The sequence below is a fragment of the Eubalaena glacialis genome, chromosome 13 (assembly GCF_028564815.1).
Source record: "Eubalaena glacialis isolate mEubGla1 chromosome 13, mEubGla1.1.hap2.+ XY, whole genome shotgun sequence".
Taxonomy (NCBI): domain Eukaryota; kingdom Metazoa; phylum Chordata; class Mammalia; order Artiodactyla; family Balaenidae; genus Eubalaena; species Eubalaena glacialis.
The window spans coordinates 12785425-12929603 of record NC_083728.1 but is presented as its reverse complement, the minus strand read 5'-3'; the positions used below and the strand labels follow the sequence as shown (position 1 = coordinate 12929603).

At 42.9% G+C, this 144179-nt stretch overlaps 1 protein-coding gene and 1 non-coding gene across 3 annotated transcripts; both read left to right on the top strand.

Annotated features, from left to right (window-relative positions):
- The first annotated feature begins 36960 nt into the window (after nt 1–36960).
- ARFGEF2 (ADP ribosylation factor guanine nucleotide exchange factor 2) lies at nt 36961–137839 on the top strand. Of its 2 annotated transcripts, XM_061209714.1 has the most exons (39): nt 36961–37233; nt 52750–52780; nt 53456–53579; nt 60970–61116; nt 62057–62236; nt 62596–62830; nt 74199–74267; nt 75913–76064; nt 79725–79855; nt 81055–81289; nt 81919–82018; nt 82728–82867; nt 84146–84254; nt 84964–85147; nt 86914–87025; nt 87572–87777; nt 92072–92156; nt 92260–92431; nt 93409–93560; nt 94629–94757; nt 95799–95957; nt 99440–99587; nt 100727–100826; nt 102708–102748; nt 102851–103020; nt 105592–105743; nt 113600–113772; nt 116007–116167; nt 117864–117994; nt 118145–118274; nt 121359–121494; nt 122318–122456; nt 122565–122619; nt 123801–123915; nt 126843–126973; nt 130337–130505; nt 132137–132275; nt 134158–134275; nt 134831–137839. In XM_061209714.1, exons 1-39 carry the CDS (start codon nt 37113–37115, stop codon nt 135005–135007), a joined length of 5358 nt encoding a protein of 1785 aa, XP_061065697.1. In that variant the 5' UTR covers nt 36961–37112; the 3' UTR covers nt 135008–137839. The 2 variants fall into 2 exon arrangements, with proteins under 2 accessions (XP_061065697.1, XP_061065698.1); XM_061209715.1 differs by lacking the exons at nt 130337–130505; nt 132137–132275; nt 134158–134275; nt 134831–137839 and having other exon boundaries at nt 126862–126967.
- TRNAR-UCU (transfer RNA arginine (anticodon UCU)) lies at nt 131359–131431 on the top strand. The gene has a single exon. It is a non-coding gene; the product is annotated as a tRNA-Arg (tRNA).
- Nucleotides 137840–144179: the final 6340 nt, after the last annotated feature.

Here is a 144179-nt window from a genome sequence, read left to right as displayed (position 1 = left end):
GACCAGTGACTTTGCTTAATCCCCCTCCCTGTCCCCATGATATGTCACCTGGAAGAACCTCCTGCATGATTGCACTCAACTATTCTGGAACCATCCTTCAGGAAGACCTTCCAGACACCAATCGAGATGCCTGCCTCACCTCACACCCATTAGGATGGCTGCTATTAAAAAAAAAAAAAAGTATTGGCAAGGATGTGGAGAAATTGGAACCGTTATGCATTGCTGGTAGGAATGTACAATGATGCAGCCACTGGAAAACAGTACGGCAGGTCCTCAAAAAATTAAAAATAGAATTACCATATATCCAGCAATTCCTCTTCTGGGCATATACCCAAAAGAATTGAAAGCAGCAACTCAAACAGGTATTTGCACACCCATGTTCATAGCAGCATTATTCACAGTTGCCAAAAGGTGAAGGCAACCTAAGTGTCCATTGATGGATAATGGATAAGCCAAATATGACATCTACATACCACAGAATATTCTCCAGCCTTAAGGAGGAAGGGAGTCTGACACAGGCTACAACATGAATGAACCTTGAGGAAACGATGCTAAGTGAAACAAGCCAGTCACAAAAGGGCAAGCATTGTATCATTCCACTTCTGCGAGGTACCTAGATAGCCAGACTCACAGATGGGAAGTTTGACGGTGGTTGTCAGGGGCTGGGGAGAGAGGGGATTGGGGAGGTTTTTTCTGAGGGGGGGAGGCTGAACTGCGCGGCTTGTGGGATTTTAGTTCCCCAGCTAGGGATCGAACCCGGGCCCTTGGCAGTGAGAGCTCGGAGTCCTAACTGCTGGACTGCCAGGGAATGGGGAGTTATTATTTAATGTGTACAGAGTTCCAGTTTTGCCAGGTGACAAGAGTTCTGGAGATGGATGGTGGTGATGGCTGCACAACAATACGAATAGACTTAACACCACTGAACTATACTCTTAAAAATGGTTAAGCTGACAAGTTTTATGTTAGGTGTATTTTATCACAATTAAAAAAAAAAAAGATGCCCCAGTCTCTTTGCTGGGGCCAGAGAGGAGGTCTCATTTTCTGACGGGGAGGACAGGGTTTGACTGCACCCCCAGAAGCCCTGTGGCCCCATCCAGCTCTCTCTGTACATTAATCATCTGAGGCTGACCTCTGTGACCCTAAGAGAAGTCATCTCAGATTTGGGCCCAGAAGAGTAGGGCAGTGAAAGGAGGTGGAGAAGGATGAAGTCAGAGTTCTTATACCGACTTAGGGGCACCTTGGACAATTCACTCTACCTCCTTGGGCCTCAGTTTCCCCATCTTTACAAGTGAGGGGGATGGACTTCAGAAATTGCCCCAGGAATCATACCCGGCCCCCAGCATGTCTTGTTTGACCCTCACAAGATTTAAAATTGGGAGGTTTCCCACTAGAAGGTCCAGCCACCTGGGGCTCTGTTCCTCCATGGTCACTGCCATCTGGAGGTGGCACCCTTGGATAGGGCCAGTGTGCCCCAGTTCACTGCAGTCCCCACCATGGGCCTGACCCTTCCCTCCCAGGGCCCTGTGGGTGGTTGAATCTGCAAAGCCTGGACAAGATAACATCTGAGGGACCTCCTACTTCAGTGACAGTTTGGTTAGAGTTTCCTGGGTGAAGATTTATTCGAAAACACAGCTCTGAGGTTTCTGATCATGGGACACACTGTCTCTGGGACCTCTTTTTTCTGCACTCCTATCCCCAGCATTCCGCAGACCAGTTCCCTAAAAGGGGGAACCCCACAACTTGGTTTCAGAATCCCCACTGTCATCCCACAACTTGACTTCCTACCTCAGTTTTCCGGGGCTGCCAGCAGAAAAGGAGAAAACCCTACAGTGAACCCCAGGCCTCCTTGTTTGCGGGGCTTTAAGACAATAACCTCCTTTCCACCTTCCATCTCAGAGCTTATAGCAAGTAAAAAAATAAAAACAAAATACACCCTTCTTAAAAGTCTTGTGATTCTTCCCTGACCAAAAAGAGAAACAGGAACTGACATTGTCATCCTCTTCCTCCTCCTTCTCCTCCTCACCATGAATTAATACGAATAATGGCTAACTTTATTTGAGCATTTGCTATGTACCAGGATTTCTTCTAAGCATTTTGTGTATTGTTTCATTTAATCCTCACAACAATCGGAGGAGGTAGGTGCTATTTTAACCCCTCTTTACAGAGGAGGCAACTGAGGCAGAGCCCACACAGGGGTGGTGAGTAGACATTAGCTCTCTCACCTCTCATGATATGACCTTGGACAAGTCATTTCCTCTCTCCAGGCCTCAGTCTTCTCATCTGTGAAATCTCTAAGCTGTACAAGGTCATCATGACAGCCTAAACTTTTTGTTATGCCTTGAACACATTTCCTAACAATCAAAGCATACCTAAAAAGAATGAATTTGAAACCACCTACATGCCAGTGTAGGACATGTGTGTGTGTGTTTTAAAAGCCAATTAATCAGTAATCCATTGCAGTTTTTTCTTTTCAGCCTGGGCCAGCAGAATGGCTCCCACAAAGAAGGATGGTGAAAAGGACCATTCTGCCAGCAACAAGGCGGTGACCAGAGAATATACCATTGACATTCACAAGCACACCCGTGGAGCAGGCTTCAAAAAGCGTGCTCCTTGTACACTCAAGGAGATCCAGAAGTTTGCCATGAAGGAGATGGGCACTCCAGCTCTGAGCATTGACCCAAGCCAAAGGAACAAGGAATGTCCCTACTGTACCTGTGGGTGGTGTCCAGAAAACAAAATGAGGATGAAGATTCACCAGACAAGCTTGGTTCCCTGTGTCCCTGTCACCACTTTCAAAAATCTGCAGTCAGTGTGGATGAGAACTACCCACTGATTGTCAAATAGTTATGAAACAAACAAAAAAGAGCCAATTAACCAAGCTTTTAAAAATGAGTCTATACTTTAAAAAAAAATTAATAGACTTCTTTAGAGCCATTTTAGGTTTACAGAAGAATTGAGGGGAAGGTAGGAAAGTACAGAGTTCCCCTATATGCTCTCAACCCCACCCCGTTTCCCGTTATTAACATTGGCGTGGTACTTTCGTTACGATTGATGAGCCAATATCGACACATCATTATTAGCTAAACCCATAGTTTACATTAGGGTTCACTCTGTGTTGTGTATGCTATGTGTTTTGATGAGTGTATAATGACATGTGTTTACCATTGCAGTATCATACGGCACAGTTTCACTGCCCTCAAAATCTTCTGTACTCTGCCTGTTCATCCCTCCCTTCCATCCCCCTAAACTCCTGACAGCCACCGAATTTTTTTTACTGTCACCATAATTTTGCCTTTTCCAGAATGTCATGTATGTAGCCTTTTCAGATTGGATTATTTCATTTACTAATATGCATTTAAGGTTCTTCCTTGTCTTTTCGTGGCTTGATAGCTCATTTCTTTCTAACACTGAATAATATTCCATAGTCTGGATGTACCACAGTTTGTTTATCCATTTACCTATTGAAGAACATTTTGGTTGCTTCCAAGTTTTGGCAATTATGAACAAGGGCTTATACATTTTTTAATAATTATTTCTTCCAATGGTAAAAAGCAAAGATATAGGATCACCATGGATTAGGACAATATGGACAAGCACTGAGAATGAAATAAAAATCTCCCCTTTTCCAGATCAAGAAACCAAGGCTCAAGGAGGGGAAATGACATGTTCATTCATTCATTCTTCCAGTGAATATTTATGGAGGACTTACTATGCGCAGGTACTGTGCTGGGTCAGGGGGCACTGCTGGGAACAGAAAGATTAGGTCTCTGCCCTCCTGGAGTAGACATTCTAGACAGACAATAACCAAGTAAATAAATAAATAATATGAATAACGAAAGAACAGCCAATATTTATTGTGTCCTTTCTTTGCACCAGGCATTGTTCCAAACTCTTTGTGTGCATTAAGGCAGTTGACCCCTATAAGCACCCTGGGAAGTAAAACTATCATTATCCCATTTGCAGATGGAAAACTGGAGTCCAGAGAGGTTAAATCACTAACCTAAGGTCACGCAGCTTGAAAGTGGAGGAAGCAGGATTTGAACCCAGGTCATGGGGCTCCCAAGTCTGTGGGCTTACCACTGCTCTAAAATAATGGGAGGTCATTTTAGCCCGAGGGTTGGTGGCAGAGCCCAGGCTAAACCCTGATCTTCAGCTTCTTGTGTTTTTTGTGCTGGGGCCCCCCTGCCTTTCAGAGTTCTGAGAAGCCAGACTTCACTGTTCTTCTGGCTTCTTCCAGCCTCTTAGCCGTGGTCCCTGGGGGTTGGGGGGAAGGGCTCGTAGCTGGCCAGGGCTCCTGAGGGCAATCAGATCCCCTTTCTTTTTAAACCATTAAATCCCTGATGACAAATGCTGCTCTTCGGAGGAGAGGCTGACCTGACCAAGAGAACAGAGTTGCTGGGTATGGAAAAAAGCTACACACCTCAGCGGGTGTTTTTGACGATCAGGCAAGGAGGGGCAGTCTCGCCCAACTCTGCTTCCTGCCGGTGTGGTTCAAAATCAGCAGCAGAAAAAGCCAAAAGTTTCTGGAATGGTGTTGGTGAGGCTCTAGGGAAACAGGTACTCAGACACCGCTGATGAGAGAAAGTGGCTATAGCTGCTTTGAAAAACAATTCATCACAACTACTCAGCTTTAAAAGAACACAGCCTTTGACCCAGCAGTCCCAGGGCTGGAAGTTCATCCTACAGACATTCTAGTTATCCACACGCATGTGTCTAAGATGATATATGCACAAACCTAAACATTACAGCAGTTCGTAGCAAAAGAACTGGAATAACCCCATAGTTCTCCCATTCCCCTAAACAGGTCCCTGGTGAAACAAATGAGGTTCATACTCGCAAAGAAATTCTATGGTTTTGTTCAAAAGAAAAAGTCAGGGGGCTTCCCTGGTGGCGCAGTGGTTGAGAATCTGTCTGCCAATGCAGGGGACACGGGTTCGAGCCCTGGTCTGGGAAGATCCCACATGCCGCGGAGCAGCTGGGCCCGTGAACCACAACTACTGAGCCTGCGCGTCTGGAGCCTGTGCTCCGCAACAAGAGAGGCCGCGATAGTGAGAGGCCGGCGCACCGCGATGAAGAGTGGCCCCCGCTTGCCACAACTGGAGAAAGCCCTCGCACAGAAACGAAGACCCAACACAGCCATAAATAAATACATAAATAAAATAAAATAAAAAATTAAAAGTTTAAAAAAAAAAAGAGTGGAGACGTCCAGGAGAAGGACAAATATGAGAAATATATTAAAAAAAAAAAAAAAGAAAAAGTCAGCTTTCCACCTACTGCGATTGAGATTTCAAGATAACTTGTTAAGGGGGAAAAAGCAAGCCTCAGAACATGATATGCGATCTCAACTACAACAAAAAGAAGAGAGGAGGGAGGGCTTTGTCTATAGAGGTGTTGAATCGTGCAAGAGTGCTAGGACCTAGGACCAGGCATCCTATTTCTGGCCCTCCCTTGCTGTGTAACGAAGAGCAAAGTACAGTTAGCCCTCCGTATCCAAGGATGCTGAATCCGTGGATACAGAGGGCCGACTGTATGCACTACATCGTTTGATATAAGCATTTCATTGAGCATCCACAAATTTTGGTATCCACGGGGGTCCTGGAACCAATCTCCCCCGGAGACCAAGAGACGATTTTCTCAACCCCTCTATGCCTCAGTTTCCTCAAAGCAAAATTGGGTCCTAATAGCTGGACTTGTTGGAAGAATTAGATAAAGTAAGCTACATAAGAGGTTCTGCTCAGGGTCTAGGACATAAGAAGTGGTCAGTAAAGAACAGGTATAATAATAAGTATCAGCATTATGCACAGACTTTCTCTGGAGGGAGACACAAGAAACGGGGTACAGGGGCTACTTCTGGGAACAGAAGGATGTGGGTGGGAGAGAGGGCTGCTGACTTTTCAGTGTATGCCCTTTTTGAAGAGTTTGAGTTTTTCTTTTTACCTTGTGTCTGTACCATATGTTTCAAGAATATTATTTAAATAGGGGAGCGGGGCAAATTCCAAAGAAGGAGCAGCTGAGTGATTTCAGGTGGTTTTCCAGCTGGATTTTTCTGAGCTACCAGCAACCTGGGCCCCGTGGTTCACAGTCTGGCCCCTCACTCACCTGGGGGACTGTGAGAAGGGCAGGACCTCAGCTCCACCCCAGACCTGCGGAAAGAGAATCTGCATTTTGACAAGATGCCCAGGTGAGTCGCATGCGTGTGCAAGGTTGAGAGGCACTGGTTTTCAGGCTGCAGCCCCGGAGGACTCCAAGGGCCAGAAGACAAGTATTTTTCAGTTTTGTGACTCAGGCGAGCAAAGGATGAATGGAATGAGTGGCCCCTCCCTTGGGGTGGGGTTTGGGGAAGGGGAGAGAACAGGAAGAATTCAGAACTCTGCTTGCTGTCTCCCCACAGCAGGTTGTAGCACGTGAGGTCTGAGGCATGTGGCTTTCAGCAGCTCCCCACTTAGGGTTTAAAATAACTTTCTGGTTAAAAAAAGAAAGAAAGGAAGGAAGAAAGAGAAGGGAACCTCCCACTGTAGCCCACACAGCCCCGACATGAAAGGGGGCCTCTGCTCTCCCCACCCCAGCCCCAAGCCCACTTTCTGTCTCTTTGGAGACAGTAACAGAAGTATTGCTCAAGGAGAAATCAAGTGGGAGATCCTTAGAGTTGAAGGGCCTCTAAGATAATTCACTTTAAGCTTCTCGGTTAACAGGTGGAGCAGTCAAGCCTCAGAGAGGGGAAGTGGTTTGTCCAAGGTCACACAGCAAGTTAGGGGCAGAAACAGCTCAGGAATCATAGAGGTAGGAGAGACCTTGAAACCATCTACTTAAGAGTTACAAACTTGAGAGGCCACACAGGTGATGCCTGAAAGAGAAGCCGATCAGCCGTTCTAGCCCACAGGCTGCAGAGCAGGGACGTGAGCCCAGATGGACTCATGAGAATTGGTTCTGGAACTTTTGTTGGTACCAGCTATTCACAGGCATAGAGCCTGCCAACAGTTTTTTTAACTGTGGTAAAATGTACTAACATTTACCATCTTAACCATTTTTAAGTGTTCTTTTCGGGAACATTAAATGCATTCACATTGTTGTGTAATGAGCCTGTCACTCTTGGTAGAGACATGGGGATAAGAAGTATATCACTCTTTTAGTTCTAGTCTAAGAAAAACTGCAGGGAGCAAAATGATAAATGGCCACAGACACTGGGGTCAGGGAGAAAACAGGGAGTAGTGGGCACCATGGCAAACTGGAAAGCATGCAACCCCATCTGAGAGGCAGCCTACTTAGCTCCCGCTGACTTGTGCCTGCAGGGATGCTAGATCATCTATATCTGAAAACACCTGATTTTTTTAAAAATGTATTTTATTGAAGTATAGTTGATTTACTATGTTGTGTTAGTTTCTGGTGTACAGCAAAGTGATTCAGGTATATATATATATATATATACACACACATACACATACATTCTTTTTCATATTTTTTTCATTATGGTTTATCACAGGGTATTGAATATAGTTTCCTGTGCTATACAGTAGGACCTTGTTGTTTATCCATCCTATATATAATAGTTTACATATGCTAATCCCAAATTCCCAATCCAACCCTCCTCCAACCCCCTCCCTCTTGGCAACCACAAGTCTGTTCTCTATGTCTGTGAGTCTCTTTCTGTTTCATAGATAAGCTCATTTGTGTCATATTTTAGATTCCACATATAAGTGATATCATATAGTATTTGTCTTTCTCTTTCTGACTTACTTCACTTAGTATGATAATCTCTAGGTCCACCAATGTTGCTGCAAGTGGCATTATTTCATTCTTTTTTTATGGCTGAGTAGTATTCCATTGTGTGTGTGTGTGTGTGTGTGTGTGTGTGTGTGTGTATACATATACCACATCTTCTTTATCCATTCATCTGTCAATGGAATTTAGGTTGTTTCCGTGTCTTGGCTATTGAAAACACTGAATGTTTTAAACTTTTTTTCAAAATTGAAAACATTTTGAAAAGGTAAACAGAAAAATTCTCCCTCCCACTTGGGTCCTCCTCTCCCATAGGTAACAGTTATTGATTTCTTATGAATACTTAAAGTTTCTTTATAATTATAGAAGCAAATAGTAACACATACATACATTTTGTCTTGTTTCTCCATTTTTACACAAAAGAGAGCATAATAAACACTTTGTTTTACACCTGGCTTTTTTACTTAACAATTTGTCCTAGAGAACTTACCTGATCAGTACTGGGCAGTGTCCTCATTTTTTCCAGCTGCATAGTATTCCATTCTATGGATGATCCATATTTGATCTAACCCATCCCCTATTGATAGGCACTGGCTATTTTTTGAAACTGTTGCATTACAAACAATGCTGCCTGGATAAGCTCCAACATAATCATTTTTCACATGTGCACATGTATCTGTGGGCTAGTTTCCAAATAGTAGAATTTTTATATTTGCATTTTTAATATTTAACAAACTTGCCAAATTTTCCCCTCATAGTGGTGGTACCAAGATCCACTCCTGCCAGTCATGTATGAGCGACTATTTCCTCACAAACACTTTATTGTTTTAATGTTAACAAATAAACTAAAATGAAACGAAATAAAAACCATGTGCATCCAAACAAACAAAGCTGTGGGCTGCATCGGTTCCAACTTTACCAACTCCAACCCTTCAAAGCCCAGAAATGTTGATTGACTTGCTTCAAGTTGCACAGTGAATGAACCACAGAGTCAGGATTCGAATCTCAACAGCCTGATTCCTATGACTGTACCTGATCAACTTCCCAGCCAACTTGGGGGACCCCTTAGCTTTGGTGGTAAGAAACTACAGCTTCTGCAGAGTTACCTTGTCAGCTTAACCAGTTGAAAAAGACCCAGGCTTATTTGCAGATGTTGACTGTGGATGGAGCTGGCCCCACACCCAGCAAGTACCTCCTCTCGGATGTATCGGTCAGCTTTTGCTGTGTAACAACCAACCACAAAATCTTATTTATTTCTGTTCTTTCAACCTAAAGCCCTTCACCCAAGTGCTTGAGGAAGCCCCTTATTGCAGAAGTGAGTCTGCAACTAAAACCCGTGAAGTAGCTTTGGGTCCAGACAGACCTGAGCTCCACTTCTGGCTCAACCCTCTTGTAAACTGTATGACTTCGGATAATTGTCTCTTTTAAGATTCCTTTTCCCTCAACTATAATAGAAGGATAAAAATAGTCCCCACTTTGAATTGCGGTAACCACAGTGGGCACAAAATAAGTACCTTGAACATGAGAATCAGCTCACCAAGATGCTCAGGCTATGAAAGGCTCAAAGGAACTGGGCCTGTGTGAGAGGAGAGAAGGTTCAAGGGTCCCCTCTCACTTATACTCCTCCATGTCACACCCTCATTTAGTCAAGAACAGTGGACAGAATCACCCATACTCATCACATTATGATTTTTTTTTACATCGAGCATAGATAATTAGATATGTGTAAGTTGCATACACATGTAAAACAATTCCTTTGTATTTATATTGTGTTTATGCAACTAGATTGACAGCAGAGACGGTCTTCTAGTGGGTATGACAGGCATGGGAACGGCTAAATATTTGGCAAAATAGAATGAAATAAATGGCGGCTGCAAAGTGCCATGGGGAAGGGCAACCCATTCAAATTGGAGCCTGGAAGGGCTTCTGGAGTCTTCTGAATCATCCCTTGAAGGAGGGTTAGGGGATGGAAGAGGACCCAGCATTTATTAAACAGCTATTTGCTTGGCACTCTGTTTCCTGATTTAATTTTTTCTATTGAGTTTTTTTTTCTTTAAAAAAATAACACAAGTATGATATCACTTACTTGTGGAATCTAAATAATACAACAAACTAGTGAGTATAACCAAAAAGAAGCAGACTTAGAGAACAAGCTAGTGGTTACCAGTGGGGAGAGAGAAGGGGGAGGGGCAATGTAGGGGTGAGAGATTAAGAGGTCACAAACTATTAGGTATAAAATAAGCTACAAGGATATATTGTACAACACGGGGAATATAGCAAATATTTTACAATAATAACTGGAGTATAACCTTTAAAAATTGTGAATCATTATATTGTACAGCTATAATTTATATAGCATTATACATCAACTATACTTGAAAAAGGAACATGAAAAATATAAAGATTTGTTTAAAAAAATAACACAAGTGTATAAGTCAGCTTTTGCTACAGAACAAACTCTCATTTATTTCTGGCTCACACATCTGTGGATTTTGGGGGAAGCTACTTTTTTTTAAGCTTTTTTTTTTTTTTTTTTTTGGCTGAGCCACGCGTGGCATGCAGGATCTTAGTTCCCCGACCAGGGATCGAACCCGTGCCCCCTGCAGTGGAAGCTGAGCTGAGCTCCACTTCTGGCTTCTGGTCTTAACCACTGGACCGCCAGGAAAATCCCAGTGGGGAGCTACTATTGATCTCATGATTTCAGCTGGACCTCTGGGAAAGGGGGTTGATTTAGAGGTCCCCAACATGTCACTCATTTTGGGGGGACTACTGGGCTATGCAGAACATGTTCTTCTCAATGTGAAATGCAGGAACCCAGGGGACCAGACCAACTCCACCAGCACATTTCAAGTCTTTGTTTATATCATATCCACTAATACCCCATTGGCCAAAGCCAGTCACATAGCCAAGGCCAAAGACAAGAGATGGAGAAATATGTTCCATCCCCCGAAGTGGAGGAGGAGAGGATACATATTTGCTCAAAAGTCACCTAGTCGACTGCAATCAATAATACGTGAATGCAGTCACACTAAAAATTCAAACAAGAAAGTATAAAAACATAACAAGGGAGGAAAATACTTTACCATCCTCCTCATCCCACCTCTCCCCAGCCGGACATAATCACCTCATCAGTTTGGGTTGAGCCCCATCAGACTTTTTCCCACACTTTCACACACACACACAGAAGGTTTTTATTTTACACAATGAGCTCATACGCTATGTATTTTCACATGACAATTACAAGTATCTAACCATTTAACAATTATATTGACCCTATGATTAGACTTTTTTTTTTAACATCTTTATTGGAGTATAATTGCTTTACAGTGGTGTGTTAGTTTCTGCTTTATAACAAAGTGAATCAGTTATACATATACATATGTCCCCATATCTCTTCCCTCTTGCATCTCCCTCCCTCCCACCCTCCCTATCCCACCCCTCTAGGTGGTCACCAAGCACCGAGCTGATCTCCCTGTGCTATGCGGCTGCTTCCCACTAGCTAGCTATTTTACATTTGGTAGTGTATATATGTCCATGCCACTCTCTCACTTTGTCCCAGCTTACCCTTCCCCCTCCCTGTGTCCTCAAGTCCATTCCCTAGTAGGTCTGCATCTTTATTCCCATCTTGGCCCTAGGTTCTTCATGACCATTTTTTTTTTTTTTAGATTCCAAATATATGTGTTAGCGTACGGTATTTGTTTTTTTCTTTCTGACTTACTTCACTCTGTATGACAGACTCTAGGTCCATCCACCTCACTACAAATAACTCAATTTCATTCCTTTTTATGGCTGAGTAATATTCCATTGTATATATGTGCCACATCTTCTTTATCCATTCATCTGTTGATGGACTTAGGTTGCTTCCATGTCCTGGCTATTGTAAATAGAGCTGCAATGAACATTGTGGTACATGACTCTTTCTGAATTATGGTTTTCTCAGGGTATATGCCCAGTAGTGGGATTGCTGGGTCGTATGGTAGTTCTGTTTTTAGTTTTTTAAGGAACCTCCATACTGTTCTCTATAGTGGCTGTATCATTTTACATTCCCACCAACAGTGGGTTCCCTTTTCTCCACACCCTCTCCAGCATTGATTGTTTGTAGATTTTTTGATGATGGCCATTCTGACCGGTGTGAGATGATATCTCATTGTAGTTTTGATTTGCATTTCTCTAATGATTAATGATGTTGAGCATTCCTTCATGTGCCTGTTGGTAATCTATATATCTTCTTTAGAGAAATGTCTATTTAGGTCTTCTGCCCATTTTTGGATTGGGTTGTTTGTTTTTTTAATACTGAGCTGCATGAGCTGCTTGTAAATTTTGGAGATTTGATTAGACTTTTTGAGTTGCTATTTTATAAGCAAGGAATCTGGGGTTAAGATGCGTACCCAAGATCACCCACCTCTTCAATAGCTGGACCAGGATTCAAACCCAGGACTTTCCAAAAATTATTTTCATTACGATGAGGCTGTCTCTATAAAAGGGGGATCCAATTATACCCCCAAACTTGTTACCAGCCCACTATGCCTTTCGTATGGGACCACAGAGAAGGCAATGTGTGTGTCTGTGTTTGTGTTTGTGCGTGTGTGCGTGTGTGTGTGCGTTGAGAGTGAGTGAGTTTTAGGAAAAGGAAAAAGGAGTTATCACTATGACCAGACTTGTGTTAGGAGCTTTGGGAAACATGATGTACAGAAAAGACCCTCACCCTCTGGTCACTTATAATTAAGCCAAAGAAACAAAGAGTCTCTCTTGAGGCAGTTGAACAACTCGGCAGGATGTGCTAGCTGGTAGATTGGGCACCGATAGGACGTTTGCTCTGTCCGTCTAAGAGCTGAATGCTGGAGGACACGAGCCTTAACCACGTTCCTAGAAAATGGGAAAAATTTAGAGAAAGAATGACTCTTGGCCTGAATTGGGAACAGTGGTGATTGCTACACTCGTCGGACTCAGCAGGTGTGATGTGAGTGTGTCACCAGGGGGCTTAGTTTAGACCGGGGTCAGGGAAGGTTTCTTGAGGAACTGACCTTCAAGCAGAACCCTGAAGGCTGAGTGGGAATTAGGCAAAGAATAAGGGAAGAGAGAGAATGGCATGTGGGAAAACCTTGAGTGAAGCCGGAGAGGGCTTGGGCTTCAGAGGAAGAGAAGGATTCCTGGGTGGTGAGGTAGAGGGTGGGGATGGAGGTAGGGAAGCCATGTGAGATAAGGCCAGGCAGTTGGCAGGGGCCAGGTTTGCAGGGACTTGAGCTGATCTGCATTGGGAAGGCAGATAAGAGGGGAAACGTGTGCATGACCACAAGCTCGTGCCAGAGGAAGATGGCACACGTACGTGACCGTGCAAGAATGGCTTCATGAGCATATACGAGGACAAGGGCAGGGCAGCACATGGCTCTGAATCAGGGCCAGGAGAGGTACTGTGTAAATCGTGTGATGATTCTGGATATAATTTCCTCGGGTCAGGTCTGCAGCTAAAAATTCAAGGTTTCAACAGGGTGCCTTGGATAGCAAAACTTGAGAAGCCCTTTACATGGAGTTTGAACAAAGCATAGAAGAGACAAATTCTGATGTGTTTGTGGTGTGGAATAGAGGAACAGGTCGGGGAGGGATTGGCATTTGGAAGGTGTCACAAGGTGACATCTGAGCTAGGTCTTGAGGAATGAATGGGAGCTCACTAAGCCAGGATTGGGGGGAACGACACAGCAGGCAGAAGGCACAGCAGAGGTAAAGGCAGGGTGTTCTGAAAGTGCCCGGTGGGTGAAGGAAACGGGTTGGAGGGTGTGAACTTAGATTCCTGGTGGAGAGGGGCACAGGGAATGCTGGGGTTCAGCTGGGGGTAGGCTGTGCAGAGCGTCCCACACCAGGCACGGGAACTGGGGAGCAGGATCGGATGATTCGTAATAATATATTGGGCTCACCTCTGTGCTCTCTCACCACAAGGGACTAGAACGAGGCATCTGGGGCCCTTCCCCCTCTTCCTCTGCACAAAGACACACCTTTCGGAGAGGTCAAGGTGGGAGATGGGGTAACAGATCCTGTCATCCTATCCCCAGTCTCTGAGTCAGGAAGCCCTTTCCCCAGCGGGCTCTAGCCCAAGTCTGCTGTTAAGACAGAGGTTGGAAAACTGTTTTTCTCATCCACCTGGACTCAGGTGGGTGGGATGGAAGCCAACCCGATTCCTCTGGAGACCGTTCTTGCTGCGGGATTGGCCCTTGGAGGAAACAGATGAAACCCAATGCAACATGAAAGATGGCAGAGGTGGCCAAGTGCTGATCTTATCACGCTAACTCCTCCTTGGAATCAAAGAAAGGGAATAGAGCTTTCCTTGTTTTCTCTCCTTTTACCTCCTGGTTAATTGCTGGCCAGGGGTCTGTGGGATAGGAGTTGTGGGTGACTCTCAGACTGTAATCTGGCCTGGGAGGTGGGCAGGTTTCCCAGCCATCCTGGATTTTTAACATTTTCTTGTTGGAAGTCACATCCTCAAGCAAACTATTGAACACCATTTAGGGGGAGGGACAGAAAAGGTAAAAGACTGTCTTTGCGAAAGAGGGGTCTGTAATCTAGATAAAGGCAGGAAAAGAGGCACAGGTTCTTCATCTATCTCACTCAACTGTGAGCTCATTAGGAGCAAGGACCTAGTCAAAACCATACTGGCATTTGTCTCTGGAAACAAGCACATAATGGGGCTCAATATATATGTCACCTCATCCAGAATTCTTTCAGTTGTGAGAATTAGAAACCCAGCTTAGGATGGTTTAAATGAAAAGTGGGGTGTGTTGATTTATAGAACTGAGAAATCCAGGGCTAGAATGACTTCAGGCATGGCTGGATCTAGGGGTTAACCAAAGTCATTAGGGTCAGACTTTCTTCCGTCCCATCACTTAATTCCTGTGCTCTTTGTGTTGGCCTCATTTTCAAGTAGATTCTTACTAAGTGGTGACTCTTGGTGGCAAGACATATCTTTAGCAACCCCAGTGGAAAGAGTTTCTATTCTCCCAATAGTTGCAGCAGAAGTGCCTGGACTGGATCTTGCTGGACTGATGCGGGTCACAAGCTGATTCCTGATACAATCACTGGCCAGGGAAATGGAATATGCTGGTTGGCCAACCCTAAGCTCCATGTCCATTTCATATTTGTTACATGAATAAATATGAAAAGCTAAAGATAGCAATATAATATTTTACATTTGAACAACAGAGCAGCTACAGGGGTTCTTTTTCAAAACCTACATCAGATCATTTCACTCCTCTGCTCTGAACCTTCCATCTCACTCAGAGCAAAAGCCCAAGTCCTTACAATAGCTCACAAGGCACTGCATGATCTGCACCCCTGCCCAGCTCCGACTCCTCAACTACTTCCTCTCCCACTAATCTCCCCTTGCTCACTACTTTCCAGCCAGGCTGTCCTCCTTGCTGATCCACAAACCATTAGGCATGCAGTAGCCTCGGTTTCTTTATTAATAAGATGGGGATGCTTGTAGGAGACATCTGACATTTTGTCTGCCCAACATTCCTCTTTTCCTGGCACCTCTGTGACATCCCCTCACCCCCATGTGTTTCAGGAAGTGTTGGCCCATCCCAGATCCAAAGATGGACTTGTAACTGACCAATCAGAACATTCCAGCAGCATTCCAAAACCATTCACGGAACTTGCTTCAGGGGTGGGAATGTGACCCAAGTCAATCTAATGAGATTCAATCCTGACACTTCCACTGGAATTATTAGAAATAAAAAGCTCTCTTTATGCTAATGTTGTTAGAAGAATAATACAAGAATTAAGCCACAAGAGCTACCACATCGAGAGAGAGTGTTCTTGACAAACACCAGGGGAAGCAGCGCAGTGAGGCTGAGAGAGGAAAACCAAGTTCTGGTGGTATCTTTGAGCTCCTGGATTCAGCCATGCCTGAATCCCACTAGACTTAAAGTTACATGCCTTAGAAGATTCCCTTCTTTGCTCAGGCCGATTTGACTTTGGTTTTAGTCACTTGTAACCAAAAGACCACATTGAAGGGCTGCTGTTGTAAGGGTTAAATGAGATTGTGAATTATACAGTGCTTAGCACGGTAAGTGCTCAAAAAAACGGGAGTCATTATTAGTAGTATTTTATGATTCCATCTTCTGCACACATATTGAAATCTGTTTTCACTTTTAAAACATTTACTTAAGAAAAAAGTATTTAAAATTCTGTGTCATCAGGGCTGATAGTCACTTGGTACCAGTGTGGCCACATGGGTTATTAGAACACTGAAATATTTTCATAATGGCTGGTAAATAGCACCACTCTGAATCTCCCAAGTACTCCCTGGATCTCTAGGACACACCCAACCCCTCTCTTGGGACTCTCTAGCCCATCCTATAATCTAGCACCTAAAGGGTTAACACCAGGGCTGGCAGGAGCCTCCTGGACCTGCTCTCTGACTAAGGCTACATATTTTTGAGATCACCTCTGGCTAATCTATCAACTCTTCAATATGCATGCATTAGATGGAAACCCTAAATTATCAACAGCTCCACGAAATAAGACCTTCACCCTCCATCCCTCAAATCACCAATTATTGTTAATTGTGTAACCTCGTCTGATCCTAAAGACACCAGAGACATAGTTTGGCACAGTGGTGACCAAGCAGGCATGGGCACCAGGCCAAGTCCCTTTTTTCTCCCTGCCTGTTACCTTGTAGAGCTCCTTCCTTTATTCTACATCATGGTCATATTTGTGATTCCTAGTGGCAATCTGATATTCCTTTGTTTTAACACACAATGGCTGGCCTTACCCTTCCTTCACGGTGAGACATATGGTCCGTTTTTGTTCAGCTTTTCAAATTTTAAAAACTCACTCGGTTGGAAATTGAATTTCCATGTGGTGCCCATCTTTCTGGTAATAAGCAACGGATTTCCTTCCTGATTCAAACTTCAGTTTTGCGAATCACAAGACGCAGTTTAACTTTTCGTCTGCAAATGATCTTTGTTGGTGCTCTTTGAAATAAGAATACTTGTGCTCAATTGTGTAATGCTGCATTTAATAAATTATTTATTTTGATTCTAAGTCCATGAAGGATTTAAAGTGGTTTTTAAAAATATGTACAAGATGAAAACAACACATGAGGGAATCAGGGAGAAGAAAAAATAAGGAGCAGTATATCGACAGGTATTGCGCTCAGCTGCTGGTGTGTGGTGGCCCAAACACCACAGACATTTATTTTTCTCTTACATAACCGAAATCTGGAGGGAGGAGGTCCAGAACTGCTGTGGCAGCTCCACAGTAACTGAGGATACAGGCTCCTCCTAGCATCTTGCTTCATTATCCTTAGAATGTGGCTTCCATCCTCAAGGCCACCTCGTGGTTCGAGATGGCTACAGGAACTCCAGCCATTGCAGCCACATTTAGACAGCAGGAGGTCGGGAGGGAGAAAATCCTGCAATCCCAGCTTTCTTTAAGGAGTTTCTTGGAAGTTCCAGTCCCAAACTTCTATTTATCTATCACTGGCCAGAATTTAACCCTAGCTGCATAGGGACCTGAGAAGTGCGGTCTCTTAACCGTGCACATTGCCACCTCCAATAAAATCAGGGCTTGGTTACAAGGAAAGAAGGGAGAACGGATAACAGATAGGCCACTAGAAATCTCTGCTACAGGTAAGAAAATGGAAGAAAGTAAGGAGTTCAGCTGGTTCACAAAACTGCTTACTGTCAAGATGTCTCAGGTGTCTGGCGGCCAGGTTGTCTCCAAGCATCCTAGTGACGATGCAGAAAGGAATCTGTGGCTAAATACAAAGTGTATTATCTAAGCAAAGAAAGCAAACCCATTGCTCAGAAAAAAACAGACAAACAGACAAACAAAAAACAACTGGCTATTCCCTGGAGGTCCAATGGTTAGGACTCCGTGCTCTAACTGCCGAGGGCCTGGGTTCAATCCCTGGTCAGAGAACTAAAATCCCACAAGCTGTGCGGCCAAAAAAACCCAAAAAACAAACAAACAATCAAAAAACAAAAAAACTTACCTTTTCCCAATACAGAGGTTAAAAAGAAAGTCTCCCCACAAGTCTTCATGAGGAGACATGGGACATGGTGGGTAATATCCTTAACAATATTCCTGCAGTGAAGGAACAACACGATTCTGGGATTTGCTTCAAAAATTCAGGGCAAGGGAGTGAGTGGGAGTAGAGCTAAAACCAGATGAGCCATGAGTTGAAAATTGCTGGACGGGGTGCCGGAGACATAGGAGTGTGTTATATGTTTTCCTTTACTTTGGTATATGTTTAAAATTTTTCCATAATAAAAAAAGATTTAAACTCTGCAATAAGTCCTTTCTGACAATTGCTTTTTGAAATGTTCCTTTTAATAAACTTGCTTTAAGTTTAATTGACAGGCAGTTTCTATCATAACTATTCCCTCATTTTTTTTGGCTTTTTTATCTACTTTATTAACTCACTTTTTAACAGCTTTATTGAGATATAATTCACCTCCCGTACTAGTCACGCTTTTAAAAGGTACAGTTCACTGGTTTCTCACAGAGTTGTACAACAATCACCACAATCTAATTTTAGAATATTTTCATCACCCCCCCCAAAGAAACTCCACACTTATGAGTAGTCACACCCCTTTCCCCTCCCCCACCCCGCATCCACACTCAGCCTTAGACAACCACTTATCTACTTCCTGACTCTATGTATTTGCCTATCCTGTATATTTCGTGTAAATGGAATCATACAATATTGTTTTTCATGTGTGACTAGCTTCTTTCACGTAGCATAACATACTCAAGTTTCATCCGTGTTGTAGCACTCCTCAGTACTTCATACCTTTTTATAGCCAAGGAATATTCCATTTTATTGATATACCACATTTTGTTTATCCAATCATCCTCAGTTGATGGACATTTTGGTTGTTTCCAGTTTGGGGCTGTTATGAATAATGCAGATATGAGCTTTCACGTACAGCTTTTTGTGCAAATGTATGTTTTCATTTCTATTGGGTATATAACTAGGAGTAGCATGGCTGGGTTAAATGGTAACTCTATGTTTAACATTTTGAGGGATTGCTGACTGTTTTCCAAAGCGGCTGCACCATTTTACATTTCCACCGGTAATGTATATCAGTTCCAACTTCTTCATAGCCTCACCATCACTGACTATGGTCTGTCTTTTTTATTTTAGGCATACCAGTGGGTATAAAGTAGTGTCTTGTGGCTTTGATTTGCATTTCCCTAATGATTAGTGATACTGACCATCTTTTAATGGATTTATTTGCTATTTGTATATCTTCTTTGGAGAAATGTCTATTCAGATCATTTGCCCACTCTTCAATTTGTTTATCTTTTTTTATTGTTGGGTTGTAGGTGTTTTTTTTAATATATTCTGGATACAAGTCCCTTATTACATATATGATTTGGAAGTGTTTTCTACCATTCTGTAGCTTGTCTTTTCACTTTCTTGATGGTGATCTTTGAAGCAGAGAAGTTTTTAATTTTGATACAATCCAATTTATCTATTTTTCTTCTTTAGTCACTTGTGCTTTTTTGGTGTTATGTCTAAGAGGGTTCTGCTTAACTCAGAGTCACAAAGATTTGCTCTGATGTTTTCTTCCAAGAATTTTATAGTTTTAGTTCTTACCTTTAGGTCTGTGATCCATTTTGAATTATTCTCTGTGTATAATGTGAGGAAGGGATCCAAATTTATTCTTTGGATGTGAATATCCAGTGGTCCCAGCACCTCTTACTGAAAAGATTATCCCCATTGAATTATCTTGGCATCCTTGTCAAAAATCATCTGACTGTAAGAGTGAGGATTTATTTCTACTCTTTTGATCTGTTTCACTGATCTTTGTCTGGCCTTAGGCTGAAACCACATTGTCTTGATTACTGTAGCTTTGTAGTAAGTTTTGAATTCAGAAATTGTGAGTCCTCCAACTTTGTTCTTTTCCAAGGTTATTTCAAATTTTCTGTTTCTTCTTGAGTCAGTTTTGTAGTTTACGTCTTTTCAGAAATTTGTCCAGTTCATCTAAATCACATAATTTTTTGCCACAGTTGTTCATAGTATTCCTTTAAAACTTTTTTATTTCTTTAAAGTTGGTAATGATGCCCCCTCTTTCATTCTTGATTTTAGTAACTTGAGTCTTCTCCCTTTGTTTCTTGGTCAATCTGGCTAAAGATTTGTTGATCTTTTCAAAGAACCAAATTTTGATATCATTTATTTTCTCTATTTTTTCCTATTCTTTATATCATTAATTTCTTCTCTAATATTTATTTCTTCTGCTTGCCTTAGCTTCATCCATAATATTTAAAATGTAGTGTTTTCTAAATTATTTTCCACAGGACCAAGAATATCATTTGGTGAAGAAAAAGGATTTTTGTTATCAAATAGTTTTGGGAAACACTGAATTTAATCATATTAAATCATTTCTATTTTTGTTTTTAAGTATGGAGCTTCCCAGAAACTCTGCTATTTTTACTAATATTGTGGATTTCCAAGAGGGATTTAGTATTCAGAGTCTTCAATATATATATAGTTATTCAATGAGGAAACTTTTTTTGTAAGGTGGCTTTGTATTCTGGGATTTTGTGAAACTCTAAAGTTTCCTGAAGTTTTACCATGCACAAAGACTTTACATGGCTAAGATGTAGACTGACCATATAATTTATCATCCAAACCAGTACACTTTTGAGACCAATGGGTGTGGCTACTAATAATTATGATAGAACAACAGGTGTAAAACCTAAACAATCCTGGGTTTTGAACCTGGACAGATGGCCTCACAACAGAGCCAGACCACCTGTGTTTGACCTCAGGTCCATCATATGCAGTTGTGTGACCTCAGGCAAGTTGCTCAACCTCTGTCTGCTTTTGTTGTCTCATCTATAAAATGGGGGAAATTATAGTAGTACTTCCTTTGAGTTAATGCATATAAAGAACAGCTTAGTGAGGAGTCTAAAACTAGCCACTATCAACATCATCACCATCACCATATATCATTTGGATCTAATAGATACAGCTGAGATAGGGACACCGTCTTGTTTCATTGTTATATCTCCAGCACCTGGAACAGTGTGTGTGTGTGTGTGTGTGTGTGTGTGTGTGGTATTGTACATTGCAGGTGCTTAGTAAATATTTCTTGAATGAATTCATGCCAGTGAATTAATGAATGAATGAATGAAATATGAGTGCAGTAGGGCTTTAGTTTAAACATGGATGGCAATACCAAATGCTGGCAAGGATGTGGAGCAACAGGAACTCTCATTCATTGCTGATGGGAATTTAAAATGTCACTTTGAAAGACAGTTTGGCAGTTTCTTACAAACTAAACCTACTCTTACCATATAATCCAGCAATCATACTCTTTGCTATTTTCTCAAATGAATTGAAAACTTATGTCTACAGAAAAATCTGAACATGGATGTTTATAGCAGCTTTATTCATAATTGCCAAAAACTTGGAAGCAACCAAGATGTCCTTCAGCAGGCGAATGGATAAATAAACTCTGGTACATCCAGACAATGGCTCTATGGCTCTATAAAGAGCACCAACGACATATCTGGCACGCTTCTGAGCTTTTAAAAACATAAACTCATTTAACTCTCACAACAATCCCTTGAGGTCAGTACTATTATTATCCCCATTTACAGATGAGGAAACTGAGGCACAGAGAGGCAAAGTCAGTCGCCCAAAACTCAATCAGCTAACAGAGATCAGAGCTAGGTTGTGAACCCAAGCAGGCTGGCTCCAAGGCCCAGGCTCTTGATCGCTGTGTATTCTGCGTCCTGTGTGCACAGTACTTTACAGTTTGCAAAGTGCTGTCAGGCATGCACTATCTCATTTAAGCCTCACAACAACCATTAGAGGTAGGTAGGGCAGCTATTATTATCCCTATTGGGAGTGGCAATGAGGGGATAGCAAATGAGGAAACTGAAGCCCTGGAAAGGCTGGTGATTTGCCCAAAGTCCCATGATACACAGAATAGGACCTAGAGGCAGATGGGCTGGGTTCAAACCCCAGCACCGTTACTAACTGGCCACATGACCATGATCAAGTTAAAGCATACCCTTGTACCTCAGTTTCCCCATCTTTCTTAGCGTTCTTATGAGTATTAAGGGAATTAATACATGGAAAGCACTTAGAAGGGTGCCTGGAACCTGGGCTGGGACTAGAGTGAGGCAAGTGAGGAACTTGCTTTGGAGCAAAATTTAAGGGGGCACCAAAAAACTCGGTGATTAAGATAAATGATCTTTGTAATACCATATTTTTTAAAAATCAAAATGAATGTAAAAAATCCATGATGGATAAAAATATCCAACATGTTAAATAGACAGGAGCAGTACTACAGACTTTGCCTCTTGTCTCAGGCTCCAATAGGGCCCCACATGGCACTGTTACTGATCCTGTCCTTATAGAAAATGTTGGTATTTTGTTCATTATGGATTTTTCATATTCCTTTTGATTTTTGTAAATACTGCATTATAAATATCATTTCTCCCAGTCATGGAGGTTTTTTGGCACCCCCTTAAATTTTGCCTGGCTTGCTTCCACCTACCTAGCCCCAGGCTTGTTTTGCATAGAGGAAGCATCCATTGCACGTTTGCCATTGTTATTGCTACTGATTGCTAACTCTGTACCAGGAGTTGTTGTGAAGAGTTTTATAAATATCTATCAGCTCAACAAGAAGAATAAAAACCAGAAACAAAGTTGAAAACCAAGGGACAGGATGGGAGAAAATATTTGTAGCTTATACAAGCAAAAGATTAGTGCCGAAACTATATCAGGAACTCCTACAAATTCAAGATAGGGGAAGAGGATTAAGAGGTACAAACTACTAGGTATAAAATAAATAAGATGCAAGGATGTAGTGTACAGCACAGGGAATATAGCCAATATTTTATAATAACTTTACATGGAATATCATCTATAAAAATATTGAATCACTATGTTGTACACCTGAAGCTAATATACTATTGTAAATCAACTGTGCTTCGATATAAATAAATAAATAAATAAACAAATAAATAAATACCTTAAAAAAAAAGAATTCCTACAAATTAATTTTTTTTTTTTTTGGCTGCATTGGGTCTTTGTTGCTGCGCGCGGGTTGCGCGAGCGGGGGCTTCTCTTTGTTGCGGTGCGCGGGCTTCTCATCGCAGCGGCGCGCAGGCTTCAGTTGTTGTGGCACGCCGGCTTAGCTGCTCCGCGGCATGTGGGGATGTAGGATCTTCCCAGACCAGGGCACGAACCTGTGTCCCCTGCATTGGCAGGTGGATTCTTAACCACTGCGCCACCAGGGAAGTCCCACAGATTAATTTTTTTAAAGGACAAATGACTCAATACAACAGCAGGCAAAGGAGAGAAACAGGCAATTCACTGAAAAGGGAAAACAGATGATCATCAAATATATGAAAAACTTCAATCTCACTAGTTATGAAATACACATTTTGAAATTGATGTTATCAGGCATTGGCAAGGATATAAGGACACGGGATTATAAACTGATAGCAGCCTCTTTGGAGGGAAATTTGGCATATCTAGTAAATTAAAATTACACACACCCTCTTGCTGAGCTATTCCACTTCTTTTTACCCCAGGGAAAAACATACCCACGTGTGCAAGGATGTTTATTGAGACTTTGCTCGTAACAGCGATAAATTGCAAACACCCTAAATGTTCTTCAGGAAGAGAGCTGATTAAAAAAAAAAACGTGATATGGCCAGCAACACCACTCCTACTGGGGGGCCCAGGTCTATGGCAGCATCTCCTATCACCAGCCCTGATCTACAGAAACCAGCTCCCCTGAGCTTTCCACCACCAGATCTCTCTTGTGCAGATAAGTGGAGAATTCCCGGGGCCCGTCTGCAGAACAGACTGGCAGGGCGGGGTTTTAGTGTCCTCACTCTTACAAACCTGCCTTTCTGGGTCTTGGCTCCCTTCCTGCATGGTCTGCTGGGGCAGTCCTGGCATTTCTACCACACACATTTTTTCAAGCTGCCCTCCTGGGAGCATATGAGCATCATCCATCTCCTGGGGATGTGCCAAGGTGTTAAATCACAGGAAAATACTCACAAATGGTAAACTCACTCATATGCAATATCATGTTATCTCCCTACACTCCGCCCCTTGATCCAGCGCCCTCTGGACCCAGTCCATCCACACTCTCCTAACTCTGGTTGGTACACGTGAAACTGATTGTGCAGCCCCTTCAGTGTCTAATCCCCCTCCTCCCTTAGCAGCCCAGAACATCCCCAAGTCGGGCTGTGCTGCAGTGTGGCTCTTGGAGATGGGGGTGGGTGCTGTTGGTTGGACCTTCTTGTCTAGAAGTGTTCAAGAGAGTTTGGAAGTATCCTCGGCAAGATGGTGTCAACTCCAGCCTCTGCAATCACACAGCCTTGGGTTCAAGGTCAGGAGCTCAGCACTTCCTAGTTGTGTGGAAATTCACTCATCCTCTGTGAGCCTCTGTCTCCCCATCTGTGAAGGGCAGGGAGTAGCATCGGCCTCAATGGGTCGTTGTAAAGATTAAGTGAGATAACACCCGAATAGCTCCCCACAGAGTGCCCGCCTGGCTGGGCTGAGACACTTAGATGGGCCCTTCCAAACTTGAGATTCTATAAATAGGCAGGCATGCTTCCCAGAAACCAGTGGGGAATTGAAAACAGTGTCAGGCATTGGGGGAGGGGAAGAAAGGGACTTGAGGGAGAAAAGGAAACGCACACTGGGTTCCGCTGCAGCTGTGGTGTGTGCCTGGGGTTCTCTCCAGATACTTCTCTGTTGTGGGTACCGTCCTGTGCATTGAGGGATTAGTAACATCCCTGGCCTCTACCCACTAGATGCCAGTAGCACTCCCACGCCACTTTGGGACAACCTCGTATCCCCTGGGGAGCAAAGTAATCCCTGGTTGAGAACCACTGCTGCAAAATGAATTAAGCTTCCCAGTAAAACCGGGATAATAACATGCTAATACCTGCCTTGTATGGCAGCGGTACAGATTGTGGTTATTATGATGTGTTTATTGAGCACTTACTACATGCCAATGTCTGTGCTGATGCTTGGCATTACTCAGGTCATCTAATCCTCAAGCCTATCCTACTTGCGACTGCTATCCTTATCCTCACTGTACAGATGAAGCAACTACAAACTTCTCTCTTTTCTTCAAATCCAAATTCAACCAGCGCCTCCCAAAGGCCTGTTATGTGCCGGGACCCGGGGAGGTATTGTACGTGTAATAACCTCACTGGTTTCTGGGTGGATTCTGCCAAATGGGATGCAGTGGCTGGAGGTTGGAGGGTGAAAGGAAGGGAAGATCCAGAGCATTTTTCTCCTCTCTCCGCCTCCAATAGCATCTTCAGCAGCTGCTGTGTCTCCAGCTCCTGCCTTACAGCCCCTCCCTCATGGGTCCTGGCTCCTGCTGCCTGTCAAAGCTTCCAGCAGGTGGCCCAGGCTCCCGTGCCACCGTTAATGCCAACTCCTGTCTTTTCTCTCCCTCTACAAGGGTGGCAGCCTCTTCCTGCTATGGTTAATCACCGGGCTGCCTAATATGCCCTGTTTAGCTTCTCAGCTCTTCCATCACCCACATAACCAATCCCCTGTATTATATTCCCTAAGTTTGAATACCTAGAGGTGTTTCTGCTTCTCTGATTGGACTCTGCTACATATAGGATCTGGTTTCCTTCCATGCTCTTAGATCAGAATGATGAGCTCTTGGGAACACATGGAGTATATCTCCTGAATACAAGAATAAATGTGTTTGATAAATGTATTAGTCATGACTCTTGATTGCAAGTGACAGAAAACCTAACCCCAAATGGTTTAAGCAGCAAAAGGGAATTTATCAGCTTATGTAACTGAAAAGTCCTGAGGATGTACTGATTGCAAACACAGTTTGATCCAGGGACCCCAATGCTATTGTCAGCATGAACGTGGATGTTTATAGCAGTGAGAAAGGCCCATATAAACTGTAAACTGCTGTGGGAAAGGCTATGAGTAGTATTCCAGTGGTTTTTTCTCCCCTTCTTCCTGAGTTAGGCACGGGGCTGTCTGGAACCAGACTACATTTCCACAAAACAAGTGATTTGGTGATCTACATAAGATGGTCTCCTTTTTATATTTCTAAGTAAAGACTTTAAGATAAAAGAAAATTAAAGAATTCTTTTCATCATTACTTCACAAAGAAAGAACATTTTAACCACCGCTACGTGCCAAAAAGGGAAAGAGATTAAAATATTAGAATAAACAGCAGTTGTTTAAGTTTATAAAATTTTCACTGCATTGTTGTTTTCCCCAAAGTACCATGAACTGGTTAAAAGAAAAAAGAACAAAAACAAACCAAAAAACCCTCCTCATTGTCTAGCCAGGTTGTGTGTGTGTGTGTGTGTGCATGCGCACGTAGCAGGGGGATGTTGGGTACCCCAGCTCTAGAAAATTCTGAGATTCGTAAAAAGTGGTTCTTGCCCTAAGGAGCTTCAGGTTCCAAGAAGAAGAAGAAAAAAAAAACCAAAAAAAAACAGGATAATTGCTTTAATCGAGGCACAAGCAACAAGAGAATTTCTCTCTTTTTCAGAGAGAGAAATTAATCCTGACTGTGGGAAAACCAGGTGGGGAGCAGAGATTTGAGTGGGCTGAGATGAATTCTATGAGCCCATAAGTCTGGGAGATAATTTTTACCAGACCAAAGAGAATCTGCAATTCCTAGAGTCTTGGTACCTTTAGGAGCAGAGATTCTATTGCCAAATAATCTCTTCCAGTTGGGGCATTAATGAAAACAGTGGGCAGGTTTGGTCCCCTCTCCTCCTGGGCCCCAGAGGCTCTGAGAACCATCACCTCTGATAGGATCCAGCTTGGAATTTAGCCTTCAAGTGCCGGCCAGTGCAGGTTTGAGAGGGAAGCTGCAGCCCCCAGGAGTGTCAGGAGATATATGGGGTCCTCGCACCATCATGAAGGACAGTAAGGTACCTGGGACAGCAGACGTCAGAGGACTGGGCTCCGTGAGACTCTGAGACCCTGCGGCCCCCCAACTCGTTAGAACCCCTGGGAGAATTCGGGGGCACACCGGGCAGTTGTAGCTGAACTCATTATGAGGAGGAATTATCCTCTTAGCTTTCCAGTCCCACAGCTCACTGCTGGAAGCACAGAAATGAGAAAAGGCAACAAAAGAGAAGGTTGGGGGGCGGGAGGGGGGGGTCATAGGGAGTATCAGGCAGAAGAGTCAGCGAATTAGAATCAAACCTGACTGATTTTCACACAAGACTGGCAATGAAAATAAATAAGGAAAAGTCCCCAGACTTTGTAAGATGGGCTCATGGAAAATTGTGGTGAGAGAGATTTTTTATGATTAGCTCTGGGGAATAAAATAAGCCGGTACCACACTCACACATGACATAGCTATTAGATGTTCTTCTGGTGCCAAGCTAGCGCATGAGAATGATTCTAAGGCAAGAGGAGGAAACCAAAACCTTCTTCCCTCCTTTTTTTCAGGGGGGTGTAAAATAGGACCAGGTGGTGAGTCTAATTAGAACTGCCAGAACATTGGCGCCCTCTGATGGCCAATATATAAATTGCATGAAGGTTGAGGATGGAGGAGGGGTGGAGGGTCTTCTTTCCCCTTTATGAAAAGAAAAATGTTAGATAAAGTAAGACGTTTCAGAGAGGCTGGCATTGCTTAAGAGGAATGTCCATTGGAAGGGGTACTCTTGGAGTTGGAGTCTATAACACCCTTCTCCTTCTGAAGCCGCCTTTTCCTGCGTTCCCTGGCTTGGTAAACGACCTCACCACCAGTCTGGTTCCCCAAATAAGAAACCTGGGGGTCATCCTAGACACCCTACTCTCCCTCATCCTCACATTCAGGTAGTTCCTGAGGCCTGATCATGTAACCTTCTAAACTGGTCTTGAATCTGCCTGCTTTTCACCACCTCTCCTGCTGCGGCTCTGGTCCAGGCCACCAACGCCTGTCAGCTAGAAAACAGCAGAAGTTTTCCTGTTTTGAGTATTCTCTCTTAGACCCATTCTAGCAGGGTGATCTTTCCCTTTGTCATCAAATTATTTTTGATTAAATAACTGTTCTGGTTACCGAGCTACAGATCAAATCACCTCAAAACTTAGTGGCTTAAAACAATAATCAGTACCTCTCACTGTTTCTGTGGGTCAGGAATTCGGCAAGGGTGTGGTTTGGCAGTTCTGGCTGGAAGTTTCTTCTGTGATTGCAGTGTGACAAGGACTGCAATGACTGGAGCTGGGACAGTGGGAGCCAGAGCAGTTGGGGGTTGGAGGGGCTCAGCATCTTCCTATCTCCACCTGGGCTCTCCATGTGGGCTGCTTGGGCTTCCTCACAGCGTGGTGGACTCAGGGCAGTGTGCCTGATTAAATGGCAACTCAGGGCTCAGGCACAAGCGTTACCGCGAGCAAAGCGGAAACTGAACCACTATTTGTGATTTAGCCTCAAAAATACGTAACATCACTTCTGCCCTACTCTATTAGTTGATATAGTCTCAAAAGCCCACCGGTTTCAAGGGTTGGGGACATAGATCTCACCTCTCAATGGGAGGAGTGTCAAAGAATTTGTGGACATATTTTAAACCTGCCACAAGAACTAATACTTGGTAAAAATTTAAAATATGATACAGATAAGGCTTCAACCAACCCCCCCCACATTAGTTTATGTGTTTATTATCTGTTTCTCCACATTAGAAATTAAGCTCGATGAGGGTAAGGACTTGGGCATTTTGTTCACTGCAGTGTTCCCAGTGCCTAGAACAGGGTTCGAGAACCACAGGGTGATAGGACAGAAGGAAATATCTGTCGCTCTCCTCTCTGCCTAGATTAGGCCAAAGCATCCTCCGCCATCCAGCTCCCTCCCTCCTCTGTGGCTCTCCCAAACTCCTGCCCCAAGTCACTTAGTTGTATACTAAGCTGCCACATCTTAAAACACAGCACCCTATAGAGATGAGCTCAGCTGTGGGAGCCTGGTAGCCTGGATTCAAATCCCAGCGCTAATGTGAACCTGCGTGTGACCCTGGACAAGAAACCTCATAAAGTCTCAGTTTTCTCTTCTGTAAAAAGGAGGTACTATTACTACTTATCTCCTGGGGTAGTGTTGAGTTAATTTAATAAAAGCGCTTAGGGGGCTTCCCTCGTGGCGCAGTGATTAAGAATCCACCTGCCAATGCAGGGGACATGGGTTTGAGCCCTGGTCCGGGAAGATCCCACATGCCCAGAGCAACTAAGCCCGTGCGCCACAAGTACTGAGCCTGTGCTCTAGAGCCCGCGAGCCACAAGTACTGAAGCCCGCGTGCCACAACTACTGAGCCCGAGTGCCTAGAGCCCATGCTCTGCAGCAAGAGAAGCCACCGCAACGAGAAGCCCACGCACTGCAACTAAGAGTAGCCCCCGCTCGCCACAACTAGAGAAAGCCCACGCGCAGCAACGAAGACCCAAGGCAGCCAAAAATAATAAAATTTAAAAAAAAAGAAAAGCACTTAGAGACTTCCCTGGCGGTCCAGTGGTTAAGACTCTGTGCTTCCACTGCAGGGGGCACAGGTTCAATCCCTGGGGAAGATCCCACATGCCACTAGGTGAGGACAAAAAAAAAAAGCACTTAGAACAGTGTGGCCTGGGGGAAGTACCATGTGTGTTATCCACTATTAGCTCTCATATTTCTGCATTGTTAGTTATTTTTCCAGCATATTTTCTTTATTTTTAAGACAGCTTTGTTGAGCTTTAATTCACAGATCATACAATTTACCCATCTAAGGTATACAATGGTTTTTAGTGTATTCACAGACTTGTGAAACCATTACCACAATCTAATTTCAGAACGTTTTCATCACCCTCCAAAGAAACTCTGTACCCATTAGCAGTCATTTCTCATCCCCCTCTCTCCCCAGGGCCTGAAAACCCCTAATCTACGCTCTGTGTCTATGAATCCACCTATATCCATGATATTTTTTTTCTTGTATTGTTTCACCCTTGACTGTGTCTTATTTTCCACCCCTAATTATAATAAAGCGTAAGATCCAGAGACCCTGTCTTCTTCTCTTTTTTGTCCCATCCTGAACTTCAAACTGTTCTTCACCCAGTGGGTATCTACTGATAAAGTAATAAACTGGTCCTTTGAGTGAGAACAAATACAGAGCACCTACTATGTGCCAGGTAATGTGCTAGGTGCTTTATATATACATTGACTTATATTATCCTCACACAAACCCACGAAGCAGGCACTGTTATTATCCCCATTTTACTGATAAAGAAACTGAGACACAAGAGGGTGAGTCACTTGCCCAGAGTGACACAGCCAGCAAATAGGCAAAGTCAGAATTCCAACCCAGGGACTTCCCTGGTGGCGCAGTGGTTAAGAATCCGCCTGCCAATGCAGGGGAAACGGGCTCCAGCCCTGGTCCGGGAAGATCCCACATGCCGCAGAGCAACTAAGCCCATGCACCACAACTGCTGAGCCTGGGTGCTGCATCTACTGAAGCCTGCACACCTTGAGCCTGTGCTCTGCAATAAGAGAAGCCACTGCAATGAGAAGCCTGCTTGCTGCAACTAGAGAAAGCTGGTGTGCAGCAACAAAGACCCAACGCAGCCAAAAATAAAAAATTTTTTTTAAAAATTAAAAAAAAATAAAAAAAGAATTCCAACCCAGACCATTTGTATCTGGAGTCTGCACTCTTTACCACTGCACCATACTTTCTCTTTTGAGGCCCTTTCACCTGGAAGGGCCATCCTTGTCCTTCTGATTTATCTAAAGATTACCTGTGGGTACACATGTGCCATGCTTTTGGCCACTCTGTCTATATTTGGGGGACTTCCCACCTCAAGAGTGGAAGGCAGAGCCAGACATGATCTCCAGCCTCCCTTGCAGCAAAGGGGCTGGCACGTGGCCTTGGCTCTGCTAATCAGCCACACCCACACCAGCCTTCAAGTTGGAGGTGAGTGACTTGAAGAAGGCCCACCTAAAATCCATCAGGTAAGAGTAGCAGAGAGGCCTGCAGCTTGCAGAAGTGGGGGTCCTGGAAATGGCATCCCATACCCAGCCTTGGCCGTGGAGCCTGTACCCAGGATGGTGGCAGTGGATCTTTCTGGTATAGCCCAGCAGTGAAATATAGACTTTGCATCCGGCTGCAAAGCCTCCAAACCTGATTTTCTGGCCCTCCCAGAGTTTCTATCAGCTTCTTGGTATATTTTAATAAAACACTTTTCTGCTTAAATTATCTGGAGTGAATGCTGTTGTTCACAATTCAGAACCTTGTCTGATACACTCACTGTCTAGGTATTAGTTTCTTCTGGCTGCTATAACAAATTGCCACAAACTTAGTGGCAATACCAGAAATTGATTACCTCACAGTTCTGGAGTCCAGAAATCTGAAATGGGTCTCACTGGGCCAAATTCAAGGTGTCAGCAGGGCTGTGTTCCTTTCTGGAGGCTCTAGGGGAGAATCTGTTTTCTTGCCTGTTCCAAATTCTAGAGGCGACCCACATCCTTCGGCTTGTGGTCCTCTTCCATCCTCAAAGCCAGCAAGGGCATCACTCTGACCTCTGCTTCTGTCATCCCATCTCCCTTCTCTGGCTCTGACTCTTCTGCCTCCCTCTTTCACTTATAAGGACACTTGGGATTATATTCAGCCCACACAGACAATCCAGAACAGTCTTCCCATCTCAAGATCCTCAATTTATACAACTGAAACTAACACAACATTGTTTATCAACTATACTCCAGTATTAAATAAAAACTAAAAAAAAAAAAAAATCCTCAGTTTAATCCCATCTGTAAAGTCCCTTTGGCCACGTAAGGTTATATTCACAGGTTCTGGAGATTAGCATGTGGGTGGGTATCTTTGGAGAGTTACTGGTCTGTCTACCACCGTTGGGTTCCCCAGAAACTCATTCATTCTGAGATAAGGATTTGGATGCACATGGTTTATTTGGGAAGCATCAGTAGGAGAGAGGGGAAGTGAGACAGGGGAGAGGAGGAAGCCACAACAGGGTGTGCGGCCAGAGTTGTCTCTTCATCACTGGGTAGCTCTCCCCAGGGTGTCAACCCACTGGCATTTCTGGTGTGCCCTAGGCTCAGCCAAGCACACATCTGGGTCCAGGGAGAGCGCTCAGGCGAAGGGTCTGGCACATTTAAAAACAAAAAATACCAAAACAGCATGTAGCAGACCCTGTCAGAGCTCCAGACGTTTGCCCTGGGTACTCACCTCTCCTGGCTGCAGGAGGCTGCTTTGCATAAACCATGGGGCTTGGCCAGCCTGTGAGCAGGACACAGCGTCAGAGCTGATGCCCCCAGAAGCAGCCCTTAGTCAATGATGGGTGGGAAGTTGGTGAATGGATACACTTGCTTCCCCCATCACTTGGCTGGGATAACTCTGAGACATGCCTACACTGGCTCCCAGAATTCTCCGATGGGATGGAACCCCAGATGCCCTCAGTGATGACGGGCTTGATAGCACACCTGTGTTGGCTGCAGCCCCACTCCTCTGCTGCTGTGTCCTGGGATCACCTCCCCAAACACACTTGAATCCTTGTCTTGGGGTCTTCTTCTCAGGGAGCCCAAACCAAGATCCAGGGACAGACAAACAACAAAACCCCACAACTGTGGTGTCTTAAATATTTACATTGGGCAAGTGAACACTTTTTTAGTGCAGCTGGACACACGGACACAAACAAGCAGCATACAATTGCCGTATACATAACCTCCTTTGGAAACAATCTTGAAAATCTACATTTGAGGCTTTTCCTAAATATGAGGCCCCAACCAAATGGTGCTTCTGCCTCGAGCCCCCTCCCCAGCCGTGCTGACAGGCATCGAGGAGGCTGCACTTGAGTTCGGCCTTAAAGTAAACATGGAAAATAAATTTGTTTCCAGTGGAGCAGTGACACACAGAGGCACTGTGGGAGCGGCGGGGGGGTGGTCATCCAGGACGGCTGGGCTTATAAAGAGGCTGTGTATCGTGGGAAGAAGCCAGACTGGCAGCTGGAAAGGCAGACTGCAGGCACAGCCACAAGGGCCTTAAATGACTGGTGCTTGTTACCAAGTCAAGACATTACTCAGAGGAAAGCAGGAGTCAAAGCAGACAGTGTGGGCTGCCAACTTTATCCGTTAGGAGTAGGTTCAGCTGCAAGAGATAGGGAACTGAAAATAAAAGGTGCTTATTCTATCTCATGTAAAAGTCAATGGGTCAGCACCGCAGAATTGGCATGGCACCCCAGAGTTGGCATGACTCTCCAGAATGTCAGGGACTCAGGCGCCTTCTCTCTTGTTGTTCTGCTGAGAAAAACTTCTATCCCAAAGATCGCCTCCTGGGTGCAACGTGGCTGCTGGACAAAGTGGGCTGGGAGGAGGATGGCTAAATAGAATGCAACGTATCTCATTAAATTTAAGTTTCAGGTAGGCAGCGAATTCTTCTAAAAATATAACTATGTCCAAATTATTTCATGGGACCTACTTATACTAAAAAAAAAAAAAAAAAGGATTTCTTATTTAACTGAAATTCAAAGTAACAGCTATAACAAATGACCCCAAACTCAGTGGCTTAAAGCAACACAAATTTAGGCTCTCACAGTTTTGGAGGTCAGAAGTGTAAAATGGATCAGCAGGGTGGTGTTCCTTGTGAGGCACTCAGGGTACTTGTTTCTCTGCCTTTTCCAGCTTCTAGAGGCTTGCGTGCCTCGGCTTGTGGCTCCACAATCACTCCAACCTCTGCTTCCGTCAACACATCTCCTCCTGACTCTGACCCTTCTGTGTCCCCCTTATAAGGACTCTTATTATATTGAGCCAACAAGATAATCCAGGATAATTTCCCCATCTCAAAACCCTTAACTTAATCACATCTGCAAAGCCCCTTTGGCCCTCTAACATAACATATTCACTGGGGATGAATTAGGATGCGGATAACTTTGGGGACCATTATTACGTCATAGAAAAACAGAAGTTGTGCCCCCAAATAACCTGCTGATTAAATGACTAAGTTCTGTGCCCCCCAATCCAGCTCCCTCCCTCCCTGCATTCATTCATTCATTCATTCATTCGTCCCATAAGTAGTTATTGAGCACCTCCTATGTGCTATGGGCATAGAGCCTGTGAACAGAACAGACAACGTCTCCACCTTCACGGATGCACACTCTACCTCCGTTAACTATTCTGAAATGAAATTGATAGATAATGAAACCTTCCTACGCACATAACTTTTTGGAAAATATAATGACCTAATAAAGATGAAACAAAAGGAAAGCAATGTGTAATTTGCAGATTTGATTTCGGTATACAAATGTTTAGGTGCTATTACACTAAGAGATATAATGAAGCAGTCAGCTGCTAGAACCTAAAAGTCGAATCCCCTGGATTACGATAGCTGCAAATGCAAGGGTGCCATTGGGGCAACTCAAATACCATGGCTGGCCTAAATGGTGGCAATGTGGTTTTGAAACAGTGAACAGCATTTGGTAACGTTCCAGACAAAATACCGTTTTCCCTTGAATTATAATCACAGTTGCATTCCCGGAAAATTCAATATATATTAAAACCGCACCAAAAATGCTTTGTGTTTATATGTAGGTTCTAGGTCCAGATCATCATCAATAGGTTTTTCACCTCCAGGAATGTCTAGTCCAACCAAGTGGGACATGTGTAATTCTTTGCTATCTGGGAATGTCCAGCTCTCTGCAGGATGTAGACAAGCATTCCTGCTCCCCCTGTCATGACAATAAAAATATTTCCTCCACAAAATTTAAAAAATGTCCCTGGGGGTGGTACTGCCCTCAAGGAGAAGCAATGATTGAGCAGAACAGAGATGTATAAGTCAAGCCCTTGATGGGAACAAAAAGGAATCCAGAATGGCCTGAGAGTCCTGACAAGGAGGAAAGGGGGAGAGAGATGAAGCCAGAGAAGTCGGCCACAGTGAGATACTTAGACACAATTCCAAGAACAATGGAGAGTGATGGCTTGACCTTGTCATGGGGGGATGGCTCAAAACACCTGTTAGTCAGTGGACTGCACTGCTTTCTTCTGCGTTTCACACATTCATTCATTCACTCACTAATTCATTCAACACGTGAGGACTGAGGAGTGTCTCAGTGATGTATGTATTGCTGTGTAACAAGCTACCCCCAAATGTAGTGGCTTAAAATAACAATCATTTGTTGTTTTCCACGAATCTGTGGGTTATCTGGGCAGTTCCTCTACTGGTCTCACCAGGGTTTCTCAAGCTGTTGAATTCAGCTGGTGGGTCAGCTGGGGGCTGGGCTCAGCCAGGAGTGCTGGGATAACGGGCCTGTCTCTCCATGGGCTCTTTCTTCCAGATGCTCCTGCACATCTGAAGACCTCATGATGCCTGGGTTCTGGAAGAGCACAGCCTCACTTCCACCACATTTATTGGTCAAGGCAAGTCACAAGAAGGTAGAGAAACAGACTTCACTTCTTTCTTTCTTTTTTTTTTTGAGATAACATTTGTTCATTTAAACTTGACCCTATTCCCAAAAGGCTTTTAAAAAAAAATTTATTGAAGTATAGTTGATTTACAATGTTGTGTTAATTTATGCTGTACAGGAAAATGATTCAGTTATATATATATATATTCTTTTTCATATTCTTTCCATTTTGGTTTATCACAGGTTATTGAATATAGTTCCCTGTACTATATGGTAGGACCTTGCTGTTTATCCATCCTATACAGACTTCATTTCTTAGCAGGAGGAGCTGCAAAGTCTCCAGACAGCAATGGAATTTATGGCCATGAAACCTTTTACCTAGCTCCAGAACAGGCCCTGGGGATGCACCCTGCTCCTCTGTGGCCTAAACCCTAGTCAGACGACAAACAAGTCAACAAGTGAAAAAGGTCAGAAAGTGCTGTAGGGAGAGAGGGGTTACTTTAAACACAGTGATCAGGGAGGGCCTCCCTGAGATGTTTGAGCTGAGACCTGAGCATCTGAGCATGTCTGTGTCAGAAGTTTCCTGAGATTCCAAAAAGACACTGCCCTTGCACGCCCAGCAGCACCATGGCTCCCTTGGGGGAGGTGGGCAGCGTGAAAGGAAGGGCTCCAGTGGACAGCACAGAGCAGGCCAGAATCTGTCTCCTTACCCTCATTGGCAGGCTGTGTGACACTGGCCATCTCTGTTTCTTCCCCTGTCTGATGCCCCCAAGTGTCCCCACCTCACACACTGCACTGGGAGGAACCACAGGTTTATGAAAATAGATGGATACACTCCAGAGGGAGGTGCACTGGGGATGGTCCTTTCTGGCAGCACCATGCACAGATGTGGCACTGGACACACAGAAGTTCACTGGACTGGATGCCAGGAGTCGGGTCTACTCCAGGGACGGGGGGTTGTGTAGAAGGTGTGTGTCTTGCCACAGGGGTGGTGAAATCCCATTTTTGGAGAGTGTGCATGAATACACCTCCTTTCAATCTCTCTCTCTCCCTCCCTTTGCCTTCCTTTCACCTGCCCTTTCCCTCCACCCCTCCACACGCCCCTTTCTTTGCTCTCTCCCTCTCCCAGCCTGTTTTCTTGCCTTTCTCGCCTCCTCCCCCTTCACCTCCCTCCCGCACCATTTCTTTTTCCATTCTGCCTCCCTCTCCTCCTAATTCCCCCCTTCCCTTTCTTTCCCTCCCTCTCCTCCTCTTTGTTCCCCCCTCCTCTGCTCTGCTCCCGCACTCTCCTCTTCCTCCCTGCTCTCTCCCAATCTCCCCCTCCCTTTCCCCTCACTTGTCCTCTTAACTTCCCATCTCCCCTCCTCTCACCACCTGCCTGCTCTTCCAATCCTCTAGCTTCCTCTCTTTTCTCCTCACCTCCCCTGACTCCCTAATCACCTCTCTCTCACTCACCAACTTTCTTTCCATCTTCTCTCTCTCCCTCACCTCCTCTCTTTCCTCCTCTTACCCCTTTAGCATCTCTCACTCTCTTTTTTTCCAGTCTTCTTGTTCCCTTTCCTTTCTTCCTCTCCTCCTATCTCCTCCCCCTCTATCTCTCCTTCTTCATCTCTTCTCTGACCCTGTCATCCCCACTCTCACGCTCCTCATGGTCTTTCTCCTCACCTACTCTCCTCACACCCCCATCACCACCCCTCCTGCCTGTCACCACCTTTCTTCCGTCCTTCACATGCCCTCCTGCCTCCACCCACTTCTACTCACCTCCCAACGTTTCCCCTTCCTTCCTCCACCCTCGCCCCTCCCCTCCTCGTCCACCTGGCCCCGCCCCGCCCCCAGCCTAGGCCACGCCCTCCAGGGTCACGGGGTCGACGGACGCCGTAGCGCCCCCTCCAGTCACGTGGTCACGTGACGCGCTCCAACATGGCGGCGCCGTGGGGCCGCGGCGTCGCTTCCTGACTGGGCGGCGCGGACGGATGCGGCTGGTGCCGGCGTGGACGCCGGGCCCGCAGCTTCGCTCGCCCGCCTGCTAGCGCCATCCGCCCGCGGGGCTGCTAGCCCCCGCTGGGCCGGGGCCATGCAGGAGAGCCACACCAAGAGCATGTTCGTGTCCCGGGCCCTGGAGAAGATCCTAGCCGACAAGGAGGTGAAGCGGCCCCAGCACTCCCAGCTGCGCAGGGCCTGCCAGGTGGCGCTCGGTGGGTGAGCCGCCCCGGCCCGGCCCCGCGCCGGCCTCCCCACGCCGGCCGTTACCCCACGGGGCCTCAGCCCGGCCTCCTGGGCGCCACTTCCCCACGACCCCGAGTCCCACCCTCCCGCCCTCCTTATCATACCCCGGGAGAAACTGATGCCCTGGCAGCTCGGGACTGGCCCAAGGTCACCTAGCAAGTTGGTGACAGCCAGGACTGGCTCTCCAGCCTCCCAGCCCAGGGCTCTTGCCACGGCTCCTTGCCGTCCTATTTCCTGGTTCCTTCTCTCGTCACCTTCAGAAGCAGCAGCCCTTGCTCTAAGTTTTTTCTTTACCTGGGTTCTGCTGGTTGGAGTTCCCCCATGTGAGCAGAGCCTGTGAGAAGAGCTGCCCAGCTGGTTTAGGGAAACTCCTGAGGCCTGCTTTGGAAGTGCCCAACTGGTGTATGTTTTCCTTTCATTTGGGGATCGCCCATAACTCCCTCCAGGAGGGAATGTAGAGGGTTATCCTGCACCTTCAGGTATTGTAGTGTTAAAGAGATCTGCTCGTTCCTTGCGGTTCACTCAAATAGAGGGTCTGTGAGGGCAGAGACACTTGTTTGTTTTATTCACCGCTGGATCCCCTGCACTTGCAACAGGGCCTAACACGCAGTAGATGCTGACTGAATGGACCCACAGATGATTGAAAGAGGGGAGAAGTCTGATTCATCTCTAGTTAAAACCTTGGTAGTTGATTCCATCATCAGCATCCTATCTTTTAGTTTGTCACTCAACAGATATTTATCAAATGCCCACTGTGTACCAGGCACGGTGGCAGGCACTGAGGATACAATGGGGAACGAGACAGACAAGGTATTTGCCCTTACAGAGCTTCTACTCTAATAGGGGAGGCAGAATAAGTAAATTTAAAAATGAATGAGACATTTTTGAATGCTAATAAATACTTGCGTAAAAGCAGTTTTTAAAAATTTATTTGTTTTGTTTATTTATTTTTGGCTGTGTTGGGTTTTCCTTTCTGCGCACGGGCTTTCTCTAATTGCGGCGAGCGGGGGCTACTCTTCGTTGCGGTGCGCAGTCTCCTCATTGTGGTGGCTTCTCGTTGTGGAGCACGGGCTCTAGGCTTGCAGGCTTAAGTAGTTGTGGCACTTGGGCTCAGTAGTTGTGGCTGGCAGGCTCTAGAGCGCAGGCTCAGTAGTTGTGACACATGGGCTTAGTTGTTCCGCGGCATGTGGGATCTTCCCAGACCAGGGCTCGAACCCATGTCCCCTGCATTGGCAAGTGGATTCTTAACCACTGTGCCACCAGGGGAGCCCTAAAAGTAATTTTTTCATAATTGCTTTACTTTTGTAAAATTTTTTGTAAAAGTAGATGTGATAAAGAGGGCCTGAGGACTGCTTTCCATAGGGTGGTCAAGAAAGTAATCCTTTCTGAGGAGGTGACATTTGAGCCAAGTACTGAAAGGCAGGAAGTATTCACCACGTGGAATTTCAGGAGAAGAGGGTTCTAGGCCATGAGGATCAATACATTTGACGAGAGTTGGCGTCAAGTTAATTCATCACCCCAATGCCTTTGGTTTGGAATCTGTAAAAAGACCTGTTTTCCCTAACAAGTGACCACGTAAATGGAAAGTTTGATTTTCTGTCACAGAGTTTGAGGTTACCATCACCTTTCTCCTTTCATTTGGTGCAGGGTACTCTGGGAGTCTTCTCTTGGGGCCTAGGAATGAGTTTGTGAACTTTGCATTTATTTCTCTGGGAAGAAGGCCATGGCTTTCATCAGCTTCTCAGAAGGGTCTGAGACTCCCTCAAGGATCAAGAACTATTGATACAAAGGTTGTTGTTGCTGAGAAAATCTGGAAACATACTAGTCCTGTGAAATTCAGGATCAATTAGAGGAATTTACTGAGATTTAGATTTGTAAAGCTTTTTTATTCAGGAAACCAAGGCTAACTGTTGGATATTGTTTTATCAGGAATGCAGGATAAGCACTACAAAGCAGTTAGTTAGGCAAAAGCCTGGTACTTACAACTCTGCTTGGAAATCTGCCTGCATTCTGTCCTCTCAATGTTACTTTAAGTGAATTGTTGCAGAAGTTTCAAAATAGTTATTTGGCAGAGAAGTTTTCGTTCCCCCTTCAGAACACTTAACATCAAATTTTCAGCAAATTGTATATCACTTTGTTGGAACCTACGTATAAAATTGTCACATGGGTCATAGAGGGCCTTAACATTGAGAGCTTTTTAGATATTTTTGGATCATGCCTTGTTGAGAAGTTCAGATTTTTCCAGCCCAAATTGTGGAATGCACATTCAGTGTTTCGGTAGTGAATTGTAAGAAATAGCCTATACTGAAAATATAAATTCTCCATTAAAAATATTTTTCTTGTCAAACAATATAGATGAGTTAAATAAAATATCCCATATGATGTTATTTAAGAAAAAAAAAGAAATAGCCTATAAAGGAAGTAATTTGACCACAGGTTAATTGAATAGCAAATTGTCATGGTGGCTCATCATCATCAACTTGAGTAATTATTACAAGGGAACCTATGTAAAGTGTTGAGTTAGACTGGCCATCTTTTTTTTTTTTTTTAAGACAGTACTTGTGTGTCATTGCTATTAAATAAAAATGACTGCAGAAGAAAGCATATAGCAAAGTATCTGGTGGTATTTCACTCTGCATCTCAAGGCCCAGTTTTGTGTCCAGTAAAAGTAGCTGAAACAAGCCTGTGTACGAAACATTGCAATGTGGCGAGTATTTTAGAGACTGCCATGTATAGATTATTACTCATTTTGGTAAGAGGAACTGTGACTGCTCAAAGTTGAAATGCTTGAACGATAGGAGCACTTCCAGGAGACAGCTTCTGTGACCTTCCACCAGTTGTAGCATATTAGGGGGAGGGGATCACGGATGCAGGGGCTGTGTAGCATAGGGATTTGGAGTGTGTTCTGTGGACTCAAGACCGCCTGGATTCAGATCCCTTGCCTTCTACTTGCTATCTTTGTGACCTTGGACAGATCTTATAGCTTCCTGATGGGGTTATTGTAAAGATAAAGTTAGGGGGCTTCCCTGGTGACGCAGTGGCTAAGAATCTGCCTGCCAATTCAGGGGACACGGGTTCGAGCCCTGGTCCGGGAAGATCCCACGTGCTGTGGAGCAACTAAGCCCGCGAGCCACAACTACTGAAGCCCGTGTGCCTAGAGCCTGTGCTCCGCAACAAGAGAAGCCACCGCAATGAGAAGCCCGTGCACCGCAACGAAGAGTAGCCCCCGCTCGCTGCAACTACAGAAAGCTCACGCGCAGCAATGAATAAATAAATAAAATAAATAAATTTATTTTTAAAAAAAGATAGTTGACGTGTGCAAAAAACTTGCCATGTAGTAGGTGCTCTGTAAAGGCTTGCTCTGTTATTTGTTTTTATTATTTTAAGCTGTGAGAAACCACAAGACACTCTAAGCACCCTGGCTTGATGTTAACTTAGGTTGGGTCCTCGTTCAAGAATGACTTATTGCTCTATTTGGTTTGTAGATGCAATAAGTAAGAAAGTAATTACACGACTGAAAGGCTGTGTTTATTAGAGTATTAACTTGCTAAGCTCAATGAAGACAAGGGTTGTTCCTTGTAAAAGCAGTGATGATCAGGATGGAATAGGTTTGGAGTAATCTCAGGGATTCATCTTTACTAAATGCCAAATGCATAGATAGGGTCTGCCCAATTAGAGGATCATGGCCTTCCAGGCTTTATTGAGAAATCAAAAGAGCCTGTGAAAGTATTCATCACCCCAAGGACGTTGTTGCTCTTTACTTTCGTAATGAAATTTTTATATAAATAATCTTGAACCTTTCAGCCCTCCAGTTAGGGCACATAATTACATTTTTAAACCTCCCTTTCACAACGGTCTTATTTAAGAGCCATTCTCTCCCATGATCTCTTTAAATTATATTTCTGGTCTTAAACTCTATCAAGTTTAGAGACTTGAGAAGGTAATCTGAGTGGTTTCAAATGGTGTGGAAAAATCTGGAAATCTCGAAAACTTTAACTGAATTGTTTTCACAGTAGTCCTCATATATTGTAAGAGATTCGGTATCTTATTTAATAATTTAATACTCACAAAGTGCCAAGTAGGGGCTGAGTGCTCTGTAATTGCCAGTTGTCATTAAACATACCTATGTTTTTCATATGAAATTGAGTGACTTTAATTTTTAGAGCAGTTTTAGGTTCACAGCAAAATTGCATGGGAGGTGCAGAGACTTCCCATATTCCCCTCCCTGCCCCCACTTGTGCATGGTCTCCGCATTACCAACATCCCTCACCAGAGTGGGGCGATTATGTAGTGACGAACCTAACTCTGACGCATCGTTATCACCCAATTGAGTGAGTGACTTTTTTTTTTTTTAATAAATTTATTTATTTTATTTATTTATCTTTGGCTGCGTTGGGTCTTCGTTGCTGCGCACGGGCTTTCTCTAGTTGCGGCGAGCGGGGGCTACTCTTCCTTGCGGTGTGTGGGCTTCGCATTGCAGTGGCTTCTCTTGTTGCGGAGCACGGGCTCCAGGCACACAGGTTTCAGTAGTTGTGGCTCGCAGGCTCTAGAGCGTAGGCTCAGTAGTTGTGGCCCACGGGCGTAGTTGCTCCGCGGCATGTGGGATCTTCCCGGACCAGGACTCAAACCCGTGTCCCCTGCATTGGCAGGTGGATTCTTAACCACTGCGCCACCAGGGAAGCCCGAGTGAGTGACTTTTTAAAATCACATGTTATATAATAGCTATATGATATCAACCATGTACTAAGCACTTCTGTGTTCCGGGCACAGTGCCATATGCTTTACATGCAGTTTAGTTCTTACTATTATTATCTTCATCGAGGCCTTAAGAACTTGGCTGACGTGACTTAACCAAGAAGCAGTGGAGCCAGGCTGTGAACACTGGCAGTCTGGCTCCAGAGCCCAGTAACTATTACTACCATTGCTTCTCCATAGGAAAGTTCTTGTGTTGTATAAAATACTCATTGGAGTCTTAAACAATCATTATATTGGCAGTGAAGTTTCTATGCAGTGAAGTTTTGGTGATGATTCAGTAAGTAGAGCATTCAATAAGTAAAGAGACCGTATTTTTAGTAGTTGAATTTTGAGATATAGTATATGAAAGCCTCTAATCAAAAAGATCACAGCTTTTTCTCTGCAGCTTTTTACTGCGTATGTCTTTGGTTTAATTTAGGGACTAACAGGAAGAAAGAAATGAAGTTAAAGAGCTCGTTTCCCACAAGTTTCATTTGAGGTATTAAATCTTGCTGATTTATGACCTCTCTCTACATCAGCAGTAAACTCCCTCTATTCATTCTGGAGTTGTGACGTGTGATTGATGTCCGTCTTTGGCTACAGCAGGCAAAGGGAAACCAAAGCTCAGAGGGCAACTTGCCCACATCTGCACAGCCAGGTGGGCAACAATTACAACGTGTAGCTGACATATAAATCATAAAATCCACTTTTAGATTTGCTACTCTGTTTAATATACGGGATTTAGAGACATGTGGGTCATTGGTGATCTTAGCTTGAGCTGTTTTGGTGGCACGGTGAAGGTGAAAACCAGACTGGAGTGGGTTGAGGTGTGAGTGGGAGGTGAGGAAATAGACCGTGAGTGCACGCAACTCGTTCCCAAAGTTTGGCTATGCTGTGAAGGGGAGGAGGAAGATGTGGATCATGGGGGTTCTTTGGTTTTTTCTTTTTCTTTTTTTAAAGGTAGAAAAGACTCAAACTTGTTTAAATGTCATTAGGATGAAGCCAATTAAGGGAGTATATTCATAAATTTTAGTTGCATATTAATATACAAAAAACATTCAGCATTCACATGTCCATATAATATACGGTAAATGGCTTTTTCCCGCATACGATGTTGTTGTTCTAACTTTGATGTGTTTGAAGTAACTATTCTCAGCATTAGGAGGAACGTAAGTGCAAAATTTGAAAAATATCAAAAATATCCCTAAATTGTCATAAAGTAAGGCTTTCAATTGAAACACAAAATAAAACCTTTAATGTTAGCAAAGTCGGGTGTTTTGATTAGACATCTTGTTTATGTGTGCTGTAGATTATAAAAATTTTGAGAAATAATAGGACTTGGGACCCTGACATTACTTTTTGTTGAAAAGTTTTATAGTGATTCTGCAGGAGGAGGTTTTCTGTCTAGAAGCAGCACTAAAAATTGGATTTTGATTATTGAAAAGCATTTATTTGTTGGATTGGCTGAAAATTCATTGGGAGCTGCGTTTGAAACTTTGCTTATTGATTGGTCTTGTGATCCTGGACTAATCATTTAGCTTCTTGGAGCCTTGGTTTCCTGGGATGAGAAAGGTGATAATACCTGTGTCACAGGATTATTGTAAAGGTTATATGAACTAACGCAATAAATAACTGATACCGTACCTGGCACCTAACAAATGACCTACTAAAATTCAGAGGCATTGGTGTTACCATATTTAAAGGAGAAGGAACTGAATACTTGTTCTTCCTGCCTCCATTATTGGTTGGTTTATGGACATCTTTGCTGGTCTCTGACATTTCGACACCGGTGAGGCAAGTGGTTGGAAAAATTTAGAGCTCTGTCCTGTACTTGTAAATCTCAGGGGAGACTGTAAGCAGTGCTGGGGAAAACAGTAAGACCATTCTTTATGGAAGAGCAAACTTGTGAAAACATGTGCTTAATCAGCAAGTACATGGAGTCTCCTATATAAATAGCTCAGAACTGTATTTAGTTCTTTTTCACCAGGCTGAGGGGGCCTGCCTGGAAAATACTTGACTTTCTTTCCAGCAAGGTTATCTTAGAAAATACTTAACTGTTTGCAAATTCATTCCTGGAGTCTTCCTATAAGAAGCTTCTTTGGGTTTACTGTCTTGGTTGTAAATGAGTCTTTTAGCTTTTTTATTAGGTATTTCATTAGGTTTTATAGACTTGTGGGGAGAACAGCCTTCTTGTGCTAGGACCTAGAATTCTTAAATTTTCCCTCTGTCCTAAGGAGTAGTCAGTGCATACTTGTTCTCTATATAGTCCTTCTGACTAAACCAGGGTGACATTCATTCAGAAGATATTTATTTGGGTGTCATACCAGGTGTCATGATGCAAGGAAAACAAAACAAACAAAGACCCTGTTCTCATGGAGTTTGCAGTTAATGGGGAAGAAGGGGACTGTTCAGATGATCACATCCTCTGAGTCATACTAACAACCTAACATCTCCTATGAAGGAGAAAAACCTGGTCCCACAAGGGGAGTGGACAAAGGGATGAAGGAAAGCTTCCCTGAGGAAGTCTTGAGAGCTGAATGAAAAATTAAATAGGTTAGGGTGAGAGGCATTATGGCAGCAGGAGGGGGAGAACAGCATATGCAAAGGCCCTGTGGCAGAGAGGAATATGACGGTTAAGGAAACTAAAAGATACAACAGCCTGTGAATCTATAGTTACCTCAAAATTTTTAAAAAGCTTTAATAATAATTTTTAAAAAAGAAACTAAAAGAGGCCACTGTGTGGTTGGAGCATGGCAAATGAAGGGGGAGAGGTTTGGGGGATAAGGTGGGAGAGGTAGTCCAGGGTCCTACCATGCAAGACCTTGGAGGTTATGTTGAGGAGTTTGATTTTTAGACCAAAAGCAGTGAGATAACACTGCAGAGTTCTAAACAGGGAAGGAGGTGATGGGATAAACAGGTTTGTATTTTGGAAAGATCACTTGAGCCATTATGTTCAGAACATCTTCGAGGAAAACCAGAGAGATTACCCAGGGACCAGTGAGGAGGCAGTTACCATCATCCAGGGGAGAGATGCTGGTGGCCTGGACTTAGAGTAGTGACAGTAGTAACAGAGCAAAGTGAACGTATTCCCCACTTGTTTAGAAGGTAAAACTAAGAAAACTTGGTGATGGATTGGGTAAGAACACGAGAAAGTGGATCAGTAAAGCTGACTCTTAAGTTTCTGACTCACCCAACTGGATGGATAGTGGTGCAGTTCTTTTAGATGGGAGTGGGAAGACCATCTAGGGAGAGGTGGATGGAGGAGCTTGATCTGAGTTGGGACTTGGATGTGTTGAGTTTCACCTGCCTTTGAGCATCCAGTTGGACAGGTGGAATAGGAAGTGGATGGATGTACGAGCCTCGTGTTCATAAGGCAGGCCAGCGCCGGAAATCAAGATTTGAGGGTCATCCGAGCCCAGGTGGGGATTGAAGGTGCAGTTGAGGCTGCGAAGGCCTGTGGGGGAGAGTGTACAGAAAAGGAGAGGCAGGAGAGCCTGGGCCCGAGGAACCCCGGCCTGCCTGGCTGGGCAGAGGAGGCTGAGTCTACCAAGGAAATGGAGAAGAGATGGGACAAGAAGCAGAGGGCAGATGAGAACGGGTGCTTATGAAGCCGGAAGTCGAGAAAATTTCAAGGAGGGGGAGGTCAGTAAGGTCAAATGCTGCAAGGAGGTCAGGTCAGATGGCAACTGGAAAATTACCCATCAGATTTAGAGACATGCGGGTCATGGGTGACCTTAGCTTGGCTGTTTTGCTGATGCAGTGAAGGTGAAAACCAGACTGGAATGGGTTGGGGCATGCATGGGAGGTGAGGAAACAGACACAAGTCTTTCCAGGGCTTTGCCTGGGGTGTGAAGGAGAGGATGGAGATGTGGATCGTGGGAGTTTTTGGTTTTATATTTTTCTTTGTTTAAAGGTAGAAGAGGCTTGAACTTGTTTAAATGTCATTGGGAAGGGAGCCAGTTAAGGGAGAGGTTAAATAATGCAAGAAAGAGAAAGGACAGTTTATTCATTCAGCAAATATTGAGTGCCTGCTCTGTGTCTAGGAATTCCTAGATAATGGGGATTCAGCAGTGAACAAAACAGACGGAAGTCTCTGTTATCACAGAGTTTATATTCTACTGGGGAAGATGGAGAATAAGTGAACTGATAAAAAGTATGTCAAAGGTGGTAAATACTGTGATGAAAGACTAGGAAAAATCGGTGTAAAGCGAAAAAATAAAGCAGGTAAGGTGGTCCAGAATCACAAGGAGGGCAGTTTTAAGTGGCGAGGGAAGGCCTCTCTGAAGAGGTGACATTTGAACAGTCATCTGAAGGAAGGGAAGAGTGAGCCTGGTGGATATCTGGGGGAGGGAGGGCATTCCAGGTGGCAGGAAGAGCAAGTGCAAAGGCCCTGAACAGGACAGGCAACAATTAAGCTGGGGGCAGGGTGGTAGGAGGTGAGATCAGAGGGATAGCAGGGGCCAGATGTTTTAGAGGCTTGGAGGCCAAGGTCAAGATTGTGAGTTTTTACTCTGTGAGATGAGAAGCCAGTGGAGTTTTGCGCAAAGGAGCAGATGTTAATCAGGTTTACATTATGATGGTTATGGATAATCTATTTTGAGCAGATGTAATCTGATTTACATTTTAAGGGAATCCCTCTGGCTGCTGTGTAGACAAAGATGTGGGCCGGGAGGAAGGGTGAGAGCTGAAGCTGTGAGACCAGTTAAGAAAGAGGCTCTTAGTCTAGGTGGGAGATGATGGTGGCTTGGTCTGGGGTGATGGGGGTGGTCCAGCATGTGAGAAGTGATCAGATTCTAGGTAGTTCCTCAGAAGGCAGTAGGGATGGGAGACGGCAGAGTTGGAGGGGCTTGACATTGTTTTCTAGCAGGAGAGAGTGCAGGCTGGGTACAGAAGTAGGTGAGTTTGTAGATTGGCTAACAGGAAGTTGAGGGAGTCTCCTCGTGTTGGCTTCTAATTTCTGCATGAAATAGGCTGCTCCGTCGGTTGTGAGTAAAGATGAATGGTGATGACTAGGAGGGAGAGAAGGGGTATTTGAAGAGAGTAGAGAAATGTGCAGTAGTCTTTGTGGAGAGTTGGAGGTGGTGAGCTTAACTGGCAGTATTTAGGGTTCCATTGTGGTTGGTGATTAGGGCCTTTATAGACCTACCAACTTGCCCTGTAGTCAGAGGTCTGGTCTTAGGTGGAGACAGGTCAGAGGAGAGGGTCATATAATCTAAGTTTGGGATTTTGCCAGAAGTTAAGACTAAAGGTCAGAGAGAGTCAAGCCTATTGTTTGGCTGTCATTCAGATAACAATCCTGTAATGGGATCCATCCTGGAAAATGAAAAAAGGGGAAAGCTGACAAGTTCTTGGCCTTGTCAGGTCTGACAGGCCAAAGAAGGGTCCTACTGGGAGCAGTTAGTAGGTCATCTGGAAGGAAAGGAGGTTGTGGGCGGAGAACAGGCAGCAGCTAGAAGTAACACAGTTCCAAACAGGGACAAGATTCAGAGTGTGGCCAGCCACACCAGGCTGACTTGGGTGGAGGAGGAACTGAGGGTAGTGTTGGTTTGCATAGTAGAGAGGGGTGTGCAGGTCAGATGTGTGAGGGGAGGTGAAGGTTCCAAGGGATGTCCTGGGGCTTTGGGGGGTTGACCAGGGATGGCGTTGTTGAGCTTGGTCGTGGTCATTGCTGGACTTAGCTTGGGAGTGGAGCAGAGAATGTGAGCTGGTGCCAAAGTCATTGATGAATGGGGAGGTGTGACCCGAGGTTCCTAACTGACAGCGATGCCCAGGAAGGATTTCCCAGGAAGGATTTCCCAGGAAGACAGCGTGGCTTTTCAGCTGCAGCTGCCCCACCCCACTCAGGTCTCGCTCCTTTCCAGCCTGCTCATTTATTGCTGCTAATTGCCCAGTTGGCTGTTGGGAGAGCAGTGCCTGTTAAAAGGCTGGGCAATAAACTGGAGCAGGTGTGCCTCACCATCTGCTCCTCCTCCTTCACGCATCCTCCTCCTCTTCGGCTCTGGAGCAGACAGCCTGGGTGTGAATCCTGCAGTGGCACTTCCTGGCTGTGACTGTGGGCAGGTGACTTCACCTCTCTGTGTCCAGATTCCTCACCTGTATGTGGTTAGGAGATGAGTCTCTTGTCTTCCTGAGTTGTAAGGAGGACCAAATGGGCACCTGCCCCTAGCGAATGTCAGCAGTTACTATGATGATTTGTGTTCCACTGATTTTCTTCTTTCCCTTGGCTTTCCGTCGTTCCACCGATGGCACTAGAGATTTTGCACTATTACTGACTCCTGTTTTAAGGGCAAGAGAATGGACATTTATTGACCACCTGTGTATGCCTGACACTGCCTTAGCCATCAATACTTCCGGTTTGTCCAAAGAATTACCTACACCCAACTGCCTAGTTACAGTCTCTGGAGCATATGGGGCTGCTTTTTATCATCCTCATTTTTTTTAGAGTAGGACATCAAGATTCAGGGAGGTTTAATAACCCACCTGGCATCATTCAGCTAATAGATGTCCATCTTCTTTCGGAACTTCCAACCCATTTCTTGTCTTTCACCACACCAGGCTATGTCAAGTGTTCTGTGGGACCCCATGCCACACACCTTTTCCCTGTTTTTTTTTTCTTGCCTCTTTTTTTTTTTTTTTTTCTTTTTGGCCACGCTGCATGCAGCATGTGGGATATGGGATCATAGTTCCCTAACCGGGGATTGAGCCTGTGCCCCCCGCAGTGGAAGCACGGAGTCTCAACCACTGGACCGCCAGGGAAGTCCCCTGCCTCTTTTCAATGGAAAAAAATATTGTATTATCCAAATATATCTAGAAGCCAACTGTTGGGTCAGACTCTATGGAACTACTACCCTCAGGCCATTTCCAGCTTTCCTGTGGCTCATGCTCATCCTTCTCTGCCCCTGCCCTGGCCCCAGCCCCCACTGTTGCTTGCCTGGGTTATTAGCAGCAGCCTCTTTTTTTTTTTTTTTAAACATCTTTATTGAAGTATAATTGCTTTACAATGGTGTGTTAGCTTCTGCTTTATAACAAAGTGAATCAGTTATACATATACATATGTTCCCATATCTCATCCCTCTTGCATCTCCCTCCCTCCCACCCTCCCTATCCCACCCCTCTAGGTGGTCACAAAGCACCGAGCTGATCTCCCTGTGCTATGCGGCTGCTTCCCACTAGCTATCTATTTCACATTTGGTAGTGTATATATGTCCATGACACTCTCTCACCCTGTCACATCTCACCCCTCCCCCTCCCCATATCCTCAAGTCCATTCTCTAGTAGGTCTGTGTCTTTATTCCCATCTTGCCACTAGGTTCTTCATGACCTTTTTTTTTAATTTTTTTTTCCCTTAGATTCCATATATATGTGTTAGCATACTGTATTTCTTTTTCTCTTTCTGACTTACTTCACTCTGTATGACAGACTCTAACTCCATCCACCTCATTACAAATACCTCCATTTCATTTCTTTTTATGGCTGAGTAATATTCCATTGTATATATGTGCCACATCTTCTTTATCCATTCATCCGATGATGGACACCTAGGTTGCTTCCATGTCCTGGCTATTGTAAACAGAGCTGCAATGAATATTTTGGTACATGACTCTTTCTGAATTATGGTTTTCTCAGGGTATATGCCCAGTAGTGGGATTGCTGGGTCGTATGGTAGTTCTATTTTTAGTTTTTTAAGGAACCTCCATACTGTTCTCCATAGTGGCTGTATCAATTTACATTCCCACCAACAGTGCAAGAGTGTTCCCTTTTCTCCACACCCTCTCCAGCATTTATTGTTTCTAGATTTTTTGATGATGGCCATTCTGACCGGTGTGAGATGATACCTCATTGTAGTTTTGATTTGCATTTCTCTAATGATTAATGATGTTGAGCATTCTTTCATGTGTCTGTTGGCAATCTGTATATCTTCTTTGGAGAAATGTCTATTTAGGTCTTCTGCCCATTTTTGGATTGGGTTGTTCGTTTTTTTGTTACTGAGCTGCATGAGCTGCTTGTAAATCTTGGAGATTAATCCTTTGTCAGTTAGCAGCAGCCTCTTGATTGGCTTTGCTGCTTCTGTGCTGTCCACCCTCCTCTTTATACTCAAAACTGCAGCCAGAGGGATCTGTCCAAACATAGGTCCGCTCAGGCCCCTCCCCCACTGCCCTCCAGGGGCTTCTCATCATCTGGACCCCTACTGGGCCTTGTGGAGAGGATTTTTCAAATTTTTTTCCTTTAACAAAGAATGTTCTAGAGAGTGCAACAATTCCTCATACTTGTGGGAATACTTAAGTATAGATGAAGAAGACTAAAGGAAATCTGTGATCACATGTTTTGTGAAGATCGCAGTTTCTTGGTCTTCTGCAGTAGGTACTGCTCACTGTGGAGGGCTGTGCCCTGCCCTGCTCAAGTCACACTGGCCCTTGTTCATTCCCATCGGGAAACCAGGGTGCACCTTCCTGTGGTCCTGTCCCATCAGGCCAGGAAAAGAAGTGGGGGGATTCCAGAGCCTGGGTTGTAAATGGGCTCCCCGAGGCCGGATGAGGCTCACGGAGCAGTACGAACACCAAGCCTTCCAGCTATGGTCGCAGCATTCACGCTTTGAATTAATGATGCAAAACCAGTGTTTATATTGTTTCGCATTTATAGGTTACGGAATAATTCGACATGCTTATTTGAGAGCCAAGTTACCCAAGAGGTTACGAACACAGGCTTGGGAGCCTAATTTTCTGGGTTCAAGTCGCAGCTCCGCCTCTCACTAGCTTGTAACCTCTCTGGATCTTGTCTCTTCATCTGTAAGATAGAGCAGTTTGGCCTCGAGCCCTGGTGCTCTGGCTCCGTAGTTGCTCTTTGTTCTTTGGCCGGGCGACGTTTTGCTTGCACAGAACGCGGATGTTTTGTTTTCCCTGTGCTGGTCATAGTCCTGTATCCCCTGCAGTTAGCTTTCTGCGGCCAGTGAATTACTTTCTCCTCCATTCTTCCCTGTCCCTTAAGGCAAAGGTTGCAAACTGGTAGTCTAAGGTCAGGGCAGCCTGCAAACCAGTTTCATTTGAGCATAATTTTTTTTTTTTTTGGCCATGCCTCGCGGCTTGCAGGATCTTAGTTCCCTGACCAGGAATGGAACCAGCACCCCCTGCAGTGGAAGCGTGGAGTCTTAACCACTGGATTGCCAGGGAAGTCCCTGAGCATAATTTTTTTAAACAGTTGAAATTACTTCGAATTACAGTTGGAGTTTTCACTTCAAATCCAGATTTTGACTTCTGGAAAAATCAGAACAACGGGCACCTCTGGGCTCAATCAGCTGGGACTGAGACTCTGCTGCACTCCATGCCCTGTTGGGTGGGGAGGGGTTCCTCCCTGCCCCTGATGTCTTATACCCACCCGTGTCTCTCCAGGAGGTTTCCTGCCTGGCCTCCATAGGTCTTTGGTTTGATTACCCTTAGTGCCTCAGTGAGTAAGTAGCAGTCCTGGTGATTGATTTGTCGACTGGTGGGTTGGCACCAGTGGCATTCTAGAACAGACTATTTTAGAGCTCAGAGGTCAGCCCAGACTCTAACAAAGGCCTAATTGCTTCAGATACACTTAACGTCTAAACTTAACTCTAATAAGGTAGCCATGACTGGAAGGAACCCTTGCATTTGAGTTCCGGCATCAGTGCCCCTCTGACACGTCACACAGCGACAGATGATACTACCACCAAGCAGAGTGTTGACATCATGCATGTTGATTTCTGCAAGCTGAAAGCTTGGCCACCAGCCTCCTGGGCTGGATTTCCCAGGCCACTCCCACAGCCTGGGGCCTCAGCTAGAGGAGGCCAGAGCTACTTCCTGAGTGGATTCTTGTCCCAGAGGAGCGGGAACCTTGCCACAGAGCTCTCTTTAGCAGACCCTGTGTGTCACAGGCCTTATGGTCCATGAGCGAAATGTTTGATATTAGCCATCTGGTGTTCCTCTTCTGTTTTCTTATGTGTGTAGTAAGAGGACCTTGAAAGAGCGGCTTGAAGGTTAAAATTGCCACCTCTAGTGAGTCCAGTTACTCGGTTTTCACTTCCTAAAGGTCAGTCTAGAATAGAGTTGTCCAGGAAAAGGAAACTTGTCACTTCCAGAACTGTGTTCTGGGGTTGCTAGGATAACTAATGCCATATCCAAACCACTGGCCCTCAAGACATTGTGTGAAGAAGGCTGGCCTTTTGGAGGTTATCTGAATACATGGCATTCAGGTAGACCTGTTTCACTGGCCTGCTTTGATAATACCGTGAGCCTGCCAAGCCTGACACGTAGGAATGCATTCGACTAAGTGGCTGTGGGGGAATCTGGCGTGTTTAGGTAGGATGTTCTTGTCTCAATGGCACAAAATCTTGTTTTCCTGGAAATAAGATGATCTCTTTGAGACTGTGACCTCTGAGTGTTGGCACTATATCCATAACCGTAACCATGTAGTTGTTGTACCCTCCATCGTAAAGGTTTATAAATTAACTTTAATTCATGAAAATTATATATGCCTTAGCACAATATAAATGTACTTAATGCCACTGAACTGTACACTTAAAAATAGTTAATGTGGTAAATTTTGTGTTACGCATATTTACCACAACTTTTTTAAGTGCTAAAGAAAAAGTATATATACTTACAGAAAATGTGGAAAAGAGAAAAAGATCATCATCCCCCTACTTAGATAGCTTTCAATATTTTGTTATATTTGTTTTTTTTTTAATATACATATTGCATGCTCCTAACATGCCTTTCTTTCTTCCCCACCAGATGAAATTAAAGCAGAAATAGAAAAGCAAAGGTAAGCCTGGGCACGTTCTCCTTGCTGAAGTGCAGTATGAAGGGAGTAGTAGGTGGTGGCCGTGGGAACCCCTTTCTCTGCATGTTTCCCCATATTTCTGATCCTCAAGGGTGGCACACACTCTCCTAGCACAGCGCTGGGCACATGGCAAGACTCTGTATGTGTTTGAACTGATACCGAGTTAACAGGTTACTGCCTCAACAACTGCATATTTGGAGGAAAGGATAAGGAAGGTCAAGTTAATGCTGTTGTACCTTCTCTTGACAGAAGAGGCAAAGCCCTTGTCTCTTGTATGTCATGCTTCCTCAGGCAGGAGGGCAGCTTGTTCTGTTAAGGGGCTGCTCCTCATCTTCATAGTAATGAAGCCAGTGAGTCCCATTTCAGAAATACAGCTCTGAAGTGGCAGGTGCCAGGATTCAGTCCAGGCCGCTGACGATACAGCTTGCTCATCAGAGACCTTGTTCTCTGCCTGTGGCCCCTTGGTGTTTTTTCCTAATGCATGTGTTTAAACTTTTCATTGTCTAGCCCCACAGATGCAGTTTGCAGGCACTTTTAATTAAATGGTTGCAAGTGGGATGGGAAGTTAGAGTGGGGGGTAGGAAAAGCAAGCTCTTTTTTTTTTTTTTTTTTTTTTTTTCATTTCCCCTCTCCGGCCCTCTCCTGCTTTTCTCCTAGGCTTGGTGCTACCGCACCACCAAAGGCAAACTTCATTGAAGCTGACAAGTATTTCCTTCCATTCGAGCTGGCTTGCCAGTCCAAGTCCCCACGGGTGGTCAGCACATCCCTCGACTGCTTGCAGGTACCATGTTTCAACTTGGTGGTATAAAGGATGTTCTCTCAAGCCACAGGTAGTCCTTTACACACGAGCTGTGCCCGTGACCCCCTGGTACTCAGAATGCTTCCGGAGGTGATGGAGAAAGGAGCATTTCAGCTCATTCTTTATGGAGGTCTTGTGAGGGAGGGAAGAACGAGAGGTCTGACCTCTTTACCTAAAAAAGAATTTGTTTCTCTCGAAGTATTTTGTTGATCTCTCTTATGTATGTTTTCCTAAATGAAACCTTTAGCACTGATTGGAATATTTGGTACATATGCGGGTACATAAGATATTTAATGCTACTTCTTTATGGATGGCATTAATATTCATAATGCCAAGTAGAGAAATAGATATCATTGACTCTCATTATTTGTGGTGATGGTCTGTAAAGTTGCTGTGAACATGGAATTAGCAAATCCTGAAGCATTGTTCCTGGAGGGAATACAGGGCTAGGTTCCTGTGAGCCTCTCTGGTCACGTGTTCATCAGCTGATCAATACATAACTTTATTCTTTGTGTGTTTCTGTTTAAAGACACCTTATTTAATATATATTGTTGATTTGTTAGCATTGAACTTATGGTCAACAGCACTATGACACATGCCTGAACAAAGCTGATCACACGTCATTTCTCTGTAGGGCACACCCTACAGAGACAGCACTAGACAGCGCTTAGCACTGTGCGTGGGGGCCATTTTAAATGGCGAAATCACCAACGAAAAGGACAAAAATGTGAAAACCATGGCAATAAATAGATCACAAGAAAGACACTGTTTACGATATGAGAGGTGAAACAAGAAGGTAGAACGTCTCCTTGTTTGACCTTAGCCAGGATCTTGTGCATCAAGTGATTCAAATTTTTCACTGCGCTGCAGGTGTCTGTAAGTGACCACAAAAGCATCCCAAATATTGATTGGGGACTTACAAATTTTAGTGAGCGGGCACATTCATAAGTACAAACCTGTGAATAATGAGGATCGACTGTACTTAGGGCCATAAGTAACCTTATTATAAGTTACTTTTTACTGGTGAAAAAGCAGCAGTGGAGAGGTTAGGGTGACTTGTCCAACGACGTGCAGATAGTGAGGGACAGAAACAGGACTACAACTTGGGCTTCTTTTTTTTTTTTTTTAATTTATTTATTTTATTTATTTATTTTTGGCTGCGTTGGGTCTTCGTTGCTGCACGTGGGCTTTCTCTAGTTGCGGCGAGCGGGGGCTACTCTTCATTGTGGTGCGCGGGCTTCTCATTGCGGTGGCTTCTCTTGTTGCGGAGCACGGGCTCTAGGCGCATGGGCTTCAGTAGTTGTGGCACTTGAGCTCAGTAGTTGTGTCTCACGGGCTCTAGAGCACAGGCTCAGTAGCTGTGGTGCACGGGCTTAGTTGCTCCGCGGCATGTGGGATCCTCCCGGACCAGGGCTCGAACCCGTGTCCCCTGCATTGGCAGGCGGATTCTTAACCACAGCGCCACCAGGGAAGCCCTACAACTTGGGCTTCTTAATTCCCAGTCCAGCATTCTTGTATTTTTCCTAAGATCTACTCATGAAGCTTCCGGTTACCTCAGAAACATTTGTTTTTAACCCCAGTGGGCAACCTACAGCAATGAAAAGAGCTTGATAAATTTTAAAAAATACAGTGGAGAGAGCCACAATTTACCAGTACTTTCTAGAACAGGAATAGTGCATAGGTTCTATATTATATTGCTTGGAAGCTGTGTTGAAAAAATACCTGGAACCGCGTCTGGGTTTCTTGAGAAAGTGCCATGATTGATTGGTTATGTCTGCTGAGGAACAGGACTGCCGAGTGGCGCTGGGCATGCCACATTTTTGGCATCTCTAGTCTAATATTTACTCTATTAATTTCTCTTGTTTGATATATCTATGCTTGAAAATTGATGAGAGTTTCTTCACAGAAGCAGCTCTTCCAAATGAAAAGCCATTTTCTCATTCAGTATAATTCTGTACAAATTGTCCTATGTGGAACATGTAATGAGCCAAGAATTTTAAAGTGGCAGGCTCAAATCCTACTTCTATCCTAAAATATTTGTTGCTGTGAACATTTTCAGAGGAAATTTGGCATAATTAGCTGTTTTGTCCTCATGTTAAGGTTTAGTTTGGAAGCTGGTGCTGATAGTTAACATTATTGGTGTCCTAAACAATGCCAGTGTATTGAGCACTCAGCCTGTGCTGGGCCCTGTGCTAAGTGCTTTGTCCCCATCATCATGTTTAATCTTCCCAGCAACCACCTGAGGTTCCTACTCTCATCCTCATTTTAGAATCAATGAAACTGAGGCTTGGAGAATAAAATGACCAGCACTGCCAAGTTCCCCTGGCCAGGCAGTGATGGGATTGGGTGGGTGTCTAGGACTTGTTTACCCCAAGCCTATGTTCTTAATCAGGGGTCCTTAAACTACGTCATGAGCCAAATCTGGCCTGCAGCCTGCTTTGGTAAATAAAGTTTTATTGAAACATAGCTGCCTTAATCTGTTCAGACTGATATAGCAGAATACCACAGACTGGGTGGCTTAAACAAGAGACATTTATTTCCTACAGTTCTGGAGGCTGGGGAGTCCAAGATAAAGTACCAGCTGATTAAGTTCCTGGTGAGCCGTCTTCCTGATTTGTAAATGGCCAAGTTCTCACTGTGTCCTTACATGGCAGACAGAGCAAGCTAGGTGTCTGGTCTCTTCTTATAGGGCATGAATCCCATCATGAGGACCCCACCCTCATGGCCTCATGTAAACTTAATCACCTCCCAAAGGCCCCACCTCCTAATACCCTCATATTGAGGGTTAGGACTTCAACATAGGAATTGAGGAAACGCAAACATTCAGTCCACAACACCAGCCATGGCCTTTCGTTGATGTATTATCTATATGGCTGCTTTCCAGCTACTACAGCTGAGTTGAAGAGTTGGAATGGAGACCATATGACCTGCACAGCCTAAATATTTAGCATGTGGTCCTCTACAGAAGAAGGCTGCTGACCTCTGCTTTTAACTATTACCCTGTAGTTCTGGCCTCTTTAATTAAAAATATGCTGTGTTTTCCTGGAAATAGTCTGTTTCTGGAACTCTGTGTACATGTGAGTATGGTTTCTGATGGAAACATTGACGTCCTGCTGTACTTCAGCGACTTGAGTGCAGTACCTGTCTTGAGGCTTTTGGCATGTGGTTAACTCTCTTTTTCAGAACGGAAGTTCTCTGTAATGTGATAGGTACACTAAGATTTCTTTGGTTAGTATACAAAATGCAAAATGTATCGTCCTTTTTATGACATTAGAAAGTGGCTGGGTGCTCCCTGGAATACTGAATGAAAAAATGCATTTCCTCTTGGGGTTTGTCCTTGCAAACCTGTTTGACTGGCTTTTCCCAGTGTGGGTGATGTGACTTCTGCCTTGGAAATGGAGGGCCGGTGTCTAGGAGTAAAGGTTGGTTTTGGCAGGGTTGAAGCCAGCTGCAGATGCATCCACATTGTGCCCTGGACATTTTAAGGAGTCCCTTTTTGAGCATGGAGAGTTGATGGGGTAGCAAAGGTGCTTCTGGGTTTGGTTTGCTGTGAGTACAGAGCTCAGCATTCCCTCCTCCACAGGGAGAAGCCCAGAGCCTTCCCTTCTCACTTCTCCCAAGTGATAAAGATTCTCCTTATTCCTTTCCTTCAGCACCTGGCCGCCACACACTCCCCCAAGGCCAGGACTGGAGGAAGGAGGGTTAGTTCAGTCTTGCCTAAACTAGTGAGTGATCTTCAAGTTTTTCTGGCACATACCAACCACATAAATTATTTTTGAGAATATTCTCTCAGAATATTCGTATATCTTCAATTATAAGATTATATACGGGTACTACTGTTATTAAATTATGTACATTATAAACAATACAAAAACAGACCTTTTAAAAGGGTAGGACAAAAAAGTAGATAGAAACAGACTTCTAATATTTTCTTTCTACGTAAGGCTGTAGGAAACCACTGGTCTGAGCCATCTGGTTCGTACCACAAGCATTATCTTTTTTTAAAAAAAATTAATTAATTAATTTAATTTATTTATTTTTGGCTGTGTTGGGTCTTCATTGCTGTGCACAGGCTTTCTCTAGTTGCGGCGAGCGGGGCTACTCTTCGTTGCGGTGCGCGGGCTTCTCATTGCGGTGGCTTCTCTTGTTGCAGAGCATGGGCTCTAGGCGCGCGGGCTTCAGTAGTTGTGGCACGTGGACTCAGTAGTTGTGGCTCGTGGGCTCTAGAGCGCAGGCTCAGTAGTTGTGGCACACAGGCTTAGTTGCTCCACGGCATGTGGGATCTTCCCGGACCAGGGCTCGAACCTGTGTCCCCTGCATTGGCAGGCGGATTCTTAACCACTGCGCCACCAGGGAAGCCCGGCAGGTGGATTCTTAACCACTGCGCCACCAGGGAAGCCCACAAGCATTATCTTTTAGCTCTTATTTCTAAAAGACTTTGAATTTTTTAATGCACATTTTAAAATCTATTGTAATAATATAAATTGTACCTGACTACATTCTCTGTTAGAAATTTCTTTTAGAACTTTACAGATTAAGGCTGAAGGCCCTTGGACTGCTAGCCCCAAACCCAGTTGCCTATTTAGGTGTATAATTTTCTCTCTCTTTATTTATTTTTCTTTCTTTCTTTTTTTTTTTTTTTAACATAAATGATATCATTTATGATATCATTTTTCTCTGGAGGACCACATGCTAAATATTTAGGCTTTGTAGGTTGTATGGTCTCCATTCCAACTCTTCAACTCAGCTGTAGTAGCTGGAAATGATATCATATATCATTTATACTTGTACAGATTTTTCTGTGGCTTGCTTTTTACAACAGTGTTTTTAATGCCAGAACACTACATGCAAATTGAGGGCATTCCTGTGGACTGATAAATGATATGTTATGCAACCATTTTACTTATCCCTCCCCGTCTAGAGGGGCATTGACAAGTAGCATCCCTGTGCAAGCAGCCTCCTTGGACACAAGTATCAGTGAGCCAGCTGCCCAGAGGCCTCCCTCCTCCGCCCTTCTTCCCATCCCTGCTTCGCATCAGCAAAGAATAAGACAGGAACTTCTACTCTCCATCTCTGTCAGTCCCTCATGGTCCAAGCCACCAGCATCTCCCCCTTAGACAGCTGAGGTGGCCTCGTCATGGGTGCCCGGCTTCCACTGCTGTTGCACTCCAGCCTGTTCTGTACTCAGGAGCCGGGCGGAGTCTTTAGAAATGTATCCCATCGTGTCCATCCTTTGCTTACACCTGCTAGTACTTCCTACCTCACTCACTGTGCAGAGCACCTTCCTCAAGTGAGCCTGCCAAGCACGCTTCTGCCCCTGTGAGAAAAAGGACTGTCTTATCACTGTTGTACCCCCAGTGCCAAAACAACATCCGGTACAAGGAAGGGTGAGAAGGCAGAACTAGAAAGACCCACAGGTTGCAGGAACTCTGCTTTCTTCCGGCCCTGCCTCACAAGGGAGTAAAATTATACTTAAAACCCTTTTCCACTGGAACGGTAACGTGCCCTTTAAGGAGTGCATAGAGGGGCGAATACTTCCAATCTTTTTTATATTTGAATTAAACATCTGTAATTCACCTCCATCTTTGCTTTGCACCATCAGTGTTGGGTTCTGTGGGGCCTGCTTTTCAGCATTCACATTTTAGGAGCTCATAGACCATCCCACTCATAACCCAGTACTCAAAATGGACTTGAGTCCATTAGGAGTAAGGAGTCAGCAGTGTCCAAAACCAGAGCTCATTTACCAGGTGGCCGGCACCAGAGCTTATTTACCAGGCGGCCGGCATTGCCCTCACAGGAGGCCTGCGTGGGGAGCAGCAATGAGAGCAGATGAGGTAAAAGGCATCTGGACTTGTTCTTCAAAAACACACTTGAGCACCTCCCTGCCTCCGTCTGGAGCTCTCTGGGGTTGGTCTTGAGCAGCAGAGTGTGTGCAGGCCTCTCTCTTGCTCACTCGGTCACTCGATCCAGCAGTGTCATATTTGTGCTCTCAGTCACTCTCTTTCCATCTGTTTTTCTTCCTGCTTATTGAATGGCGGCGCTTTCGAGGCTAATGATGGGGAAGAGCCATTGAGAAACGGCATCTGGCCTCCGCAGGGCAGCGCATCTTCCTGTTGCAGTGGTGGCGGCACTGTGGATCGCCTCAGGAGCTGTGTCACTCTGGGCAGATAGATCAAGAATGTGACACGCCAGAAACCAAAAAGATAAAGAACAGAACAGCATTTGTCAGAGTCTTTACTAAGTCACTGGAAGCAGAGGGTGCCTTAGAATTCACAGATCCCAGAGGGCTTGTAGCAGATGAGTGGTTCTTTTTATCTGGTCAGCCATCAGGATAACCCGGAAGGCTTGGAGAAAAACCGATTCCTGGGCTCCACCCGACGAGTTCTGTTAGAGGAAGTTTGTGTTGAGGTCCAGGAATCTGTATTTGTAACGAGTTCCCTCAGGTGACCCTGAATCTCAGCCAGGCTTTGAAACCATCCTGACCTTTGAGTTCCCTTCCAGCTCTCAGATTGTCCCTGATGAAATCCAGGTCAGGAGTGAGGTGGCCCAGGCAGGCAGGTGGCCCCTGTCCAAACTGATCTGTCACCTGACCGAGAGGGCACAGCTCAAGCAGCCTCTCATCTGAAGAGGCTGCTGCACGGGTGACATGCAGTTTGATAATGTAAGTACAGAAGTCAGTTAGTTTTTTTACTTTAATTTTTGGAATAGAAAATACACCAACATGATTCAACATTCTAAAAGAATGAAAGCCTGCTCTACAAAATGTTAGTCCCACCCCTGCCTACAGCTGCCTTAGTTCTCCCTGCGCTCAAGCAAACCATGTTATCATTAGTTTTTTATGTATCTTACTGTTAGAAAAAAAAAAGTTTTTTAGCAGCTTGAGATGTAATTCACATGCATACAATTCACCCATTTGAGGTATACAATTCAGTGACTTTCATATATTGACAGAGTTGTGGAGCCCTCACCACAATCTAATTAGAGACCATCTTTATCCTTAGAAAGAAGCCCCGTTTTTGCTCATCAGCAATCACTCCCTGTTTCCCTGGGATCCCCCCAGGTCTAGGCAGCCGCTGACTACTTTCTGTCTCTATTATGTATAGTTTTTAATCGCTCCATGTTTTCCTCAAGTGATTGTGCGCTGGGGGCTGTTCTACACGTGCCTTTTCCACCGTCGTGGGCTCTTCTGCCATCGGAAGTCAGGCTGGATGCTGCGCTCTCAGGGTGGCTGGGCCCCCTGCGCCCAGGAGAGCAGAGGGACCCGTGGGAACCGGAAGTTAAAGGCCGAGCCCACGGCCTGCCCCTTACTGCTGTGGGCGGCCTCCGCCCTGGCCTGGCAGAGACTTCTCATGTCTATGATTTCTGTGTTTAGAAACTCATCGCATATGGGCACATCACCGGCAATGCCCCCGACAGTGGAGCCCCCGGGAAGCGGCTGATTGACAGGATCGTTGAAACCATTTGCAATTGTTTTCAAGGCCCTCAGACCGATGAAGGAGTTCAGTTACAAATAATTAAGGTATTTCTGTCTGTCTGCCTGGTCTGGATTTTAAATGAGAAAGCTCATCGCCCTTGGGAATTTGGTTTTCTAATTTACCATGTGTTAGTTGTCTCAGGAGGTGCTGAGCTGGAACAGAAAAATGTAAGCATCACTTAGATCTTTTGTTAAGTGTCAGAACTGATTAGCGTGGACTGAGACAAGAAGAGTGGAACCAGGTGTGTTTTTAAAGTAAACAGTTCTGCTAATAACTACGTAAATTGCTTGTGAATTAAACCAACTTCAAATCCTCTGCTCTTTCCCCTCGAAATTCTGGATTCCCAGACTGCCATTTCTCAGCAGGTCCTCGTGTTGATATTTTTATCACCAATTTGCCCCTGTCCTCCTACCCTCCCTTTCCTTCGCGCTGTTCCATTTCTGCTGCCAGGAATGGTTTGGCATGGGGTGGTCCCCTCTGCTTGTCAGAGAACGGATCAGGATGGGTGTGGTCAGTGTTTCACATCTTCAATCCTGGATGTATTAGCTTTGTGAGGGAGCTCCCTGTTAGCCACACCTTTCCTGAAGCTCCCTTGAAAACCCACCAGGGAACTCGGAAACTGACCCTCTCCCCCGCATCAAAACATGTATATTTTGTGATTGGCGTAGGTGAGATCAAGTTGGAGCACTTTCCCTCCTGAGAGAAGTGTCTGTATTTTTGGCTTTTTAAAAAGTAAACTGGTAGCCCACTTCAACACAACTTATGTACTTTAAATAACTTGTATTCTATGGAGTTAATAATTGTGTTTAAACTCAAAGCAGTAGGGGGTTGGCTTTTGGTACTAATCATCCAGTTTAGTTTGCGGAGCCATCTTCTTAAACCAAACCAAATTAAAAACAAAGCCAAACCCTGTAGAAAAGTTTGGCTGTGAGAGGATGGGAGGTGGGTGCTCGTGAAGGTGAAGATTGCGGATTTCTGTTTTAGGCTCTGCTGACTGCGGTGACGTCCCCACACATTGAAATTCACGAGGGTACTATCCTGCAGACGGTCAGGACATGTTACAATATCTATTTGGCCAGCAAAAATCTCATCAATCAAACCACTGCCAAGGCTACTCTTACTCAGATGCTGAACGTCATTTTCACCCGCATGGAAAACCAAGTGGTGAGCGGTAGCAGTTATCAGCTGCTGGGGGGGGCGGGACACCATCCCATGCTGTGAACTGTTTCATGTGTGGCCTCGGTGCTTGGTGAAGATTCATAGCATTTTAAAATCAGTCCCTTCCTCCTCTGAGTGCTCCGCACTCTGTTTTTATCCTGCTTTAAAAAGCAGAGAGAGAATCTAGCATGGGTTTTGAAATTTGCATTCAGAATTTGCTTTGAGTTTGCTGAAGGAATTTATTTCCTTTTTTAAATTCTATCCTTCTGTTTGGAAATTTTTTATGCAACAGGCTGGCGTATTTTCTGTTCCTTATCAAAACGCTGGATCCATTTAGATTGAATCCCTTTTTCGTTGCCTTTCAGTTGCAGGAGGCCAGAGAATTGGAAAAACCAATCCATTCGAAACCCCAGTCCCCTGTGATCCAAGCTGCAGCAGTGTCCCCAAAGTTCAGTCGTTTGAAGCAGAGCCAGGCACACAGCAAACCAACAACTCCTGAGAAGACAAATTTAACCAATGGTGAACATGGCAGGAGTGGTTCTGGAGAAGTGAGCACAGAGAATGGAGATGTGCCCAGAGAGAGAGACCCGTCGCTATCAGGTACGGCCCGTGCGCTTCCCTGTCCATCCTGTATCCGAGGGGCAGGTGAAAGAGTTGTCTGGTGTCATCGCAGGAAACCTCTGATAGCAGCTCTTCTATCTCTGGGCCTCCCCCTTGACTTCCCTTTCACTTTTCTCTTACGAACCACAGCCAGTGAGGCATGGTGTCTCAGATCACGTTGTCAGTTGTGCAGTTTTCTTTGGATAGTTCCTGGAATGTATTGAATCTAGCCACTGCTATTTGATGTCAGCTTCAATGCCATGGGTTCACTTTGGAGCATTTGTCTCCCAGGAGTTAATCGTTTGGGTGGTTGATCGTTCAGTGTCTGTTTTATCTCCCAGAGGAGGACAAGGACCTCCTCTGTCATGTATCCACAGGATCTCCGTGCTTTGCCCACTGCCGGACAGTTAGTTGCTATTTATGGACATCTGTGAAGGGAGCCAGAAGGTGGGTGGGTGGGTGGATTCACAGAGAAACAGATAAACAGATAGCTTTGTTTTCTTCTTCTGAGACCAAGTACACTATTTGGTTGTGTTTGCTTTTTTAATTGAAAGAGATATTCCACACCTGATGATAGTCTTAAAGTAAGTAAAACATTAGGCATGAAATTTTGGACTGGGTTGTCATATATTTCTGAATGTTTGCATCTCTCTCTGGGCAATTTGTACAAACCAGATCCTAAGTTCATATATTTTTCAAGAATGTACCTTCTTCCCAAGTGATTCTGCCAAATAATTCTTCGCTCTAGCTGACGGCTCTACGGTGAAGTATCTGACCCGCCTTTTTTTTTTTTTTTTTTAATGTTTTTTTATTGTGGTAAAAGTCACATAATATAAAACATACTGTTTCAACCATATTTAACTGTACAATTCAGTGACACTAAGTACATTTCACATCGTTGTGCCACTCTCACCATCATCCATCTCCCGAAATTTTCACCTTCCTGAACTGAAACTCTGTCCCCATTAAACACTGACTCCCCATTTCCCCTCCCCACCCCCTGGCCCCTGGCATCCAGCAGTGTACTTTCTGACTCTATGAATTAGACTATTCTAGGTATTTCGTATAAGTGGAATCAAACAGTATTTTTCTGCACCTACTGTATATTGGAACGCATTTTTAAGGTTAACTTAATATACGTCTACAAACAGATTGTGTTTTTTTTCTCCCCTGTGCTATACAGTAGGTTCTCATTAGTTATCTGTTTTATACATAGTAACGTATATATGTCTGACCTGCCTTTATAATTGGTGTCATATCTTCTTCTGCCCCATTATTGGTAATGACGTCTGTTGGTGGTATGTTGCTACCAGAGAGACCATACTTGAGCAGTTTTTGTTCATCTGTAATTTACCAGTACTTGGCACAGGTAGGAACAGACCCAAGTGTTGTTGCTGGAATGTTGTTCTGTATCAGTTTACCCAAGGCAGGGATCAAAGAAAAAGTTGCCACAAAGAACTGCATGTGTGTCTCGTGTGAACACTGTTGCAGGCTACTCAGTCGCACTGTCATGTGTCTTGGAAGGTGCTCAGGAAGTCCCGGCCCACCCTCTGTATGTGTCATCATCTTTGCCTTATTAACTCTCAGGGCAAGGAGAGGCAGGTTTTTACTGTAACCTTTATCAGACTGTGTTCAATCAATAAATATTAATATTTAAACAGACCGTAGTAAGCATAGCTGTGCAGATGTAAAAGCAAGTCTCTCTGAGCTGTAAGAACCTCCTTCCACTACAGCCCATTTTCCACAAGGCAGCCAAAGTGATCTCTTAAAAGCATGAATTAGATCACCATCCCCCACCCCCTGCTTAAACCCCTCTGATAATTTCCCATCCCGTCCCATTCAGAGTGAAGTCTATGCCTGCCCCATCCCCACAGCTTCCAAGGCCCTGTGTGCCCTGGCCCTGCCCACCACCCTATACCTTTCTTTTACTTCCTTTCCCCTTGTTTGCGATAGTGTTTCTGGTTCTTGAAAGTGTGGTGCTTGCTCTTGGTGCCTTCGCACTTACTGTCCCTTCCTTGTCCCCCCGCTTTGTCTTCAGGTCTCTCAGTTCTAACTGATCCCTCTCTCTGAAGCTCCCCATCACTCTGTCCCATCATCCTCTTTTATTTTCCTCATAGCACTTTTTTTATTTCATCCTTTGTAAGGTTACTTTATTTTGCTTTTAGTCCAGCGGCAGATTTTTAAAATATATATAATTTTATTTATTTTTTGGTTGCATTGGGTCTTTTTTTTTTTTAACATCTTTATTGGAGTATAATTGCTTTACAATGGTGTGTTAGTTTCTGCTTTATAACAAAGTGAATCCGTTATACATATACATATGTCCCCATGTCTCTTCCCTCTTGCGTCTCCCTCCCACCCTCCCTATCCCACCCCTCTAGGTGGTCACAAAGCACCGAGCTGATCTCCCTGTGCTATGCCGCTGCTTCCCACTAGCTATCTGTTTTACATTTGGTAGTGTATATATGTCCATGCCACTCTCTCACTTTGTCACATCTTACCCTTCCCCCTCCCCGTATCCTCAAGTCCATTCTCTAGTAGGTCTGCGTCTTTATTCCCGTCTTGCCCCTAGGTTCTTCATGACCATTTTTTTTTTTTTTAGATTCCACATATATGGGTTAGCATACGGTATTTGTTTTTCTCTTTCTGACTTACTTCACTCTGTATGACAGACTCTAGGTCCATCCATCTCACTACAAATAACTCAATTTCATTTCTTTTTACGGCTGAGTAATATTCCATTGTATATATATGCCACATCTTCTTTATCCATTCATCTGTCGATGGACACTTAGGTTGCTTCCATGTCCTGGCTATTGTAAACAGAGCTGCAATGAACATTGTGGTACATGACTCTTTTTGAATTATGGTTTTCTCAGGGTATATGCCCAGTAGCGGGATTGCTGGGTCGTATGGTAGTTCTGTTTTTAGTTTTTTAAGGAACCTCCATACTGTTCTCCATAGTGGCTGTATCAATTTACATTCCCACCAACAGTGCAGGAGGGTTCCCTTTTCTCCACACCCTCTCCAGCATTGATTGTTTGTAGATTTTTTGATGATGGCCATTCTGACCGGTGTGAGATGATACCTCATTGTAGTTTTGATTTGCATTTCTCTAATGATTAATGATGTTGAGCATTCTTTCATGTGTGTGTTGGCAATCTGTATATCTCCTTTGGAGAAATGTCTATTTAGGTCTTCTGCCCATTTTTGGATTGGGTTGTTTGTTTTTTTGATATTGAGCTGCATGAGCTGCTTGTAAATTTTGGAGATTAATCCTTTGTCAGTTGCTTCATTTGCAAATATTTTCTCCCATTCTGAGGGTTGTCTTTTCGTCTTGTTTATGGTTTCCTTTGCTGTGCTGCATTGGGTCTTCGTTGCTATATGCGGGGTTTCTCTAGTTGCGGCGAGGGAGGGCTACTCTTCATTGTGGTGCATGGGCTTCTCATTGTCGTGGCTTCTCTTGTTGCAGAGCACAGGCTCTAGGTGCAGAGGCTTGGGTAGTTGTGGCTCGCGGGCTCTAGAGCGCAGGCTCGGTAGTTGTGGTGCACGGGCTTAGTTGCTCTGCAGCATGTGGAATCTTCCTGGACCAGGGCTCGAACCTGTGTCCTCTGTATTGGCAGGCGGATTCTCAACCACTGCCCCACCAAGGAAGTCCCCTTCATAGCACTTATTACTACCCCACATCACTGAAGAGTTTGTGTTCACTTGCTCCCGGTCTAAGACCTTGGCCACCCTGTTCACCACTATATTCCCAACACCTGGTCTGGTGCCCAGCACACATATTCAGTAAGTACATTTTTTTAACTTAAAATTCTGTTCTAACAAAGTATGCTTTACACTTAGTATATTGCTGTGGATTTTGTTGCCAGTATGATATACCCCGTGAGGCTTCTCCCAAGAACGTGGGCATCAGATTGCCTGTAGAAATCACAGCGCAAACCTGCAAATGGTAGGTCAGAATGGAGGTGCACCGTCACCCTTACAAAGAGTGACGGGCTTCCAGTTCTCCAGATGTGGCTCTAAAGAAAGAACGAGTCCTTCAGGAGAACCGCTTGAGGAGCCTGGGAGGCCTGGGAGGAAGGGCAGCCTGCGAGGCAGATGGGGGAGGTGCCGGCCTGGGGGACACTGCACCCCAGGGTAGAGTCCAGGCTGCCGAGGCCCCCAGGCTCCAGTGCCTCTGTGACAGAGGACACATCCAGCTCTCCTGCGGGTTCCATCCTGTGGAATGGCCGTCACGTAGCCACCCCTGGCTAGGCAGTCACTGTGCCAGGCGTGGGGCTCGCTACCTGGGTGCTCCACATACGTTGTCCTGCTTTACTGGGAACCCTTCCTGGGCCTTCTTGGGATAATGTGCCTCCCAGTGAAATTTGTGTGGATGACAATTCACCGACAGACCAGAGCATCTTTTTCCCCTCAGCAGTTTTTCATCCCGAGTTGATAAATCGACAGTTTGTTAGTCTTATTGGCCTGACCAAGAAGTGGATCAGATAGCTCTTTGTAAATTCGCAAAATGAGATTTTTGAGCCTGTGACGTACTAGCTTATGTGAATTTTAGGGCATGGCCAACAGCCTTCCCTTGGGACCTCACCCCATTTGTCCATTCACACCCCTCCAATGGCCCAACTATTCTTGTCAATTTTTTAAAAAACAGCTTGATTGAAATACAGTTCACATTCCATAAATTCACCCGTTTAAAATGTACAGTTCAGTTCTTTTTAGTATGGTCACAGAGTTTTGCAACAATCACCACACAGTTTTAGAGCATTTTTATCACACCCAGCCCTGTACCCACGAGCAGTCACTTCCCCTTTTCTTTTAAGTTTATTTTTAAGATTCTGACTCTTTAACTCCCAGCATTAGACTTTAGCATTTTTACATGTATACAGCTAATATATAGCTGTTGTAGGTACAGAGTTACCAGTGTGTTCACAGATTTCTTAGCTCACTTTTTTCATCTTGCAACCCATTCTTTAAGGGAAAAACAACCCAACTCTTAGGTACTACAAAATAGAGAAAATGTATCCTCCCTCAGCCAGTGTGGGGGTTCTGATCACACAGCCTGGGTTCAGATCATGACTGACCACTTAGTAGCTTGTGGCCTTGAGCAAAATCTTTAACCTCTCTGAGCCTCAGTTTCCTCATCTTTAAAATGAGAATACAACTGGTACTTACAGTTTTGTGAGAATTAATGAGAACAGTGTCTGGCACTTAGGGCTCTATAAGTGTTTGCTGTTATTATCTTTCACATAAGTGAAAGCTTAAAAAATGAGTTAGTTTAGAGAAAAAAATTACAAATATTTCAGATGGTAATCAGACGTGAAGATAATGGAAACAGTGCAGTAGGATAACGTGAGTCTGTTTTCCACGTTAACGATACCAGATCCTCTGCTTTAGGAATTTTATTATTTTTGTCGACCAGAAAAAAAACAAGGGTCTGGGGAATTCCCTGGCAGTCCAGTGGTTATGACTCCACGCTTCCACTATAGGGGGCGTGGGTTCAGTCCCTGGTCGGGGAACTAAGATCCCGCATGCTGCACGGCGCCGCCTGGCCAAAAAAAAAAAAAACTAAAATAGCTTTAAACAAACAAAGTTCTCAGGCTAACACTTTATCAAAACAACAAAATGTACCCACAGGTCCCCCTTCTTTCTGACTTGTTTTTGACACAGCCTGCTTTACAGGGAGGCTTTGCAGCTCATTGGTTTATAGCATTTTTATTAGCTGTGTAATGGACATTTATTTTGGGACAATAAGTTGTCCAATGTATTTCATACATTTGAGGAACCGTATTGGTATTTGGCCAGAATGTGACAGCAAACAGCTTTGTGCCTTGGTTTTTCCCTTTCGTTTTCTTACGCGTTACCAAATGCTTAGATGCTGGACATCACCAAAGCCTCGTTTCTAGGAAACAGGTGTATGTCATATTTCATTGTCACCACATGCACACACTTGCCCCTTCTAACTCCAGGTCTCCCTTCTCCCACTCTACTTTTTCCCTAGCATGTAGCAGTGTAATTTACTTATTTATTATCCCAGCTAGGATGTAAGCACCATGCGAGTAAGGATCTTTGACTGACTGATTAATTTTTATTTTTTTAATTGAAGTATAACTGACTTACCACCTGGTATTAGTTTCAGGTGTACAACATAGTGATTTGATATTTTTAGAGGTGACAAACTGTACACAGTTATCACAATATTATTGACTGTGTATCCTGTGCTGTGCATTACATCCCTGTGACTTATTTATCTTATAAGTGGTAGTTTGTACCTCTTAAGCTCCTTCACCTATTTTGCCCCATACCCCACCCCCCCTCCCCTCTAGCAACCACTAGTCTGTTCTCTGTATCTGTGAGTCTATTTCTGTTTTGTTATATTTGTCCATTTGTTTTTTATATTCCACATATAAGTGAAAACTTAAAGGATTTGTCTTTTTCTGACTTATTTCACTTAGCATAATACCCTCTAGGTCCATCCATGTTGTCACGAATGGCAAGATTTCTTTCTTTTTTATGGACTAAAGGACCCCTAGCCGAGTCACGTCCCTTCTAAGGAGCCTTCCTGGAAGCCTGTGCCATCCCCGTTACTTAGGCTTGCCCCTCATTGGCTAGAACTGGGTCACATGGCCACCCTTTCTACTAGGAAGGCCAGGAAACGTAGGCACAGCCCCTTCCGAAAGGAAGAAGGATCTGAGTTAGGTAACTGGCAGTGCCTGCCTCGGGGGTTGTTGTCTAGCTGGCTAGGGAGGGGGTGGCAGCAAGGGTTTCTCCAATCTGAACCTAGTCAAGGTGTCCATCTTATTTTACTTGGGGACAGAGTCTGTGAAACAGGTAGGGTCTGGTACCTAAATCAGTAACGGCCAGGTGGTGGCCGCTGGACTTCCCCGCAAACCAGCAAAACCAGTGTTTTTTAAGTGTACTCTGAACTTTGCAAGGATTTGATTTGATTTGGTTGTCTCACATTTTCACAGCAGGCTTGAAACTTAAACACAGCAGCCTTCTTAGTGGTCGTTGCACCATCCAGGAAAGCCTCTTCTGAGTCCTGCAGGCTGTCATGTCAGCAGGGGAAGCGGCCCAGGGTTCCTGTGTGGAGTCCTGCTGCTTCTGGGCCGCTAGTGGGATTCCTCAGCAGCAGCTGCCTCTGCAGGAAGCTTCCGCGGGAGTCTGGACTTCCTGACTCCCCCACCCCTTCCTAGCCTGAGACTTTTAATTTTGAATGGGTGCTGGTATGGATCCAGCCTGTCAAGGAAAATAGGTTAAACACTCTTATCCCTCAAAAAAATGGTGATCCTGATGCTGTTTAAATGGAAAAACGGCAGTGAAGGAAAGGGGAGATCCACGTTGAAATGGAAATTTTACTTTTTTCTGTAGGAGTGAAAGATAGTGAAGGCTTTAGCTAACTGAAAGTGCTTTCAACATGGCTAGTTGGGAAATTCCAATATGGACTTAGTCTCCAGGGCCAGGCAGATGGCAGAAACGAGAAAGCTTCTATCACCAGGGCATCGTGAACGTCTTAATGCAATTAGCGCTCTACATATAAAACACACAGGCCTAAGAAAAATTAACGTTTGAGTGCTGTTCTTTTCAGGCATCATTTTAAACGCTTTACGTGTTTTATCTTATCCAGTTCTCACAAACCCTGTGAGGTAGGTGCTGTTGTAATCATCCTTGTTTACTGCTGAGGAAACCAAGGCTCGGGGCAGTTACTTAAGTTCCCACATTGGGAAGTGGTAGAGCAGGATCTGAACCAGGCATACTGGCTCCAGAGCCCTCACTCTTAATCACCGTGTTGAGGAACATTTTCTCTCTGAGGTTCTTAAAACACCCTACCCTGTCAGTCTCCCATTTTTACCACTCTTGTCAGAGACGTGCTACTAGGCATGTGTTCCTTTCCTACTCTCTGTGCTTGACCTCAATGGAGGAGAGACAGTTGGGAGTGGCAAGGAATGAGGCAGCAGGACATCTGCAAGTTCATGCCCTGGCTAAAGGGGACAGCTGCTCCTGGTTCTAGCTGGTTGGGGCCAGTGTTACCAGATATTCTTTCTTTTTTTTTTTTTTTAAATAGAAGCGAGATCTGGATTTTTATGACATGTCTCCCAGTTTTTAAATGTTCACAGCTAATTCAGAAGTTTTAGAAAGCAGTGCATAGGCACAGCAAAGGAAGCAATCAACAGAGTGAAAATGCATCCTATGGATTGGGAGAAAATATTTGCAAACCATATATCTGATAAGGGGTTAACATCCAAAATATCTAAGAAACTCATACAAGAGTAAAAAACCACAAATAACCCCATTGAAAAATGGGTAAAGGACCTGAATAGACATTTCTCAGAAGAAGACATACAAATGGTCAGCAGACATTTTAAAAGGTGCTCAACTTCACTAATAACCAGGAAAATAGAAATCAAAAGCACGATGAGATACCACCTCATGTCTGTTAGAATGACTTTCATCAGAAACAGTTGGAGAGGATGTAGAGAAAAGGGAACCCTTGTACCCTGTTGGTAGGAATGTAAATTGGTACAGCTGTTACAAAAAAACAGTATGGAGGGGAAAAAAAAAACAGTATGGAGGTTCCTCAAAAAATTAAAAATAGTAATACTTTATGATCCAGCAATTCTGTTTCTGAGTATGTAACCAAAGGAAATGAAATCAGGATCTTGAAGAGATAATCTACACTCCCATGTTCACTGCAGCATTATTCATGATAACCAAGATATGGAAACAACGTAAGTGCCCATCAACAGATGAATGGAAAAAGAAAATGTGGTTATATACATACAGTGAAATATTATTCAGCCTTAAAAAAGGATATCCCGCCAGTTGTAACAACATGGATGGACCTGGAGGGCATTATGCTAAGTGAAAGAAGCCAGTCACAAAAAAGACAAATACTTCATGATTCCATTTATATGAGGTGTACCTAGAGTAGTCAGATTCATAGAGATAGTGTAGAAAGGTGGCTGGGGAAATGGGGAGATGTTTGTCAGGGGTACGAAGTTTCAGTTATGCAAGATGGATAAGTTCTGGAGATCTAATATGCAACCGTGTGACCAGAGTTATCAGTACTGTGCTATACTCTTGAAATTTGCTGAGTGTAGCTCTTAAGTGTTTTCATCAGAAAAAAAAAAAAAAAGGGAAAAAAATAAGGTAACTGTGTGAGGTGATGAATATGTTAATTGGCTTGTTTGTAGTGTTTATTTCACAATGTATGCATATATCAAATCATCAAGTCATACACCTTAGATATATATAATTCTTGTCACTTATAGCTCACTAAAGTTTGGGGGCAGGGGGAAGCAGGGTGTAGGCTAAACAGTGCATATCTGCAGACCAGATGTACCCGGCAGCCACCACTTCCCAGCTTCTGATTTAACTCATCAAGCCTGCAGCTCCTCTGATGAAATGTATGCATCAGGCTGCTATTTCTTGGGAATGTGTACAAGGGACTAACAGATTAGAAACTGTCATCATAATTCTATTAAATCATAGCATAAGAGAATGTTGGAACTAGAAAGGAACTTGGAAATATCTAGCCACTTGTTTACCAAATCATGGTGTAGATGAGATCTTAGACGGCTCATAGGTGAATGGTTTTTATTTTAATAGTTGTACATTTATTTTAACACGCATTCAGAAAGTATGATTAGCGTATGAAGCCTGTGATTTTGTGAATATTAGTTACTGTTTAAGGTGAGTTAAAGAGCACTGTTAAATATGTATGTAAATATGTATGTAATAAATATAATAAAAATAAATATAATAATATAAGTGGTGCACGAAAATGGCAAAAATTGTGAAGGTTGTGTGAGAATGACTGAAGTATGAGTAACACTGATCTAGACTAAATCATCTTATTTAGATGAAAAAACAGGTTTAGAAGATTTTGCCTGTGGCTGCGGACTTTTCTAACTTCCATTCAAGTTCTTTTTGGCCCTCTAAGAAGAGCATATGACATCAGTATTTTCCACATAAATTTACTTACCCATTTAAATAATTATGATGGTTTGATTTGTCAATTAGCCCTCAGTAAAGCTAGGGGGTGGAGAATAAATAAATAGTTATGGTGAGTATCGACTGAAAAAAAAATGCACAGTTGAGATAAAAGTTGAGAATTACGTTTTATTGGCGGACAAACCTGAGGACTTAAGCCAGGACACAGCCTCTCTGAGGGCCTGAGGTCAGGGAGGAGCCAGGGTATAGAGGAGTTTTTGCAACAAAGACCAGGTAGTCGGAACTTCAAAATATTAGTTAATTAAAGAAAACCAGATATCTCAAGTTAATGAATTGAGTGATTTTCTGTGTATGGGAAGATGCAAGAGTCTGGGCTCATTGAAGTCATTCCTTTGATGTGCACCTTAACTATCTGGGGCCAGTATCCTGTGCTTTCCCATCCTGAGTCCCCTCAGGGTGCACCCTTTGGAGGTGGCTGCCGTGGCTGAGGGCGTGGTGTCATTTGTCTCCATCCTCAGTTCCCCCAGGGCTCACCGTAGGGGGCGACCCTCGTGGCTTGTTGGCTGCAACATCCTTTGTTTACTGATATGATATGTGGGGCAACATTTTTCTTTCACATGAGTTAAGTGCTCAATGGAAATGAAAATACTTGGTGCTGCTTCTCCAGGATCCAGTGGACCAAGCCCAGAACTCATAAAAATAGTGGCCTGATTGAAAATCCTCGTTAAAGAAGAATTTAAAGGGTTATTTTGGTTTTGTTTATTTAACATGATGGTCTTTTTGTCAGTGATGTTTTATAAATCAGTAATATTTACTTCCAAAAGTCTAGTCAAGTGCTGTTTACTAGTTCTCCCAGAACTAGTTTTCTACAAAAACAACTGGTACCAAACCTCTTCCACTTAAACAGTTAACATTTTATAGAATAATTCAATTTAAAATTTAGTAAATTCTCAACTGTCACATTAGAAATCTCATGCTAAGTTCTGGGTTTACAGTGTGGGAAAACGAAGCAGCAGAAGGCATGTCATTTACCAGGGCTCTGTGGTACACGAGGTGAAGGGACAAGATGAAGCTCCTTCTTCTGTTCTGCGAGGAACCATAGCTGGATACAGTCCAGCTCCTGCCTCCAAGCCGGGGTGGTAGAGAGGGCCCTGGGCCAGCAGCTGTGACTCAGGAAGGAAGAATGTATAAGACAGTGAGGCCTTAGTGTTCCACAGAGGGAAAACCGAGTCATAGAAGATGCTGCCTATGAGTTTCCAGATTTCTTGGGACACAGTCAGATTTGGCTTTGGAGAGGGCTTAATTTGTACCCTTGCCTTCCGACTGTGACTCTTAATCTCCTTCACCTTCCTTAGTTTTCCCTGGAAATGCCCACATGTATGTGTTTGCGTTTGTGTATTTGGTGTATGTGTAGGGACCGAAGATGGAGCTCAGGAAGTGGTGAAGGAGATCTTAGAAGATGTGGTCACGTCTGCAGTTAAAGGTAAGAACCAAGACCCCAGCCTTTCCTCCTACTCGTTCCTTCACAGAAGTCCCCAGCCAGGTATTTTAGTGCCCACCCCCAGTAAACTCATGGAAACTGAGTCTGCCCGTGTCTGCCCAACTTTCATATGGAATTCAGAAATTACTTGTCGTTAGTGATTCGTGTTCTTCTCACTCGGGTTGGGTTCAAGAAGCACAGTCTGACAATGTTAAGAGTTGGGTGCTTCACATGGAGATGCAGAGGGCCACTCCTGTATACAGCCAGGTTTTTCCAGAAGTGGGCGGGGAGCCCTGAGGTGGTGAATTTTCCTGGCCAGCCATTGATGTATCCAGGGGACTGTCCCCACGTCAGCAGGTATCAGATGCACAGGGAAGCTTTGTTCATTTTGTTAGACTTCATTCTTAACTCCCTCAGTTTTTGGTGTAGTTTCAGTGGAATTAACCTTGTATAGTTCAGAATGACTATCAGATGATTTTTCCTTTGTTTTTACCCAGAATCTCAGGTCAGTGGTTATGTGCTGAACACTCAGCTCCAGTGCCAATAAACCATTAATGGATTGAGAAGTCAATAAATCAGTGGGTTGCAATCAGCGTTTTCTAAATGGAAGAGAATAAATGAAAATAGATGCGAGCTGAATGTGACTCATATAGTAATGTTAAGCATTGTTTCATGAAACATGTTTCAGTGATTTATTTATGTGCACACGTGTATACTGGGTCATGACTGTTAAAATGTATTTCTTAGGGTCATGGTCAAAAAAGTTTGACCCACTGCTCTAAGCCCTATCCTTTTATTAATTTAGGGTACCACCAAACTATATTCATAGATTTCATTATTTGTTTAACTTTTTATAGAAATGTCTTTAAAATAAAATAATTTTATTTCATACCTTTAGATTTTTTTTTTTTCTGGGACCAATGCACGAAGTCCTCACGTAATGAACACTTATCTGTCTTGTTCACTGCTATATCCCCCAGCCCCTAGCACAGAGCTTGGCACATAATAGGCGCCTGATAAATATTTGTTGAATGAATATATGCTTCAAAAACCATTATGGGCGATTATGCTTATTAAGTTGTTTGGTGTCCCTTAAATATATAATGATCCACATGGTAAATTCCTCATAGAGTTCAGCTGTTCTGCTAATCATCAGATGTGCTTTCTTTCATTAAATGATGGAATCTATTTAATTCTTTGTCTTTTCCTTTTCCACATGGCTGCCAGGAAGCTCAGGTCTACATTTCTTTTTTCCTGTGACTGAGGTTTTCTATCATAACTATCAAACTCTTTTCATTTATGTAACTCTTGTTCTCTAACCCCTGTATTAGTAGCCCTTTTTTTAAAAAAAAATCTGTGCTTTTTATGTTTAGCTGGTTCTAATCTTCTTCGGAAGTAGGTAGGGGTGGGCAGGACTGCTGTATTGCACAATTCTGGAGGCACCATTGACCTGGACCACAATATGAAGGAAGCCACCTGGGAGTGGGGCTGTGGGTAATAGACACATATAGCCAGAGCAGGGCAGTGGCTCAGGGAAAGGGAAGAAGCAGTAGCTGGAAGGTTATGTGAATAACTTCTTCTTGGTGTGAGGCCACCTCTTAGGGTAAGTACTAATAACTTGGTGATGACTTTTGCATTGTATTTTAAGAAGCAGCACAAAAGCACGGTCTGACGGAGCCTGAGAGGGTCCTGGGTGAACTGGAGTGCCAGGAACATGCTGCGCCCCCAGCAGGTGACGAAAACTCACAGACAAATGGGATAGCGGACGACAGGCAGTCCTTGTCATCGGCAGATAATCTGGTACGTTGGTGATCTTCCTATCAGGCTTGTTTTGGTTTTTACTTTTTTAGAAGATGCAGAATTAAATCTCTATCAGAAGAAGCAAGTGAAAACCAACAAGCCCTGTTCAATTCTTTAGTCACACCATCCTGGCCTGATAGTCTTTGTGTTAATAGGTTCCATTCTTAGAACATGCTAATGGTGGTGGTATATAATAGGGTTGTTAAACCGTATTTATTCAGACTTTTAAAAACTTACATTTCCTGCCCCTTTTCTTTTCTCTCAAAATGGTGTACATTCATTATAGAAAAATAAGAAAATATAGAGAAGGAAAATAAGGAAATAGAAGTCATCCATAATCTTCTAACCCAGAGATAACATTTGTTAACATTTTACTTATACTCTAGATTTTTCTCTCCCTCCCATGTTTTTTACCACTTAAACGTAGTAACACAACGTATATGCTGTGTTGTAACCTGCTTTTTAAATTTAAGGTATATTATGAACATCCTTTCAGGGCCCTCCTAAGTGTGTCTGCTACATTATTATTATTTTTTTAGGTAGCTTTGTTGTTCTCTTGAAAACACTATATATAAACATTCAAAACAGGAAGAAATGATATTAACATCCCACCTGAACCCACTCTCTCACTGTACCTTTTCACCAATGTTTCTCAACCTTTTAAATGATCTCTCTCACACACTCACACTCACACTCACACTCACACACACACACACACACACGCACACACGGGAGCCTTTTTATGTATTTCTTTTTCCCATTCATCACCCTGTTTCATGAAATTTTAAAGCTATTGGTAAACTAGATATCTGTTTATGTACTGTATGTGTATCTGTGCTTTATACACAAAAAGAATGATTTTTTTCCACACCCGTTGCCCCCACCCCCAACCAGTTTTTGCCCCTTAGTCTGTATAGGCTGCTATAACAGAATACTATTTACTGGGTGACTTGTAAACAACAGAAATGTGTTTCTCACAGTTCTGGAAGCTGGGAAGTCCAAGATCAGGGTACCAGCAGTTTCAGTGTCTGGTGAAAGTCTGTTTCCTGGCTCACTTCTGCCTGTCCTGGCAGAAGGGGCGAGGGAGCTCTCTGGGGCCTCTTTAATAAGGACACTAATCCCATCCATGAGAGCTCCACCCTCGTGACCTAATCACCTCTCAAAGGCCCCACCTCCAAATACCATCACATTAGGATTAGATTTCAACATGTGAATTTTGGGGTGGAGTGGGGGGCACAAAGACATCCAGTCTATAGCGGTCCCTTTGGGGTTACATCATCCCCATTAAGAATGCACTTATATAGGGATGTACTTAAATCCACACTAGGTGTTTGTGTGTTATGTACTAGGCTGCAACTTTGTTCACTCAACACTGTTTTATGGACATCTTTTTACATCAGTAGTACATATATGTCTAACTAATGTTTTTAATGGCCATGTGAAATTCTATCATGGATTACCATAATGTAACAGTTCCCTATTAGGTTTTTGGGTTATTTTCAGTTTAGTCACAGGAGACAGTTCTACAGTGAACATCCTTGTAGATAGATCTTATGCCCATCCTTAATTCTTTATGATAAATTCATACAAGTGGTATTGTTGGGTCAGGAGTTGGAAGCTTTAAGGCTTTTGTTCCTTAACATCAAATTAGGCGGCCAGGAGGGCAGTGGTCGAATTTCTACCCACTTGGAGGCTCTCAGCACTCATTTTCCCATTCCCTCATTAAAACTGGGCAGTAGCATTCATTCAAATCTTTGCTGGTCTGATGGAAGAAAGATCCTGCCTTAATAATTAGTAGTAAGGTTATTTTGGTTTATCTGTTATTTGCATTTCTTGGTGAATTGCTTACTCATGCTTTCTGCCTGTTTTTCATTTGGGAGTAGGGTTTCCATATTTCCTGAATGAAATATGAGAACTTTTTGTATGTTGAGGATTTAATCCTTGTCATATGTTGCAAATATTTATTTTAAAAAAATTTTAATGTAGCTTACTTTTTTAGTTAAAGAAGTTTATTTTAAAACAAAACACCTGTCATTTTTTTCCCCCATTTATCCTGCAATAATATTCTTAGAAATACCTTTTTTACCCAAGCTAATATAAATAATTACCTATATTTGTTTTGGGTTTTTTTATGGTTTAACCTTTGCTCGTTTATCATTTTCAACCACCCACACCCACTTTTTGAAGGACAAGGAACAATTTTTAGAATTGCTGTAATGACTCCCCCATAAGCTCCTGTTTTGACATATTGTTTCCTCCTCCACATCCCTCACTTCCCCATTGAATAAATATTGGGTGGGCCAAAAGGTTCGTTCAGTTTTTTCCATAAGATGGCTCTAGTAGCACTTAGTTGTCTTTAACTTCATTTGAAACAGGTTTGTTAAATTGTATGTGACAGCTGTCACATCAGCAGACATTTTAAAAAAAGACATCAAAATTGGTGAATTTTTGTGTAGCCATTTTAATATTGAAGATGGAAGAAAAAAAGCAACATTTTCATGCTTTATTATTTCAAGAAAGGTAAAAACGCAGCTGAAATGCATAAAAAGATTTGTGCAGTGTATGGAGAAGGTGCTGTGACTGATCAAATGTATCAAAAGTGGTTTGTGAAGCTTCGTGCTGGAGATTTCTCGCTGGACGATGCTCCAAGGTTGGGTAGACCAGTTGAAGTTGATAGTGATCAAATCAAAACAATAATTGACAACAATCAACGTTAGAGAGATAGCTGACATACTCAAAATATCCAAATCAAGCGTTGAAAATCATTTGCACCAGCTTGGTTATGTTCATCGCTTTGATGTTTGGGTTCCACATAAGTTAAGGGGAAAAAAACGTTTTGACCATATTTCCATGTGCGATTCTCTACTGAAACGTGATGAAAACGTTCCTATTTTAAAATAAATTGTGACGGGCAATGAAAAGTGGATACTGTACAACAGTGTGGAACGGAAGACATTGTGGGGCAAACGAAATGAACCACCACCAACCACACCAGAGGCCGGTCTTCATCCAAAGAAGGTGATGTTGTGTATATGGTGGGATTGGAAGGGAGTCCTCTATTATGAGCTCCTTCCGGAAAACCAGATGATTAATTCCAACAAGTACTGCTCCCAATTAGACCAACTGAAAGCGGCTGTCAAGAAAAAGCATCCAGAATTAGTCAACAGAAAGCGCATAATCTTCCATCAGGATAACAACCCAAGACCGCATGTTTCTTTGATGACCAGGCAAAAACTTACGGCTTGGCTGGGAAGTTCTGATTCATCCACCGTATTCACTAGACATTGCTCCTTTGGATTTCCATTTATTTCGGTCTTTACAAAATTCTCTTAATGGAAAAAATTTCAGTTCCCTGGAAGACTGTAAAAGGCACCTGGAACAGTTCTTTGCTCAAAAAGATAAAAAGTTTTGGGAAGATGGAATTACGAAGTTGCCTGAAAAATGGCAGAAGGTAGTGGAACAGAAGGGGGAATACCTTGTTCAATAAAGTTCTTGGTGAAAATGAAAAATGTGTCTTTTATTTTTACTTAAAAAAACCGAAGGCACTTTTTGGCCCACCCAATAATTTAAATTTTCATGAGATAATTACATTTCTTATCTTTGAAGAGTTATCCTTTGGTTTGGACCCTTTGATTTTTCTCATCTTTGTTCTAATCTTAGGAATCAGATGCACCAGGACATCCAGCGGCCGCCAGGTTCTCGCACATTCTGCAGAAGGACGCCTTCCTGGTGTTTCGCTCCCTGTGCAAGCTGTCCATGAAACCCCTGGGCGAAGGTCCCCCAGATCCAAAGTGAGCAGACAGCAGTTCTTGGCCATCTATAACCCAAATGACCCAGGAGGATCTTGGGGGCTCCAAGAAACCCCAGGGCCTTGTCCCCTGGTTGGTGTAAATTCAGCAATTTACAGGATGGTTTTACAACTTTTTCAGGCTCAGGCAGGTCCCCTAGTCCTTTCATCATGAATTGTCTCTGTGTTCCCACCAACCATGATTATTGTGCCCGATTTTCCTTTCCTTGGTTTACGTGCTAAAAATAATCATTATATTGAACATTCATCTTCTTTTTACTGACTAATGAATTAATTTAATCTCCTGATCTGGGGGTCCACCATCAGGATGCATAGAAACCTCAATTTCTTACCCTGATTGGAAACTTCTGCTTTGTGGATACAGATTTAAGCCCCAGATTCAACTCAGAGAAGCCAAACCTTTAGAGTCAAGGATGTACCACAAGGATGGTAGTGCTGTGGAGTGTCAAAGCAGAAGTTCTGGACCCACAGGGAGCTGTGTTCAGCCCTGGCTTACTTGAGACCAACTTCATGGCCGTATGAGCTACTAAACCTCATCTGAAAAATGGGAATACGGAAAATCACCTCACAGGATCAATGATGTGAAATGATAGACTGACATCCCAAGCATAGGGCCTAGTACTTTATGAGAGTTTTATAGTTACTATAATTATTATTATTATTATTATTAGTCACTAATAATAATCCTCACTCTTCTGTTAAGAATATGATGACTGTTAGGGAAAAGACTCATGAAAGTTTCCCATTCTTTGCATCCCTTGTGCGCAGGGATGGGGAGCATGAGGCAGATGGGTGAAGAGCACTGTTCTCCTCGTCTCTGAAGGTGGAGCGGGACAGACGCTTGAGGCTCACGTGATTGATGTGAAGTGATTGGTTCTATTAGATTAGTTGCAGAACCAGCTTTCCAGAGTCAGTGTGCACTTAGTTTGCTCCTGCTCGGTTCTGTGCTTTATGACGGGGAGTTGGCAGCTCTCGTTCTCCCAGGGCCTGCAGGTTCTGTGAGAACCCACCTCATGCCATCTGCCCTCATTCTCTTGACATTTAGGTGCTGTTGCCAATTCTCAACTCCCTGGCTTCTCAGAAAATCCTGCTCACTGGTAGAGGAGTGAGACCTTCTCAAGAAACATCCTTTCTAAAATTTCACCTTTCAGCTCTGTCCTTGTTTTCCATTTTCTTTGCCAGATCCCACGAGCTGCGCTCCAAGGTGGTTTCCCTGCAGCTCCTCCTCTCCGTGTTGCAGAACGCTGGCCCGGTCTTCAGGACTCACGAGATGTTCATCAATGCAATCAAGCAGTATCTCTGCGTGGCGTTGTCCAAAAACGGCGTCTCCTCAGTGCCTGATGTCTTTGAGCTCTCTCTTGCCATTTTTCTTACTCTTCTTTCAAACTTTAAAATGCACTTGAAGATGCAGATAGAGGTATGGACTCCAAATTGACTTTTTTTTTTTTTAAGTTTGACGACGCTTTTGCCTAACGCGTTAACTGCTGGCAGCATAGTCCCCAGGAACTAGAGTTACACAGTCTACTTGCTGGTACCCCAAAGAAGAATTTTTTGAGCAAGAGAACACCTTTTCATAAAAAGTTACTGCCCCCAAATCTTGTATACCTTTCATTTTAACCAAAGGTTTAAATCATATGGTCTGTGTGTTGGGCTCAGTCCCCAAACATGTGCCTATAAGTTGTTTGGGATAACTCGAATTAGTTTCCAAATTGAGAAATCAGGTTCTCCATGAAAATCCAGATTTGTGATTTCTCTCAAGAAAACCACAACCCCGGTCCTGCCTTTCCACGTAGCAGCTCTTGGTGGTTTCTCAGGAGCAGCTGCTCCCTCTGATGGGGCCATGTTCTCGGTTCACTGTGGTCCTACCCTGTTAGCTCTTCCCACCCAGGGTTCCGGTGCTGGTCAGCAGTGTGTGGGCCTCACCTCTTCTCCTGCCCGGGCTGCTTCACTCATAGGCTCCGCCTGTTCTTCAAAGGCTTTGGGGGTTTTGAGCCCTAATTTAAACTGTTGATTGGTGTCCTCCTTTATCTTCTTCTTGTCGTATAGGTCTTTTTCAAAGAGATTTTCCTGAACATTTTAGAAACATCAACAAGTTCTTTTGAGCACAGGTGGATGGTCATTCAGACCCTGACAAGGATCTGTGCAGGTATTTTCACCCTGAGGGTGCTCATCTATTTGACTTGCCCAGAAACACTTTTGATGCTTTCATTCTCCAAAGTCCAGATTAAGACCTTTAACTCCTCCTTTTAGAGTTTTAATGAAGTGCTGAGGAAATCATTACCTTAAAGGCTACTGCTAACCTAATGACCAACTCAGACTGGTTTGCCCAGGACTTTCTGATTCTAGCATGGAAAGTCCCACGTCCTGGGAAACCCCATAATCCTGGAAAACCAGGACACTTGTCACCCTACCTACAAGCTGAACATGGTTTGTAAGTCTCAGGGTCCTGGGTCTTGGTGCTGCCAACCCTTGATTGGATGCTAAGGTACATGTGGATTTCCCTTACACCGTACAATTGTGTAGCTATAAACTGAGCATCTATTTGTTATCAGAGTAACTGCATAAAAGTTACACAACTTTAAGAATTGGATCGGGCAGTTCTCCCTTTTTTTGATGAGGAAAGCGAGCTGTAGAGAGGTGGAAGCAGCTGCCTAAGATTTCAGTTAGTACCAGGAAGCAGCTGCCTAAGATTTCAGCTAGTCCTTCCAACATGCATTTCCAGAGTGAGGTGTGTCCAACCTGAGTTAGTAATTCACTGGGAAAAGTTTTTGACCAAGAAATCTCATTTAATAAGATAACGTAACTGCTGTCTGTGTTCGGTCAGAATTTCTAATATCCATGTGTTATTTTCCAAGATGCCCAGTGTGTTGTAGATATTTATGTCAACTACGACTGTGATTTAAATGCTGCTAACATTTTTGAGCGCCTCGTAAACGATTTATCCAAAATCGCTCAGGGAAGAAGTGGACACGAGCTGGGAATGACACCTCTGCAGGTACAAACACTGAGAACACTCATTTATATTTAAAGTTCATGCATTTCAGTAACCATCTGTCGAGAGTCACCACGTGCCAGGCACTGTCCTTGGTGCTGGGGATACAGCAGTGAAAAAAACACAGACACGCACCTCCATGTGCACAATTGCTGTGGTCCCAGCACTTAAAAGCAAACAGTGAAGAAGTAAGCCACAGAGAAAAATAAAGCAGGGACGATAGAGAAGGGATGTTGGAGGTGAGGGTGGTGCCATTTTTAATGGGGCATCAGGGTAGTCTCCCTGAGAAGGTGACACTTGAGCTGAGACCTGTAGGAAGCGAGTTCACTCTGTCACCTTTCCATAGATCATGTGAAAACAGGATCCCAGACTCCAGTAAAGGCAAAGGAGATTGCTTCTTATTAGATTCCCTCATTATTAGAGTGCCTACAAAGAGAATAGGATTCTTAACCTGAGGTCTCTGAAGGAACTGGTCAGAAGGTCTGTGAGCCACCTGGAATTATATATAGAATTTTGGTGTATGGGCATTTTTCCTAGATGAAGGTCCATAGTTGTCATTAGATTCACAGAGAGAGATCCATACTATTTTAGATGCTGTTTTGAGTCTAAAATATTTGCTTTTTTTTTTTTTTGCTGCGTGTCTTGTGGGATGTTCCCCCGACCAGGGATTAAACCTGGGCCCTGGCAGTGAAAGCCCGGAGTCCTAACCACTAGGCAACCAGGGAACTGCAACATTTTTTAAGACATTTACAACTTGCATTCAACTTCTAAGAAATGCTACTTAAGAGGAAAAAAACCCAGTATTTTTATTTACTTGCAGAATAAGCCTTAAAACGGAATGCTTTTGCGGGTGTTTAGGGGATAATGGTATGTCCACAATCATTCATCTGCTGCATAAGATTCTTTTCTCTTTTTTCAGGGTCACTAGTTAAGACCCTCTTATTTATTTATTTTTTTAAATGGTATTTTTAAGTGTTTTGTTTAATTTAAACAAGCAATGAATAAGAACTTTCTTTTAAAAAATCCAGATAATACTCTGTTTTAGGAATGCACACATCCCATATTTTTGCTGCTGGGGAGTTTGTAATGAACACCTTTAAAGATGTTCATGGTTTTTGCAATGAGCCATCAATATTTATGTCACCCGTTAGCTTTTCCTTGGGTTAATAGCACTGAATGTCAGTGCTTATCTCGTGTCGTCACAGGATTCCCGGAGCCCTCTAGATGTCGGCACTTAATTTATCTGCTGAGTCTCTGTGTCGTGTCACTTTTGTCCTTTAGGAGCTCAGTCTGAGGAAGAAAGGCCTGGAGTGCCTCGTGTCCATCCTCAAGTGCATGGTGGAGTGGAGCAAAGACCTGTATGTGAATCCCAACCACCAGGCCAGCCTCGGTGAGAGACCCCTGCTGCAAACAACCTCCCCATCCAGCCCTCACCCCCACCACATACAATAGGCTACTCACGTCGTCGGGAGAAGCTATCCTGATATAGGTGTCTTAGAGTTAGCAAAACACTTTCATTTGCAAACTATGTGAAGTATTTTAAATGTTCTGTTTTTTCATCCATCTGGAATTTGGGGGGAAATAGTGTGAGTTGTGCTCAAACTCCATTTTTCCAGAAGGGGAGCCAGTTATTCCAACATTTTTTTAGTAGTCTCTCCTTCCCTCACTGATTTGAAGCACCACTGATTTGGTTTATGATATACCAAATTCTCCTGTGTGCGTAAGGCTGTTTCTGAATATTCTGTTTTATCGATTTGTCTGTTCTTGCACCAATACCACGCCTTTCAAATGCCTAGAGTTCTTAGCAGTGAGTTTTGATACCTGCTAGGACAGGTCCTCCTGTTCATTGTTCCTTAAGTGTCTTGACTGATTTTGTACTTTTATTCTTTCATGTGAATTTTAACATTAGCTTATCAAGTTCCACAAACAAGTAAGTTGTTAAGTAAAGTAACTGAGTGATATCAAGGTGCTCATGACCCTTACAGTACAAACTTTATTGTTACAGGTCTGGGAAAGGGAACTGCAGAGCCAGACCTCACCTCAGCCGTGTCTCTGTCCCATCTGTTTATTTGGTTCCCTTTGCTTTTGTGTCATCGCAGGTCAGGAGAGGCCCACGGATCAGGAAATGGGGGACGGGAAAGGCCTTGACATGGCGAGACGGAGCAGCGTGACATCCGTGGAGTCCACGGTGTCCTCGGGGACTCAGACAGCCGTCCAGGATGATCCGGAACAGTTTGAGGTCATCAAGCAACAAAAGGAGATAATTGAACACGGCATTGACCTGTGAGTGTGGCTGTCGCTCTAGCTGAATCTCTTGGGAACCTGGCACTGACTCCTCAAGACGAAATGCCTGTTTCCAGAGACCAGTGCTGGCACTTGTGGCCAGGCCCGATCAGGCTGGGCTTGGGCTGAGAGTGAGTGTGTGTGAGAGAGAAATTTAATAGCTTTGTGTGGTTGATGCCTGGTCTTTTTTTCCCCCCTAATTAAAAATATCAAACCAGTTTAGAAAATACAGAAAAACATAAAGCAAGAATGTTAAAATCACTCATACAATTACTACCTAGAGGAAATCACCATTGGTGACATTTTTTTCTAACTGTGTATTGTGAAAAATTTCAACATACAGAAAAATTAACTTTTGCCATATTAGTGTTATCTGTGTATTTTTTTCCTGAACCATCTGAAAGTAATTTGTAGCCATCATAATATTTCAGCTGTACGTGGTTGAAAAAGAAGGACATTCTCCCTTATAACCATATCATCATCATCACAATCACTGGTAAATCACAATGTTTCTTTTCAGTTTTTTATACACAAAAGTACATACACAATCTCACATCCTGTCCAACTTTTGAATGATTAGTTAATTTTGTAAACTCAATTTATTTTAAAAGTTGATGTTATAATACTCATTTATTAATTAAAATGTTGATCTCCTCATTTCCACTCTCACCATCCCTGCTTCCCCCCCAGTCTGTTCTCCCACAGCAGCTAAAGGAATCTTTTAAAAACTTAAATCAGGTCTTGTCACTCCCTGCCTACAGTCATTGCAGGTTTCCCATTTCCTCCCCACAGCCCGATCCAGCCTCCAGCCTCCCTCACTGACCTCATCCCCTTCCAGTACTCCTGGGTCACAAAGGGCGTTTCAGTCCCTTGAACACCTCAAGCTTTTTGCCCTATTGCACCTTCTGCTTCGAATATTCTTGGATATTTTCATTCTTCGGGCTTGGCAAAGCATCTCTTCCTGAAAGAGGCCCCCGTAACCACACTCTCTGAACAGTTCCGAGGTGTTCTCTGTCCCTGCACCACAGTCACAGCCTGTCCTCACAGTCCTTGCCACAGTTTATGCTTATACATGAAGACCATTCCCCAATGCATGGCCTGGTAAATAACAAGTTGAATTTATATGTCAATTAAGTTTGCCTGCCTTTAACAGAAAATCCAGAAATAACAGGGCTTAAGCACCATTAAAGGAAATCCCAAAGTGGACAGACTAGGACAGTTGCAGTGGCTCTTACGGACGTCAGAGACCCAGGCTCCTTTTATCTTTCTGCTTCACCATCTTGAATACAGTTTTCATCTTCAGTGTTGCCTCATGGTTTAAGAGGACTGCTGGAGCTCCAGTCATCACACATATATTCTGGGGAAGAAGGGGAAAGAGCAAAAAATGTATACCTCCCTGCCAAGTCAGCTTTGTTTAAGGATCCTTCCTAGAAGGATCCACACCACTTCTGCTCATCTCTCACTGGCCAGAACTTTATCACATGGCCGTACTTTGTCTAAGGGAGGCAGGGAAATGTAGTTATTATCCCAGATAGTTGTGTGCCCAGCTAAACATCTAGGTTTTATTAGTGTTGGAGAAGAGGAGAATGGATATTGGGTGACAACCAGCAGATTCTGTTAAAGCTAGGTCAAAAATTAAAAGTGGAATTGAGAAAAACTACCAGGACACACAGTTCATGGTGTTACTGTAATTTGCCTCAAATGCTAGCTTTTTTCTGTCCTCCAGAGTTTGAAATAAGCAACCTGTGTCCCATCTCTTGAAAAAGGTTCAACAAGAAACCCAAGAGAGGGATCCAGTATCTCCAGGAGCAGGGCATGCTGGGAACGTCAGTTGAAGACATTGCCCAATTCCTGCACCAGGAGGAGCGCCTCGATTCTGTAAGACTGGGGGCTGGGTACGAGCATGTGGGTTCTTTCGTGTGATTCTGAGACCTTACTGGCTTTAACCTAGAGACTGGCCGACCCTGAGTGCAGTGCTATTGTCCACACCCCTGCTTACAGCAGTCCTATTTATCCCTTTGGCCAGTGTTGCAAAAAGTGCTTTAAAGGGAATAAACCAGCCTCCTGACAGGTGGTAGTGTATTTGGTGGGACAGTGTCAGAGCTAAAAATGTCCCTTGGCTGCTAGAAATTGTTCTGGGTGCTCGTTGGCAGCTCACCTCCCTCCTGAGTGTGCCCCATCATTCCTCCACTTTTCAGTCTCCTGTGCCTCCCCCGCTTCCTTCGTGGCGGGACAGTCTGAACCTGGAATGGTTGGGTGGGTGGGCAGGCTCAGGGAGTTGCCTAACTTTTCTAGCAGTTCAGCCCATTCTGGGTGTTTAGAGCCGGGGCATTCGGGGCCCCCGCCCCGCCTTTGACTGAAGTGTCTTTCACTGGGTGTTAATATTTGACAATTTGTAGGTATGAGTGAGTGTGTATGTTTCAGACCCAAGTAGGTGATTTTCTGGGAGAAAGCATGAAGTTCAACAAGGAGGTGATGTATGCCTATGTGGACCAACTTGACTTCTGTGAAAAGGAGTTTGTCTCAGCCCTGCGGACGTTTCTAGAAGGTTTCCGCCTACCTGGGGAAGCTCAGAAGATTGATCGGTTAATGGAGAAGTTTGCTGCAAGATACATAGAGTGCAACCAGGGGTGAGCACCGTGTTTAAGTCCCTTCTGCGCTCTCTTTTTGCCTTCCTCAGAGCACCAGTCTTAGCGTGGTTGGGGTTTAATCCGCGCCAGGCTATTAAAGTTTCTGTTCACTGTGTCTCACGTAAGACCTCACCTCGACCGTTCATGTCCCCTCTACAGGAGGTTGAGGACCAGAGAGGCTAAGTAACTTGCCCAAGACTACACAGCTAGAGCCCACGCTCTTAATTATGACAAAAGAGCAGTTCTGTGGGTTGAGAAGAGGCACTCAGGCATCTCTTCCCTAATCAAGAACAGCTCCCTGACTTAATATATGGGGTAGATCTGAAGGATTTTAGTTTTTCTTTGATTACATACTGATGAGCAGGTTACTGAAATGGCTCTGTAACTAATAAAACCCCACCTACGTACATGATTTCACCTTGGGGCCTTTTTTTTAACTATTATTATTTTTTTAATTAAAAAAAAATTTTTAAATTCTTTTATTTTTAAAATAGTTTATTTTCCCTACAGTTCAATTTTTTAAATTATTATTTTATTTTATTTATTTTTGGCTGCGTTGGGTCTTCGTCGCTGTGCGCGGGCTTTCTCTAGTTGCGGCGAGCGGGGGCTACTCTTCGTTGCGGTGCTCGGGCTTCTCATTGCGGAGGCTTCTCTTGTTGCGAAACACGGGCTCTAGGCGCGTGGGCTTCATTAGTTGTGGCACGTGGGCTCACTAGTTGTGGCTCACAGGCTCTAGAGCACAGGCTCAGTAGTTGTGGCGCACGGGCTCATTTGCTCTGCGGCATGTGGGATCTTTCCCAGACCAGGGCTCGAACCCATGTCCCCTGCATTGGCAGGCGGATTTTTAACCACTGCACCACCAGGGAAGTCCCTTGGGACCTTTTTTGATAGGTAGTTCATTTTTGTGTAGGAAATGGAAATTGAAAGGAGAGCTAACCTTTATTAAACACCTCCTGTGTGCCAGCCATGCCGTGAGTTTTACATGCATTTCATCTAATTAACGGTAAGCCTGGGAGGTAGTATCCCTGTTTTATAGGTGAGGAAACAGGCTCTGAGATAGTGAGCAACCTGTCCAGAAATTAATCAGCTAGAAAGTAGCAGAGATTGAATATGAATTTGTCTGACTCAGAAAAGCTCATGCTCTTTCCTCTGAACATGAAGTTAAGAATGTCTGAATATACTGTGAACGTGAAGTGGAAAATTTTCAGTGGGAACATTTTGAGAACAGTTTTGCCTCTTAAGTCAGCTTGGTTTTCATATTAATTGGTCCCAATCCTCCAAGTGCACAGCAAGCTGTCCCCATGAGATGACCTGGTCAGCAAAGGCAGCCTCTGGTCATTTTAACCAAATAGGTATTAGAATTTTCTGTGAAGACACAATTAGATGTTATTTACTTTAAACATATCTCTTATGTGGACCTAGAGACCTTGGTCTGTGTCCCCTAGTCGGTAAATATGTGACCCAATTAAATGTCACGTTAGAATGTAGACCTTTTACTGTGTTCTTTAGAGCTTCTCCTTCTCCTGTTGGGGGCAGTTTGGATAGACAAGTTTTTCTTTAGCCTCACGTATTACAAGGCTGTGCATCCCCAAGTATTTGTCTTTCTTCTCTTGCCTGAGGCAAAAAAAGTCAGACTTCACCAGCATATTGTTTATTAAAGCAACATAAATATTTTTCTTTGTATTTCTGCTGTTAAATATTATAGTGTATAATGTAAACTTTAAATGGCTAATAACTGGACAGGAGTTTTAGTCATCTTTCCACCTGGTGCCTAGCACACAGTAGATATTCTCAGGAACAGGACCAAGGTGAGGCAAGCGAAGCACTAAAGGTGCAGACTGTAAAGGGCCTCGCTCAGAGTCATGTGCTGTAGGGTCGGCACCTGGGAGTAGGGGGGGGCCTCGCTTGCCTCACCCTCGTCCCTGGCCCTGGAGGCTCCTTAAGGATTGGATTGGAAGAATCAACATTGTGAAAATGACTCTACTACCCAAAGCAATCTACAGATTCAATGCAATCCCTATCAAACTACCACTGGCATTTTTCACAGAACTAGAACAAAAAATTTCACAATTTGTGTGGAAACACAAAAGACCCCGAATAGCCAAAGTGATCTTTTTTTTTTAGACTTTTTTTTTTACTTTTTTTTTTTTTTAAGTATTTGTTTATTTATTTATTTTTGGCTGTGTTGGGTCTTCGTTTCTGTGCGAGGGCTTTCTCTAGTTGTGGCAAGCGGGGGCCACTCTTCATCGCGGTGCGCGGGCCTCTCATTGTCGCGGCCTCTCTTGTTGCGGAGCACAGGCTCCAGAAGCGCAGGCTCAGTAATTGTGGCTCACGGGCCCAGCTGCTCCGCGGCACGTGGGATCTTCCCAGACCAGGGCTCGAACCCGTGTCCCCTGCATTGGCAGGCAGACTCTCAACCACTGCGCCACCAGGGAAGCCCGCCAAAGCGATCTTGAGAACGAAAAATGGAGCTGGAGGAATCAGGCTCCCTGACTTCAGACTATATGACAAAGCTACAGTAATCAAGACAGTTTGGTACTGGCACAAAAACAGAAACATAGATCAATGGAACAGGATAGAAAGCCCAGAGATAAACCCACGCACCTATGGTCACCTTATCTTTGATAAAGGAGGCAAGCATATACAGTGGAGAAAAAACAGCCTCTTCAATAAGTGGTGCTGGGAAAACTGGACAGGTACATGTAAAAGTATGAAATTAGAACACTCCCTGACACCATACACAAAAATAAACTCAAAATGGATTAAAGACCTAAATGTAAGGTCAGACACTATCAAACTCTTAGAGGAAAACATAGGCAGAACACTCTATGACATAAATCACAGCAAGATCCTTTTTGACCCACCTCCTAGAGAAATGGAAATAAAAACAAAAATAAACAAATGGGACCTAATGAAACTTAAAAGCTTTTGCACAGCAAAGGAAACCATAAACAAGATGAAAAGACAACCCTCAGAATGGGAGAAAATATTTGCAAATGAAGCAACTGACAAAGAATTAATCTCCAAGATTTACAAGCAGCTCATGCAGCTCAATAACAAAAAAACAAACAACCCAATCCGAAAATGGGCAGAAGACCTAAATAGACATTTCTCCAAAGAAGATATACAGATTGCCAACAAACACATGAAAGAATGCTCAACATTATTAATCATTAGAGAAATGCAAATCAAAACTACAATGAGATATCATCTCACACCGGTCAGAATGGCCATCATCAAAAAATCTAGAAACAATAAATGCTGGAGAGGGTGTGGAGAAAAGGGAACACTCCTGCACTGTTGGTGGGAATGTAAATTGATACAGCCACTATGGAGAACAGTATGGAGGTTCCTTAAAAAACTAAAAATAGAACTACCATACAACCCAGCAATCCCGCTACTGGGCATATACCCCGAGAAAACCATAATTCAAAAAGAGTCATGTACCAAAATGTTCATTGCAGCTCTATTTACAGTAGCCAGGACATGGAAGCAACCTAGGTGTCCATCATCGGATGAATGGATAAAGAAGATGTGGCACATATATACAATGCAATATTACTCAGCCATAAAAAGAAATGAAATGGAGGTATTTGTAGTGAGGTGGATGGAGTTAGAGTCTGTCATACAGAGTGAAGTAAGTCAGAAAGAGAAAAACAAATACAGTATGCTAACACATATATATGGAATCTAAGGAAAAAAAAAAAAGGTCATGAAGAACCTAGTGGCAAGACGGGAATAAAGACACAGACCTACTAGAGAATGGACTTGAGGATATGGGGAGGGGGAGGGGTAAGATGGGACAGGGTGAGAGAGTGACATTGACATATATACACTACCAAATGTACAATAGATAGCTAGTGGAAAGCAGCCGCATAGCACAGGGAGATCAGCTCGGTGCTTTGTGACCACCTAGAGGGGTGGGATAGGGAGGGTGGGAGGGAGGGAGACGCAAGAGGGAAGAGATATGGGAACATATGTATATGTATAACTGATTCACTTTGTTATAAAGCAGAAACTAACACACCATTGTAAAGCAATTATACTCCAATAAAGATGTTAAAAAAAAAAAATCGACTTGAAACTGCTTTATTCAAAGAAGTCTAAATCTGACACGTATTCTTAACTAGCTTTTTCTACACTCTGGATCATTAGTTATCATTCAGTGATGATGAAAGCATCCCAAAGAGCAGTTGGCCTGCTCTGAGAGAAGCACATCTCCTTGAGCACTGTACCCTTCCAACCTCGGCTCCGTGTATGTTCTCACATCTGGAATCTTTTTTTTTTTTTTCAGGCAGACTCTATTTGCTAGTGCTGACACTGCATATGTCCTAGCATATTCAATTATTATGCTAACTACAGACTTGCACAGCCCTCAGGTAAAATATTTTAATGATACATATACTATAGTGGCTAAATAAGGAGCTTTATTTGGGCCATTGGCTGTCTTCTAAATGGGTTCTTAATTTTTTTAAATTTCAGGTAAAAAATAAAATGACAAAAGAGCAGTATATTAAAATGAATCGGGGTATCAATGATAGCAAAGATTTGCCTGAAGAATATCTCTCAAGCATCTATGAAGAGATAGAAGGCAAGAAAATTGCGATGAAAGAAACAAAAGAACACACGATTGCAACCAAATCTACTAAGCAGAGTAAGGTCTAATGGCAAATTATTTCTATTAATTCCAATTTTCGAGTGTATCAGAATGCATGATTAAGTTCCGTGGTGATAGATTTAATTTGCATATCTAGCTATCTGAATAAGAAATGTGATTAAATTAGTTATTATGATTATGTTGGCACTTTCGTAATATCACTTATCTTCTTGCTAGATTTGTAATTAGTTAGTTACAAGAGGGAATTTAAAATAATCTGAGAGCTAAATTATTCCCCAAAGATGTTCCTTAAAACTCTGCTGCAATACCAGTGGTGATTGTGCCAACCTTGATTAGAATTCTCTGAGTTAACACCCCTGTGAAACTGTCAGTTTCTTTATTTGAGAGGCAGCAGTGTGTATGTTTAGAGCAGGGCTCCCCAACCCCCGGGCCACAGACTGGTAGCAGTCTGCAGCCTGTTAGGAACCGGGCCGCACAGCAGGAGGTGAGCGGCGGGCGAGCGAGTGAAGCTTCATCTGTATTTACAGCTGCTCCTCATTGCTCGCATTACCGCCTGAGCTCCGCCTCCTGTCAGCATTATGGTGAGTTGTATAATTATTTCATTATATATTACAATGTAATAATAATAAAGTGCACAATAAATGTAATGCGCTTGAGTCATCCGAAATCATCCCCTCCCCCCAGGTCCGTGGAAAAATTGTCTTCCACGAAACCCGTCCCTGGTGCCAAAAAGGTTGGGGGCCGCTGGTTTAGAGCACGGGCTCTAGAGCCATGCTGCCTGGATTCAAGTCCCAGGTCTACTGCTTATTAGTTGTGTGACCCTGGGCAAGTCACTTAATGTCTTTGTGCCTCATTTCCCATCAGTAAAATGGCAATAATACTTGTAACAGACTCGTGTAGTGGTCCTCATGAGCGTTTGTGAGTTAATTGTTGTAAATCTTTTGAAACAGAGCCTGGCACATAGCAAGCACTCAGTGAATGTTAGCTGCTATTATTCTCTTATTTCTTTGTAGGTGTCGCTAGTGAAAAGCAGCGACGGCTACTATACAATTTGGAGATGGAGCAAATGGCTAAAACAGCCAAAGCCCTGATGGAGGCTGTGAGCCACGCCAAAGCCCCGTTTACGAGTGCCACTCACCTGGACCACGTCCGGCCAATGTTCAAAGTGAGTATCCTGAGAAGTTAGGACACAGCTAAGCCTGATTCTAGAGCTGACCAGCCGGAAGCTCACCAGCGAGTTTATAATGGTGAAGAGATTGAGGGGAGGAAAAGGCCAAGCCTGGGTGTGTCTTTCTGGACAGCAAGTAAAGCAAGTCCTTCCTAGAAGCCCTGTGATGATGCTAGGGATACGTCAGCATGGGCTGTACCATCAGAACGTCTGGTTTAAACCCTGCTTTTGCCACTTTGTCGCTCTGTGACCATGGTGAGGTTATTCAGCCTCTCTCTGTTCATCGTCTGTGAAACGGAGACAAATACAGAGTGCTACAGGGCTGCTGGGGGGATTGAATGAATTAATAATTACTCAGGCATAAGAGACAGTTTTATTGTGACATCTCATCTCAGTGGCCTCAGGGTTAGTTTATCAGATGAAATTAGGTAGAAGTAAAAGACAATATCCTAAGGTCTCTGTTTTTTAAATGTCTAGAAAAGGTACACTTTCTAAATACATAGCACTCATGTTTTTCTCTAAGATGTTTTTATAGTAACTGTTAATATCCTGTTGATCAATTCTAGATCTTTGTGAGCTTTTATTTTCAGGGAATTCACAAGAAACTTGGAGGAAAAGTAAAGTCTAAATAATTTGAATTAGGAACCTTTCAATAAACAAAGTTTATAGAACACAAGTTGCTTATAGATTTCACCTTGCATGCCGGCCTCTGATTAGTGATGGATGCCTGCTGCACTGTGTAAAGGATTCTCGAGCCCTGATTAGACTCAGCAGGGAGTGGGATCTCTGACTGATCAGTGATGTCTGCCACGAGCACAGATAGGTATGGTGGTGGCACACTAGCCGCATGTTTGCCATCCTTCCTTTAGAACTGTACGTTTAGTAAATGGCATATCTATAGTGACAGCTTTGACCACAGTTCAGGAGGAATTATTTTACTTTGTGAATGAATCAAAGTAGCAGTGAACTTGGCATCCTGGCTGTGCTCATAACTAACAGTGTGGCCTCTAAGTGCTCTTCCACACTGAGATTCTAGACGTTATTGAAACCTTCCTTCCTTGGTAGCTGGTGTGGACGCCACTGTTGGCAGCCTACAGCATCGGACTGCAGAACTGTGACGACACGGAAGTGGCCTCCCTGTGTTTGGAAGGCATCCGATGTGCAATCCGGATTGCCTGCATCTTTGGAATGCAGGTGGGTATAAGCACAGCTCCAGAGATACTGGTGGGCCATGTTCTTTCAGATTTGGCAAAATTTAGAAACTATCAGACATTTCCAATTAACCAAAAACATCTCAGCAAACTCTGTACTCATGCCCACCGAGAGGAAGCCCACAGATTTGTGCTGGCAACAGCCTCATTAGGGGAAAAAATTGGAGATTTGGACCAAAACATTCTTTGAAGGTAGGTGGGGTCCAAGCTACTTAACTGGATTTGACAGAACAGCCTTCCTGTCCATCTGGCTAACTGCCTGCCCTGCTGCTTAAAATATTGTTTTTCCTTTTAAAATCAGCTTATTATTTTAATTTCCCTTATTTCCAGGTCTTCTCTGGGGGAAATAAATAGTTCAATGCACAATGAATATGTCTGTAAATCTTTTGAATCTTGAAAAATTCAAATAAGCAAATAAGCAAAATACAATTCTCAAAATGTTAGGAAATCAGGAAGTTGTCAGTCCCATGTATCATTTTCTAAATCACTGAGAATTGGCACCCATTTATGTTGAAAAACTCAGTCTTCTGTTCCCATTTATCTTACAGTTAGACATTTTCTTTTGTCCCAAGACCCCGGGCTTTGACATCAGACAATCTGGGTTTCAAACCTCAGCTCCGCTGCTTCTCTAGCATTGGTCTAGCTAACTTCCCCCTAAGACACCCTTTATTTCCTCATTTGTAAACTTGAGAAAACAGACCTACCTTGCAGGATTGTTGTAGAAATTAGCATTTATGTGACAACCTTAGCATTCGGCAGATTCCTCCCCTACTCCCTCCGAAGGGAATGGAACGTGAACATCAGTCTGAGGTCAGCTGCAAGGGAGAGACTAGTTCTCAAACATGAGATGGGCTGTTCAGGTAGCGGGAGGATAGCAGCGTGGAGTAACTGGTGTGTTCATGTACGTGAAGCCTGTCGACCTGCGTACAGGAGGCGGCAGAGGATCCAGTGCTCAGTCCCTTCAGTGTGAAAACGGTCTTGCTCAGGGCGGGATCTCAGCGTTCCCTCTCGGCTTCCCTTACAGCTGGAACGAGATGCCTACGTTCAGGCCCTTGCGCGCTTCTCCCTGCTGACGGCCAGCTCCAGCATCACAGAGATGAAGCAGAAGAACATCGACACCATAAAGACGCTCATCACGGTGGCTCACACGGACGGCAACTACCTCGGGAATTCCTGGCACGAGGTGTGTGTTTCTTTGAAAGCCTGGTGGTTGCCTTTTCTTAGTGAGGATGAGTCCCAGCTTTCCTTTGATTCAGAGCCAGTCTCTCTTTGGTCGATTCCATTTTTCTTGAAGTCAAGCCTAACTTTAACTGGGTTTTGTCTCATTCCTCAAATACATCATGTATCAGAAAAGTCAGACTCCCTGGGGCATGGTGGGTGAAATGCCTCAGATGTGCCACCTCACAAGGTGCTCCTGTCCCCGGTGGCCAGTGTCCACACGGAGAGCACTTCTGTTGTGGCAGCTTTCTTCCCACTTTTCCCAAGTCCTTATGTACCTCCTGAGAGCTCTTACCACCAGGGAGTAGATGTAAGACAAAGCCAAGGAGCCCGATTTCTCCTAAGTGTATCAGAAAAGAGATGGTCAGCATCTACAATGAGCCATTAGGGAAATTGCCAGTGGTTTCACGTTTTTATTTAACTAAACCATGTTCTAAGAGTTTCACATAAGGATATAATTATCCATGTGCACAAACAGGTGTTTGAAAGGTTGTTCATCGAAATTTTAGTTATTCAAGGGAAAAATTAAGTTAGAAACAGCCTAGATGTCCCAACAATGAGAGATTGCTCTTTTTTTAAAAAAGTGTGCTGCACCACTCCTTAGAATTCTGTGTGGCCATTTAAAATGATGTTGCTGAGGGACTTCCCCGGCGGCCCAGTGGTTAAGACTGTGCCTTCCAATGCAGGGGGTGCAGCTTCGATCCCTGGTCAGGGAGCTAAGATCCCACATGCCTTGTGGCCAAAAATCCAGAACATAAAACAGAAGCAATATTGTAACAAATTCAGTAAAGACTTTAAAAATGATCCACATCAAAAAAAATCTTAAATAAATAAAACCAAACCAAACAAAATAAAATAACGTTGCTGAAGGGAGAGACAGCCGGACATGACATGCTCCCTGATGGAAGCACACAATACCTCCTAAGAAATATTTTTGCCCAAAACTCCAACCTGAGTCAATTCAAGCCTCCACTGTCAGTTTAAAGGAAATGTAGGGGACAGAGGAGCACAGTAAATGGTATCATGAGAATGCAGCGTGCAAACTCTAGGATATGACAGAGCCTCAGAGCCAGTGACCAGGTTCTTCAACAAATACATTGCATGGAAAATAGTAGATGGTTGGGGGCGAGGCGGGGGCGGGCCTGTGGATTAAAAGAGACTTCAGAGAAAAAGGTAAAGATGTTATTAAACACTGTCTAACACTGTGGGAAGGTGATCACAGTATATTAAATTAACAAATCGTTATAAACATTGTGAGGCTTCGTCCCTCGTGCCAAACGTACACAGAAAATGGATTTGAAAAGATAAACAGGAATGTTAACATCCTATCTGTGTGATAGCATTATAGAGGCGATTTATTTTCTTTTTTTCCTGAAGTTTTCTAATTTCTCTACTGTCTGTACGTATTACTTTTTGTTTTAGAGAGAAAACTGAAAGAGTAGAGGTGAGGGCATGGAGAGTGGTGGGGACTGTGATGACCTAGAAAGAAAATTGCTATCAGCCTCCTCCTGCCATGGGGGTCATGTGGTTCAGGGGGAAGGCCTAGAGCCAGACGGCTGGCATCCAGTCTGGGTATCACCCTTTTCCTGCCTGTATGACATGGCAAGTTGCTTAGTCTTTGAGCCTCATCCTCCTCTTCTCTACAACCTTCATAGGGTTGTTCTGAGAAAAAAAGGGGGTTAACATGTGGAAAAGGGCTTACAACTGCATTTGGCAAGTAGTAAGAACTCAGTAGGTATTAGCGGTCATGGTCATCATGATCATCATCATCATGGCACATACCTCAGTCCCTTTTCACCGAATGTTTCCTTTCTCTGTCACCACTCTGGAGTATTCCATATTAGAAAAGATGGGGGGGGGCAGTGGTGTTGTTTTGAGTTGTGTGCTTTTTTAAGAAATAATTTCCTGTTTTCTGAGGAGTCGTGATACCTAGTGAATCAATAAATAGCTGCTTTCTCTCCTAGAACTTTCTTTTTTCTTTAACCTGAGAGATATGGTGAAGGTGGGGTTCCTGCCAGTTGCCAAGTATATAGCAGCATCTGGAAATGTTAAAAATGAATCAACCACCTATTCGATATGCAGAAACCTTCTTGAGAAATCAGGTTGGAATCAGTAAGTCCTCGGCCACAAGTGTTATTGACATACTTGAGATTCCAGCTTCTGGAAAAGGGAGGACACTAGCAGTTTACTAGTAATAATTTAACAGTATCATGCCATGTGGAACAGTCAGGCGTTGGCTCTCTCTGGCCGAATTAAGTACCTTTCTCAGTCAAGGGGAAGGCAGTTTATAAGTGAAAATACTCAGCAGTGCTCAGTGGTATAGTGGAGTCCCATACTCTGGGATTGGATTGTAAGGTCACCATGAAAAGCAAAACTCAGCTTTAGTCAGAAGTCCCCATGGAAATTCCTTAGGAAGGGTTTACCTGGAGGTCTACATGCCGTCATCCCTCAGTAAGTTTTAAGCAGCCAGTTTTTGCTCCAGTAGAAGTTGAAACCAATCTCTATTTCTCCGGGTAAGCTCCAGGTGAGAGACAGCCCGTGCGAAGGGACGCGTTGTCAAGCACCTGAACCACCCCATAGGGCTGGGAGATAGTCTTTTCTCCTACTGCACACCATTCCAGGGCACATTCTCATCTATTTGATTAACCAAATAATAATCACCAACTATTTTAAGCGCTGGGGATTCAGCAGTGAATAAGACAGAGTTAATGCCCTGTTGGCTCTTAAGACAGAGAACAAACAAATACCTGGCATAATGCCAAAAAGTAGTAAGTGCTAAGGAAAAAAAATATGCGTGGCCAGGGGAGGGTGTGTGATCTCAGGGCGGTCGAGGGAGGTCTGTCTGAGGAACACATGTCTGAGCTGGGAATCTAAGGGGTGAGCCATGGGGAGGAGCATAAGGAACACGTTCAAGCATAAGGAACAGCGAGTGCAAAGGCTCTGGGGTAGGACTAGACGTGTCGAGGTAAAGGAGCAGCAGGGAGGCTGGGGAGGCTAGTGTGTTGTATATCTGAGGGGTCGAGTGGAAGGGAGATGGGGGGTGGCTGAGTCAGACTAGATGGTGCACTTACTGAGTGGCATGGTGGATGAAATCCCCTGCTCCAATCAAATGCTTTTTCTTTCTTTATTGAGCACTTATTAAATTTGCATAACTAAACATCTGTGTAGCATAACTCTACTGTACCAGTTATTCTTTTGCTCGTTTTCTCTTTCCCTTTTTAATAGTTAAAAAAAAAAAAAAAAAAAAATAGTGAAGTCTGTTTTCCAGACCCACACTCAGAGGGTTGCCTAGCTGGAACTAGGGAAGCCAGTCTGACACCCTCAGATCTTATTCTCACCTGAAAAGCTGCTTGTTTCAGAGAACTCTCTAATGGCTAATTTAAGATGATAGTGCCCTTTTCAGCCAATGAAATGGGAACTCATCTCTTCACACCTTCTTTGCATCAGATCTTGAAATGCATCAGCCAGCTGGAGCTCGCTCAGCTGATAGGAACCGGTGTGAAGACGCGCTACCTGTCTGGGTCCGGGCGTGAAAGAGAAGGGAGCCTGAAGGGCCACACGTTGTCAGGAGAAGAGTTCATGGGCCTTGGCCTCGGTAAGAGACCAGGCCCCCCAGCCAGCCGTCACGGACTCACCAGTTAACTGGCATGAAACCCTTCTTGTCTCATCAGGACTGTCCCATAGATCGTCTCTTCCTTACGTGTCAGCTGACAGTATGTTTGTTGATGGAAGCGGAAGTGCTGCCTCAGCTCTCTAAATTGTGATTAAACTGTCGAGTAAATGCCTATTTTATCAGCATCAGCAGGGTGCATTACTTTTCTTTCTATACATATAAGTATGTTGGAGGGAAAGCCATCTGGTTTTCGAGGAGTGGGTGTGTGTATCTCTAGATTTTCAAAGGTAGATTCAACCTCTCTTCCATGTTCATCTTTTGTTAACTGATGTTCTTATCAAAGTAGAATTATTTCTGGCGATACAGTGAACTGAGAGACTCTCTTGTCCGTGATATAACAATAATAATAGTAAAAAGGGTAAACAAACGTGCCAGGCCACATTCTAAGCACTCAGTTTATATATTTTAATTCATTTAAACCTTGTAACAACTCAGCGAAATTGGGGCTGTTATCATCCCCATTTTGTAAATGAGGAAAGTGAGGTACAGAGGGTGAAGTGACTTGAACAAGGTGAACATTATGAGGAAGTGGCAGAGGTAAGTTTCAAACCCAGGCCATTTGATGCAGAGAGCAGGCTTCCTAGGTCCCACATACAGTAGTACAGTATAAAAGCACAGACTCTGAAAATGGGGGAGGGGTAATAGCACCTACTTCTTGGGGTGTATATGAGGGTGACTGGAGTGAAATCCTAGAGAGCTCTCCAGACCTTCTGCATGTGGAAACCATTACGTGTTCTAGGAGCTCTGAGTTAGTATTGATCAATTTGAATTTGTTTTCCTAAAAAGAGACATTTAATACTGTAAAAATGTAAAAGACGCTTAAGAAAGGGAGATGAATGGTACAAGCCAGGGAGCCTCTAATAAGAATGTATTCTGAATGCCAAATGCCAAAACCTGAGTTTAATTTTATTCTGTCATCATTGGGGGGTTGTTTGTTTGTTTTGCCTGCAAACCATTCTCACTTATGTTTCGTGTCTGTGCATATTGGATATCACAGGATACTTTATTCTAAATACTTCACTGTTTTGGAAACACCGTTGATTTTGTGCATTGTGTTTCAGGTAATTTGGTGAGTGGTGGAGTGGACAAAAGACAGATGGCCAGCTTCCAGGAATCGGTCGGTGAGACCAGCTCACAGAGTGTGGTCGTAGCTGTAGACAGGTAATGATTTTCTTCTCCAGTGAAGCTGGACTACCCAGTGGCTTGGCATCTTCTGTATATTTACTGGGTATGAATGATCACTAATTTGTTTGACTGTTGTAAGTGTTGTCAGTTCTAGATTACTCAAACTAGGAAAGATTAAAAGTGGCACACATGATCCGCAACTACTAATTACATTCGTTTGGATTTTGATCTTGAATTGTATCATAACCTTTTTTAAAATTATAACTGTGACCAAATTATGTCAAAAACAAGAGTTTTTCCTTGTGCTAGTGTTTTAAATCACCTTGTTTCCTTAGTGTAGAAATTACTTTTTAAAAAATATCAAGAAGAGTTTCGGATTTAAAGCCTACCCATGAGTGAGAGTTGGCCAAGTTGACATTTCCATTTCTTTTTCCTCAAAACCTTCCCACTGTTTCTGTTCACTTAAAACTTGACCTAAACATCCAGAAGAAATACAGGTATTCCCATTTGAAGATATTCATTATATATGAGGGCTTAAAATAGGAGTTTTCTTAAAATCAACAAACCTCTGAAAATTATCGTTGATTAATCATGTACATTAAATATAGATAATTTTGAAATGATAGCAGTATAGAATTTATGACATAATTTGTATTGCTCTCAGAACAATTTTCCTAGTATTTTAAATTCTTCATCAGCATATTTTGATCACCTCGCTCTTGTTGCTTTTCTGCTTCTCTCCAACAGAGTTATTGTCTGTAATGTACTTTTGATGAGTTTTCCCTACTTTTCCCCTTAGGTTTAGGCTAATACAATAAAATGTTTGTTGTACCATTAACCGCACATTTCTTTCCTGTTTTTCTGCCTTAGCCGGATAGTGTGCAATAGTAACTTGCCTAGCACCTTTTTGTGTGCTGTTACATTGTTTTAAGTTGAGCTATAATTCATACACCATAAGATTTACTTTTTTTAAAATGTACAACAGTTCAGTGGTTTTTAGTATATTCAGAGTTGTGCAACCATCACCGCTATCTAATTTCAGAGCATTTTCATCACCCCCATAACGAAGCCCTGCATTTATTGCAGTCGCTCCCCATTTCCTCTCCCGCCGTTCCTGTAACCACTGATATACTTTCTGCTTGTGTAGGTTTGCCGATTCTGGACATTGTTGAATTGTCTATTTCTCCTGTTTAATTCTGTGTTTTTTGCCTCATAATTTTGGGGCTCTGTTGTTAGATGCATATATGTTTATAATTGTTAGGTTTTCTTGACAGATTAAACTTTTTATCATTATAAAATGTTCTTTGTCTTTAGTAATGATTTTAGTCTTAAGTCTACATTGTCTGATATCAGTGCAGCTACTCTTGTTCTCTTTTGGTTACTGTTTGCATGCTGTGTCTTCTTTCATACTTTTACTTTCAACCTATTTGTGTCTTTGAATCTAAAGTGAGATTGGCAGGATGGATTAAAATAAACATGATCCAACTCTGTGCTGTCTAAAGATTCAGCCATTCTTCTTGAAGGAACATTTTTACAAGCCTTTGGTAGTTTCCAGAGTTCAGGTCTGAAAAAGTTGATTTTGTTAAATTTTTGCCAGTTTTCTTGGTTGCTCTTATGGAGGAGCAGCTTTTTAAAGGTCCTCAGTCTGCCATTCCCACTGTCGTGACATTCCATGCTATCATATCTTGACTCTCCCCCATCCTTTTGATGTGTCACTTTCTCTTCCTATCAGTATAAGCATTTCAGCTCTCAACTCAGCTCACTGACCAGTTCTATTCCTCTGATGCCTCATTGTTTATGTTAGTGGAAGTGCCAGACCTGAAATGTTTCCTTTCTGTCTTTTCTGAGTGTTTGAAATTGAAGCTGCAGCTTCCAAGTCTAATTTTTATTTTATTATGTCTGGAATTTTCTTCCTAGAATTTTTACTGGCTCTACCAGACTGGATGGAAATGCAATAGGTATGTATTTGACTCACCTGTGACAACTACAGAAGCCTCCTATCATAACTGTCTGACCATTACTAACGAGGCCTCGCATGTGTTGTTGGGTCTGGCCTGTAGTTGACTTTGTCCGCTGGCTGTGTGCCGTGTCCATGGATGAGCTGGCTTCCCCCCACCACCCCCGCATGTTCAGCTTGCAGAAGATTGTGGAGATATCTTACTACAACATGAATCGGATCCGACTACAGTGGTCCCGAATATGGCATGTGATTGGAGATCACTTCAATAAGGTAACTCTTCAAATTCAAAAGCCCCACTCCATCAATGTCCAAAAAGAAGGCAGGCAACTAACTTCAAAACAGAAGTGACTGAGTGTGTAGGTGCGTATAATTCACTTTCCCTGTGGAGTGGAGAACAGCTCGTAGCATACCTACATATTGATAGAGCTCATGGAGAATGAATTAAAAATCCATTTGTATCTAAAATACTTTAATATCCCATATATAGGAGGCAGGCTCACACCACAAAAATCATTATAGTCACTGGACAGACATTGGTGTTTGAAAGCATTGCAAAATCCTGAAGCACCTTCTGAATGCCCAAAAATTAAGTTATGTTCTATATATCAATAGTTTCACTCTAAATGTCACTACTTCTTGTATTCTGGCTTCCTTTGCCACCACTCTTCTAAAACCTTTGTTGAGGAAACTAACATTTATTTAAATCAGAAACAAGCCAGAGACTTCTGTGTTCTAAAACTGAAAACTATGGAGAGAAAACCAGATTTTTCTCCACTCGAGGTTTCGTTATATACACATAGGCACGTGCACATGTAAATTGAACAAATGAAATTAGAATATATTTTATGTATATGAATGTCTGTATCTGTAATGTCATTTGCTTTTTAGGGGAAAACTAATAGCTTAACAACACTGTTTGCTACCAAAACACATTTCATGATTTCAAAAAAATTTTCTCGGGCCTGGACATAAAGAGTTGTAATAGAGATGCTTAAAATTAGTGTTAATAAAAGACAGTTTATCCAAAAGAGAATTGCCCTCTCTACATTGAATAGGAGAAAATCATAAGAAGAAGTAATCTGTCATTGGGATATAGAACAAGCAGTAGAGCGCTGGTAAATGATTTGTAGCGTCTGCTGATTTCTGTGGTGTAAACACCACCCCATGATCGATGGAAGGTTAGCAGTGTGATGTCACTAAATGTGAACTGGGAAGAGTTGGGTACTGTTGGCTTTTCTGGGCAGCTGGGGAACCCCACTGAAATGAGGCATTGTCACATGTAGTCTTGCTTCTAACTTGGTCCATCAGCTAATCAGAGTTCTTTGTTTACTTTGCTTCCTTATCAGCTCTAAGTAAGGTACCTCTCAGCACACCGTCTGTTTAACAAACTGTCCGAGTGCCTTGTACCAGGTAGTAGACAGATGAGGTCCCTGCCCTCCTGGAGCTCACTTGGATTTTATGATGAAATAACTGATGGTAAAGGGTCAGGCAGTGCAGTGTGTCAGGCCTCTCCAGAGGTGACCTTTCTGAACCCTCAGTGAGGAGGTGGCCGTGAGAGCCTGCAGATGCCCCAGAGCAACTGTTGAGTGAGTGGTAACACTGTCATCTAAAGTAATCAGTCAGCTCAGCAACCAGCTTTCCCACTATTCTGGGTAAATAAATTCTTAGTGGACATCACCGATATGAACTTGTTTGAGAGAAAAAATGTGAACCATTACCATGACTGCACCTTGTATTCTTGTCCAAGCCTATGACAAGCTTCGGATCTAGGCTGGCGGGTAGTAATTAGACATGTCGTGGTTGTCAACCTCATTACAAATGTCCATTCCGTCTCATCAGTGCTGTTAAGCACAAAGTTGTGGAAAACTCAGTTGCTCACTCTAGGGCTCATCGTTCTTTCCACCACCTCAGAAGGATGTTCCGCTTCCCCCTGGGAGCCGGAGCACATGAAAATCCTGTGGGTTTGAAGAAGTAAGTGGCCGAGTAGAGCTCTCAGGATTCTAGGACAGTCATTGGGACAGTCACATGTTTCTCTTCTTCTAAACTAGGGCACAAATATGTCCTGGGGTGTGCAAAGCTGCATAGTAAGCGTGGTGTGCATTCCTGAAGCAGCCAGGGATTTTTAGCTGGGGAATAATATTATTATTAGTCTCTAATTACATCAACATTACACGAACACTTAAAAAAATTACAGCTAAAAACACCTTTGACCGTCAGCACCCCTCAACCAGACCCTCCCCAAAGCTAATTATTTTTTATCCATTCAGTATACAGGCCGACCTCAGAGATATGGCGGGTTCAGTTCCAGACCAAAGAAATAAAGCAAATATCGCAGTAAAGCAAGTCACGTGAAATTTTTGGTTTCCCAGTGCATAAAAAAGTTATGTTTACACCATACTGTAGTCTATTAAGTGTGCAACAACCAAAAAAATGTACATACCTTAATTTTAAAATAGTTTATTGCTAAAAAACATGAACCATCACCTGAGCCTTCAGTAGGTTGTAATCTTTTTGAAAATAGTAACATCAAAGAACACTGATCACAGATCACCATAGCAGATATAATAATAATGAAAACGTTTGAAATATCGCAAGAATTATCAAAATGTGACACGGAGACACAAAGTGAGCATATTTTGAAAGCATGTTAAATTAAATGTGTTTCATCATTAAACTTAAAACTGTCCAGCTCATGCCAAGAAATACCTTTTTCTTCCTCTTGAGGTGTGTTTTCCCAGAGCATTTGTTTTGAAGGCAGGCTGTCCATGTTTGAGGTCCAGAACCCCATATCCACAGTTGTTCCACTGTGCCTATTTCACCTCACCTCCTGTTCCTGCTCAGGTTGGCTGTAACCCCAATGAGGATGTGGCTATCTTTGCTGTTGACTCATTAAGGCAGCTCTCCATGAAGTTTCTTGAGAAGGGAGAATTAGCCAACTTCCGTTTCCAGAAAGATTTTCTGAGGCCCTTTGAGCATATCATGAAGAAAAACAGGTATGTACATTATTCTGGAAGACCCATAGTCAAATCCCTGCTGGGGGTCTAAAAAGGTCTCCTAACACTAACCACACGATTCGTTTTTTCTTCTCTTGTTTGGCGGAAGCAAATAAAATGAGCGGACTTTGATTCACACCTATTGTCTCTAAGTAAATCACAGTAAGATCTGTGTGTAACCTTTTCCAGAAGGGCAGATCATACAACTGCAGCTAGTAGAAGTACATCATGCGTCCTTACCGGGGAGCTGGGTGCTGAGGGAGTTAAGAGAAAGAGCCACTGCCAAAGCAGCCTCGCACAGGGTCAAGAACTGTGTGACCCAGATTGGTTCAAGGTGGCGGAGTAGAAGGACGTGCACTCACTCCCTCTTGCGAGAGCACTGGAATCACAACTAACTACTGAACAGTCATCGACAGGAAGACACTGGAACTCACCAAAAAAGATACCCCACATCCAAAGACAAAGGAGAAGCCACAATGAGACGGTAGGAGGGGCGCAATCACAATAAAATCAAATCCCATAACTGCTAGGTGGGTGACTCACAAACTGGAGAACACTTATACCACAGAAGTCCACCCACTGGAGTGAAGGTTCTGAGCCCCACGTCAGGCTTCCCAACCTGGGGGTCCGGCAACGGGAGGAGGAATTCCTAGAGAATCAGACTTTGAAGGCTAGCGGGATTTGATTGCAGGACTTCAACAGGACTGGGGGAAACAGAGACCCCACTCTTGGAGGGCACACACAAAGTACTGTGCGCATGAGGACCCAGGGGAAGGAGCAGTGACCCCATAGGAGACTGAACCACACCTACGTGCTGGTGTTGGAGGGTCTCCTGCAGAGGCGGGGGGGTGGCTGTGTCTCACCGTGAGGACAAGGACACTGGCAGCAGAAGCTCTGGGAAGTACTCCTTGGCGTGAGCCCTCCCAGAGTCCGCCATTAGCCCCACCAAAGAGCCCGGGTAGGCTCCAGTGTTGGGTTGCCTCAGGCCAAAGAACCAACAAGGAGGGAACCCAGCCTCCCCCATCAGCAGACAAGTGGATTAAAGTTTTACTGAGCTCTGCCCACCAGAGCAACAGCCAGCTCTACCTACCACCAGTCCCTTCCATCAGGAAGCTTGCACAAGCCTCTTAGATAGCCTCATCCAGCAGAGGGCAGACAGCAGAAACAAGAAGAACTACAATCCTGCAAACTGTGGAACAAAAACCACATTCACAGAAATATAGACAAGATGAAAAGGCAGAGGGCTATGTACCAGATGAAGGAACAAGAAGAAACCCCAGAAAAACAACTAAATGAAGTGAAGATAGGCAACCTTCCAGAAAAAGAATTCAGAAAAATGATAGTGAAGATGATCCAGGACCTCGGAAAAAGAATGGAGGCAAATATCGAGAAGAGGCAAGAAATGTTTAACAAAGACCTAGAAGAATTAAAGAACAAACAAACAGAGATGAACAACACAATAACTGAAATGAAAAATACACTAGAAGGAATCAATAGCAGACTAACTAAGGCAGAAGAACGGATAGGTGACCTGGAAGACAGAATGGTGGAATTCACTGCTGTGGAACAGAATAAAGAAAATAGAATGAAAAGAAATGAAGACAGCCTGAGAGACCTCCGGGACAACATTAAAGGCAACAACATTCACATTATAGGGGTCCCAGAAGGAGAAGAGAGAGAGAAAGGACCCGAGAAAATATTTGAAGACATTATAGTCGAAAACTTCCCTAACACAGAAAAGGAAATAGCCACCCAAGTCCAGGAAGCGCAGAGAGTCCCATACAGGATAAACCCAAGCAGAAACACACCGAGACACGTAGTAATCAAAATGGCAAAAATTAAAGACAAAGAAAAATTATTGAAAGCAGCAAGGGTAAAACGACCAATAACATACAAGGGAACTCCTATAAGGTTAACAGCTGATTGCTCAGCAGAAACTCTACAAGCCAGAAGGGAGTGGCATGACATATTTAAAGTGATGAAAGGGAAGAACCTACAACCAAGATCACTCTACCCGGCAAGGATCTCATTCAGATTCGATGGAGAAATCAAAAGCTTTACAGACAAAAGCTAAGAGAATTCAGCACCACCAAACCAGCTCTACAACAAATGCTAAAGGAACTTCTCTAAGTGGGAAACACAAGAGAAGAAACGGACCTACAAAAACAAACCCAAAACAATTAAGAAAATGGTCATAGGAACATACATATTGATAATTGCCTTAAACGTGAATGGATTAAGTGCTCCAACCAAAAGACACAGGCTTGCTGAATGAATACAAAAACAAGACCCATCTATATGCTGTCTACAAGAGACCCACTTCAGACCTAGGGACACATACAGACTGAAAGTCAGGGGATGGAAAAAGATATTCCATGCAAATGGAAATCAGAAGAAAGCTGGAGTAGCAGTACTCATATCAGGCAAAATGGACTTTAAAATAAAGAATGTTACAAGAGACAAGGAAGGACAGTACATAATGATCAACGGATCAATCCAAGAAGAAGATATAACAATTATATATGCACCCAACATAGGAGCACCTCAATACATAAGGCAACTGCTAACAGCTATAAAAGAGGAAATCGACAGTAACACAATAATAGTGGGGGATGTTAACACCTCACTTACACCAATGGACAGATCATTCAAACAGAAAATTAATAAGGAAACAGAAGCTTTAAATGACACAATAGACCAGGTAGATTTAATTGATATTTGTAGGACATTCCATCCAAAAACAGCAGGTTACACATTCTTCTCAAGTGCTCACAGAACATTCTCCAGGATAGATCATACCTTGGGTCACAAATCAAGGCTCAGTAAATTTAAGAAAATTGAAATCACATCAAGCATCTTTTCTGACCACAATGCTATGAGATTAGAAATGAATTACAGGGAAAAATACGTAAAAAACACAAACACCTGGATGCTAAACAATACATTACTAAATAACCAAGAGATCACTGAAGAAATCAAAGAGGAAATCAAAAAATACCTAGAGACAAATGACAATGAAAACACGACGATCCAAAACCTATGGGATGCAGCAAAAGCAGTTCTAAGAGGGAAGTTTATAGCTATACAAGCCTACCTCAAGAAACAAGAAAAATCTCAAGTAAACAATCTAACCTTACATCTAAAAGAACTAGAGAAAGAAGAACAAACAAAACCCAAAGTTAGCAGAAGGAAAGAAATCATAAAGATCAGAGCAGAAATAAGTGAAATAGGAACAAAGAAAACAATAGCAAAGATCAATAAAACTAAAAGCTGGTTCTTTGAGAAGATAAATAAAATTGATAAACCATTAGCCAGACTCATCAAGAAAAAGAGGGAGAGGACTCAAATCAATAAAATTAGAAATGAAAAAGGAGAAGTTACAACAGACACCGCAGAAATACAAAGCATGCTAAGAGACTACTACAAGCAACTCTATGCCAATAAAATGGACAACCTGGAAGAAATGGACAAATACTTAGAAAAGTATAACCTTCCAAGACTGAACCAGGAAGAAATAGAAAATACAAACAGACCAGTCACAAGTAATGAAATAGAAACTGTGATTAAAAATCTTCCAACAAACAAAAGTCCAGGACCAGATGGCTTCACAGGTGAATTCTATCAAACATTTAGAGAAGAGCTAACACCCATCCTTCTCAAACTCTTCCAAAAAATTGCAGAGGAAGGAACACTCCCAAACTCATTCTGTGAGGCCACCATCACCCTGATACCAAAACCAGACAAAGATAACTACAAAAAAAGAAAATTACAGACCACTATCACTAATGAATATAGTTGCAAAAATCCTCAAAATACTAGCAAACAGAATCCAACAACACATTAAAAGGATCATACACCATGATCAAGTGGGATTTATCCCAGGGATGCAGGGATTCTTCAGTGTATGCAAATCAATCAGTGTGATACACCATGTTAACAAATTGAAGAAGAAAAACCATATGATCATCTCAATAGATGGAGAAAAAGCTTTTGACAAAATTCAACACCCATTTATGATAAAAACTCTCCAGAAAGTGGGCACAGAGGGAACCTACCTCAACATAATAAAGGCCATATACAACAAACCCACAGCAAACATCTTTCTCAATGGTGAAAAACTGAAAGTATTTCCTCTAAGATCAGGAGCAAGACAAGGATGTCCACTCTCACCACTATTATTCAACATAGTTTTGGAAGTCCTAGCCACGGCAGAGAAGAAAAAGAAATAAAAGGAATACAGATTGGAAAAGAAGAAGTAAAACTGTCACTGTTTGCAGATGACATGATACTATACATAGAGAATCTTAAAGATGCCACCAGAAAACTACTAGAGCTAATCAATGAATTTGATAAAGTTGCAGGATACAAAATTAATGCACAGAAATCTCTTGCATTCCTATATACTAATGATGAAAAATCTGAAAGAGAAATTAGGGAAATGCTCCCATTTACCATTGCAACAAAAAGAATAAAACACCTAGGAATAAACCTACCTAGGGAGACAAAAGACCTCCATGCAGAAAACTGTAAGACACTGATGAAAGAAATTAAAAATGATACTAACAGATGGAGAAATATACCATGCTCTTGGATTGGAAGAATCAATACTGTGAAAATGACTATACTAACCAAAGCAATCTACAGATTCAATGCAATCCCTATCAAGTTACCAGTGGCATTTTTTACGGAACTATAACAAAAATCTTAAAATTTGTATGGCGACACAAAAGATCCCAAATAGCCAAAGCAGTCTTGAGGGAGAAAAACGGAGCTGGAGGAATCAGACTCCCTGACTTCAGACTATACTACAAAGCTACAGTAATCAAGACAATATGGTACTGGCACAAAAACAGAAAGATAGATCAATGGAACAGGATAGAAAGCCCAGAGATAAACCCACACACCTATGGTCAACTAATCTATGACACAGGAAGCAAGGATATACAGTGGAGAAAAGACAGTCTCTTCAATAAATGGTGCTGAGAAAACTGGACAGCTACATGTTAAAGAATGAAATTAGAACACTCCCTAACACCATACACAAGAATAAACTCAAAGTGGATTAGAGACCTAAATGTAAGACCGGACACTATAAAACTCTTAGAGGAAAACATAGGAAGAACACTCTTTGACATAAATCACAGCAAGGTCTTTTTTGATCCACCTCCTAGAGTAATGGAAATAAAAACAAAAATAAACAAGTGGGACCTAATGAAACTTAAAAGGTTTTGCAAAGCAAAGGAAACTACAAGCAAGATGAAAAGACAGCCCTCAGAATGGGAGAAAATATTTGCAAACGAATCAACGGACAAAGGATTAATCTCCAAAATATATAAACAGTTCATGCAGCTCAATATTAAAAAACAAACAACCCAATCCAAAAATGGGCAGAAGACCTAAATAGACATTTCTCCAAAGAAGACATACAGATGGCCAAGAAACACATGAAAAGCTGCTCAACATCACTAATTATTAGAGAAATGCAAATCAAAACTACAATGAGGTATCACCTCACACCAGTTAGAATGGGCATCATCAGAAAATCTGCAAACAACAAATGCTGGAGAGGGTGTGGAGAAAAGGAAACCCTCTCGCACTGTTGGTGGGAATATAAATTGATACACTATGGAGAACAGTATGGAGGTTCCTTAAAAAACTAAAAATAGAATTACCATATGACCCAGCAATCCCACTGTTGGGCAATATACCCAGAGAAAACCATAATTCAAAAAGACACATGCACCCCAATGTTCATTGCAGCACTATTTACAATAGCCAGGTCATGGAAGCAACCTCAATGCCCATCGACAAACGAATGGATAAAGATGTGGTATATATATACAACGGAATATTACTCAGTCATAAAAAGGAACGAAATTGGGTCATTTGTAGAGATGTGGATGGATCTAGAGACTGTCATACAGAGTGAAGTAAGTCAGAAAGAGAAAAATATCGTATATTAACGCATATATGTGGAACCTAGAAAAGTGGTACAGATGAACTGGTTTGCAGGGCAGAAATAGAGACACAGATGTAGAGAACAAATGTATGGACACCAAGGGGGGAAAGTGGTGGTGGTGGTGGGATGAATTGGGAGATTGGGATTGACATATATACACTAATATGTATAAAATAGATAACTAATAAGAACCTGCTGTATAAAAAAATAAATAAAATTCTAAAATTCAGTTAAAAAAAGAAAGTTTATAACATGAGAAATGCTTAGTCGCTTAGTGAAAAGAGCAGGTTATAGAATTGGGCAGTCAGTGTAATAATGAAGATTGTGATATAGTGTATCTCTCCATAAGAAATGCCATAGCATCATATAAAAGAATCTTTTTCTTTATGTTTTTTCCTACATTTTCTGAAACATTTATTGTCATCATTTATTACTTTTAACAGTCAGGCAAAAAACATTTTAATAAATATGTATATTTCTTGCCAACAAGTTGCTTTTTTTTCCCGGGAGAGAAAACTATGAATTCATTGGTATTATGTGTTAAAGTCACCTAGGTATGTAGTCAGTCCTCCATTATCTGCAGGTGGCAAATTTTCTTTGTGGACTTTCAGCTAATTTTTAACTTTCTCCTTGCCTTCTCTAAACAACCTTTCCTATTATCAGTTAGTATAGGTCCAGCAGACAAGCATGAATGTTATCCTAAGCCAGATGAAATTTGCAAGCCAAGTTTCTCCTCCTAAAACCACTCTAATGACTTTCAAAGCTAGTGTGATAGAAGCATTAGGTTTGTGTTGCCTTGCTTCTTGCTATTTGTGAGATAGTAGTGTTCACCCCATAATCATATATGTCTAAAAGACATATGTGCTAATCTGTTGTAAATATCCAGGTCATACCATGTTGAACCTTGCAGCTGCTTCAGAAAATGGACCATTTTTTCTGTCTTCATGTTTTGTTTTGTAATAATTAAATTTAAAATATTCATCTTAAGTTATATATGTATGCTCCCATCCAAGTGTATGTGTTTGCCATCCACAAATATCTCTGCCCAAAAACCTAAGAGGGTATGCATTAAGAATTTAGGAATCGTTATCTCTGGGTGGCAAAATTATGAGTATATTAGTCTAAATGTTTTGGGCCAGAAAAATTGACCAACAATGGCTTAAACCACAAGTCTATGTATTGTTTACTTAACAAGTCAGAAGCAGGCAGTCCCAACTTTGGTTCCATAGCCCAAATTGTAACCAAGGGCCCAGGTTCTTTCTGTCCCTTTGTTTGACCATAAACAGGTTGCTTTTCTTCCTTGAGCTTACTGTTTCATGATTGCTGGACAGAGACTTTAGCTCCAGGCATCATGCCGTGTTCACACTGGGAGCGATTAAGAGAGGCAGAGCCCACCATCAGAATGGGAACAAGAGGAAAAGGGGCAGAGCCTACCAAGTGTATTCCTTTTAAGACAAAAGCAGAACCTTCCTAGAAATCCCTCCCCTCCCACACCCATAGATTTTCTCTTACATCTGATTAGTTAGAACAGGTCATGTAGCTCCCCTAGCTGCAAGGGAGGCTGGGAGATTGAGGTCCTGGCACATGAGACAAGATTGTCATGTTGTCTTACATTATTTATGATCGGTTCCCTGAGGTCGGGCATGTTGCTGCCCAGATGAAATCAGACTTATTAAGGAGGTGGGAAGATGACTGCTGGGTAGGCAACTAACTGACATGTTGACTGTCTTACTATTTTTTCTTTTTGTTGTCTCTAATTTTTTTTTAATGAATGTGGATTACGACATGCTTTAAAAAATGTTTTTTTAAAGTGCTGCTTCTAAGCAATGAGCTGTATTCATTTATCTTCCCACTGTCCAAAGTACAGATGACATGGGCTGCCCCATTCTTTCCTCAGGTCTCCAACCATCCGGGACATGGTGATCCGCTGCATCGCCCAGATGGTGAACTCCCAGGCGGCCAACATCCGCTCCGGCTGGAAGAACATCTTCGCCGTGTTCCACCAGGCCGCCTCGGATCACGACGGGAACATCGTGGAGCTGGCCTTCCAGACCACAGGCCACATCGTCAGTAAGTGTCTCTGTTCCCTCCTGACTAATGTCCCACATGCAAGTCTAGAAGGGTGATCATTTCTTTCCCATCTATTTTACTCCCAAAAGGGGCTTCCTTGTTTAGCTACACTGTGACGTGCTAACATGCCAGGCGGTGTGCTGGGCTCTTGACATGTGCTCAACAACCGTAGGAAGGAAACGCAGTCGACCCTCATTATTTGCAGGTTCCACGTTTGTGAGTTCACCTACTTGCTAAAATTTATATGTAACCCCAAAACCAACATTCCTGGCCCTTTTGTGGTCATTTGCTGACACGTGCATGCACAGAGCAGCAAAATGCTTGTCACCCAAGGCACACATTCCCAGCTGAGGTTGAACAAGGCCTTTGTGTTTCAGCTCTCTTACTGTAAATAAACAGGTAGCCTTTCTGTGGTAAAAACTTACTGCCACGTTTTTGGCATCTTTGTCTTAGTTGGTGACTTTGCCATTTAAACCAGTCCATAGCCCAGTGCTGAAGTGCTGGCCGGTGTTCCTAAGGGAGACTGTGGTGTACTTTATGGAGAAAAATAACATGTTTTAGATTAGCTCCGTTCAGGCATGAGTTATAGAGCTGTTGGCCATGAGTGTAATGTTAATGAATCAACAAAATATATTAAATAAGTTAAACAGAAACACACGTAAAACAAGGTTGTGTGTTAGTAGGTTGATGAAAGTATTGTAACCAGAGCCTCGCAGGAACCTAACCCCTTTTTCCCCTAGGAGATGGTTCAGTATTTGCTAATTCATTGTTCACAGCGACTTTGTAGAACACAAGTACCATGAGTAACAAGAACTGACTACAGTCATCCCTTCATATCTGTGAGAGATTGGTTCCAGGACACACCTCGGGTACCAAAGGCCACAGATGCTCAAGTCCCTAAGATGAAATGGATATAATCTACACACATCCTCCTGTATACTTTAAATCACGTCTAGATTACTCATAAACACAACATAAGGCTATGTAAATAGTAGCTGGTGCACAGCAAATTCAAGCTTTGCTTTTTGGAACTTGCTGCAGTTTTTTTTTCCCGAATATTTTCGATCTGGGGTTGGTTGAACCCACTGATGTGGATACCATTATTTCCCCCTATTTTACTGAAGAGGAAAACAGGCACAGAAAAGTAAAGTAAGACGACTTGTCTGAGGTCATGCAGCTGGGAGGTGGTGGAAGATTGACACCTGGCAGTCCAGCCCGGAGCTGGTGCAGTGTCCCTCCACTCTGCACTGACCACAGGTCCCCGGTCCTGCCTGTCATCACGTCACAAGATGTTTACTTGTCTTGGTTTTTGTGGAAATTGTAAAGCAGTGGGTCAGCTTTGATTTTTTGAGGTCGTTTAACTTTTGGTAAACTTCTCGCCCCTCGTATTCTTCTCTTAGGTGGTATTTGTAGGGTTTTGAAAACCTTCAGTTTCTAAATTGCCTGTCACCTTTAGCTCACTGACTTTCTTTATCTCACTTTGTCTTCATAAGGCTCCAGTGAGGTAGCATGAGGTGTGGTCTTAGGGTGGAAACGGCTGGGGAATTAAGGGACATGCTCAGAATCACAGAACTGGGGCCAGAGCTTTGCTCAGTGCTCAGCTTCCGTCAGGCAGACTCTCTGGGCCAACCCCCCCCACACATCCATGTTTATATCTTATATGGTTACGCAAGCTCCATCCTAAAACGGACACCTTGGCATCCTGGTGAAACTTGGTTTTCTCTTGGCTGTCCTCTCTCACTTCCTTAGGGCCACTTCTCAGAAAGGACCTCTTCACAGAGTCCCCCTTCCCTCACCACCAGCCTTTTCTGTCTTCTGTCCCCTTACTCAGCACTTACCCCAGCTGAGATGATCTTACATATCTACAGATTTAGGTGATTATTGTCCATCTTGCCCATTGGAGCAAAGGCAGGAAATTTGGTTACCGCTGTGTACCCAGGGCCCACAACCACGCTTTGCACGTAGTCAGCACTCAACAAATGTTTGTTGAATCAATGACTGTTTAGGCCTTTACATCGTTGCGTGAGCTCAGGAACCAGTGTAGTTTAGCCCAAGCTGTACTCAGTGCATTCATTCCTGAATAATTTAATAAGAAACCCTGTCTTCCAGAGACACTGACATGCTTTCCTTAGATTTTCATAAAAGTAATCATCCCTGGTATACGTATGTGTGTGTGTGTTTAATCCCCATTTCTAAATCCCGGGCTTATAAAAAATGTGCCTTTGTTTCCCCAGCAACCATTTTCCAGCATCATTTCCCTGCAGCCATCGATTCCTTTCAGGATGCTGTGAAGTGCTTATCAGAGTTTGCCTGCAATGCTGCTTTCCCTGACACTAGCATGGAAGCCATCCGGCTCATCCGCTTCTGTGGGAAATACGTCTCCGAGAGGCCTCGGGTACAGTTTTCCTCTCTTCACTCATTTGGTCTGTGAGGGGGGAAAGGAGTTGTAGGCAAAAACCCCTTGCTCCTGGCAAAGACCTTTCCAGCTACTCTTTTAGAAATGCATGTTTCCCCTAAACTAGGTGTTTATTTCAGAATGCTGCCATTACAGGGGTTATACCTTTTATGTTATTTTGTATGTATGAAGTTATTTTATTCACACTGAACTTTTATATGGTATTCTACAGATTGTTTTTGTAGATGATGATAGTTTAGCTATGAATTTTGGCAAAGCTGAAGAAGCAAGACATTTCTATTTGAAAGAAAACAAACCTCTCTTTTAGGAAATGACATTATGCCACTGTGATGTGGTTGAGAAATCACATTTAAAGATGACCTTTTGTTTACTTCCGAAAATGTTTAGGGTTTTTCTGTTACATCTCACCTTTCTAAAGAGGCCTGCTTGGGACTTCCCTGGCGGTCCAGTGGTTGACACTTCACCTTCTAGTACAGTGGGTGCAGGTTCAGTCCCTGGTTGGGGAGCTAAGATCCCACATGCCTCACGGCCAAAAATCCAAAACATAAAACGGAAGCAATATTGTAACAAATTCAATAAAAACTTTAAAAATGGTCCACATCAAAAAAAAAAAACAAACCTTTAAAAAAATAAAAAAATAAAGAGTCCTGTTTGGTTCAGCTGACTGTCTCAAAACACTGAAATTGGGTGGAAATGAACACAACTAAACTGATGGGCTGTATAGATCTCTTCTTAAGCATTCTTTACAGAAGTGTAAACCCCTAAGATGATATGTCTGGTCCCTACAATGGTTCATTAAGATGTGATGATAATGAGAGCCGCTGTTGATTGAGTACTCACTACATGTCAGGCAACATTCTAGGCATTTTGTGTGTGTAGATTTGTTTAATCCCACATCAGACCTACGAGATGGGTAATTATATCCCCATTGTACAGGGGAGTTAACCAAAGCAGAGAGAGAAATTGCCTAATGTTAAATAACCAGGGTTGGTTAAAGAAATTCCATTACCACAGACAATACTACTTCAAGAGTGGTTAAGGAGCAGAGGGCTCAAGATCCCAGAGATAGGGCAGAAAGTAGGGCTTCCTACTTAGACTGTGGAAAGATCGCCAGCTCCCAGCTGCATGACCTTGGGCAGCTTACTTAATCTCTTAGTGCCTCAGTTGACTCATCTGTATAATGGGACCATTATTTCTACCTGCTTCATGGAATTGTTGTGAGAGTTGTTAATCCATGTAATGCACCGTCACAGTTCCTGAGCCATAGCAAGCATTTAGTAAATAGTAGCTGCTGCCGCTATTATTTTAAGTAATACGTGTTACACTAACATTCCAGAAAGACCTAAGATATTGAATCATCCTGGATATTTTGCTATCACCATTTGACCTTTATTGCTTTTCTTAATGTACCACCTCCTGCCCCCAGGACTCTTGTGGTCAGCCCCACTCAACTTATTCTAAAGCCCACTAAGTTCCGAAGGTTCACAGGGGAAAACTGCTCATGTGCCCTTGGAACAGGCTTGTCTCTGTCTCCTCAGGATTTCCCATCAGACCCTTGCTGAATGGGTATTTTCAGGAGAGGAAAATGTGCGGGGCTTTAATCTTCGTGTAGTTCTGTTTCAGTTCCTTCCTTTCACTTGCATAGTCTGTCTCTGAGAGGTGATTCTCACTGTAGGTGCTGCAAGAATACACAAGCGACGACATGAATGTGGCTACTGGTGACAGAGTCTGGGTCCGAGGCTGGTTCCCCATCCTCTTCGAGCTCTCCTGCATCATTAACAGATGCAAGCTAGATGTACGGACAAGGTAAGCGTGACCCAGGGTGGTGCCCCTTCCTTCCGTCACTGAATGAGCCTCTGGCCCCTGCTCCTCCTGGCCCCAGGCTCTCCCACTGTCTTCTCTGCTGTCCTCTTCCCCCACCCATTCCCTCTTCCATGCTGGCTTTCTTTCCTCCAGAGGGCTCACGGTCATGTTCGAAATCATGAAGAGCTATGGCCATACCTTCGAAAAGCACTGGTGGCAGGACCTGTTCAGAATCGTGTTCAGGATTTTTGACAATATGAAACTCCCCGAGCAGCAGTCGGAGGTGGGTGATGAATAAAGCGCTGCCCTGGGGAGATGGGAGAAGAGCCCCTCCAGCCTTTGTCTGCGTCTGGTGTTGCATCGTCATCCACAGCACACGGAAGTCTTAAATACTGAGCCATTTCGGGTCTGTTTTGAAAATGGAAACACCCTTCCTGGCCTTCTTCTACCAGTATCGAGTAGTGCTAAGAAACTCTCCCCATCTGGGGAAGAGTGAGGGGAAATAAATCACCACCGTCTGCCTACTTGGCCCTCGGGCATTGGACTCGCAGGCACCCCACTGGTCCTCTTACTTATTTGCTTCGTATGGACTTCTGAACAGTTGGTAAAATGTGGAACATCTCTCGTCCCTTTAAAAATCCATTAAAAGGATTTTTAATGAGGTTACAGCTGGAGATAATGTTGGCAAATATTAGGCCTTTTTTTTAAAGAATGTTTGATGCATCTAGGAGTCTTTGTTATTTCTCCCCTAGGGACAAGGGGGTCAGGAAAGGATGTTCTATTCCAAGATTTTTAGTTAGGAGTGCAACATTTTTACCTTCTTTTAGGAACAATGTTTCCTCCCTCCCCCTGGTATAAAAGTACCATATGCTTAATAAAGAATATTAGGAATATACAGAAAATTCATAATTTTACCATTCCGAAATTAGACTTAATGCTGTGGCAAACTTCCCTCAGTCTTCTACATGGTTCAGATGTGGTTGAGATTATAGTATACATACAGTTTTCTAATCTTACTTTAAAGTTTTCTTCATTATAAAACAAAAAACAGGAAAACAAAGAAAAAAATTTAAATACCCACAGTTTCAGTCTTCCACTGGTAACCACTGTTACCCCTTCAGATAGTTCTTGTGTGTTTGTATATCTCATACCTTTTTTCTTTTGACAAAAATGGAATCCCACCTCACATACTTTTTAACTTAATACATGAGTATTTTTTCCACAGCTGTAACTTTTCTTCTACAATGTTTTTAAGGACTGCAAAACATTCCTAGTTGTGGATGTTCCATAGTCCATGGAAAATTCTTTGCCGTTTTTCTTTCTTTAAACAGCACTAAAATGAACATTTTTTCCGGCTACACTTGCACTTATTTCTTTATTTGTTTAGGGCAAGTGGCCTGACTGTCAGGTTTGGGGCATACATGTTACTGAGGCTTTTGATATATACTTCTGAGTTGACCAAATACATATGTAGTCATTTACACTGCTGTCGGCAATGCAGGAGAGTTCCTGTTTCTCCACACCCACTCCAGCTCTTCATATTTTAGTTTATTTACTCATCAATTTGATAGACCAAGAGTAAAACATTTAAAAGTTTTTTAACTGCTGGCAAGGTTCTGTTATTTTCCTTCACGTCACTGATCATTACATTTCTTGTTTTACAAATTGCCTTTTCATATCCTTAGCCCATCTATTGACTTATTCATCTTTTTCCTATTGATTTATGAGTTTTTTAGTATAAAAATAATATAACATATCCTTACATAAATTGCAGATGATTTTGCCCACTTGGTTTCTTTCTCGTTTTGGAAAATTTTAGCTTTTAAGTAACCCAATCTATTAGTTTTTTACTTTATAGTTTCCACTTTGGAAATCATGCTTAGCAACCTTTCCCTTTTCCTTAATTTATAAATCTCTCTGTATATTTCCTTTGGTAATTTCATGACATTTTTATTTTTTTTATTTTCAGCTTTCTGAGATATAATTGGCATAAAGCACTGTGTAAGTTTGAGGGGTACAGCAGAATGACTCAATTTACATGTATTGTGAAATGATTACCACAGTCAGTTGAGTTAACATCCATTATCTCATGTAGATAGAAAGGAAAAGAGGAAAATACTTTTCTTCTTCCTGGTGATAAGAACATTTAGGATCTACTCTCCTAGCAACTCTCAGGTATACCATCCGGCAGTGTTAACTGTAGTCATCATGTTATACATTACATCCCCAGGACTTATTTATCTTATTACTGGAAGTTGGACCTTTTAACCCCCTTCATCCAGTTCCCCCATCCCCATCCCGAACCACAAATCTGATCTTTTTTTCTGAGTTTGGTTTTGGGTGCTTTTTGTTTTTTGTTCCTTGGGTTTTATTTTTAGATTTCACATATAAGTGAGATCATACAGTATTTGTCTTTGACTTATTTCACTTAGTGTAATGCCCTCAAGTTTCATCCATGTTATTGCAAATGGCAGGACTTTCTTTTTTATGGCTGAATAGCATTCCATTATGTGTATATATGTCACATTTTCTATATCCGTTCATCTGTTGATGGACACTTAGGTTGTTGCCATGTCTCAGCTATTGTAAATAATGATGCTGCCAACAGGGGGTTGCATATATTTCTTCAACATAGTGTTTTTGTTTCCTTTAGGCATATACCCAGAAGTAGAATTTGCTGGATCATATGGTAGTTCTATTTTTAATTTTTTGAGGAACCTCCATATTGTTTTCCACAGTGGCTGCACCAATTTACATTCCCACCAACAGTGCATAAGGGTTCCCTTTTCTCCACATTCTCCCCAGCATTTGTTATCTCTTGTCTTTTTGATGATGACCATTCTAATAGGCATGAGGTGATATCTCATTGTGGTTTTGATTTGCATTTCTCTGATGATTAGTGATTTTGAGCACCTTGTCTGTTGGCCATTTGTATATCTTCTTTGGAAAAATGTCTGTCTAACATCATTTTTAGTATTTAAATCTTTGGTGTAAGGTGTGAATATTTAGCATAATAAAAATTTTTTGGAAGTATCACTTTGAATGACTGTTAATATTCTGTCATATGGATGTACTCAATTTAATTGCCACATTACTGAGCATTAGTTTATGTCTGTGTTTACAGTATATAAATACCAGTGTTGGTAAACATCTTTATTCATAAACCTTCAGCCACAGATCTTTGATTATTTCTTCAGGGTCCATTACTGGAAGTAGTGTTATCGCATCAGTGGATGTGAACATTTTAAGACAGTTGCTACCTGTTGCTGAATTGCTTTTCAGAACATTTTGCCAATGATATGTGAGAATGCCCATCTCACCGCAGGGAGAGTGGCTTTTAAACATTATCTTTTAATTGTTTTTCCAGAAATCTGAGTGGATGACAACAACTTGCAATCATGCACTTTATGCTATTTGTGACGTATTTACCCAGTTCTATGAAGCTTTGAATGAAGTTCTTCTTTCTGATGTATTTGCACAGTTGCAGTGGTGTGTAAAACAAGGTACTCTTTATGTGGTTAGGCATCATTTTTCTTGACGTAGTCCTTAACGAGAGATTAATTTTTTCAGTATATAAAAGCATGGATGTAATGCCAAGGAGTACAATGTATAATTTAATTGGTGAAAATGTGTATTTTTTAAATTTAATTAGAACATAAAAACAGTCTCTCCAGGTGGGATATAGTAAATTTTATATCTCAAAAGATGTACCTTTGTATATTACTATTCTTTCTACTTTTGTGTATGTTTGAAATTTTCTAAAATAAAATGTTTTTTAACTGTACTGTGAGAATCAAGATCAACAGCTTCATCAATGGACATTTTTTATTTTGAGTACTTACGTGTTTATTTTAGTATGTATTACGAAAAATACCCACCTAGCACATTAGACCTGGATCCCATAGATAAATTTGGCTTAGGACAAGGCTTAATTTAGTTAAGTTTTTCAAAGCGTACTCAGTTTTCAAGTAACTGATAAAACAGTTGATACACAGCAAAAATTGGAAATGTAATGTTTGACAAAGTTTTCAGAAACACTGGTCTAATATTTTCTGTCTTTACCATTTCTCGAACAAGGAGCCAGTTAATTAAGTAGCAAAATGTTGACCTTCTTCCATCCCTAGCAATATAGCATGATAAATAATTCTGCCTCTTTATAGCCTACTTAAACTCTGAAAATTTTACCGTCCGTAGCAATGCTTCGTTAATTAGAAGCCAACAAGCCCAAACAGTTGCATTGTCTCTACCTCACGATAGGAAGCATCAGCAATCAGGTTGGAATCAAAACAGCATTTGAAGTTTAATGATAGATGTTTTATTTTGCAGATAATGAGCAATTGGCTCGATCAGGTACAAATTGCTTAGAAAACTTAGTAATATCCAATGGAGAGAAATTCAGTTCTGACGTCTGGGACAAAACATGCAATTGTATGTTGGATATTTTCAAAACAACCATCCCACATGTGTAAGTGTTAATGTGATTACTGCTGTTTATTTCTACTTTCAGTGGTTATTTTAAAGCTCTGGGTTGCCCTTCACATTGATTGATTTCCTTCTCTTGCATTCCCTTTAGTTTGCTGACATGGAGACCTGTAGGAATGGAGGAAGATCCATCAGAAAAACATTTGGTAGGATTTTTTTTCAGTTGTCTTTTCTCTGATCACATATTATAGTAAAAAATTAAGCAGCCCAAAGGGTTTGTGCTTTTCTGATGGGAAGTGAGTAGAAAAGGTTATAAGAGCTAAACACTGTGTATATTCATTAAAATATTTTTTAGAGAGTACAGAAAAGTATTAAGGAAATAAGTCACTTCACTCAATAAAAACCACAAAACACTTCTAGTTTCTTACTTATGTGACTGAGCACACACAACCCACATGTTTGCAATTTGGGCTCACTTTGTACATGATGTATTACTTAACACCACTGTGGGCATTTTTCCATATTCCTTTTTTTGGGGGGGCCCTCTGCGTGGCATGTGGGAGCTTAATTCCCTGACCAGGGTTTGAACCCACGCCCCCTGCACTGGAAGCGTGGCATCTTTACCACTGGACCCCCAGAGAAGTCCCTCCATATTCTTAAATATTCTCTGAGAACAGCCTCTTCGGTGGCTGCACATTATTGTAATTTATTTAACGAGTTTTCCCTTGTTGGACACTCTTGTCAGTTCTGGTGTTTCACTGTTATAAATATCGCTTTGGTGTCATTATCCTTATTTATTGCCCTCCTACATAAGGAGCACCTTCCTCTCCACCAATGAAATAGTAGTTTTTATGTTTTGTGTAAGGCCCCATAAAAAAGTTCTAATTCAAGTGTCACTTTAAAATACTTTGGTTTACAAGGGGGTTTGTCTAATTAGCTTCTATTTCCAAGTGCCTATAAAGCCGTTAGATTTTAAAAGGCATTTGGGATATAGCAACTTAAAAATGAAGCACATTATATAAACATTCTTTGTTTTTTAACTTTCTGCTGTCAACTTAAAAAAAAAAAAAAAAGCCTAGCTACCGTGCTCGTTTATTTTTGAACTTGAGCTCATTAAAAATTTGTCACACTCATCATGAACTCATAGTATGTGGAGAAATGCCATCTAAGTTGGAATCAGAAAATGTGGAATTTTAATGGGAGGGAGAAGTAATTGAAATTTGTAATCTCTCCCCTGCAGCCTCTGAGAAGCGCTGCATTTATACTTCAAGCTGAGTAGACACAGATTCAAGTTGGGCCAGCAGTGTTAAAATGGGCTCATCTCTGCCCAGGTACTGACTTGTGGGCCGAGAAATGAACGTTGTGCTTCTCTCTGGTTTACTTCTAGGATGTGGATCTGGACCGCCAGTCTTTAAGCAGCATAGATAGAAATGCCTCTGAGAGAGGCCAGAGCCAACTCTCTAACCCGACCGATGACAGCTGGAAAGCTAGACCGTATGCAAGTAAGACCACTTTCTGTATTGTTTTTGTATTTATTTATTTATTTATTTTAAATAGGTAACATGTTTACATGATTCAAATATTCAGAAGGTGCAGAAAGGTAAACAGGATATAAGCCTTTCTTTCACCCCTGGGCCTCAGTCTGCCTGTCCCTTCCCTCGTGGCAGCCAATGTCACCAGTTTCTTATATACCTTTCTAGAGACATTTTGCTCATATGCAAGCAAATGCATATCCACATACACAAGCATACAATATGTATCTATATTTATATATGAATTCTCCACTCCTTTTTACACAAATTATAGAATACTATGCATTATTCTTTTTTCACTTAATATAGCTTATAGATCATTCAAAATCAGTACCTAAAGTGCTTTCACACTCTTTTGTACTATTGTGTACATTGCCCGAGGTTGTAGATGTGCTATTATTTGCTTAATTCGGTTCCTACCTGGACGTTTATGTTATTCCCAGTCTTTTTCTGTTATAAACAATACTGCATTGAATCACCTAATACATGTGTTACTTGTGAGTTTATCTGTTCGGTAAATTCCCAGAAAAAAAGATTGCTAGGTTAAAAGAGAAAGTGTATTTGCTATTTTGATAGATAATTCCACATTGCTGCCTATTAAGGTTGTACCTATTTACGTGATCTCTGGGAATACGTAGGTGATATTTGGTATCTTTTGAGTAGTTTTAATTTGCAGTTTTCTAATTGTGAGTGAAATTGAGCAGTTTTTCATGTGTTTAAGAACAATTTCTATGAGCTATCTATTCATAATCTTTGTTCATTTTGTATTGATTGTTGTCTTTTTATTGGTTTGGGTGGGGGGCTTTTTATGTGTTAGATATCCCTTTTCTGGATATGAGTTTCAAAATACTTTTACTAATTTATCTCTTAATGTTGCTTATGGTGTGTTTCCCTGTCTGTCATTTAAACAAATAGGTTTCACAGTTGCTATCAGCCAGGCACAGTACTGTGTGTCCCATGTGTGTGCTCTCATGTGATCCTTATGGTTGCCCTTTGAGGCGGTACTGTTTTACATTTGAGTGAACTGGGCCTTAGATGACATGACTTGCCAATATGTAGTAGAGTTGGGATTCAGACCCTTTTGGCTGACTGAGAAATTGGAACTTTTCTGGTATTAGTCTGGTCTTCTTAAAGTTGTGGTCCCCATTATTTTTCTTCATAGCAGTTTCAGCCTCTTCTCAACATGCCAGTTTGTAGGTGTTCACACTGACATTAAACTTCTGAAGCAGCACATTAGACAAAGCCCGGTGTGGTCACTGTTATCTTTTGAAGGCACAAAAAATATGGAATGCATTCAGGAGGCGCCATGTTGGAGACTGACGGGCTGCTCCTCTGTGTCTGCAGCATAGCCGGTGTCTCTCCGGTGTCCAGGGAGAGAAGCTGTTTCCTCATCAGCCCCTGATAAAGGGGTTGGCTTGTGTGGGAGGGGCAAGTGGGCATTTCTTTAAATGGAACCACTGAGTGCAGCAAGATGTTTATGCTCTAAGAGATGCCTGGGGCTTGAGACCCCTGCCATTCCTCCAAGGAACCGTGCTTTGTTTCTCCCAGGCTCCCATCTCAGCCTCCCTTCTGGGCATGAGCTCAGTGAATAGAGCAGCAGGCAGAATCTCTTACACCACTTGTATTGTTTTTTTTCTTTTTCTTTTTGGTCCAAGATGGGGTCATTGAATTGGCATAAGTTAAATGTAAATCTGTTGCAATTCCACTGTATACTTTTTCAATTAAAACTAATTCTGGGGACTTCCTGGTGGTCCAGTAGTTAAGACTCTGCCTTTCCACTGCAGGGGCCATGGGTTCAGCCCCTGGTCGGGGAACTAAGATCCCACATGCCCTGCGGTGCGGCCAAAAAAAAAACTAATTCTGCATGGAGAATTTTTCTATGTATATATATAATTTCACAGTCACTTTCAAAAGCTTGAAGATGACCCAACTCCTTGTTCTTATTTAATGTTTATTTAATATTTTCAACATTCTGATTCTTTAACAAGTTGCAAAGGAAGCTCTACTTTTACTGTAGTCAAATCAGCCAACACTTACAAAGTGCCAGACATGGGCTGTCCCTGAGCCCAGGGATTGAGAAGATGAGACGTTAGTCAGAGTCTAATCAGTAGGCAGAAACCACACCAATAATTTGAACAGGGAAAATTCTACATAAAGAATTGTTAAAAAAAAAAATTAAAATTAAAATTTAAAAAAATAAAATAAAATAAATTTTTAAAAATTAAAAAAAAAAAAAGAATTGTTAACTAGTCAAAGAGGGCTAACCACTGAAAGAAGTAGGAGAAGACTCTGAGGGATATGGAAGCAGAAAATGTGGGAAGCAGCTACTACCTCCAGGGCAGACAGAAAGTGATCCAGGAACTAAGAGCTTAAATAAGCCGCACCCTCCTCCCCCCCACACCCCCCCCACACCGCCACCCCTCAAGACTGAGATTCAGCCCTTTGGAGAGTCGGCTACCGCAGGAACCTGTAGCCTCTGTGGATAGAGCACAGTCCAGAGCTGGTCTGCAGGAGTGACCCTTCAGGCAGCAGAAAAACGTGCCAGAGGACACGGGACCTGCATCGCTGACTCCCTCCCCGTCTTCAGGTCTTTGCTCAGGGAGCTCATTTTCAGAGAGAACCTTTCCTGACCAGCTTGTTTAAACTTGCATCCCCACCTTGACACCATCCCTACCATATCCCCATCCCTGCCTGATGTCCTCATCGTTTAACGTACTACATCTTAACTTAAGTAGCTTGTTTACTGTCCGTCTCTGCCACGGGAGCAGGGATTTTTGTCCAGCTTATTCACTGTTATTGCCACAGCATCAAGAACCATGCCTGGCACATAGTCGGAGCTCAGTGAATTCAGTACTGGCTGAATCATTATTAGGGTTAATCTTTATCATCTAATATAGATCAGAAACTGTTTGCCAGCCTCCTCATCAAGTGCGTGGTCCAGTTGGAATTGATACAGACCATTGACAACATCGTGTTCTACCCTGCAACGAGCAAAAAGGAAGATGCAGAGCACATGGTTGCTGCCCAGGTGAGAGTGGCCTGAAGAAGGGCACCTGCGGGGAGGTTGTTCAGATGCAGTGGTGTGCTGGAGCCAGTGAGACTGGCTTGCAAGAGCCCAGCATGCTCATTCCTCCCAGGCCCACGTTCAGTGACAGGGTACTAGTAACTTAAAATTGGCCACGATGGGAGTATTTACACCACTGAAATCACTGAATGCTGAATATCAGGCATTTTCTCCCCCCCGCCCTCACCGAGAGCCCGTTTACCAGCATAGTACTGCTCGGACTCCACCCCCACCTTGGTGCTTCGAAAAAATGTGTTATTAATCGCAGGGACTGTTCCTTATAATTGATATACAGTTTAACCATGAATCACTGAGAGGGAAAATATGTGGATAAAGGTACCAATTTTTCCTTCAGGAAGTGCACTTTTTTGTTTTCTGTGTGCAACCTTTTATAGACACGGTTTGCTTGGAAACAGAATTTGGTGTCCAAAAGTTGGACAGTAACCTTTACACCGTGGGCTGTAAACTTAAGTGCTTCAGGGGCTGGGAGATGCTGTGAGTGTGGGCGGCAGGCTGGGCGGGACAGTGGGAACCACCGAGCTTGAGGCCCGCCGGAGCCCAGCCACCTCCAGCTCCGGGGGCAAGTTGCTGTCAGGTGGGTCAAGCTGGGATGGTCTTCCAGTTTTTCAAGAGGAGTCAGAAATCAAGATTTTTCTCATATAGGACATCTCTTGTTTATTAAATACTATAATTATTGATCAACAAAATACATCTGTTGGCCAGATCCAGCACAAAGGCTGTCCTTTTTTGGTTTTTGGTTTTATTTTTTAAGTATACAATTCAGTGGCTTTAGTATATTCACAGAGTTGTGCAAATATCCCCACTGTCTAATTCCAGAATATTTTTTTAACATCTTTATTGGCGTGTAATTGCTTTACAGTGGTGTGTTAGTTTCTGCTGTATAACAAAGTGAATCAGCTATACGTATACATATATCCCCATATCCCCTCCCTCTTGCGTCTCCCTCCCACCCTCCCTATCCCACCCCTCTAGGTGGTCACAAAGCACCCAGCTGATCTCCCTGTGCTATGCGGCTGTTTCCCACTAGCTATCTATTTTACATTTGGTAATGTATATATGTCAATGCCACTCTCTCACTTCATCTCAGCTTACCCTTCCCCCTCCCCATGTCCTCAAGTCCATTCTCTACGTCTGCGCCAGAATATTTTTATCACTGCAAAAGGGAACTCCCTAACCATCAGTGTCACTCCCCACTCCCTCCTTGCCCCAGCCCTCAGCAACCATTAATCTATTTTCTGTCTCTATGGATTTGTCTGATTCCGGATATTTCATGTTACTGGAATCATATAATATGTGAGCTTTTGTGCCTGGCCTCTTTCACTTAGCATAATGTTTTCCAGATTCATCCGTATTGTGGCATGTATCAGTACTTCATTTTTATATATGGCTGAATAATATTCCATTGTATGGCTGTACCACATTTTGTTTATCCATTCATCAGTTGATGGACATTTAGGTTGTGTCCATTGTCTGGCTATTATGAATAACGCTGCAGTGAACATTTTTATACAAATTTTAATGTGCACATGTTTTTAATTTTCTTGAGTATATACCTAGGAGTGGAATTGCTGGGTCATATGGTAACTCAGTGTTTACCTTTTTGAGGAATTGCCAGACTGTTTTCCAAAGCAGCTAGACTATTTTACGTTCCCACCAGCAATGTATGAAGGTTCCAGTTTCTTCACATCCTCACCAATGGTTGTTACTGTCTTTTTTTTTTTTTCATTATTATAACCATCCCAGTGTGTGTGAAGTAGTATCTCTTTGTGGTTTTGATTTCCATTTCCCTAATAACTAATGATGTAGAGCATCTTTTGTGCTTGTTGGCCATTTGTGTATCTTTGGAGAAATGTCTATTCAAATCCTTTGCCCAGTTTTAAGTTGGGTTATTTATCTTTTTATCATTGAATTGTAAGAGTTTTTATATATCCTAGTTATTAGTCTCTTATCAGATAGATGTATGATTTGCACCTGTTTTCTCCCATTTTGTACATTGTCTTTTCAATTTCTTGATGGTGTCCTTTGAAGCACAAAAGTTTTTAATTTTGATGAAGTCCAAGTTACTATTTTTTCTTTAGTTACTTGTACTTTTAAAGTTATTTCTAAGAAAGCATTGCCTAATTCAAGGTCACAAAGATTTAGGCCTACATTTTCTTTTAAGAGTTTCATAATTTTAGCTCTTACATTTAGGTCTTTGATCCATTTTTGAGTTTATTATTGTATATGATGGGAGATAGGGGGTCTGCCTTCATTCTTTTGCATGTAGATGTTTAATTATCCCAGCACCATTTGATGTAAAGACTATTTTTTCCCCATTGAATTGTTCTGATAGCCATGTTGGAAATCTCTTGACCGTAAATATGAGGATTTATTTCTGGATTCTCAGTTCTGTTCCATTGATCTATATGTCTATCTTTATGCCAGTACCACACTGTCTTGATTACTGTAGTTTTTTAGTAAGTTTTGAAATAGGGAAGTATGAGTCTTCCAACTTTGTGCTTCTTTTTTCGAGACTATTTTGGCTATTCCATGTCATTTACATCTCCATATGAATTTTAGGATCAGCTTGTCAATTCCTGCAAAGATGTCAGTTGGAATTTTGATAAGGATTACATTGAATTTATAGATCAATTTGGGGAGTATTGCAAACTCTGCCCTTTTGTAACCTCTGGCTTCTAGGGAGGGTTGTGGTCCATTCCTAGAGGGCTCAACAAATATAAAATCCTTAATTATGTCTAATAATCCCTAATTATTTTAGGCAACATGTTCAATAAAAATTTCTAGCATTCCATACCTATTTCTATGGTTTTTCCCTTCACATTTGAAAACACAGTTGTCAATCTTATTAAAGTTCATTAATCACCTGATGAGGCTAAAGATGCCACTTGGGCTTTGCTTAACAATTTCTTTCTTTTCAGTGAGTATGTTTTGAGACTCACACCTTCTATCACATGCACTACAGTTTGATTTTCTCATTTTCCAATTTCTTTATAAAATAAAAAGAGGACAGTGCAATCCTGTAGTGAAATAATTGGAGAAGTACACACTCCTGTTCATGCAATGAAGGCAGTACTGACAAAACTGAAACTCTGGCCAGCAAAGCCTGCCATCATGCAAGAGCTCAGCATATTCTTTCACCAGCCAATGAGCAGAGTCTAAATGGAAAACATTTCAGGGTACTGAGGAATGAAGTGTACCTTATAGGGAGGAGGACTTCTGGAGAGTTATGATGATCTCTGTCTGATACCACAGTGTCCAAAACCATTCCATCTTCTTTACTTAGCTCTCTTATCCTCCCCTCTCTAGCAAGACACGCTGGATGCAGATATCCATATAGAGACAGAGGACCAGGGCATGTATAAGTGCATGTCTTCCCAGCACCTCTTCAAGCTCTTAGACTGCTTGCAGGAGTCCCATTCATTCTCAAAGGCCTTCAACTCCAATTACGAGCAACGGACTGTCCTGTGGCGAGCAGGTAAGGGAGGAAGCACAGCAGATGCAACAGGTGGTCACACTGGTCACCATCCTAAAACATTAAAGCCTTTGGAAAATTCCTGGCATGGTACACACAGCTGGAATAACTTACCAGATATTTCATGCTTGAGGGAGAGAGAAGGGAAATTTCATCCTAGTACCAGGAATATTGTCTGGCACATGGGAGACTCTCAGTAAGTATTTGATGGAAAAATGAATTGGTAGAGTTTAATTGATCTAGCAAGGGCAAGAAATTTTACATTAGGTTAAGATTGTACAGTTAGGGACTTCCCTGGTGGTCCAGTGGCTAAGACTCCACACTCCCAATGCAGGGGGCCCGGGTTCGATCCCTGGTTGGGGAACTAGATCCCGCATGCATGCTGCAACTAAGAGTCTGCATGCCACAACTAAGAAGCCCGCATGCCACAACTAAAAGATTCCACATGCCTCAACTAAGACGTAGCACAGCCTAAATAAATAAATAAATGTAAAGTTAAGTATGATGATATAAAAAGTGTGGTCATCTAGGAGCAACAAAAGCATTCGTACATTTTTTTGAGGCTTTTAGGGGTTTTCTCTCCCACGTGTACAAATAAATATATAAGTCCCAGAAGTGAGTGATATGTGTGTGCGTGTAGACACACATATATGTGCAGGGGTGATGGTAGGAGTCTCATTTTATGAACTGTGTACAAAAGTGATACTTTAATAATTCTTGTACTGTTACCATTACTTGAATTTTCCACCAAAATGCCTATTTTAATCCATAATTTTAAAATGTCATTTTTCTCTATAGCTTTAAACTATCTAGGTATTTTATGTCTTTGCCTGTAATAAGATTTTGCTTAGGGACTTCCCTGGTGGTCCAGTGGTTAGGACTCTGCACTTCTACTGCAGGGGGCACAGGTTTGATCCCTGGTCGGGGAACTAAGATCCCACATGCTACGTGGCGCGGCCAAAAAAAAAAAAAAAAGATTTTGCTTATAAGAGTGGTTTACACATCTCTGTGGCTGATTGGTATTGCTTTGTTTAAGAAAACGTGTTCTTCAGGGATGAGATACAAAGTAAAGGATACTTATGGAAGATTGTTCTGGCAGGTGTGTGTGGGATGGATTGGCAGAGGGAGAAGGGATGACAGAGACGCACTGAGGAGCTATTTCAGGAACTGCTGTGAAGTTTTCATCTAGGGCAGTGGTCCTTATTTTCAAATGATAAAATGCTCTAATGGAGGGTCTAATTTGGAAGGCTAGAAAAATAAAATAATTATCATGTTGGTTCTCAAAAAAAAACCAGAAAAAAAGTGTCCTTATACGTGGTTTGTGAAAAAAATCTAGCAAGTCAGAGACATGCTAGAATTCTTAAGCGCTGTTACGCTTGAGAAGATGAAATGAATGGCTTCACCAGCCAGTGAGCAGAGTCTGAATGGAGAACAGCTCAGGGTGTTGAGGAACAAAGTGTACCTTGTAGGGAGGATGAGATGTCAGGGCTGTCTTGTCTGGTATCACAATTGAGCCGTATTAAAAATGTGAGATCTTTGAGTATTTCCTAAAGTAACTCAGTTAGTTTCCCACGTGATTTCTCAGCATTACCCTGGAAGTGTGCACTATTTATATGACTATTTCTGATCTCTAGGTTTTAAGGGCAAGTCTAAACCCAACCTTCTAAAACAAGAAACCAGCAGCCTGGCCTGTTGTTTGAGGATCCTGTTTCGAATGTATGTCGATGAGAACCGCAGGGACTCCTGGGAAGAAATACAGCAGCGACTTTTAACGTAAGAAGAATGATTTCTGATTAAATTTCTTACCTGTAATACACAGATGCTTCATAACAATACTATGATTTGAAAAGAGTAGGAGAAAAATACCTATATGCTGACACCCTCACCAACTGTTTTCCTTTTTGTTTTTTCATCCTATCTGGTTCTTCTATTTCACTTTTCTTAATGCCCTGAGGAGGGCAGGGCCTCATTTCTTCCATTCAACATTGCTTAAAGCACAGAAACATAGGCAGGGAAAAGTGCCCTGAGCTCAGAGTCATCCAGCCTGGATTGAAGTCCTGACTGCGTCCTCTTTAGAGCACTGTCAGCTCTAACATCCCACCATTCCTTCTTCCCAAGAGGAACATATTAGAATCGTGTGGGTACCAGGATGTACTTACTTTGTGTGGAAATGCAGCAGTGGGCCGGCAGTGGATGGCATTGAGAGAGCCCCCTGCAAAGAACCAGATCTTTGCCACCCAGTTTCTTGGGCAACTGTGAGCAAGATGCTGTGTCTAAGCCTCCTTTCGCTCCTTTAAGATTTGAAAACATTAACATGCAGTGCTGGCAAACACGAGATAAAGACACTCACTCTCCGATTTCTGGAAATCAGGGAGCATTATATATATATCAAGAGCCTTAAAGTATTCAATCTCTTTCTTTGACTCAGTAATCCACTGTTAGGGAATCAGGATTCCCACACAGAACATTCATTGCAGACTTACTTATAAAGAGAAAAAACTTAAAGCAGCTCGACTGTGGAATGGATAACTACATTGTGGTACATCCTATGAAAGAATATTATGCAGCCTTTAAAAATGAAGTTTTGGGGAGTTCCCTGGTGGCCTAGTGGTTAGGATTCCGGGCTTTCACTGCCGTGGCCCGGGGTTCAATCCCTGGTCAGGGAATTGAGATCCCACAGGCCGCACGGCGTGGCCCAAAAAAAATAAAAATTTTTTTAAAATGAAGTTTTTTAAAAATAATTTTCCTTGATGTGGGAACATGCTCATAATACAAGTTTCACCACAAAAAAGCAGGATGTAAAACCATATATACTTGTGATTTTTCAGTAATGTTTTTTAAAAATCACAGACAAAAAAACTGGAATATTTCCTATTCCAGAATATTGTTATGTGTCTCTTAGGATGACGGAATTATGGGAATTTTTTTCTCTTCTATAATTTTTTGCACTTTTCAGTCGTCTTGCAGGGACAATATATGACATCATAAGCTGAGAAATGCATTAATTAAAGAGGACATCAGCAGCTCATTTCAATTTACATCAGGCCCAAAAGAGAACTACCGACATAGTCTCATAAAGTTTCTCTAAAGGAGATACATAAATGTTTTTAGCACAACATGTTTTAAAAATAGCCGTTGTGTGCGATGTGGGAAAAGAAAGGCAGTTCATGGTTAACTGTGAGTAACAGGCTCTCGTGCTGATTGTGCTGCAAACCCTGATTGAGCCCCAGCCACGTGCCAGGCCTGCGCTGGGCTAACGTTTAATGTACCTGCTTCATTTCATCTTCACAGCAGCCCCTTGAGTTTGGTACAGTTATTTATTCCCATTTTACAGCTGAGCAAACTGAGGCTCAGGGATTCGTTCAAGATGGCACAGCCAGAGCAGGTGTTCATTAAATACTCATTGCAAGAATAAAGAGTTCTTGGGACTTCCCTGACGGTCCAGTGGTTAAGACTCCATGCTTCCAGCGCAGGGGCCGTGGGTTCAGTCCCTGGTTGGGGAACTAAGATCCCACACGCTGCACAGCGCAGCCAAAAGATTTTTTAAAAATAAATGAATAATAAAAGAATAAAGAGTTCTTCACTCCAGTGGAAAGTGAGATGTTCCTCTTTTATTTGACATGCGCCCCCCCCACCCCCCCTCTGATTCTTCTAGTGTGTGCAGCGACGCGCTGGCCTATTTCATCACGGTGAACTCTGAAAGCCATCGGGAGGCCTGGACAAGTCTCCTGTTGTTACTTCTAACAAAAACCCTCAAAATAAATGATGAAAAGGTATAAACAAGTAATGTCTCCACTGGGATTTGGGTTGGCTTTTCATTGAGACTTTGAAGTAACTACTTTCCTCATTCCTCCAAGGATGGTTACATAACTAGCACCATTCTAGATGCATCGGAGAGAAGTTAATTAATTATGAACAATGGGTGCCCGGGGTTATTGGGGCTTTTTCTCTCAAAGAGCCCCAGCGGAGAAAGGCTGAAGTTGAAGCCAGGCAGTTTGCTGTTAAACAGCTATCGTGATTTTCAGTGTGGCTTTGTTGGAAGAGAGGGTTGAGATTGTGAAACACTGGTTTAGAATTGGAAACTTGATTTACTAAAATGAAAGTTGACTTTGGTAGCAAGGCTGTCCCCAAATAGTTTGTGTTAGGAGTTAAATATAATTAAAAGAAGTTTTAATTTGCAAATTTTTTGCACCTACTTTATGGTAGCCAGGAAAAACACCAATATCATTTGCAAGAAGTTCCAGGGTGAGATGAATACTTTTGAAAAACTAGTGCCAAAAAATAGTTCCATGTCTAATTTTCTCTCTCTCTGTTTCTCCCACCTCAAGTTTAAAGCACATGCTGCGATGTACTACCCCTACTTGTGTGAAATTATGCAGTTTGACCTGATTCCTGAGCTCCGAGCAGTTCTGCGGAAGTTCTTCCTAAGGATAGGTGTTGTGTATAAGATATGGATTCCAGAAGAGCCATCCCAGGTACCAGGGACCCCGTCACCAATATGGTAGCCCTGGCCCCTCCGGGCCACTGCTGCAGCTCTGCAGCCCTGTCACCAGGCCGCCTCTGCCTGGCACATCTCGGGAAGGGTCAGACCGTAGAAAGTCGGCATCCTGGAGCTCAGAATGGCCTGGATAAAGACGGTTCCGTCAGTCCCCGACTGAGGCGTTGTGCTATTTCCCTAAACTGTTGCGCACCCAGTTAACACAGTAGGTGGGGAGTCAGTCTCATCTCTGTCATTCCACTTTACCGATTGAACTGCCTGTCACATCTGTCATTGCACTTGCCGTCATTCTCAAGCAAAGTCCCACGATTGGCTGTAGATGTTCTGTCAGAGGAAGTCGCTCTCCTTGATGATACTGAACATAGCTGTATAGGTTCGTGATTATTAGAGAGTATGTTAATAAAATTTCTTGTAACGGCTAAGTGCCACCTAAAATATGCTGGGATCTTTTGTTGTTTGAGTGTGCTAGAGAAGTTTGAGTGTTTTTGTCAGTTGTGAGTCAGCTGTAGTTACATTAGTTTGGGGAAAGGTAGGGGGAAAAGGGTTGGGGTTTTTTGGGGGCTTTTTTTTCTGTTTCGTTTGTTAACGTCTGGGTGATTTTTAAAGCATTTGACAAAAAAGATATTACTGAGGATTTGATTGAAGGCAGAGTTTAGTAATTAAGTTAGAATTAAGAGCTTGCAAGGTTTAAAAAACAAATGTAGTGCCTCCTGGCTCTCCCTGTTTTAGTAACTGGGGGAGAAAAAGTCTATAGGAAAAAGTCAACAATTGAATGAAGATGATTAGTCTTCATTGAAGTAAGTATTTGTGGAGGAGTATTAAAATTTCCAGAATACATTGTCCATCTAATCTATGAAGCAGTAACAAAAGTGAAGTAGTAATTTAAGAGAATTAATTCATATCTGAGTAGCCCTTTTCTTTGTACCTCGGGATAGTGAGTGTGCCAGCGGTTAGTGTCCCTGCTTGGGCACCGTCCCCACGCAAGGTCCCTCCAGAGAGAGGGGCTGGGGGCTCTGCGTGAGAAGGGTGGCTCCTGTGAGCCTCCCCCAGCCACGTGTCATGGGTTGAACCCGAGCAGACCTGTGCTGTTGTGGGCCAGCACAGCTGACCGTGACCTTGGCAGGAGGTGGCCTGCGTTCAGTGCTTCCGTTAATTTGAACCAAGGAGCTGAGTTCTTTGGAAGGGTTACATTCTGGGGTCCCTATCGCGTGAATGACGGTGCAATAGTCTCAGCTGCAGTAGAACTGAATTCTGGTGCAGCTTGTGTGGAAGCCGGCGGTCTAGGAATACAGCCCGAGGCCTGCAAGCAGTAGACGTGGGAGCTGAATTTTACTCTGAGTCAGTGAGAAAGAACACAGGCTTCATCTCTGCCCTCTCGTCCCCTGCTCACCGAGAGCAGCACTCGGCGTTAGAAGCGTCGCAGGGTTATTAAGACATGGAGACTGCTCCCTGCGCCCTGTAGTCCTGTAAATTGGGTTGTGTTGCTGTCAACTCTGGTGCCTTAGAAGTTAGTAAGTTGGGAACCTATCTAAACAATTGGATAGTTTTTCTTTATAGAGAAGGATTTCTGGTGCTTTTGTTTACTAAGAGACTGATTTCTTACATTTTTTGTGTTCTAACAGCCTTGAGCAATGTGTGGTTTTGGCCAGCAGTACTCTGTCTACTTTCTTCTTTCCTCAAAAGTGTTTTAATTTCTCTACCAAAGAAAAAAAAGAGCAGGTTTAGGTTTTTACGTTATTTACATACATGAGAGAAGAGGGGCTACGGAATTTAGCAGGAAAGGACCTGCTAAATATTTTACCGTGAATGGAAAATGTCAGCACGTCTGACGTCCTGGTCCTGGAATCCGTTCCGTCTTTACGCTGCAGCATGGACCCCACATGCTGAGACGTCCTCGCTGGTACTGTGGTGGTCACAGCCTCCGCCAGTCAGCCGTCTCCATTAACATTTGCACTAAAGGTATAAATGGGGAGCATGCGGGTTTGTTCATACTTACATTTTCTGTCCAGCTGAGTCCCTAGGTGGAGATTCTTCCTTTCCTTCTGAGGTTCTCATGTGACATTTTCTTCACTGAATGTGACTGCAAGACTTCGCCCACGTGTTCCTGCCTTCTCTTTCATTTTTGCCCCCTCTCGCAGAGTAGGAAATGTGTAAGTGCGTTTTGTCACTTGCCGAAACATTCAGGTTTGAATTTCTTTTCAGCTGTGTTTTTTAAAAGATTCGATATTCTGAATAAGGCATTTGAATTGTACCAGCGTGGACCTTTTAGAAACTGGATGTAAAACCATTTAGGGTGACTCTTCTTGTCGGTGGACCGTGACGTCCAGAGGAGATCCCTCACTCCCAATGGTAAAGCCACTCAGCCCAGGTTCTCTTTTGTGACGGATCTGTTCTAGCGCACGGTGAACGTGGCTTGTGCCACTCACACACCAGTGAAAGGGGGGTGTGTGACCCTGCAGCACCGGGCCAGTGGCCATTCATTCACAGGGTTATGGAGAAGAGCGACACATTTCCAAGGCCTTATTTCTTTCTCAGCATGCTTTAAGTGTTGATTTTTTGTGCTGAGTCTCTGGAGAAGTTTTTGTTTGTTACAGGACTGCTGCTTTGAGCAGTTTTGTTTTTCTTCATTGTCCTTTAGGGAGATCACCAGCTTTGGCATCTTAACAACAAACGGTGGATGGGAAATTTTATTTCTAGTATGCATCTTTAGAGTCAAATACACCTTTTCCCTGTTACTCCTCACGTACAAGCAAAGAACATACCTAATGGGAATTGTATAATAATATCTGGAAACAACAGTTTCCTCTGAGAGGTGACTTTTGTACAAAATGCAAAAAAAAAAAAAAAAAAAAAAAAAACCCTAAACTTTCTCGTCATTCTTTTGTGATTATGGCTATACATTTAGTAGTCTTTATAGTTATTGAAGGAACCTGCTGACAAATGCAAGTATGGCCATCTCATTCAGACGTTTGTTGTTATGATGCAAATGGGTATTGGTTTAAATAGAAGCTGGATCCTTAATACTGCATTTTCTGAATTCTGTTTTAGTATTTGTGTTAAAGTAGACATAGCTTGAACTCATGTGAAATCTTGGAGTTTTGCTATCGGCAGCTTTGTAGTTTGGGAAACAAAGAAACCAAAGCCGAGTATTTAAAAGAATGACTATATATGGAAATCCTTGCTCTCAAAAAAAGACACTCATCAAAAGTGTAGTTTTTCTCAGTGTTCTAATTTTTAAAAAAATTTATCTGCATATTTGCATCAAATATTTCTTTATGTGCAAATGTATGTTTTACCTCCTTAAAAATGCCTAAAAGTTAGTTAATAGCTACTTTCGTTTAATCTATACACGATGATTAAGTGCATTTAATATTGGTAATTTAATGAAAAGCATTCCTTGCCCAGTGGATGTATACATTTTTGAAAGAATAAGCAGAATTATATAATATGAAATGCTATGTAAAGTTTTCTATGTAAAAATATTATGTATAATACTGTTAAAATAAATATCCCATGCTTTAATCAGGTGGTAAATCAATAAAGTTTTAAAAAGTAAAGCTGCTTTTAATGTAGTAATTAATGTATATCAAGCCATTATGTATATCAAACTTGATAATGTATATCAAGTTTTGGGTTAGTTTGTTCTTGTGGCAGGTATTGGTGGTAAAATTTGGCCTTTATGTTTAACTATTATAATTATTAATGGGAGAATATTAATTGTGGGTTTAAATTTTTTTAAGTAAAATTCCCTTCATTCACTTTCCTCCCCCCTGTGAAAGGGAAGAATATCCAGTTATGAGGTCATGAGAAGATTCTTATTTATCTCATTAATTAGTTTGACCAGTGGGTTAGTTCCCAAGAAAGACAGACATCTCCTCCTGCTGGCACTGAGGGCAAGATTGCAGAGGAAGACTCACAGGTAAGCCAAGTGGGCATTGAGCGGGAGACGATTCTGAGGTTCACACAGGGAGCTGGCCTAGGAAGACAGTGAGCTCTAACCTTGCCTTTCCTGCCTCCAAGCGCAGAATCCATTCCTTCTGAAATATGTAAAGTTGTAAATCATGATTATATTTAAAATATTCCACTGCTGGGAATTCCCTGGCGGTCCAGTGTTTAGGACTCCGCGCTTCCACTGCAGGGGGCACGCGTTCGATCCCTGGTTGGGGAACTAAGATCCCACGTGCCACGCGGCACGGCCAGGAAAAAAAAAAAAAAAAAAATCCACTGGTGAAATTGACTAATACATGGTCGTCTTTATTAATTCACTGGTATAAAACATCTCTCTCTGGTGCCACATTTCAGGTGCTTCCAGGGAAGAACAAAGGGACAGCACTTTCTTTTGGAAAAGTTTTCTGAAGAGTCTTTATCTCTTCAGAGCAGATAGTGCCTGAGTTTTATCTAGAGCAGTGGTTTTCAACCTGCTGCCAACCAGTGGTTTTCAGTTCTGCCCCCAGGGAACACGGGGGACACTTGGCAAGGTCTGAAGACATGTTTGGTTGTCACAACAACGTGGGAGTGGCTGTGCTACTGGCATCTAGTGAGTAGAGGCTAACAAACAGCCCGCCCCCCCCGCCCCACAAGGAATAACCCAGCCCCAATGTCAGCAGTGCCAAGGTTGAAACACCCTGAACTAAAGTGGCTTCTTTCTTCTGAGTAACAGGGCTCCTTCAGCATGTGTTACAGGACCTAAAAGTCCCTTTGTGGCAGATACTTTCAGCTTTCTTTGGCCTTCCTGTAAAAAAAAAGTCTCTTCTGCTCGCCCCTACGGAGGGCATGCTGAGGTCACTGGTTAGGGAAGGGCCAGCTCCGCCTTATTTCAAGTGCTACTTATTTAATCTTTTTTTTTTTAATTAATTTTTATTGGAGTATAGTTGCTTTACAATGTTCTGTTAGTTTCTACTGTACAGCAAAGTGAATCGGTCATACGTACACATATATCCACTCTTTTTTAGATTTCCTTCCCATTTAGGTTACCACAGAGCATTGAGTAGAGTTCCCTGTGCTATACAGTAGGTTCTCATTAGTTATCTGTTTTATGCATAGTAGTGTATGTATGTCAGTCCCAATCTCCCAATTCATCCCACCCCCCGTAAGCATTTTGAAAGGTAATTTTAGCATTATTCTGCATTTGTACCCTGCCAACAGACTGGAACACATTTTAGGCAAAAGTACGTTTCCTTTTTCAGAGGACCAGAGTGGTTCCCTGGAATTTTTGCAAACCTGTGTAACATGCCTGTTGTCCAGTTTAAGAAATCTAAGTTGTCCTTGGGTTAGTGATTTGTATCACATCTTAGGAGCGTCCAGCTTAGTAAATGCAGCTACATGCCCACAGCAAGAGGAGGAGGAGCAGGGATGGGGACTCCCCAAGGGTTCTGGCAAAAATGATTTTAGTATTTTTTTAAATGCCTAGTTTCTAGACAGAAGCCAACCTTATCTGGTACTCAACTGAAGACTGAGCCTCTGAGGATAATTTTATATAATAGTCAATTTTCATCTTTCCCAGAGACTCCCAGTCTTTACATGAAGCTTGTATGGCCTCCTCTCCTTGAACCTAGTTCAGATTTGCCTAAAGAATTTATCTTGATTTATGTCCAAGAAATACCCATATGTTCTAATAAACTTCTTAGCTTGAGTGAATTTGAGCTTAAATAATGGCATATTGATTTCCTTCTCCAGAGTGCATGGGTTTCTGAGAAGAACCAAGCACCACGCTGTAGGAGAGGCCAGTGGTCAGATCATGGAAGCTGGAAGGAAGAATTCTTTTGTTCTGTTTTTTTTCATATCTTTTTTCTTTATTGGAGTATAGTTGCTTCACAATATTGTGTTAGTTTATACTGTACAGCAAAGTGAATCAGCTATACCTACAATCCCACTACTGGGCATATACCCAGAGAAAACCATAATTCAAAAAGACACATGCACCCCAATGTTCATTGCATCACTGTTTACAGCAGCCAGGACGTGGAAGCAACCTAAATGTCCATCAACAGAGGAATGGATAAAGAAGATGTGGTACATGTATACAATAGAACATTACTCAGCCATAAAAAGGAACGAAATTGGGTCATTTGTAGAGGCATGGATGGACCTAGAGACTGTCATATACAGAGTGAAGTAAGTCAGAAAGAGAAAAACAAATATCATATATTAACGCATATATGTGGAATCTGAAAAAACTGGCATAGACAATCTTATTTACAAAGCAGAAATAGAGACACAGATGTAGAGAACAAACGTATGGATACCGAGGGGGAAAGGGGGGTGGTGGGATGAACTGGGAGATTGGGATTGACATATATATACACTATTGATACTATATATAAAATAGATAACTAATGAGAACCTATCGTATAGCACAGGAACTCAGTACTCTGTGGTGACCCAAATGAGAAGGAAATCCAAAAAAGAGGAAGAACTCTTTGTGTAGAAGGATTTGTGCTAACTTTCTGCCCTTTTGGGGTATTAGCACTGAGCAGGCTATCAATGTCATTCATTCATTAACATTAATGATGTTAATTAACATCATTTTAAAATTTATTTATTTATTTTCGGCTGCGTTGGGTCATTGGGTCTGTGTTGCTGTGCGCGGGCTTTCTCTAGTTGCTACTCTTCGTTGCGGTGCGTGGGCTTCTCATTGCAGTGGCTTCTCTTGTTGCGGAGCACGGGCTCTAGGCACACAGGCTTCAGTAGCTGTGACATGCAGGTTCAGTAGTTGTGGCTCACGGGCTCTAGAGCTCAGGCTCAGTAGCTGTGGCGCATGGGCTTAGTTGCTCTGTGGCATGTGGGATCTTCCCGGACCAGGGCTCGAACCCATGTCCCCTGCATTGGCAGGCGGATTCTTAACCACTGTGCCACCAGGGAAGTCCCAACATCGTTAACATTTATTGATGTTTACGGCACTCCAGACACCTTACTAAGTGCTTTGCCTACAGGAAGCCCTTTAAACCTCACCACAACCATATGATGAAGGTCGCAGCATTAGATGAGGACACTGAGGCCCAAGAGGCCCACCGAGGGGGGAATCACACCGTTGGGAAGTGGCAGAGCTGGGATTCTGACCCAGGCTCTGTCTTCAGAACACACACACACCAACCACACAGTACCAGATATAAAATTCACTCAGTGAACTTTTGGTGAAAGAATGCAGGGATTTTTTTTTTAATGTTTTTTTAGTTCTTTATTTATTTTTAATTTATTTATTTTATTTATTTTTGGCAGTGTTGGGTCTTTGTTGCTGCGTGCGGGCTTTCTCTAGTTGCGGTGAGCGGGGGCTACTCTTCGTTGCGGTGCGCGGGCTTCTCATTGCAGTGGCTTCTCTTGTTGCGGAGCACAGGCTCTAGGCATGCAGGCTCAGTAGTTGTGGCTGGCGGGCTCTAGAGCGCAGGCTCAGTAGTTGTGGCGCACGGGCTTAGTTGCTCCGCGGCATGTGGGGTCTTCCCAGACCAGGGCTTGAACCCGTGCCCCCTGCATTGGTAGGCAGATTCTTAACCACTGCGCCACCAGGGAAGCCCAGGGATTTTTTTTTTTAAGTGGAAATTCTAGGGTGATCATGGGACAGTTCACAAACTCAGGGGAATTTGGTAATTTCCTGTGCTTTCTTGAGTTGCTGGCAATTCCACTCTCCATTTGCCTTGCTCAGCTTGAAGAGGAAGCTGCCACCCAAAGACTCCACTTGCCCTCTATACCTGCCATGGTGGAAATTAGCACTAGGCACCTGCTTCCCCTGAGAGCATTCAGGAAGATGCTCAGTCCTCAACTCCAAAGGTGCCCAAAGGGCTCCGGTTTGAAACTCCACATTCCCTGGATTCTTGCTGGCCTCACTTCCCCCTTCCCCTCCACCAAAGGAGGTGAGAAGGAGAACTTCATTTCTTCTGTTAGGCTTCCCTGTTGATCATTTGATATGCTTTTTGCCATTTCAGCCATTGTTCAGCGTTTTTTGTTTTTGTTTTTTCCATTTCTTTGATAGCACCAGAGCAGTGATCAAATAATGATCATTTACTGGATTTTTAATGTGCAAGGCATTTGTTCTGCATATATTATCCCCTTTAATCCTCACAACCACTCCATTAAGGACATAAGATAGCTACCATCGTCACACCCCATTTTTTTTTTTTGGCTGTGCAGCTTGTGGGATCTTAGTTCCCCAACCAGGGATCAAACCCATGCCCCCTGCAGTGGAAGCACGGAGTTCTAACCACTGGGCGGCCAGGGAATTCCCATCACACCCCATTTTTTAACATGGGGCTCAGAGAGTTCAAGGAACTTGCCTAAGGCCACACAGCTAGATTTGACGCCCTGCAGTCTGGCTCTAGAGCCTGCCTCTTAACCATTGCCCCACACCACCTATCAGTGCTTGTGAGAGCCGTCAGCTCCTGTCCCCATCCCCCTCCTCCACTACACCTTTTTTTTGGGAGGGGGCGGGGGGCCATGTGGCTTGCGGGATCCTAGTTCCCTGATCAGGGATCGAACCCTGGGCCCTTGGCAGTGGAAGTTCAGAGTCCTAACTACTGGACTCCTAGGGAATTCCCTCCACTGCATCATTGATGCTCCCTTCAGTCCCTCCCTAAGGAGGGATCTCACACAAGGGAAGGGCTATTTAATGTGCTGGAGACCAGACAGATGGATGTATTGATAGATCGTTGTGGCACTGCCTCCAGAGGGCAGAGAGCACAGCCCACTACTGACATCTGCTGGCTATGGGGCAGAAATACAACCGTGGGCTCACATGCAGTAAGTCTACATATTTCAAAGTTATATGTCAAGCTATAAGCTTTCGAATAAAACAGACCCTAACCTCCTTCCTTGATAAATACCTTTGTAATACCTGCAAGTCCAGGTTCAAAAGTTGAATTCTCAGGCTCCCCAGAGTTCCCCATGCCAGAACAGAGCAGCGGGGGGAGAATTGGCCTTTGTCCTGCACCCTTTCTTCTCCCCGCTCAAGCCTCAACTTGCACCACAGGGCTTTGAATGTGTGTGTGGATATCGAGCTCTGTCCAAACCCGCTGCAGGGGCTTCCCTGGTGGCACAGTGGTTAATAATCCACCTGCCAGTGCAGGAGACACAGGTTCGAGCCCTGGTCCGGGAAGATCCTGCATGCCGCGGAGCAACTAGGCCTGTGTACCTAGAGCCCATGCACCGCAAGGAGGAGGAGCCCCTGCTCGCCACAACTAGAGAAAGCC

Excerpts from the sequence above, each read along its gene's own strand:
- ARFGEF2 (XM_061209714.1), top strand. The coding sequence starts at position 37,113 with ATGCAGGAGAGCCACACCAAGAGCATGTTCGTGTCCCGGGCCCTGGAG. Across the intron at positions 95,958-99,439 it reads TCGGGAATTCCTGGCACGAG|ATCTTGAAATGCATCAGCCA; the intron begins GTGTGTGTTTCT and ends TCTTTGCATCAG. Across the intron at positions 122,620-123,800 it reads ATCCATCAGAAAAACATTTG|GATGTGGATCTGGACCGCCA; the intron begins GTAGGATTTTTT and ends GTTTACTTCTAG.